The sequence below is a fragment of the Parasteatoda tepidariorum genome, chromosome 3 (assembly GCF_982258835.1).
Source record: "Parasteatoda tepidariorum strain Cologne lab strain chromosome 3, Ptep-v5.0, whole genome shotgun sequence".
NCBI lineage: Eukaryota > Metazoa > Arthropoda > Arachnida > Araneae > Theridiidae > Parasteatoda > Parasteatoda tepidariorum.
Window position 1 is genome coordinate 21,327,881 of NC_141757.1, and position 144,179 is coordinate 21,472,059.

General features: G+C 30.6%; 1 long non-coding RNA gene across 1 annotated transcript; it reads left to right on the top strand.

Moving 5' to 3' along the window:
- The first annotated feature begins 7,624 nt into the window (after positions 1–7,624).
- LOC139424941 (uncharacterized) lies at positions 7,625–54,195 on the top strand. Its single transcript, XR_011636083.2, has 4 exons — positions 7,625–13,099; positions 21,183–21,280; positions 23,146–23,234; positions 52,347–54,195. It is a non-coding gene; the product is annotated as an uncharacterized LOC139424941 (long non-coding RNA).
- Positions 54,196–144,179: the final 89,984 nt, after the last annotated feature.

Sequence of the window (144,179 nt, forward strand, 5' to 3'; positions counted from 1 at the left end):
TGTAATACAGTACGTATCTGATGCAATATTAATAAATTATTACATTTCATTTATTATAACATAATTAGGTATCACGTAATCATGTTTAAAACATACAATATTACGGTTCAACTAAGTACCTATTAGGGTTTCAACAAATTAAAATGGTATTATGGATCAGAGATGTTCTAAGATTGAAATATCAACAGATAATTACTACCATGAGAAAACTGAATTATTTAATCATTTAGACGTACTAATATATGATCTTTAGGGAATTGAAACGCATAGTCAAAATTTTAAAAAACTTTTTTTTAACGAAACAGTAAACATAATATTTTTGTAAATTTGCAAATCAAAAATATTAATATATTTACTTTAAAAACATCTAAAACTTTAAACTGTTCAAGCTGAAATTCATAAACAAACAGCTATTTTACTTGGAATAAACAATCTTTTATTTGTATAACGTAATTAAAACAACTGAAATTTAAAATAAATAGTTCGAATATGTACTTACCTCGTACTAACGAGGACATAGCTGCTACGGAAGAATACGAATTCCATCGGCCTGTTGCGCAAAAAATAAAAAAAAACTGAGTGATTTTTTCTAACTGTGTTTACTTTTCTAAATGCATTTAAATAACTTTCTTCACTAGAAGAAAAATATTTTATTTTCAAATGATAATATTATATATATATAATAACAAACAAGTTTTTTTTTGTTTCCTTTTCGCAATTTGTTAGAGTCTAATATTATTTCATCGCACATTTCATTTATTTAACGGAGGATAATCCTTAGAGATTGAGTTATTCAATAGATATTTTTTTATTACGGCTTGAATACAAATTGAATAAACTTCAATCGAAAACATCTCATGATATTTGTAATTTGCATTTGTTTTTTTGCATAAGCTATATAAAATTTTTAAAAATTAGATTAAATTTAATTAGAACTGATCACCTAAATTATATCGAATTAATTAAGATAAACTCGGATTCATATATATATATATATATATATATATATATATATATATATATGCTCTCAAATTTTTCAAACAGCTTAAATTTTAGACAAGTTAATATTTTTAGGGTTAAAATAAAAACTGCAAATGATTGGTGATAGGAATCCAGTAATTCAGTAAGTTTAATTTAATATGACTTGAATACAAATTGAAACAATTGAGAACATCTAACAATATTGATATTTGTTTTATTGCACCAAAAATAAGCAACCTTTGATTTGCCATGCTATATCTTTTTTTTAATAGTAGATCATAGTACACTTTGTCTCGCAAATTTCTTAAATAGCTTGATTCTTAAGTCAAATAAATGTTTATAAACGTAAAGTATTTTTGTTTTTTAAGTGCGAATTATAAGCGATAGAAATTCATTTATTCAACAAATATAATTTTAATCTGGCTTGAATACAAATTATATAAACTTCATATGAAAACATCTCCTATTTGCATTTGTTTTACTGCGTGAGCAAGCTTTTTTTACCAATTGCAATATGTTTCCCTTTTTTTTGAAACATAGAATTGTGTACTTTTAATCACAAATTTCTAAAATAGCTCTAATTTTTAATCAAATTAATGTTTTCACCCATAAAATCGAGAATTAGTTTTTGAAAACTGTTTGTTTTCTAGAGATGATTATAATTTTTGCATGAACGCATGTACACTTTATTACTTTCATATGAAAATTTTTCCTAAGAGATGTTTTTTAAAATGTGTTCTAACTATTTTATCCTCTTTGATCCAATTTTTAATTTTCATTTTCCTGATTTTTTTTTTCTTGACAAACTTTTGATGATAGAGTATAATTCGACAAGAGAAAACTAAAATAAATAAAGGTGGAAAATAATGGCACAGCTTTATTAGATTAGAAGAAATAAGGCTTGATAACTTTTAGAGCTCCCATTTTTTTCCTCAAAATATAAAGCAATAAAATTAGTTAAAAATGAAGCAAATAAATATTTAATTAGCAATAAAACAAAAAAGATTAAATTTTAAAAATTTACTTTTATTATCGCTAAAATGAATAAAACCGATTTGATTAATACTTAAAAATTATCTTAGCTTGAATTAAAGATTATATAATAACCTATATAATTTGGCAATATTTATTGGAATATAAAAGTTAAAATCTGTCTTGCGTAATTATAATAAGTTTTTGTAAATAGAGTATCCTATTATAGTGTGCCAGGAAAAGTTATGTGAAAAATGAATCATAACAATGGGCCATTCATTTTTAAATTATAGCAATCATTTAAATTATATACACTGTAAAAAAAAAAAAAAACTGGACCAGATTACTGTAAAAAGTACCGGCATAGAAGGTGCCGGTGAAAACTTAAAACGAACTTTAGAATATTTTTTCAATATTATCCCATTTTTCAAATTTTAAATTTATTTGAACTGTAACACACGTATAATCAGCTATCGCTTCCAAAACATCAGAGGAAAAAAAAAAGAGAGGGATTTTTTTCTTTTTGTGAAAATATTTGGAAGGTTCTTTTTGACGAATTCTCACTAGAAAAGAAGAAGAAGAAAAAATGATGCACTAAGTGCAATTTCAAGAAATAATACAAATCCAGAAAAAAGAAATTATAGCTGATGTTGTCAGCTTAATGCAGTTATGGTTATGATTAATGATTTCCTGAAGACAACTATGCTGTTGTCCCTGTTGGAGGGGGAAAATATCCGGCTAAATGTAGCTTAAAACTCTAAGATATTTCTTTTTTTTCTCCATCCATCCGTTTATTTATCGAGATTATTTATTATGATTTTCTCACCATCTCTCTTCTTAATGTGTAAATGTGATCGTCTGCGAAATATTAGAATTATCATTGTTGCCACTCAGCGTAAGAGAAATGCCGCAGACGAAAATTGTTATTTGCTTATAACTTGATGCTTCGACCATCGATCTCCGGAATGCATTTTTATGAACGTTTTTTATTTAAACGGGATTAAATTGAAGTAACTAAATTTAATATGAAAATAAATAATATTCCACAGCATAACTTCAATATTCATAACTGTAGCAGTTATTTATTTCAAGTTTTCCTATTTATAAAGAATAAACAAACCTGAGTTTGCTTTTTTAAAAATGGATTATATATAATATATAAAGTAAAACTTTGAGAAGACATTTTGGAAAATTATATAAGTCTAAGCTACATTGTTAAAACGATACTACATAAAAACGATAATTACACTGTTACATATGATAAGGGAACCTCAATATTATTAAAATATTTTGCAAATATTATAAAAATTCCAAGCTGAAACACATTATTATGCAAATAAAACAATCTTAATTTTAGTATAATAAATATTTATACTGTGTTATATCATTATAATTCATTTTGGAAAATTTTTATCCATAACAAAGCTCAAATTTTTATTATTTCTAAGTTAAATCATATTTTCGTTTTTCTTAAACTTGATTACACAATAGGGTTCAAATTGATCTGGAAAATTGTTTAATTTAGCTCCTTAATAAGATAGCAGCAAATTTGCACCTTAAAATGATTCGAGATATCGATATTATGGTTCAAGTTTAATCGATTTTTCTGAGAGTATACAGTTGGTTATGCAATGTTGAGTACTATTTCAGTTGAATGAATGTATTAAGAAACATCATCTTAGGTGCTATTGAAAATAAAATTGTACATTATAGACGCAAATCAAAGCATCATTTTAGGTAGTTACAAAAGGCGAAATTTAAACAAAAAGTCGTAGAAAGTTTAAATTTTCACTAAATACATGTAAATAAACACGAAAGTAAGAGCTTTAAAAACCTTTACCAGTTTGAATGAAAATAATACACCTTAGAAGTGACAAAATATTTGAATGGTACAAAGCGATGTGTAACATAACAATATGTATTTATTAAATTAAAAAATTTCCAACAAAAGCTTAAAATAAAACATAAATTTCAATCTCTATGCATCGTCAAATGTATCGCATCCACTATACCGATGGAAAAAAAAGGGCGCTGACAATTAAACAATCGATTAATCGTCTGCGAGTTGTCAAGGGAATCCATAATGTTGCCAAATCACGTTTATTAAAAAACACCCTGAGGTTGAAGATCTGTCTTAAAAAGAGTTTCGTCTAAAAATCTGTTTTCTTGTCACTACAAATGCGGCCTATGAGCTTGGCCTTTTTTTCCCCAAGTAACAAAAGTGGTTCAAGTCACGTGGGATTGGTATATACATGATAAGAATACTAATTGTTCGAATTTGTGTTATGTTTCTTGTATTCCAAGAGTAGGCCATTAAGTGGGCTTTCTTACATGTTGATTTAGTTTTCTTTTTCTTTCCTTTTTTTTTTATTTATTTAATTCAAAAACTGTCATGTGATTCATTAAATCTTTTTTTCAATGGCTAATAAGTGGAAGTTTTATTTTCTAAAGAGGTTATAGAGAGCGAAAACTGATTGTTGTTAACAGTTTACGTTTATTGTTCTAAGATATAATGTGTTGTAATTCGCCATACTATATTACTTGCAGATATTTTCAGTTTCTAAAAATTATGGTATGTTATTTTTAAAGTCATTCTTTATTTTTATTGTCAATGTTTGTTTTTATATTTTAAATTATGTTATGCAGTTGAAAAATGGTAAGTATTATTTTTTCTTCATAGTATGCCTTTTTGTTTTTTTAAAATTTTTCTCTTAATATTTTATTAAAAATCATAATTTCAAGAAGACGTAAAGTATGAAAAACTAGTTTATTTAAGTAACCAATAACTAAATTAAATTAGCGTTTAAAAACAAGCTACATAAATATTTAAAGAACTAATTAAAAATACTAAGATTTAAAAAAATATATTATTTATCTAAATGAAAAAGGAATGGATTAAATAAAATTGCAGCGAATGACCATGAATAAATTAAAATAAAATAAAATTAATAATAATAGAATTTTACTTATAATAAATGAACTATACCATCAAGGTATAAATAAAGTAAGTTATGGGATGTCTTAACAGGTTACTAAATGTCTAAAATTAGTTACTAAATGAACTATAAACAAGATAATTAGAAAAAAAAAACAGTTGAACATAAATTAAAAAATGCACGAACATACAGTCTTTGGACAAATTATTAGACGCACTATAAGATTCTATGTAAAATCTTAATTATCAGCTGATACTATACAGCTTTATTGTTTTTATGTGACTGAAACCGGTTTGCGCTTGTTTACGTTAGTGTATCAGTTGGTTAAATTAGACGATATATAATATAAATTTGACGATAGGATAAATTAGACGATGTATTATATAAATATAGAATATTTATTGTATCAGGCATTATATTAGTATATTATGAAAATTAGATCAAATTATTAGACACTTTGTAGTTTTTTAATAATTACATGATTTGAGCGAGTTAATATGAAATACTTTTATATTTAAACATACATGTAATAGGTTTTAAATCAGGAGATTTTTTATATACTTCCAATTCGTATTTATTTTTAACGTATTGAATTACAATGCTAACCAATTGATACAGGAGCGTAAGCAAGTGCAAACCGGTTTCGTCCGAGTGAAAACAATACAGCTGTATAGTATCACCTGATAATTAATTAATATTAATTAATAATATATTATAATTAATTAATATTTGCACATAGAATCTTATAGCGCGTCTAATAATAAGGGCCGGGAACTGTAAATATAAACAATGAATGATTACAAAAAACACTGCATGAACTGAACGAAAAATGAATAAACTAATATAATATCGATTTAAAAACTTAGGGAATGTATTACATTTAGGCAATCTAATCATGATCGAAATTTAAGAGTTAAAAATTACAAAAAACTAAAGTGTAAAATGAAAATTATTTAGTCAGCATAGTACTACAGTTTGCTTGTATTTAATAAAACTAAATCAAGAAAGGATGAATATTTTTTTCATGCATAAATGCATGCACCGAAAAACTAATAATAATAATATTAGCACCATTAATAAAAAGAAAGAAAAAAAAGCACAACAAATATAAACTACACCCAACTTGGTTTACGAAAAGAAAAATTTTCATTTCATTTTCATCTTTCCTAATAAATAGGGCACTTTACAAGATTACTATACACCCACTTAAAAAACTCGGAGAAAATTATTATTCGCCAAAATATTTTTTTTTACTTCATGTTGGAAGCACACATCTTGAAATAGCTTCCCTGCTATCGTAAATTAAAACTCTGTACTTTTTTTTAAAGAAAAAGAAGATGAAGAACTAGAACAAGTTTTCCTCGTCTAGTTGAAAACTGTAAATTAAAGAGTACAACGCGCGCAAGAAACACGCGCTTTCTTGCCAGGGAAAAAGAAAATGAATCAGAAGCAATCTTGTGGTTGAAGGAGCGTTCGAAAACTTCGCTCTTCGCCCCTCCCTCCATCCACCCCACCCCTGGTAAGAAGATCAGCCATCTTAAAAATATTCAATTCCATTTCTTAAACCTCGCATTCCGTTTTCAAGAGAGATCTCCAACTGTACCTGAATTCCAAAACATTATTATTTACATTACTCTGAACTTAGTCTTCTCTTCACTTTACTTCCTTTTTCCAATTCTCGTCTGCAAAATCCATTTTCCATCACAATCCAATAGGATCTCTTCGTATGTTCTTCTCATCTTCTCAGGTTTTCGGGCACCCCTCAATGAGATGCCGAGAATATTTATAGATTTCCGTGTATAATAATAATAATAAAGATAATAATAATAATAATGCGAAAAGATAGATTTACAAGGCGCTAATCTTTTCCGCGAGTGGAGATATGAATTTTCTTCGCCGAGAAGTTTCGGAGGGGGTAGATGAGTAGGAGAGAGAGAGAGAAAAGGGTTGGGGAGTAGTTGGAGAATCGAATATTATTCAGATTTTCGGTTGAGGATTTAGAAATCGCTTGGAAAATGAGAAATTTCTGGAAAATCGCTCGGCTCTGCTCTTATCACTTTTCTGTATTCGATAGGCTGGAGTTAGATGGAGTTTTAAATCCTCTTTCTGCGCATTTATTCGCTCCAAGGGAGATCGTCTGACAAGAAAATGAAGAAAAGCACTGACCCTTTTGTTGCTATACTTCTTTTCTCTTTAAAAAGTAGGTTTTAAAAATTGCAAGCGAACGTATATTTTGCCCATTTTACATTTATTACTATTTTTTTAAAAAAGTATTACGTTGTCATATATTATTATCTAAAAATAAAATAAAAAATTGTTTTTGTCTTATTTAATTTTATGGAACAACAGTAATGAATGATTGTGTCCTCACATTACTAATACTATGTTAGAGCCCTTTTATTAATTCCGGAACATAATTTGAGAAAAAACTGCTTAAATTAATATTCCTATATCAATATTTACTATTATACTTATGTAAAAATTGAAAGCAAAAAAAGGAAAAAATATGCGATAGGGTCAGAAAATTTTTTTTTTTTTCTAATAGGGTTTTTTCTTATCGCCAGGAAACTAAACCTCTTCATTTAATTTTGATTTATTATACATTTTATGTTTCAAAATGACACTATCTATTTAAGAGATAAAATTACTCTTAAAAGTTAAAATAATAGTTATGAAAAACTCAACTTAGTGAACCAAATTTCAATTTGACTGAAACTAAAATCCTTAATAAAATAACTAAATAATAAACTAAACAATAACTAAACTAAATCATAATTACTCAGAGTAAGAAGTTCAGAAAGTGTTACAGTACAGATACGGCTTTTCTGACTAAAAAAACAACAATATAATTCTGGTAAATAAAACTGAAACATATGATATATAAAACATTCATGCGATAGTTTGTCTGTTCATATAGTAATGGTTTACCGGAAATTCCTATTTTCATAATTATAGGCCTAAACACCACACATTTAGTAAAAAGTACAAAACTGGAAAGTAAATTTAACCTAAGAAATGGTTTTTTAAGCCATGCTCTAAGATCTTATAAAATCAAAAAAATTTATCACATTTACTAAGTTATATCACACATTATGAAACCATATTTAATTATTTATTTAACCAAAGCGGTTCCATAAAAATTGCCAATCTGTTTGGTGTTCCCATAGAGGACGATAAATTTTACCATGACACACGATAAATTTTACCATGTAGTTTTGACCATACATTTTTTCTCAAAATACTTAATTAAATACAGACAATTACTTACTAGACTGGATTAGCAGCTATACTAAAACCCTGAAGATATATTTCTAATAAATTTCGATAATTTAACCATTACAGTAGATAAATTATGATAGATAAGCAAGCTATCAAAGTTTTGAGCCTCAAAAATTTCTCGAATTGAATTTGGAAAATAATAAATCTAAGTTAAGCAAGAGACGAAGACGAAAAAGAATTATGTTTCAGAATTCGATCTGCGATACGCCATTTTATTTAATTAACTTCACGTTAATTAGCATTGCAAATTATGTGGTAAAACTTAGCTAAACTTTAACACGCTATTTTGCATATAAACGATCAGCTGACACCGACGTCATTGGTCACATGTGTGTGTATCCATGATTTTCTTCTTCGTGAAGTGCAAGTGTCAATTATGTGATGATATTATATCATGCTTACGACAAGTTTCTATCTACAAGCAAACATCAGCAAGTAGATTCTACAATGCCTTGAAATGAACTAATGAACCAATGAGTGAAATGAACAAATGAATGAACTGAAATGAGCAGAATTAACAGAACAATGAATCAAAAGAATTGTCTTCAAGAACTGAATTTACAAAGAACATCGAAAGTTTTCTGTAAAAAGGACTAATGGTGCCTCATGGACATAGTGAAGCAAGTAAGTTATTTCCTTGAAAATTTATATTTCTTGACTAAAATTGTGCATTTTATCTTTCGTTAAAAATGCTATTAAAAAATAAAGATATTAAAAATATTTCATATATTAGTAAGATTAAAAAAATTCATAAAATACTGATGTAACTTGGTTACATTTAAAATAAAAAGATATAATACACTTAAAGATATATACAATACATATCTTTGCATAGACTAGCAATAATATTAGATTTGACAATGATTTAAAATTTTAAAAAATTAAATTTTGTGCTATGATATCTGCATTTTCAAATTTTCTTTTATTTAATTAAAGAAAAAAAGTTAAAAATAATAAAATCACTTTACTATAAATTTTAATTTTTCCATGCATGCTTAATATTGCTTCATTTTTAATTTTCTTTAAATGGTTCATGTGAAAATTGAATTTCAGAATGTTGCACAAAACATGAATTAATTAACATTAAAAAAAATGAAAAACATGAATTAATGTCTCGATTTATTTCTTATTAATATATCATTTCAGTGTTCTTAAAAAAGTCTCTTAAAATATTTATAGAAAATTTGGAAATGACTTTTTAAAAATTTTACTCTCTTGTTACATATTAAGTCTCACGAAATTTGTTTATTTTGCTATAAATTAAATTATAATATAACATTAAATAGTTGTGATTCAAAATTTAAACAATATACAATATCATATTTTGCTTTATGATACATTAAATATGTGCTTACATGATTGCTTCACATTTTATCTTTCAGAATTAAAAATAATAATAATAAAAAAATATAAACTCAAGTAAACCATTTGAATCATGCAACAACAACAACATTCGATTTAGAAATTTTAAAGTATGCATTTAATTTCTCAGCCTAACTTTAAAATATAGAAATTAATTAAAAATATAATTTCAAATGTTTTCTGGATTTCTTAACCGTTTTTAAAAGATAAAATTTACTTGCAAATCAAATTTTTTATTTATATTTGATTTTCGATTACTATTAAAAATTATATAAATAAGTAAATTACTTTTGAAAATATAAAAGAGCTCAATTTCTTAATGCATATGTTACTACAGAGGATCATTATTATAATATTAAAAGCTTTTGGCTGTTAATTTTTTTTTTAATTTTATGGTTTAAAAATCAGTATGGATTATAAATTGTTATTAAATTTGCTTCTATTTCAAATTAATACGTTACAATAATACAATAATACTTCGAAATCACAAGTAATAAAATTTTCTAGTACTTAACATTTTGCGTTCATTGTAAACTATACATGCTTTTAATTTCAGGAATGTAAATAAATAAACAAATAAATACTAACCAAAAAATAAAACAAATTTTAAGTTGAAAAATCTGAGAGAAGAAAAATCGAGAATTGAAAAAGAAAAAAAAAATTTTTTTTTCAAATTAAAATGTTGCTAAAAAGCTGAATTATTCGCAAAAGTAAATTTTCAATAACCAAAATAAAAAGAGTTATTGTTATTTCTCATAACGTAATTCTTTTGCACAATAGATCGACTCGTTGTGCGCAATCGTGAATGACCTTTAGAATTTAAAAAAAAAAAAAAAAAGAAGAACCAACTAGATTTTGCAGACGATTTCAAACTACTGCTACTTGTTGCCACTTAAAAATAACAAATTAAGCAGTGTGATGACTCTAAACTGCAATCAAAACTGCTGACAATTCAATCTGAGCAAAAACAATCTGTGTGCTTCTCAGACAATTTAATTAGACATTTAAACGTTAAAATGGCAATACCAAAATAATTCTCCTAAGCCTAACTTAATTCACCGTAGTTCAAGGATGAAGAAATAAAGTGATAAAAACAAAAATAAAAAGAAATTATAGATAACGTAGATAAGAATTTGTTGAGGGGAGCTGAAATTTCCGTCATAAGTAAGATTTGTTAATTACAGATGTTTAGAAACAGATTGATTTAGGTATGGACCAATTTTAACTGTCAAATGGCGCATTTGTGCATCAAGTTGGCGACGGTGGAAAATTTTTCCTTGTTATTCTCGTCGAAATGTGGGTAAATATTCACCAAGCTTGTCAAAAACTCTTATTTTTCTGAGAAGTGTATTTTGGAAAGAGGAAAATTTTTTATCACCTGTCAGTAGATTTTTTTTTTTTTGAACCGTTATACGAAAAATATAAAACGTAAAAATAATGCGCTAAATAAAGTAGCAGTATAGAAATGTGGAAATGTCATAGGAAATTGTGAGCGTAAAATTATAAAATGTAATGATAAAGAAAGATGTTGTTGTTTTTTAAAAAAATTCGTTTCTACTGTTTTTATTTTTAGAAAACTGAAATAAAAACACTGCCTGGAAATGCTATTGAGATTAATTAATTAGTTCATTACCAGATTTTCTAATACAGTACGAATTTAATTTACCCTTTAGCTTAATCAAATTAGGAAAAAAATAATAGTTTTTGTAAGAAAAGCATCAAAATATATATTTTAATTTTATAAGAAATTTGAGCCTAATTCTGTGTCGTTATTAATTGATTGAGTTTTTCAGCAAAAAGCGTCACGCAATTCGGTTTCTTTTTTGTTCAAAAAATAAAAAAAAAAATTATGTTCCTTTCGTAATCTTATATTTTTAAACATGCAAAACTTAAAATAAAATTTAGAATTTGTTAGGCAATTTTTGTACTATTTGTTATTTTAACTAAGGTCTTTTATTAATATTTGGTCAAAAATTTGATAATGTTTTTAATTAAATTACAATTCGAAATTGTTTCGAAGTTCTAACTCTTTTTTTAACAAGTGAATTTTTTTTCAATGACGAAATTCGATGTCAATATTCTGTATTACAATTTGGCCCTATATTTCCCCTTAATATTGACCCATAAACTGGTTGATTCATTGTTAAAGTGATTGCAATATTTTTTAACAGTTAAAATTGAATTTCAATTCATTTGTAATAATTTTAGATAAATATTATATATAAAAATATATAGGACATAAAATAAAAGCCATGGTTAGTCTAATTAACACAAGCCAAAATTTAAATAGCAACCAGATAAATTTTACTTTAAGGGAAATAAAATTTTTTTCGCGAACCTAATACTAATTACAACCTCAAATGCAGGACTCTTTTATAGCAATATAAGAATATTGAAAATAATAGTAGGGGAGAGTGGGGTCAATTGTAACAGGGTACGATTGTAACAGAGCAAAAATTTCGAGTGTCGGGTTCTAGATTTGGTTCCTAGGTGGCGCACAAGGTGTATTTAATAAATCTACATGTACACCCCTGATGGCAATCATTTTTATGTACTTTTGAAAGAGTTAGATCACAAAAGATATTTTCACGCCACGCAAGTACTTTTTTTGATATTAGAATATTATATTGTAACAAAGTAATTTTGTTTAAACAAATAAAAATTAGTAACCGAATATGTAAGTGGACACCTTAATTAACATTTCAATAAGAAAAAGATTAGTTTTGCTAATTAACTAGCATTGTTTTTAACAAATGAAGCTGAAGTGGCGTCTTGGGGACAATTGTAACAATAAGTAAAGGGACGATTGTAACAGCTGAAAATAAATAATCTTATGTTTACAAACCATTACTTAAGCCTTTAAGAACCACCAATAGTTTCCTATATCATTTATATTACGTTGCATGTGCATTATTTTATTTGTCACCTTTCACAGCATAAATTAAAATTTTTAACCCCTTAAAGTTAAAAGCTTAACCCTTTAGGTCTCCGCTCATTATTATTTTTACTCCTAAAATATCACTACTATTTTGATCAATAAGGAAATATATCACAACTATGATACTATGTATAATTAACTATGTTTTAGTTGAATTTATGAACTGTTACAATTGACCCCGTAAGTGGGGACAATTGTAACAAGTGCTCGACTGTCAAAAATTGCTAATAACTAATATAATAACATTTAAAATTAGGTATTTATTTTTTTTTCTAGTAGAGGATAGTCTACTTTACTCGTCTGTCAATTAATACTAATAATATATTGGATTTTTTGTTAGTTAAAAATAGTTAAGTAAAAAATGTTACAATTGACCCCACTCTCCCCTAATATTTAATTTACTCTTTATTAGGATTATCTGAAGATTCCTGGTTAGAAAAGATTTTTTTTTTTTAAATTTGAATTTTATTATAAAATCATCATTATTTAATGGGCATTTTAAAAGCTTCTTTACAGAATAGATCTAGACTGGAAAATGTCACAGTGGAGGATATCCTGTTTCTTAGAACAGTTTGGAAAATTAAGAATAGAAGACTCTTGTTGGAATGCACAGGATCAAGCAACCTATCTGGTAAGGTTTTGCATGATCAGAGTGTACTGTAATTTTTGCTTTCGAAATCTGACGAACGTTTATGGAGGAAGGCAGAATTAAAAATTTCAGAACTTATTTGATTGAGATGCGCCTGAAAAAGATGAGTTTAAAGGTTATTAGATTTCATCCAGCAATTAAACATGTTTTGATGTTTTTCATCCTGTCTTCTTAAATAGTAATTCGTCAGATTTTGATTACTTTTTTCTGTCTTAAATATTAATTTGTGATTCCTAATCTGTATTTTTTTGACAGGAATTCTGAAAACATTACGTATTTTTTTATTAAAATATATTTAAAAAAATTGCTGTCAAGAATTATTTTCCAACAAAAGACAAAAAATAATCTTAATAAAGAATATGTATATATATATATATATTAGCCAAATTTATCTTAAGTATTCATTCATAAAATAAATGCATAATATATGCATATAAGTGTAATAAACTTAAATTTGCATTAAAAAATATAAATGTTTTATCTTTTTATGAATATGAATTAATTATTTAATAACAAGACGGTGTTAATTAAATTCTTAAATAATATGAAAACTTTTAATTGCTTAAAAAATACAGCAATTAATTTTCTTTCAATAGGAGAAAAAAAATGGTTTTATTCAAATAAAAAAGAGAAATACTTGATTTCTTTTCGCTCAACTATGAAGACTGTTTTCTTCATTATCATTTATTTAATTTTTTTCCCAACTTTAAAGCGGTACATCTGAAAACTTGTTAAACATTACATCATGACGTTTTAAATGTATTTCAATTATTTCAATTCAACTTAACTTCAAACATTTATTGAACACTTATAAATTTTATTTTATACAGTTTTTAAGAGTGATCAATGCACTGTAAGAAATTCCGGATCAAATTACGTCGAAAAGTACTGGCACTCAGGGTCCCAATACTTTATACCGTAAAACCCATTTTTACAGTACAATTTTATGGGACGATAAAATCACAGAAACACTGCATGTAAATAAATATCATAATAAAAATTACTGTATAAAATTTTTCAGCGAAAAGGGATTTTACTATATAATAGATTTCACTGCACATAGTTTGCCTGTTCTTTTGTACTTTGCCTGTACTGTATATGATCCGGAATTTTTTACAGTCTAGGTAATTTCAAATTTAAAAATTTCATCTACTTGAAAGCGAAATTTTATATCAAGCAATGAAGTAAAATCAAAATGTGAATGTTCTCCTTCAAAGCAAACCAAAACATTTTACTATCGAAGAATTATATTTTCAATCTAATCAAAAATGTACTGAAAATTTCTTTTAAAAAATTTAAAAATTTTAAACAATTTTAAATATTTCGAAGAAGATTTATGAAGAAATTTATTTCCATACTAAAGATTACACTGTAGAAAATTTTACTGCATCTCTTCGCCAAAATGATGGCAACACTAAAATGAACACCTTACGCAACTACTCTTGGTACTTGTTTCCCCACACAAAGAACAAGGGATATTTTCTGGTGCAGGGAAACGTTGCACCACTTGGTGTTACACAGCTCCCATTACGTTTGGTATTGTTTAGTAACGCTAACATTTATAGTTAAAATAAGATATGTTACTCAAGAGTCAGTAATTTTTTACTATACGCTATGAAATGAGAAAGATTAATTTTGGATGTATATTTACACTGTAAAAGCTATGAGAGTAATAACTTAAAAAAAATTGTGAATGATTACTTTATTTCTAGTTAATACCGAATCGAACGTTCTTACATATTTCAAAGAGCGTATTTAAATCTTATCACCAATAATTAAAAGCTTACGTGGATCTACAGCTCGTATGGAAAGACTGTTCTGTTATTTGGAGCTCCATAAATTTGGTGAATTATCAGTGTATATTTATACCATTCAACCAAATTCTGACTTGAAGTGATAGTAGAGCATGTTTTAAGAGTATAGCAAATGCTTTTGGATCATTATTCAAAGATTAAAGCGATTAATTGTGCAATTTCCTGATAGTGAGTAATATGTCCTCCAAAATAGCGGTTTGTTAAAATGAAATGTGCTGATGAAATAAAACTTCTTCGAGTTCAATTTAATTGAAAAACTGGTTATAGTCTATTTAATACCTAGTAAAGTTACAATCCTCTTTACTGATTGATAAAAAATATTGTCAGTGATTGATTATGTACCAAATAATTTCAATCTTCCTGTCGGACGATAAACAACTCATAACAACTGTTATCGAATTCATGTATGTTTTTAGTTCTGTAATTAAGATATTTATATTCTTATAAGAAATTCATAAATCTGCCATTTTTATGAAATCATTTTATAATATTTAACTTATTCACATTTTTATTTGTTTTGTGTGAAGTAGTTGGCATCATTTTTGGCCTTCAGGGACACGCAAATTTTTTACAGTGCATGCACGATTTCGTAAAATAACATTTTGTTAATCAAACATACAAACAGCAAAGAAAGAATATTACGATGAATTTGAGCTAGACTTAGCAAAGCCAAAACTAAAATAAATTAAAATTATTTAATAGAATTGACAAATTTGTGTAATCGTCTGAAGAGGACATAGTTGTTTTTATCATACAACTAAAAATATACTTGTCTCTTATAACAGTTGTAAGGTCAACAACATTCAAAGGCGAAAGCAAACTTTCATATTCTCGTCCTCGAAAGTAATGAATCTAAATTAGTATACACACACACACACACATATATATATATATATATATATATATATATATATATATATATATATATATATATATATATATATATATATATATATATATGTATATATATATATATATATATATATATATATATATATATATATATATTTAACTAAAACTAAACTAAACTCAATGGCGTGACAGCCCATAGAGGGCCAAGGCCTACTGTGCCCGTCTAAGTTTTCTTGACCATGGGCTCTGGGGTGCAGGAGCAATTGTTCCGGTCAGGTGGTCAGCCGAACGTAGAACCCCCAGTGTTAAGTTCCCAAGCAAGGTTGGTACTCATTTATCGAACCACTGAAGGGATGAAAGGCTGAGTCAACCTTGAACGGCCCGAGGATCGAACCCAGGACCTGTGGCACGGGATATATCTATAACGGCTTACTCAATTTCGGGTTTACGACTACTAATGTTCAACTCCGTAGCATATTAATTTTGAACCCAATCAGGAAGACAAGGGAACTCCTGGAGCAAATACTGGGAGAGATTTGCCTACGTGGAGGATTTTATGATGGAACTAACCCGAATTTGCGTTGCATGGAATGGAAAAATACGAACACCTCCCACGATTAGCCTAACGGCAAGGGGACTCTAATCCATGATCCGTCTGTCACTGAGGATATTTTACGTCAGCACTGTGGGTGGTGCAAGGTGGATGCGGAATTCGTATCGACCAATAATCACTGGGATTCGAACCTGGTTCACCTTATTGAAAGGCGAACACTCTATCCCCCGAGAAACAGCGGCTCGAAAGATTTATGCTTTAAAAAAAAAAAAAAAAAGAAAGAAAAAAAAACCATTTAGGAACTTTTAAACGAGTCAGGAACCGAGTTAAAGAAACCGAGTTAAAAAACCGAGCCAGGAACATTTTAAAGAAAGCTTCCCTGCTTTCCTGACTCGTTTGTGTGCTCGTTTGTTTGCGTGCGTAACAATAAGCACTAACAATGCTTTCCTAACGTCATGAACTCATAGTGTATTCGTTAATGTTAATGCTTCTTAGAAATAATAAAGTAAGCTTAGCTTCGAAATAATAGATGGCACTGTACTAGAATGCGTAATTTTTAATAAATTTTTATTTAATAATTAATGATAGTTTCGAATTTTTTTAATAAACCTATCATAATAAATCAACTAAAATATTGAGTATTTTGTTAGTTAGCAAATATTTGTTTCGTTTATTTTTTAATTCATGATATTTTCATTTAATTTATTTTTCTGAATAGGTTTTTATCTGTTGAAATCATAATGAAATTAAATTGTTCAGGATCCATTGTTCAAAAGCTATTTAACTACACTATGTAGATTTGTTAATTTTTAGTTGATTTTTAATCATAGTTAGTTTGTAGTTAAAAATTCTATACTGAAACATGTCGTAATAAATTTGAAAGCAAATATTAAATATTGTCCGAATATGATTTTGTCTGCTAAAATGATAACAAAATTATATTTACAAAACCTAAAAATAGACAGATATATGATGTAAAATTACTGAGCCAAAATTATTAATCGCGTAACCTTATTGCTTTAACTTGAGGAAATATAGCTCGCTTTTTAAAAGCTTTTTTCCAATCTTTAAAATCGACTCAATAATTTCTCATGTTTTTAAAAGATTCTGAAACATCTTTCAAAGTGAAAAGTTAATTAAAATGAAGAAGGGCAATGATAAACAGAACAATTATTAATAGAGCCTAACAAGACTAACCTAAAATCTAAAATGGCGCTGGGAGAAAATTCTTAATCCTAATTATATATTAAAAGCAATATAATAGAAAGAATATAATTTATTATTTCTGAATATAAATGCTTATTATGTAATGCATTTAGAAATAATGACGAATTATAAAATTTTTTGTTTTATCTCTTTATCCTTTTTTTTTTTAAATTTTTCAACTTGTAAAGATGATTAGTGTCATTTAAACAAACAAACACTCGCGTTAAGCCAGAACCGAACGACCGACTAACAATTCTGCGGTTTTTATGACCTTGCCATTGAGTTAAGATGATATCAACTTGTGCGGTAAAAGAAAAATACATTTGAGTTGATTGAAAACTCCTTATTTGTTTCTTATTTGCAAAATAATTAATTCGATAAACCATATCTCATGCATTACGCAATCCAGAAAAATATTATCCTTGAAAATAAACAGGAAAGAAGGTCAAATTTTCAAATTATCTTTGACCTTATTCAATTTTTTTCTCTCTCTTAACTTTAAAAACCAGTCCGCTACAAGCCAATGTTTTAAAGTTAATCCTCGCGTTCGTTAACAACCACCACGTATTCGGTGGCTAAGCCCGAAAATATTCTCTAAAACAACAAAAAGTAGGATTTGTCAAGGTAAAACATTTAATATGTTTTTGAAGCTTGCTTGTGTTTTAATTTCGGTTTTTATTAATATTAAGTGGAAAAATAAATTCATGGTGTTAGATTTCAAATTGCTGAAGAAAAATAGGTCATTATACTGACCGAGTATTTATTGTAAAAAAAGTTTTTCTCAAGTTTTTTTGCAAATGAAAATAATAAAAAAAAAGTCACAGTTTAAATATTTTAGGTTAGAAGCAAAGCAATATTTTTAAACTAAAGTGCATCAAATTAGAGTTTTACATTTTTAAATTGAAATAAAAAGCAAAACGATATCTTAATAAGATATTAAGGATCTTAAGAAGATATTTTAGAACTTTCAGGTAAGCAGAGCGCAAGTAAATTTTCGTGATTATTTTTAATTATTTATTTTACTTTTTTAGCCTGGCTGGTTAGGCGTTGGGCCTATGCCTAATATGTTGGGAGTTCGCTCCCCACCTACCGAAGACTCACTTACCGTATATGAAATAGAGACGGGCGCACTCTAAATCTGTTTGGGTCACAAAGTCCCATAACAAAACAGAACCTCTGGGGGTACTGGAGCGGAGATTGATAGCCCTCTGGTTCAGGTCAAAATTACGATCTGCGGATGGATGTTGTATGAATGTGTCTTTCCAGTAGAGCGTACTGTTACATATGTATGTGGTAGAAGTTGAATTTTTGGCCATAGATAGCGCCACTGGAAAACAAGACGAAGCACACCTCTCTGCCTTAAAATAGGTATTGACCAGTGGCATAAGACAATAACAACAGAGCGTTTGTTTTCCAATAAGGTGAACCAGGTTTAAATCCCAGCGATGACTGATTGATACGAATTCCACGGCCGGCTCTTAGCAGCGACAGTGCTGACGTAAAATATCTTCTGTGGTAAACGAATCATGGGTTAGAGTGACCTTGCCGTCATGCTGACCATGGGAGGATTTCGTGGTTTTCTTTTCCATGTAACGCAAATGCGGGTTAGTTCCGTCAAGAAGTTCTCCACGAAGGCAAATTTCTCCCAATACTTCATTCAGGAGTTCCCTAGTCTTCTGGATTGGGTTCAAAATTATTAGACTACAGAGTTGAACATTAGTAGTCGTAAACCTAAAATTGAATCGGCTCTTCAGCCTCGGTTATAAAATATCAACAATAAACAATAAAAATTGAATTCGGATGTGCTTGGCTATCCGAAAATTACTAATATTTTTATTTCAGATGGCGGCGTATGGCATTTATTTAAAAATGACTTCGTGCAGAGGGCAGCTTCTGGATTTTTTAAAAAATTTAATTTTTTACCTTCAGTTTTTGACCACTTTTCCACAAAAATCTGCATTTGTTTTGCCAATTACTCGGACTATTTAGGTTTTAAGGTCATTGAGATGTTTGTGGGTTATTGGAATAAATCATTAATTGAATATAACCCTAGAGCAGCGTTTCGCAAAATCTGTTCCGTGGAGCTCCGAGTTTCCTATGAAGGGTAATAAAGGTTTCAGGAATTTTTTAGGCCACTAATGATTTTTAAACCTGTAATGATATTCATATCCAATAAAATTAACTAAGGAACAAATATTGTGGTTGCATTAATGCAAATATTTAATCTTGCCTAATTCTGATATGGGGATTTCAAATCAGAAATTATTTTTGCTCCTAAAGCTAAATAAATGACACTCGAAATGACATTTTTAGTCCATTTATTGTCGAAATGTACAAGTTTAAAAATGTTAAATGTAACAGGACGTCGCATAAATGTTGCAGTAATCTTCTAGGGAAGTTAGCACACATCATCAAGACGAAAACTGTACAAGAACCCCTGCCCGGAAGTATCGTCGTAAGTGGCGCATCCCTACTATGACCTTTCCAGATGAACACAAGGAAACAATTCATAACAGAGAAGCTCCCAAAGCTGCGTGTGATAACATTTGGGGGGGGGGGATCCTTTGCAATTTTAATCCTGATGATGTGTCCTTAATTTGTCACAACATTTATGCAATGTTCTCAATAAAAAGGTCACAAGATGTATAGTTTGCAGCATCCGATTGTTGAGCCAGACTAGAGACATGGACTAGAGAACATGCAATGAGAGCAACGTCACAGTAGATATATGGGATATTTTCTGACGAGTCCAGGCCTAGCTTCCTACCTGATTCACATCAGACTTTCATGTGGTGAATACCAGTTACCAAAACAAGCATCGAAGACATCATTCAACGATACCGTTACTGTTGCCCGTCTGGAGTGAAATTATTCTTGGCTCCAGAACAGATCATGTTCAAATCAGAACCATTGCAAGCCGAATTTATCGGGATGTCATTCTGAAACGATATGTGCTTTTATTTAGGGGTGCCATAGGAGCTAAATTTTTGTTCATGGATGACAACGCCCGTCATCACCGAGAAAATATCGTAAACTAATGCCTTTAATCTGAGGATATCATCCGTATGGAATGGCCAGCAATCTCATCTGACTTGAATCTGATAGAGCATGTGTGAAACTTGCTTGATCGACGAGTTGCAGGGGCCTTTAATCACCTTCGACATGTGTACCGGAATTTCGGACAGCTTTGCTTGCTGATTGGAGTAATCATCTCCTAAGATCAGCTCGATAATTTGATTCTCGGCATGCCTCGGCATTGTATGAACTGTATTTCATCGCATGGGTGATGAATGGTTTTTATGAATGATATCATACATTCACCATATTTTTCTTTTGTTTTCCATCTTTTGGTTAATAAATTATCTTTACGAATATTATTTACACGTCTGTTTTATTTCTGAATCTTTATATGCCAGAGATGGCATTATCCTTAATTTATGAACATGAGTGTATTTATAAATTGAATTTATTTTCCACAATGTAAGACATAATACATAACATAATATTATAGATAATATATAATATGAATTTAATCTGTACCTAAGTTGCATTTTTATCATTTTCGTACTGATAATACATAAATACTCTTAAAATTAGAAAAATGTATTTATGTCATAATTTCACTTTTTCTTTTTTCAAGCTTCAAATTAAGATAGACTTTTTTCTCTTGATCATTTCAAAGAACAATTGCTGTTTTCATCATTTGAAGATACAGAAGAATATCCACAACTGATTTAGGTAAGTAATTATTTTAATTAATTATATTATACAACTAAAATACTTTTATAAGAAACTTAATACTAAAAAATGCACCAGTCTTATGCTTTTGTTTATGATCAATCTCTTGATAGTCATTTAATTTTTTTTTATTTAATTATGTTATTATGTAAATTTCAGCTTTAGATTTTCTAAAAAAATATTTCTGGAATATTTTATGCTTATTTTTTTTATTGGAGGGTACAGTACATACATATACCTTTTTTCTACGATGGTTTCGTTTTTTTCTTTTTTTTTTTCGAGAATAAACTTTTCTAAGTAAGATTTATTTCATTTAAATATGCTGTATGAATTAATAATAACATAATTTTATACTTTTCAGTCTTAGTATGTAAATGTTGTTTAAAATCTAGAAAATATTCTTGATAACTTTATTAAATATTAAAAGTTTTATCTCAGGTATAAATGGAAATTTAGACAAAATCTTAGAAGTGAATTATTTAATGCAAGATTAAGTTGTACAATGATTGTAAGGTACACTGTCGAATTTCTCAAGGCGAATGGTGTAATTTTAAATTTAATGTTTTAAAAAATTTATAGAGTGATTAAAAAATTTATTTTCTATCTTTTATTAAATTTATTAATTATTATTTGTGAGTCGTGATGGATCAAGAGATAGAGGGTGCGCCTTCTAATGATTCGAACCGGATTCGAATTCCAGCAATGACTGGTCGATACGGCTTGCACTGACCACTATGCTGTTGTTAAATATCCTCAGTGGTTGACGAATAGTGTGTTAAAGTCTTCTAGCAGCCAGGCTTACCGTGGGATTTCTTCGTTGTTGAATACCTGATCGACCAACAGAGCAATATACAAGCCACCAAAATACTTGAAAATTGGATAAAATGTGTCACTACATCCACTTTAATAGCCAGGACTAGCCCCTTCAAATTTTTTTTAAACTGCTTGAGTTGCCTGAGATAAAATGTTCTCAAAACAGCCAGTTGTAAGCCATGAGGGTCATGATCATTACATTTCTAAAATTTTGAGACTAATTGCTTACTGTTGAAAATGGGATCAGGTTACTCATTTTTCACAAACTAATTTGTAACATCCATTTGAAACAGAGAGAACTTCAAGCCACCATGGCGGAAAGAACCCTGGTCTTACACAATAGCAGTTTCATACCTTATCCACTTCGATATAGCGGTTTCTACCTTTTTGTTATTCCTAAAGCCTCAGATGATTGAAAATCAGCAATTTATTCAGTTTCTCATAGATAGAGATAGTTCTTTCTCTAAATGAAAAAAAATGCAGTTTGCGGGAACATGGAATGTTTAATAGATTTTAAAAATGGACAATAAATTTTTAACCGAATAGTGTTCTTCGTGCTAATAAAGCAACACAGAAAAACACAGCTGAAATTTATTCCTTGAGGGTAAACTCAAAACATCTATATGGAATATTTATATAAGTTCTCGTTAGTATCATTTTTTTTATATGAGCTAAACTGAATTTTAAAAAAAGTTTCGCTAATTTAATTATTTTTTTTCTTCTTCCTTTTCTTTATTTATTTTTTATTTTTCCTTTATTTGAGGATTTACTCTTTGCAGTAGAATATTTGTGCTTTCAACGCAAATTTAAGGAAAATTGGTAAATTTGACGTAATTGTATGTAGTTAATAAAACCCTGGATATTTTTAGAACTGGTTTGTAAAAAGTGTGAGACAGAAAATTTTTTTTTTAAAAAAAAGATAATAGTAATAAAAATAATTCTAAAAATTTTAGTGACTTTTTTTATCTCCTTATTTAAAGATTTTATGATACATTATTTTTAATATAAAGCAATTAATTTTCATTCGTATTAATTATTATATTTGTTTATAGGTTGATAAAATGGAACTATATTAAAGAAGACAATAAATTATCTTAGAATTCTCAATAGCAGTCGATAAACTGAACTTTCTCTGAATTAGGTATGTAAATTATTTAAAATAAACCCTTTTGATAAATTTAATACATGTATAAAAATTCTGTATTTAATATAAATGTATCAAGCGTATTACTATTATAAGCTTGTACTATCAAGCGTTTTACAAGCTTCATAAATTTCTATGATCCCCCTGATCGCAAACCGTTCCGCTAAACGAAAACAACGAGTTCAAAATAAACATAAAATTAAAAAACATTCAATAAAAGGAACCCAACATTTTTATTGTATAAATACATCATTGGTCCCAACAAAAATATAATCATTTTCCTCGGTTACCTTAGCAATTTCACTTGTATTTAATATTTGATTACCATAAAATCTTGTTAAATATTTTCTCACCGAAGATATTTGGAAAAAAACAGTCTATAAACAGATAAATGTATAATACATAGCTTCTTCTTCTGCTGCTGCTGCTGTAGCTATACAGCCTGTTGCAGGCTAAGGCTGCGACAGGCCTAAAAGCCTACAGGCTTAAAAGCCAGGTCTAAAAGCCTGTAACAGGCTGCCATCCTTCGATTCTCTCAAATACTAATTGAAGAATTGTATTGGTATAATTTCGATAACGAATTTATTTATTTTTTCTAATTAATTATTACATTCTTCGAAACTGAAGGAGCCGGAAGTGTTGCTCATTTGACATTATCTGATGGGCACCTGTAAGCTTGAGTTACGGAGGTGATGCCCAAAACCATACTGCCACAGATACCCGCTAAAAGGGTGATTGCATATACCCATCACAGGACAGAAAAAAAGAGATCCATGTTCCGAGCGAGATTCGAACCCGCACCCATTGGTTTCGCAATAAGGCAAGCTGGCCATTTGGCTATAGGACCGATACAGATGTTAGAGAAAATTCATTGAAATTCAAAAATAAAGCCCGCTACATATCCCTCATTCTAATTAGGTTCAACTTTGCATTGTACAAAACAATTAACAAGCCACCCAGAATAACTTTTGATCTAACGACTGGATTTTCACATTCTAGCACTCAATCTTAATTGTTTGAGTTAATTAATTAGTGCTGACGATGCTTTAATTTACGAAATCAGACGCAATAACGTACTATCTCTGAATAAACATATCTTTCTTTCGACGGAATTAGATTTCTGACCCCCAAAATATAGGGGGAAACCTCCATCTGGGAAATATGGTCACAATAGCTCGGTCAAAAGTTCGGTTCAAAGTTCGGGCCCCTTATTGCCTTATTACCAGGCCAGGTCAAATTCTCTTCAACCTACATTAGTAATTTAAATTTTAAACTATAGAAACAAGTAAGTTCAAATAAACCATAAATTTTTTTTAAAATTATTAAACAAATTATGGCAGGATTACGCAATACGTTAATTCTGTCATTAACGCTTTATCCTCTGAAACACCACAGCTCAACAACAAAGATTAAACGAAATTAGTCATGAAAAGTTTTCCACGCTGTATAGCGATACATTTTCAGGTTTCGTCTGCTTTTTATCGTCGCCACTGCATGATATCGAAAGTATACAACTCATTCTAAAAATTCTAGAGCAATTTTTTGTTTTATAGATTGGCTACTAAAATGTACTAAACATGGCTTTACATCAATCACTGTGATATTTCATAGGATGTAAAAGCGTCAACACGCACCAAAAACAATGAACGCACTTAAACAACCTATATTAAAACACAAAAGATTGATTTCACACTGTTTAATTCGCTAACACGCACCAATTTGCCCAGATGGAGAACTATTAAGACAGAGACAATGGAGGGGGAATCCGATTCAATCCGCCTTTCTAAAGCCTAGTTTTTCAAACAATTACGCAAAATAAATAAATAAACAAACAAAGAAAAGCAGCAGAAAGAAAAAGGAGAGAAGCGAAAAAACGATTTCCGCAAACAACTGGTCTGCGCACAAACAGACATCAAGAACAATTTAGAGGTCACAAAATAACCACCTATTACGCTCGCTATTTCCGATCGTTTACAACACCCCCGCTAAGGTAATCTTTACCGACGGTAAAAAAAAGAACAAAAAAAAAAGAGATCAAAACAAGGGTTTTCCTCCCCCAACACAGTAATAGGGGAGAATACACGGTTGGCCGGCCCCGGCGCGGGTGACATTGGGACAGGAAACTATTAGGGGCCGTATAGCCGGACGTCCTGTCCGTCCGATCGTCCTGACCGTACCTCGTTTTCCATCTGCAGAAGTATCCAGGAGACACGGTCTGTAGCTATCACCTGCTTCGATATAAGTTAGGAATATCTCGTTGTTTTTTGGGGACCCTTTAATTTCAGCTTTTCAATTGCAACCTGTTCTTATATGCCTGTTGTAGTTGCAGAAAAATTGTGGGTTTGTCAAAAGGGGCCCACGTAACGGGGATTCTGTTGCAAGTGGAAATAAATTGCTTTTTTGTCTTTTTAATCTCGATTTTTGTGTTTGCTTGTCTATCAGTCTATAGCGAATTACTGTGAGAAAGTACTATTTGGTGGATGCATTAATATATGCTCTTATTACATGCTGGAAGTACGATATAATAAAAAAAGCTGTGTAATCTTGCGTTTATTCGATTTTCTGTGCGCGAAATATTAGAATGGCATACTTTTCGAGATTTATTTCGATTTTTTTTAAACTAAGAAAAAATAGTTTTGCTGCGGTTTAAACCATATAGGTATATAGATTCGGTAGGAATATAGGTAAGTATATAGGAGGGAATATAGGTTCGAATCCAACTCTGTTTTTAGAGTACTATTAGTTGAAAACGTTTACATTTTACATTACAATTCAACTTGTTAGTTCACGCAATTGCAATTCTCTGGATAACATAATATTTCTAATGATAACGGTAACAGAGGTCAATAGTTCTCAAAAAAGCTGAACACAACAAATCACAACCATACCACAGAAATCAATAGATTACGCAAAAGCGAAATGCAATACGCAGAACATAACATTGAACTCAATAGTTTATACGCAATACAATAGTTCATACGATTATATTGAACCGAAACCATTCTCAGAATAATTGGCAAAGTAAATAAATCAGCCGCGATGGCTCAGGGGATAGAGCGTTTGCTTTCCAATGAGGTGAACCGGGTTCGAATCCCAACGATAGATGGTTGATACGCCAATTCCGCACTCAGCTTGCACTGACTACAGTGCTGACTTAAAATATCCTCAGCGGTAGGCGGATTATAGGTTAGAGTACCCTTGCCGTCAGGCTGACCGTTGAAGGTACTCGTGGTTTTCCTCTCCATGTAACACAAATGTGGATTAGTTCCTTCAAAAAAGTCCTCCACGAGTGCACAGTTACACCCAATACTTGATTCAGGAGTTCCCTTGTCTTCTGGATTGGGTTCAAAATTACAAGGCTACGGAGTCGAACATTAGTTGTCGTAAATTCAAAAAATTGGATCTACTGTTTAACAACGGTTGTAAAAAAATTAACTAAAATTAAAATAAATAAATGAAATAAAAATGATTGTCCTATTTTTCGCATCATCCTTAGTCTTAAAAATCAGAAAACACTTACCTGACAATCAGATGAACACTTACCGGATAATCAAGATAACACTTACCGGATAATCAAGAGAACTCTTATCGGATAATCAAGAGGAAATTTTCAATGTAAATAGTTTATACTCCTTGATTAACGAGAAAGTTATGCTTTGCATTATTATACTTATTACATTAAACTTTGGCCTAGTGGTTAAATTAGGCATTCAGGTTTTACATAAGAAAGTGAATAAATATTGTTTATTGTTATCTTCACAAGCAAACTAGATCAGTATTTAATTACTGATAGGGAAACGTTTAAACCTTCGTTTCTAGCTCTTTGTCTTGACCATCAGACATTTCCAACAGTATTTCATTTTAGATCATCTTAGACGAAATAATGTGAAATCCGGTACAAGTCATGAAAAAAAAAAAAAAAATAAGAAACAATAACTGAAATTAGTACAGAAAACAACAACAACATAAGTTACACCCAAAATCAAGCAAAACTCATTTCCACCTTGAGTTTATTCACCCTAATGAAAAAAAATAAAATCTTAATTTTACTTATCTTTTAAACGAACCAACTGTTTTCATGGGAAAAAGTGCAAAAAGAAAGAGAGACAGAAACAATACAACTTTTTCGAGATCTCAAATCAGAGATAAGTAATGTGCATTGATAAATGTGGCCTTTTATAACCTCTTTTGGCTAAATCACCCGGCACTTAGCACCTCTCCATCTGTGTATCGCCGATGCAAGGATCGGAGATAAATCTGCATCTTCAATTCGGAGTTTAGATGATCCCGATGACCTCTCGCGAGGCGTCAAACTAGGGAGGAGTCTTATCCATAAATCCTTTAACTTCAACCGTGATGCCATATGCTCCTTTTGAGATATTTGTTATTAATATTGACTTCTGACGCTTTTTTTTCCGCTTCCTTTTTTTTTGAGATATTCTTCCGTTTAGGTTTTTATTATTATTTATTTTTCTACGAATGTAATTTTTCTCTAGTTTCAAATTTTTTTCTTCTCAATTTTGTTTGAGTATCTGACGCTTGTAGTGTTCATTTATGCTTAGAAGTTATTAAGAAAGATTTTTTTTAAATTATATGAAAGAATTTGACGAAAGAATTGAGGAAAAAGGGAGGTATTTTATAGAGAAATAATTTTGAATGTGCCGGTCAAATATTTACGTTATCGCCTAAAAGTGGGAGAAAGTTTGTCATTTGCTTATTTTTACATGCAAAAGGTTGGAAGGGAATGTGTAATGTTTTCGTGAGATTCTCAAATCCACTTTCTTTTAATTTTTATTTATTTAATTATTTATTTTTTATTTTTGAAACTCAAAAAAATTGTAACAAATTTTTTTTTGCAAAAGTAAGGTTGGAAATAAATTTAAATTTGGGTAAAGGAAAAATAGAAAAATTTTTTCTCGAAGGCTTTCAAAATTTTATGAAATTAATTAAAACGCAAGTTTTGCTTTCTACAAATTTGAATTTTTTTTATTTGAATTTAATCTTTAAACTCTTAAAATTAGATTGCGAAAGTGAAAAAATTATTTCGATTGCTTCTTAAATTATGTATTTTTAATTTTGCAGTTTTAAGTTCAAAACTATGGTTAAAAAGATTTTTTAAAAATTTTGAGTCGAGATTAAAGTTATTATTTTGAAACTTACTTCTACCTTCAGTTTTGTTTGCTTTTTTTATTATTATTGTCAGAATTTTCAGAATAATTTTTTTTTCTCATTTTTTTTATGCTAAAATTCTGGTTTTCAAAATTACAGATCATTATAGAAATTATAGAAATTTTAAATGTGTGATAATAATATTACACATTTAGTGAAAAATACGAAACGAAAAAGTGAATGCCCTGCTCTAAGGTATCAAAATAAAATTTACAAATTTTACCACATTTATCAAATTTATCACACATATTCAAAATTATAGTTCTTATTACAACACATTTAGTAAAAAAATGCAAGAAGGAAAAACAAATGCCATGCTTAAAATTTCCAAACTGTTCGACCTTTATCAAGTTTTATCACACATTATAATACCATATTTGCCAACCGGCCTGTGTATGGGTTAGGAAACTGACCTTGCATCAGAAAGGTTCTGAGTTCGAATCCCGGGCAAGGAATGGATGTTCTTTCCTTCTCTGTACTATCTGTCATAACTGTGGGAGCAACGCTGGCCCACCTAATATGGTGCCTTGAATGTTAACACAGGTGGGCATTGGGAAAAAAATAATAATACTATATTTTAACGGTAATTTCCAAAAGTTACTACCAAAGCGCATCGGTAAAAATTACCTACCTTTTTTTTTTTTTTTTTTTTTTTTGCTATTTACATTAGAACCAGAAATACTGTAAATTGTACCATGTTCTGTTAGTTTTGAACATATATTTTTTCTCAGTGTGGGATTTTTTTGCTCTTCTAGATTTTGCGTACGACACAGTAGTTAAATGTTAGATTAGATATGGTTTTTGGAAGTAAGGTTCAGTAAATAGATTCACTGACAATTCAAAAAATTTCTCACTTTAAGGTTCAGATGGTAATAAGGTTCAGTAAATTAAGTTGCATGTATTCATTAACAATTTAATAAATTTCCCACTTTAAGGTTCAGATTGTAGTAAGGTCGAGTAAATTAAGTTTCATAAATTCGCTGACAATTTAATAAATGTCACTCTTTAAAAAAAAGAAATGTTCAGTTTTATCTATTTTTAAAACTTACAGAGTCAAAAAATAAACTCAAACAGATCTTCGAGCTTTCCAAAAGTCCGATCGTAATATTTTTTAAACCAACCCTAATACTTTCTTGTCGTAATCAAAAAAGTTTGTAAAACGCAGCACGTTATAACTAAATAATGCCATTTCAATAAATTTCCTGTATTGAATAGTAAAAATTTTACGTTTTGCCAATTTTTGTCACTTTCTCTGTCACGAATTCCCCCACGAAAGCAATCCACAAAAATTCGGAAAAATTAAATTGTCATATGTACCGTTACCCCTTTGGCTGTGATCTCAAAATTTAAATTTAGTAACGGTTACCCAGGTTATTTAGTAGACAAATATCTAATGAATTACAGAAAACTTTTAACATTTAAAACTCATTTTTATTGCACCTCTAAATCTTCAAAAACATAATTTCACACATTTCCAAATGCCAACATGGGAATAAACATTTATACATTAATTAAAACAAAAATGCAACCTTAAAACACTCAAGCATAACCCTCAAATTCTACAGTTCAAAAAAAGACATTTATAAAATAAAAACTTCATTTAACATTTCTAAAAACCCAGACTTGGTTTACGATATCTATAAATTACACTTAAATGCTGATTGTTCTCCTACAAAAAAAAAAAACACAACATAACAGTTCAGAATTTTCGGTAAATGATTCCTCTAAAATGTTAACGAAATAAAATTTAAAGTTTTATAAGTACCCTACGGAATTTACTGCTTTCACTCTGGAACCGCCCACCGGAAAGGTAGATGAACTCATGGACAAACTCCTCGGCTAGGATCTCGAAATTTCTCCAGCTATTCTAATTTCAAGCGACTTAGGCATGTAGAAGGGGGACACCGGACGTCCAGCATAGATTCCTTCGGACTTGGCCCATCGTCTCAAAGATATCGGCTTTTGGCTAATCCCGGTAGTCCTTCCCGCTAGAGACTTCAGCTTAGCTTTCCCTAAGGTTACGATCCACCATCTCCGAGATACTACCAGGATACTGCTCTGATTAACTGCTTACTACTGGTACTGCAACTGCTCCTAGCCACATTCATCGCTTCTCTTTTATCCTCCCGTCAACAAGGCGAAAGAATCTAGACTGACCTGTTTACCACGTCCAGAGTCATCCCGCATCCGGCGGACGTCAGAACCAAAAAAAAAGATCCCTGAGAAAAACCGTCATGAATCCCTATACAAGTTATAATACCATCTTCAATAAATATTAATAAATTTAGTTACATAGATTTTACCCAAAAAAATCCCTTTTTAAAAGACTAATTCAAAATTTCTAAAGAAAATATCATTATGATTGAATTTAAACTTTACCGTAGTGGTGCCATCTACAGACAAATAATCTATCTTTAAAAGTATTACAAAAAAAAAACTTATAATAAATTTCAATTTATTACAATACCATCGCCTCACCGAAAAAAATTAAAATACTTTTAATTTTTTGAAACACTATAGCACTATGTTAAAATGACCTGGAACACTATCAAGAAATCAAGAAAACTAAATTATTGGTTTCACATAAAAAATTCCGTTTTTTCCTTTTCTCTAAGCTGTTCATAAATAATTCCTACTTAAAGTTCAAAATCTCTAAAAGCACCACGCGGCTTTAAACCTACTTTTAGATCTTTATCACTAAAATCAAATCTGACCCTAACAATGTGCACCTTGCAAGGAAACAGAAAAGAGGAATCAAATATGCGCCAAAGTAGTTTAAACTACACTTAACTTTAAAAAACATTATAACTCAGATTTACACTTAGCAATACCTTTTCCAGCGGCCCATAGGGGGTCAGGAAAAGATTGTACAGCAACGTTATCAATCTTCAGCTTTCAAATTTTAAACATCGAAACATTCATAATCTGCATTTTCAAAATAACATTAAAAAAACAAAAATGGGACAAACCCAGTTTTGACTGATTACATACATCATTAAAATTGCCGGTGGAGACCTACACTTCACACTTATGTACATAAAAGGACCGTGGTCCACCTGAAAACAAAAAACAGTCTCCACCGACCTACTACATTCCGGCTTATGTAACCAAAATATGCACCGCCAGATATAAACTCCTCCTCCATATTTGGAGAACATTTGACATTCCACCCCAAAACATTTATAACCCAATTTAAAACAAGAAAAATTTAGTTGCACCCCCCTCTTACAAATTCTAATTTCTTATGACCCGTCCATTTACTCGTTGTCTTAAGTTATAACGAGGTTGCGGAAAAGGCACGAATTTACCTGTCTCATACAGTAGATTTTCTGGAGCAGGTGTTTCTACTCTTTCCCTATCTATACTGCCACTGATTTGGTCACCGAACCCACTATCTCTGGATCGCAAAATTTCCAATCTTTGCTCCGCCTTTGCCACATTCTCCACATGAACAACCCTAGTATAGCCAAAATTTTTTGTATGTTGGATTTTCAAAGTGACCGGAGATAAGACTTCAACCACCCTGAAAGGGCCCTCATTAAATTTAGCAAATTTCTTGCACTGGTTTTTCTTTAACACAGGATTGAACCAGTATACTTCATCCCCTGTTTGGAAATTATATTGTTTGACGTTTTTGTCTCTACGAGCTTTTCTATTTTCTGCAGAATATTCTAGATTTTCCCTCGCTGATGCATAAGTACCATGCAATTTACCAAGTAAATCTTTGGCAAAGTCCTCAGCACCCGCATAAGAGAAAGGTTTATGATTCCTGAGAAATTCCAGAGGTAAAGTTAATTCCCTACCATATGTTAACAGTGCCGGAGTACTTGCAACGCCAAAAGAAAAAAATGGCCAGGTATAAACACACCCGTTTGACCATCCTGTGGCGAAGGCTTATCTTTAAGACACATATTCGATTATAACTCAAATATCACAAATACACTATTAATTGAATATACCCGAACTTGTTTACGTCTATTTCAAAAACTGGGAATATATAAATACACTCAAATATGATACAACTTTAAAACACATAAAAAGTCAAATGTTAGCATCTGGAAATGCAAAAGATTGCAGCACCAATTTAGGCCCTCTCTATTAAATTTGCCAATCCTGGTCACGGCACCAATTTGTACCGTTACCCCTTTGGCTGTGATCTCAAAATTTAAATTTAGTAACGGTTACCCAGGTTATTTAGTAGACAAATATCTAATGAATTACAGAAAACTTTTAACATTTAAAACTCATTTTTATTGCACCTCTAAATCTTCAAAAACATAATTTCACACATTTCCAAATGCCAACATGGGAATAAACATTTATACATTAATTAAAACAAAAATGCAACCTTAAAACACTCAAGCATAACCCTCAAATTCTACAGTTCAAAAAAAGACATTTATAAAATAAAAACTTCATTTAACATTTCTAAAAACCCAGACTTGGTTTACGATATCTATAAATTACACTTAAATGCTGATTGTTCTCCTACAAAAAAAAAAAACACAACATAACAGTTCAGAATTTTCGGTAAATGATTCCTCTAAAATGTTAACGAAATAAAATTTAAAGTTTTATAAGTACCCTACGGAATTTACTGCTTTCACTCTGGAACCGCCCACCGGAAAGGTAGATGAACTCATGGACAAACTCCTCGGCTAGGATCTCGAAATTTCTCCAGCTATTCTAATTTCAAGCGACTTAGGCATGTAGAAGGGGGACACCGGACGTCCAGCATAGATTCCTTCGGACTTGGCCCATCGTCTCAAAGATATCGGCTTTTGGCTAATCCCGGTAGTCCTTCCCGCTAGAGACTTCAGCTTAGCTTTCCCTAAGGTTACGATCCACCATCTCCGAGATACTACCAGGATACTGCTCTGATTAACTGCTTACTACTGGTACTGCAACTGCTCCTAGCCACATTCATCGCTTCTCTTTTATCCTCCCGTCAACAAGGCGAAAGAATCTAGACTGACCTGTTTACCACGTCCAGAGTCATCCCGCATCCGGCGGACGTCAGAACCAAAAAAAAAGATCCCTGAGAAAAACCGTCATGAATCCCTATACAAGTTATAATACCATCTTCAATAAATATTAATAAATTTAGTTACATAGATTTTACCCAAAAAAATCCCTTTTTAAAAGACTAATTCAAAATTTCTAAAGAAAATATCATTATGATTGAATTTAAACTTTACCGTAGTGGTGCCATCTACAGACAAATAATCTATCTTTAAAAGTATTACAAAAAAAAAACTTATAATAAATTTCAATTTATTACACATATATCTGTAACGCAAATATATTTAATCAAAATAAATTATAAAATACAGTTCGAAGACTATTAATGACAGTTATAAATATTTCATATATTGAGAAGGGAAATGTTAAGCTTTGCCAGTTCTTACGATTTTCTATGTAATAAAATTCAATAGCAAAATAATCTGCAGGAATTCAAAAAAAAATTCAATTTTTTATACTTTTTAGGAGAATTATTCCTTAATCAAAACAATCTGTTAAGTATAACTCAGTAAATTAACGATGCCTATATTGTTTATCCAAAGCGTCTCATACGTCAGGAAATGAAATGTTAAGTTTTTCCAATTTTTATGATTTTCAATGACATAAAACTGAACTGCAAAATAATCTGCTAAAATAAAAAAAATTAGAAATTCAATTTGCCCCACTCTTTAGTTGAATTATACCTTAATCAAAACAATCTGTTAGGTATAATTCAGTAAATTAACTATGCCAATATAGTTCCATACATTGGGAAATGAAATGTTAAATTATTCGTATTTTTATGACTTTCTATGCCATAAAATTCAACTGCAAAATAATCTACTGGAATTTAGAAAAAATAAATAAATAAATAAAATAAAATAGAATAAAAAATCAGTTTGTTCCACTCCTTAGTGGAATTATACCTTAATCAAAGCAATCTGTTAGATATAATTCAGTAAATTAACTACGCCAATATTGTCAATTCAATGAGACTCATACATTAAGAAATGTTAAGTTCTGCCTGGTTTTTTTTAAGCTTTCAATAATCACAGAATCAGCAGCAAAAACAATTCGCCGTTTCACAATCATAACAAAAATTCCCTGTTGTCAAAGTTCCAAACTTCTCTGATAACCCATCTTTGACGGATGATAAAAATCGAGCAGCTGCTATACGCCAACAAGTTGGGAAAACGTGTTCAATTTCCTCAAAAATCTTAACAAATGGCTACATTCTGTTGTTTCAGCTGAACTGTTTTTCGTGCACCAGGGGGGAAGGAAACTGCGCATTGCATATCTTCTCCCACTTGACGCAACCATTACCGAGATCATTGTTGTCCACCATGTATTTTTCCGCCTTGTATTTTTTATCGAATTCAAAAATTTTTCTTCAACAAACAACAGGTGATGGGGCTATATTGTGAGTGGATATTGAGCTCGTTATATGATTGAAAAGAATTATTTTATGTTTTCCTTATTGGCTTTTCGGTAGCAAGAGTGCGTCATAAGTTTTTCAGCCATTGTTGGCGAGTGTTTGCAGAAGAACAGTTGATTACATTTGTCTTAAATCATTCTATTGCGATGATAGCTTTACTGCTCAAAAAAACATGTTCAAAGCAGTAAAGCTTGTTTATTAATGTGGCTTAATTTGCAACCACTGTGCAAACATGCATCGTTCTATGGGATAAATAATTATCCTCCTTTTCGAATGTAATTACATTTTCTGTAAAAATGCTATTCAATCTACGTCAATTATGCCTTTATATTGAGCTTATAGAGCACTTAGTTTATGAAAGAGATTTGAAAAAAAAATAGGAAAATTCACTGTTCAAAAAAATACTATGTGATTAGATTGTGCTGGATTTCCTTAGCTATGGCACTTACTCACAAGCTGCGATTTTATGTACAATTTGCGGCTGAAAACGTTTCGAAGTCAACATTTTTTAAAGCAAAAAATAAACAAAAAATTAGGTTCGTTTTTTTTTTCTTCGTTAATTCTGAATTTCGTTCAAAACATGATTTAAAATTGTTCCAAAAATATTTTTTAGAAATATGACAATTTTTTTAGTTTTAGGAGTGATTTGTTTTAGAATACAGCTTGAATTTAATATCATTGTTAGTAAATGTCTTATTTTTATATACAATTAACTGAATTCTCATTCATAAGTCTTTTTTTACGTGTTTATCACTTATACATTTTTTCGTTAATAAGTTTACCATTTATACGTTTTTTTCGTCTATGCGTCTCTCATTCATACGTCTTTTTTTCTTTAAAAGCCATTTTATCGCAATCCCAGTTCATTCTTAATCGATGCTATGATAAAATAGTCCTTTTACTTAACGGAAAAATTATCGGTTATCAGTCGTTAAATTATCGTCTTCTTTTTTTCTTCCTCTTTTTCAAAAATATTCTGTCTGAATTCCAGCAATTTCAAGTGAGCAGCTCTAAAACAGAATTTTTCTTTTCTCTCAATTCCAGATGAGTAAAAAATCTCAAGAAAAGGATAGAGAGTTAAGATTAGAGGGTGGTCTTTTCAGGATCAGCATACCGATTACTGAAAATGACTTATACGTCCATTTACATTGGTCCCCTGAAAGACGTATAATCCGTGCTTTTATTCAAAATGTGAGTTTTAGAAAATGGCCGCAGATTAAAATGTACATTTGAAAAAATATTACTGCGCAAAAGGTGAGTTTAAAAATGAACAATAGCGTTTAAAAAAATAGACATTGCTTGAAATGTGTGTTTGAAAATGGACTTACGAAACACATAATTAAGGTAATGAACATAGTTCGAAATGAGCTTTCGTGAAACAGTAAATTCTCATATTCCCATTTTAAGCAACGTTAATTTTTTCTGAATCTCTAAACTTGCTATTTTAGTTGTATTTACTTTTTTCATAATCTCATTTATTCTGGATCCCTGTCATTAAAAATGTAAGTTGCGTCTTTTTCAAAAATTATAAGTTCACCAATGATTAATTAGAAAAAAAAATTAAAATAAAGCTCTCTCTATAAAATAATTTTAGATGTGTAATTTCACTTTTTTTTTCAAACTCGCATTTATCATATGTCTATTTCCTTAAATGCACAATTAGTGATTTGTCCAAAAATTATAAGTTCACCAATAATTATTCAAAAAAAAAATTAAACACTTTCTTCACAAAATTAAATATATTTGTCAAAATAATTTATCGTGTATATTATATATATCAATTGAATATTATTGTACCGTTATAGGAACCACTTATATTAAAACTTTTATTTCTGTTTTCGATAAAAAAAAAACAATCGAAAAACAATGTCTCCCACTGAAATCCAAGAAGTTAAAAGCATTCGTTAAGTAAAATATGCATTTTAAATCCTTTTTTATTGCCAGCATATATCCGCCCATCATTTAAAAATATTCTGCTCAAAATGTTTCCGTTTAAGAAAGGGCTTTAAAAAACAAAAACTCTTAAAAAAACGTTGCAACTTTTCAAGGATAGTATTTTAATGAGTTCTCATTTAAAAACCAAAACTGAAGCTACAAGATTAAAACACGCAAATAACCGAAGAAAATCATTTTGCAGAAAAGTATTTATTTTCGCTATATTAGCAGCAATAATAACTCCCCTAAGATTTTTTTTTTTAAAGAAAAAGAGGAAAATATAATAAATCTAGAGTTCATTAGTTTCAAGCTTAATTGTGCGTTTTTTCTATCATTATTTCTTAACTGTGACTGAACCGTATTTTTATTTTCTACAATATGCGAAACAAATGATCAAAACGTAACCGCGTTCCAATCTTTCCGTTTTCTTAACTCCAAAAAAATTTTTTTTAAAAGAAAATAATAAAAAAAAAATATTGTTCCGTTTTGCCAAATCACTTTCTTTTTCAAGTACACAATAAAGAAAAGACATAGATGTTAAGATTTTTAAATCTTTGTTAACATTTTTCGTTCATTTATTACTTATTCATATTATTCTTCCATCGTTGTTTTAGGCGAATTTTTTAAAGACAACTTTGATTATAATCGTGCTTTGCACTGAATTACTTTAAATAAATTGTTTGAAAAAAAGAACAACGTTATTTATATTCCGTAGAATAAGGCCTATTAAACATGATGTGCTTTTTAACATCGTAGAGATAATAATTATATTTTTGTATATATTCACTATTATTAGAGCAGATTAAACCACATTCTCATAAATAAAATTCTCATTTTCGGCATTTTAGCAATCCTTCAATTATGGTTGGCTATTTTTGACAATTGGGAACTTTGAACTCGCAGTAATGAATGAAGTGATTATGCATAACCATGTGATTTAAATCAGTTTTAATTTGATATTTATATGCGACGTCACGCCTGTGTGTCGAATCTGATTGATTTCTTCATCGACAAATGCTACGATTTACGTGCGATGACGTCACTTGCAGGTATTCAATTATTCCGTCAACAGATCACGTTTTTTCTTTTTCTTTTTTTTCCATTTATTTATTTATTTATTTTTTAAAAAAAATGCAACTTTTTTAAAATTTGATTTCTTGGAACTATTGAACCAATTTCGTTCAAGAAGTTCGTTCTTTGAAATAATGTAAGAAATTATACCTTACTATTCTATTTTTTTTCCAACTATTATTAAGTAAAATAATAAAAAAATTATTAAAAAAAGTAATAAATATTTACTAAAAGTTATATTTCGTATAGAATTATCTTTGGATAAACGAATTTTACAATTGTGTGCAACGATTTCTTAATTTGCTTAAAAAGTTCTTGCGATATGGCGATATACGCAAAAGTAAAATTAACATTAAGTAATCCAAACTTTGGACTGCTTTCCGAACCAAACTATTGGGGCCATATTTCACTGATTACGACTATCCCCTATATTTTGGAGGCTCAGAAATCCAAATCCATCTAAAAAAAAGACATGTTAATTCAGAATTAAACCCTTACCCTTATTAAATCAAATGCGAGATAAAGAAATTTTACTTTTGTTTCGCTGTAGAAGAAAATCGTCTGCATGAAACAATATTTATTATTCTTTCCCAGAGATGGCTGATCGATATGAATTCCGCACCCGGTTCGCACCGACCTCAGTGCTGAAGTAAAACATCCTCAGTAGAAGACGGATCATGGGTTAGAGTCCCCCTGCCGTCTGGCTAACCGTGGGAGGTTCTCGTGGTCTTCCTCTTCATGTGACGCAAATAAGGGCTAGTTCCATCAAACAGATCTCCACGAAGGCAAATTGATCCAAATTCTTGATCCAGGAGTTCCCTTGTCTTCTGGATTGGGTCCAAAATTACAAGGCTAAGGAGTTGAACATTAGTTGCCGTAAACCCAAAATTGGGTCGGCTGATAAACGATGGTTTTAAAATATAAGACAAAAACTAAACTATATCTACATTACACGGTTTTATTACATAACTCACGCAATATTTTTAAGGTTTTATTGGAAAAAACGCTGGAAGGAATTGTTTGTTTAATTTTGCTACATTAAATGAATTGCTTGTTAATTTTGCTACGTTTTCGACGTTAACTTTGTTACGATAATCAGGTTTTTTAATATCCATTAAAAAATAAGGCGTATTTCTCTCCCCCCCCCCTCCTCTAAAAAATTATCATTTATCAAGTAGACAGCTAGACTCTTTATTTATCAAATAAAACATATTAACAGTACCAGTACGACTTCAAAAACTAACATAACACTCTAACTAGATTTAAGTAGTGTGGTAGATAAAATAATAAAATATCCTCTTAATTTAAATATATATTTACATAAAAATTTTTCATTGCTGTGAAATGCGAAGTTATAAATGGGGGTGAATAAAATATGTTGCATGAAGCTTCTGCAACTTAGTAACAAAAATAATCTCAAATAGACACTTATTTAACAATTAACTACTATTTTCTTGTCTTTTACAAGTAATCTTAATCCCACAAATAATAGACGAATTTAGATTTCAATGAAAAAAAGTACCCCGCATTACGAAATTCCTTTCTTTTTTTTTTCTTTTTTGTTTTTTCTTTTCTCAAAATATCACTTCATTCCTCATCCATCTTAACGAGGTAATTTACGAAGTTTTATTTTGACTGAAAATAATTTTTTTTTATCACTCAAAAAACAATTCCTTTTCAGTAATTAAGTGTAAATTATCCTCTACTTCATAGCGGGTGAGAATTCGGGAGGTGAAAAAGGCTAAAGAGTCGAGTTGAGAAGTTATTCTCCTGCTGAGAAGGAATTTAATGCAAATGATATAATTTTTTTCTTTTTCCGCACCCGTTTCTCATTTTTGTGTCATTTCTTCAACTCCCATTAAAAAGATTTTCTCGTGAAAATAATTTCTTTTTTTCCCCCTTATGATTTGTGGAATTCCTTGCATTTTTCTTAGCTCGTTCTTAGTGTCATTTTAGGCAATCATATGTTTAAGTCCAAAAACGCTACTATTTAAGCTATAATTTGAATGGTTTAATAAATACACGAAGAGCACTGTAGATTTATGATTATTTCATTATTTTAATATTTATTAGTACAATGAGAATGTTCAAAACTACCAGAAAATGGCAAAATCTACAGTGTTTCCGGCTCTATAGGAGCTCGGTAATTTTCACCGAAACGGTAAAGTGGTAATTTTTTTATTTTTTTAAAAAATTAACAAGAAAATATGGTTGCATAATTTGCGATTAAATTTGGTAAATGTGGTTACGTTTGATAATTTTATCGGGACATCTCAGAACATGGAATAAAAACCATTTATTCGAAAAATTTACTTTTCAGTTTCGCATTTTTTTACCAAATAAGTGGTTCGATAATTTTATTCTAGTAATACAGTTCTATAATAAGTTAGTTCTATAATTTTGAAAATCAGAATTTCCGGTAAACCGTTATCAAAAATTACCAAATTAATGGTTTAAATATTATATATTGTTTTTATTAACCGGAATTATGACTTTTTTTTTTTAAACCAGAAACGTCATTACTGTACAGTACGGTAATTTTACAGAAATTTTTTTCCATTGACAGGTTACACATACACTGTGCTGCATAAATAAAAAATGGTTTGATTAAAAATAATTGAAAAAAAAAAACGTTGTAGAGAAAAAATGCTTGACCCCCTTACAGAGTCCTATAGAAAAAAGCCTCCTTAATCCGAATATGAAATTTGCCTCCGCCACGAACCTTAGCCCCCGTTATTATCACTTTTCCAAAATTTCATGATCATTTATTTATAAGGAGGAAGATATAGGAATTTTCAACCTATTTTTTGAACAGGTGATAACATTTTACATTGATAAGCTTCTTGAGAAAGACGTCTCGCAACTAAAATTCCTTACAAATGTTGTGTGCTTGTTGCATATTTCTGTCGCAACCTATCACTGAATATTATTTCATAATATTTTTCAATGACCTGACCAAAAATATTTTTAATGACCTTACTCTTTTCGTAATCGTTTAAATGATTTTTTTTCCCCATCAGCATATGTGGTTTGTTGAATTGTTGACAGATCACAAAACCATGGTAAATATTGCCCCTATGCAAATAATAGCATTTAATCTATCTCATAGAATCATGGATAGTTCTTTCAAAATCTAAAATGCTATGAGGCAACGGATAAACTTTGTGTCGGGAAAAATAAATATTTCAAAGCAAGTGCCAAAATGGAATAATTCCAAAAAACTATTTTTTTTTTAAGAATATTACACGATAATTATATTAAGATTATTTTATAACTGTCGTCGAACAGCGACCCAATTTTGGGTTTGCGACTACTATTGTTCAACTTCGTTGCCTAGCAATTTTGAGCCCAATCCAGAAGACAAGGAAACTCCCGGATCAGTACCCCCAGAGGTATGGATTGTTATGGGAACATGGAGGACCTTACGACCCGACAGATTTAACGTGCATCAGACCCAATTTACTACATGGGGAGTCCTCGGTCTGTGGGGATCGGACCCACGACCTCTTAGACCCAGTGCCCTACAAACCAGGCTATCCCGGTCAACACGAATATATTTGCTATATCATCATATTAGCCGCGATGGCTCAGGGAATAGAGCTTTCGCCTTCCAATGCCGCGAACCGGGTTCGAATCCCAGTCGATACGATACGAGTCCCCTTGCCGTTAGGCTAACCTTAGGAGGTTCTCATGGTCTTCCTCTCTATCTAACGCAAATGCGGGTTAGATCCATCAAAAAGTCCTCCACGAAGGCAAATTTCTCAAAATACTCTATCCAGGAGTTCCCTTGTCTTCTGGATTGGGTTCAAAATTACAAGGCTATGGAGTTGAACATTAGAAGTCGTAAACCCATAAAATTGGGTCGATTGTTCAACGACAGTTGTAAAATATAAAATAAATATCACCATATCAAGTTATTGCATTAATATTATCAGAGTAATATTTTTCAAGTTAATAATTATCAGAAAAGAATTTAAAAGGCGCTTTATACTATTTCATAATCTATGCCAATAAACGCTTGATTCTATTTTTCGGTTGATTGATTCTTCGGAAAGGACAGGATAGTTTTTTATCAAAATTAAGATTCGAAAAAATATAAATAAAACAAAGGCATTCCGTTGTTCAAATTAAAAAGGAAGGGGAATTGAACCAGGCTGCAGAATTTTTTTGATGATGATGGAGCAGATGATTTCTTTAAGCAGCTGGTTGTTTCTAAACCGTTTGCTGTAATTTTGTATAGGCCACCATGAAAGAAGGAACAGATTTTCTAATAACTGAAAAATTTTTTTATAGTTATAATAACCAGAACTTATTAGATAAGTAATCAGAATTGCTGCTCAGATGACATCCTTCGTTAAGAAATAATTTTTAACAACTTACCTCACTTTAAATAGTTCCTTATTAAATTGGGAGGAAACATAAGGTCTATACTTTTTACCTTAGGAAATTTTTGACAGTCAGCTTACGTTAGATTGTAATTTCTTTGTTAAAGATATACTAATTAATAACTGAGGGAAAGATAATTATTCCTAATTAAATTAAAGGAAAACTAAAGATCTATACTTTTCCATCTTTTGTACTTTCCAATAGTCAACCTACATGAGATAATAATTTCGTGGTTGAAGATATACTAATTAATAATTGAGGGAAAGATAATTATTCCTAATTAAATTAAAGGAAAACTAAAGATCTATACTTTTCCATATTTTGTACTTTCCAATAGTCAACCTACATGAGATAATAATTTCGCGGTTGAAGATATACTAATTAATAAGTGAGGGAAGGATAATTATTCCTAATTAAATTAAACGAAAACTAAAGATCTATACTTTTCCATCTTTTGTACTTTCCAATTGTCAACCTACATGAGATAATAATTTCGTGGTTGAAGATATACTAACTAATAATTGAGGGAAAATTAAATGGTTCTAATTAAAATGAGGGGTAACTGAAGATCTGTACTTTTCCATCTCTGGAAATTTTCATCAGTCAGCTTTAGCAAGATAATAATTCCGTTGGCGAAAATACACTAATAATTGAGGGAAAATCTATTGTTTCAAATTAAATTAAGGAGAAATTCAAGATCAGTACTTTTCCATCTTCGGAAACTTTTAGCTTTTAGAACAGTCAGCTTACGTAGGACAGAAATCTCTTTGTTGAAGATGTACTAATTAATAATGGAGTGAAATTTAATTGTTCCTAATTAAGTTAAGGGTAAAACAGAGATCTATACTTATCCAATTTTGGAAATTTTCAATAGTCAGCTTACATAAGCTAGTAATTTCATTGCTGAAGATGTTAGTCGAAAAAAAATTTCAATTTGAATATAGGGAAATCGAGAAAATCAGCAAACTGAATAGAAAACATCTTTTTCCGCTTGGAAACTAGCTTATTTAAAAATTTTGGAGGAATGAATTATTTAATTCCTTCATACAACCACAAATATTTTTTTTTAGTGTTTTCTAAACGTAAACTTAACATGTACATCCAAATTTTTTCAAAATGTTACTGAACATGTTGATTTAAATATTTTTCAGAGCGTGGTCATTTCAGTAATTTCCAGTTTCATGTTATTTTAAAAGCTGGATACTCTAAAAGTATGTACTTATACATCAAGTTTAATTTTTAAGGAAATTTCAATTCAATTTATATCAATTTGTAACTATTACATCACATATAAATGTAGCAGAAACTTAAATAGTTGAATATTTTTTAAAACTAAATTTCAATCTCAAAAGCGCATATAAAAGTTCTTGTTCAATATATATATATATATATATATATATATATATATATATATATATATATATATATATATATATATATATATATATATATATATATATATATATATATATATATATATATATATATATATATATATATATATATATATATATATAGCTGAAAGATCTTTGTCTATTAAAAATTGCTCAATTTATAAACTTGGGGAAAAAAAATTTCTTTAACTTATATAGCCGGAGTTCCTTAATACAAAATTGTGAGCATTCTTTTACTAATCTTTATAATATTCTAATTCAAATGGAAATGAACTTTTTATATCAAATCTGGTTCGAGATTTATTTCCTCACAAACTTTGGGTGAACCCTGGAAGTTTCACGCAATTCTCTGGAGCGAAGGAAAGACTGGCACCCCCTTTTCATTAAATTTTCTGTTCAATTAATTGCGCACCCATAACCACCCCTTCACAATTATCCCATATTCAAATGAGAAGTCCTCTAGCACGATCCCTTCGACCAAAACCTTCTAGAACACATTTGCATCATACAAAGGGATTATATTGCCTCTTCTGTGCGCCGCCGAACAAGATTGGTTGTGCGTCTGCAGTGTCTCCGGAAACCTAGCAAAATTCATCTCTGGGGACCATTCCTTTCCAATCGAATGAAAATGGTGCCTCCACCATATTGGGCACCTTCTCTGGTCTCTCCTGAGCCTTTGACACCTACTCACAAATCAGCTTTAGATTGTGTATAGAGGGGTTACGCAGATGTTCGAATGATTTATGGTAGACTGACCCAAGATTCGAGTCTGTTTTCGAATATGACGAATGAAGTTCGTTGCTGAATTGCGCCATTTGGTGGGTACTGAAGCTATTCGAACAATATGATAATTTGCGTTTAATAGGGACGATGCTTCAATTTCGAATGACGTAGCAGTGTGCGGATGTTTAGTTAACTCAATTTGGAAGTCTTAGTGCAAAAATAAATAAAGCTAGCCTTCAAATGTAAGTCTCTGGTCTTTTGAGAAATGCCAATAGGTCTGCAGCATCTGTTTTAAATCTGCATTCGAATTAATTCATCTTGTATGTATTTTCTCATGGTGTTTAGAATGAACTCGAATGTTTAATGTAAATGCAAGTGTTTTATATTAAGCAACACCAATGCGCTGAAACTATAATATACAATATGAACTGAACTTAGACATCTTTATAATGTGATATAATAATGCTACATGATTACTAATTGCGTTATTGTACTTCTTAAAAATTGCTACTAAACATTTTACGATTATATTATAATGTACTGTGGATTAATACTTCCATACATGCTATTACAATATTTATAGTGGCATATGCCACTACAGGAATATGAATAGTATATAGGTGGCATATACCAGTATATATACTATTCATATTCTATGCCATGCACGAATTGCATAACTTATGTCTGATAAACTAAGCCCAAGTCAAAATCTTTGATGGTCTCATCAAAACATTTTCATGGTTAATGTTGGTTTCAGTGTAATACATGATGATCCAACATCATTTGATGGTCTAACATTTTCCATTATGCGTTCATGGTTTTTGATATGCCAACAAATTTCCATCACTCCATGATGGAAAATGCTACTTTCATACTACGATGGTTAACCATCAAGATCACTTTGGTTCTCATGGTGATCCATGATGGTTCCAACTATACATTTCTATGATGGTTTAATAATAATTATTGTTGGTTCAGCAGGAATATGCATTCAAAACAATTTCTTTATGTTATCCCATCATGAATTAGTCCGAATTCCTATATTGGAATGATGGTTGTTCATGATGGTTCCAACGTTTGATTTCAAGAAACTATAAAGGAAATTTCTGATGGTTGAATATGAACAAACCACCAAAATAAGTTTCTTTTCCTATGTCGGACCATCATAAATTAGTACGAATTCCGATATTTGGGGTGATGGTTACTTATGTTGGTTACCATCAGAAATATAATGGTTCATGATGGAATTGTTGATGGTTGCCATCAAGGTTATGTTGGTCTATCAATGGAAAACCATCAAAAATTTTGACTTTGCGAACTATAATTTAAAAATTAAAATTAAATTCAAATTCTTCTTTGTGACACAATATCCATATTATTTTACTGCAATGCTCAAGTTGTAAACTGAACGCGTGAATAAAATAATACGGGCACTCCCTGAGTTCAGTTTATTTTATCCACCCATTTCGCAGGAAATTTTTTAAATTCCCATACTCTCAGTGCACTTGAATGATTAACAATATTGAAATAATAATGCTTGCTTCCATGTGAGCCATTTTTTCTAACTATATAAAGAAATTAAAGCTTTATTTTTAATTTCAAAAGCGTTAGCTAAATTTACAATTTAATCGCTCTTATTACGATAGGTGTTTCTTCACGGAGTTAATTCAGCAAATTTTTTCCACGCGATAGAAAATACATTCTGAGTGATTTGCGACAATTAAGTTATAGAATACTATTGAATATTCTATATAAATGCAAATATAGAATATTAAAGACGATTGATGAGTAGGAAAATACATAAGTAGTAGATACACAACCATATCATAAATCAACCATAAATCAGAAAAATACATGGGTAGTAATTATCGACGATTAAGTTATTGCCTCAAATTTTCCAAATATTCTTTGCCGCTTATGGCATACACTGTTAGAAATTTCTCAATAAATACGGTTAAATAGCAATTTATTTACTTGTTATTTCACCATATTCAACCAAAACAGTCAAATAACCGTAAAAAGATTATATTCAGACGTTAATTGTGAGGAAAAAGGTTTATTGATTGTTTGTAGACCTTATGAAGCCATTTTGTCCTACCAGTTGAGTATATACTGTAGCTGAGAGCGCTAATCGGTCAGTCTTATGATCGGTTAAACAGGAGTTCGAATCCCAGCTTTAACACCACAATATATCTTCCATTCCATCAGTTCACGAAGAGTTTTTATTGTCCTGCACTCTTTAATCAGTGACTCTAAACTATTACGAAACACGAAACTATCTAGACTCTATCCAGAAAGTAAAATACGAAACTATCATTCGTGCATCAATGGAGCAATACCCACATAGCTCCAATGGCCGTTGAAATTTTATTTTTATGGTTTAGAAGCTAAGCTTGTCGAAAATGGTTACTAAACAGTTCAGCTTTGTATTCACGGTTTTTTTTAACCGCACCAGTTGTAAAGTGTTATAAAACCGTAAAGGTAATGTTCCAAACCATAAACTTTACGATTAATCAGAAGGACAGACTCTGGCAAGTTATATTACCATAATTTTAAAAATTCTGACAGTGCAGTTATGAATTTACTACCAAAGTTTAGGTATAGAATAATAAATCCTTTTTGGAAAGAATTTTCATTTACACTTCAATATTAATCTGAAGGAAAAATCATTTTATTCGGTTGTTCATCATTTTTAATCTTTCATGCTTCAATTTTTTTTTTAAAATCATTCGAATCGAATATAATTCATTAATCAAACAACGTTTGATTTTCAGGAAGAAAAACAAGTACTAAATTTCTAATTCCTCAAAAAAAAAAAAAAAGCAAACTAACATTTATGATGTTCGAAATCCGAAAAGAAAAACCTCAACTGATTGACGAACTGTCTCTCGAGTTATTAACTTCCAAACATAACCTCCGTTTTCGCACACCCCCGCACGTTTCAGACGATTGAACTCGCCGACAGACCAAAAAACGTTCTCAAAAAGGTGAGAAGTAAAACAGAAATAGAAAAAAAAAAGCGAAACTTGCGAGTTAAGGTTGATGCAGTGGTTTGTAGCAATCGCGGTGTGGGGCCCCTGCGGACACCTGGTCGATCGGCGGGGGGCTGATTGCGGCAGTGCTTGCCGCGAAAGGTAAAGCCTGTCTTCGCGCCTCCTCAGCACATTTCTATCGGCGGTTAACAGTGATTCGCGTCAATTTATTGTCGAGTTGCATACCTGGGTACCAAGAAAACAAGCCCAATGACAGAATTGTCACATTTTTGCACGTGTGATGTGAACTACGGCATGTTGTTGGTATTAAATGCGAATCTTTTTGTTTTTGCTTTTATTCTGCGTTGATAAGTCTGGTATACTTTCCTTTCCCATTGGCTTATAGGTAATGTATTTTTTTGAGTCATTAGATCCAGCTATGAAGTTTTTTTATTTTTACTGCGTTTGCGCACATTCTTATCTGTTTATTTATTTCTTAATTCAGAAATCTTAAGAGGCCATTCGGTTGACCGGAAAAAAAAAAAACACTGGTAAAAAGCATTGAAGGAAATCGCTAGAAAAAAAGCCCCTCGTTATTAATTATATCAATTTAAAACCGATTCAATTCGAGCCGTTGAGTCAAAATTTAATTTAATTAAGTATTTACCCGAATGAAATTAGATATTTTTAAAAAATTTATATTAATTAGGGATGAAAGAATTTTTCCTACTTTATACTATTTATCAGAATGATTAGTACTATTTGGTAGTTTTTAAACTCCGTTTTAAATTTCAATAATTGCACTAATTGTAATAGGATGTAATAATGACGTACAAACAATGTTTTTCTAAACTAGTTATTTTTTTAGAAATACACAAAATGTTTGTTAATATTTTTAACTTATCTGAGAGATTATTATTTGATTTAATTGATACATTATTTATTGTAATACTATTATACAGAATATAATTGAATTAAAAACATATAAAGTATCAAAACGTCTTTTAATTCAACTTCAAATAAACTTGATCTAAGTCATTAAATCCATCTAATTAGGTACGAAAAATTATTAAATGTCAGTTTAGGTTTAAAGGTCCGAATGAGATGGAACGTTTAATTTAAATAATAGTACTGGGGGAGGGATTCTTTTTTCTGTTGTATAAGACTGTGAAGCTAATTTCAAATTCCCTCACCAAGCTACAGTTTTTTTCTTCTTTTTTTTTAAGGGACATTTTAGATCTATTATAACAGCGATATATATGACAGGAGGCCACGTAAATGCTGCCTTAAGCCTTTTAAGGAAATTAAAGCACATCATCAGGATTAAAACAGCTTAGAAACCCATATCCGAAAATGTCGTTATGTACCACAAAGAGTGATTCTCCATTATTCTTCTGGTGGTTTTGAACAGGCCATAACATGGATGCACTCCTAGTGGCGTATGACGACTTTTCCCGGCATGGGTTCCTATGCAATATTAATTCTGATGACGTGCTTCGATTCCACTAGAAATTGCTCGCAACATTTAAACGACCCTCTAGTATATTTAGTGATTTTAAATGTGAACATTTTGGCCAAAAAAAACAGGTTAAAAGTGTTATTTTTATAGAAAAAAAATTTGCAGCTTTAGGTGCAAAACTAGCTTCAGATTTTAAATCTTCATACCTTAACTAGGCAAGATCAAATATTAGTATAAATGCAGCAAAAATTTGTTCCCAAAAGTAATTTGTCTGGAACTTTTTTTTCCTGTGCTCTTTTTCTCGGTGCTTTTTGCCGTGCTTTTTCATCCGGTGTTTATTTTTACCGGTGCTTTTAACCATGATTATTTCAATTTTTAACCAAACTCAACTGTCGAAAGGGTGGAGATGCGGAGGGAAGAATCCTAAACATGATTTTATTCCTATTTTTTCCACAAATAAACTGATGGAGGATATGTGCTCTAATTTGCAGGAACTTGTAAAATACTAAGTTATCATCCAATCAAAATTTGCGATATAAGGTGTGCAGTTGTTTCAGATTATTTATTCAGCTTTTTCTGATAAAATCTTATCAATACAATTCAGAAATCAGCATTTTTTGAAAGGTAATTTAGTACTCTACATTTGTCTGTTTTTAGATTTTTGATGAAAACCTACGTAATTGCGCTATCTAAATTGTTTTTCATAAATTTAAACTTAATTCGAAATTAAATTTTAAAAATTCCAAAAAGCCTCAAAAGGAGTCAAATCTCAAATGATTTACTCCGAGCCTCGATGGTTCAAAGGATAGAGCGTTCGCCTTCCAATGAGGTGAACAGGGTTCGAATCCCACCGATGGCTGGTCGATACGAAATCGACCGCATCCGGCTTTCACCGACCACAGTGATGACGCAAAATATCCTCAGTGGTATACGAATCACGAGTTCGAGTCCCTTGCCGTGAGACTAAACTTGGAAGATTTTTATGGTTTTCCTCTCCATGTGACACAAATGCAGGTTAGTTCCATCTAAAAAGTATTCCACGAAGGCAAATTTCTCCCAATATTTGATTCAGGAGTTCTCTTGTCTTCTGGATTGGGTTCAAAATTGCAAGGCTGGGAGGTGGGACATTAGTAACCCTAAATTGGGTTGGCTTTTCAACGACGGTTATCAAAGTAAAATGACTTACTTAAATTCTTAAATCGCATGATTTGAGAAAGTATCTATACAAGTCCTAAAAATTATCTAGCATCATTTCTCTTCGTCTAATAAAGCAACCCTTTAATCGTCTTTGAACGATATTGTGCTGTCAAATAATGCTAGATTAGATTATCAAAAGTTTGTTAAACACACGCACACGCGAAAAAAAAAGACGCAAATTAAAAATTTAACCAAAAATTCAAGATAGCATGGCTAGAGGCGTCATAAAACTTTTAACGGGACTAGGCATAAAAGAATATTGGTTTCGTTCTCTAATTTGTTTTGTTACTTATTTTCCTATTAGAACTTAATAATAATTTCCCTACATTCGGTTGAAAAGTTCGTTTAATACATTCATTAAAGAAGATTACTAAAAAAAAAAAATCAACAGAAACTAATAACACAAATGGGATGAGGGTTTTCCTTTATAAAATGATGTTCCCAGAGAATTTTCTTTTGTCGTTTATATGTAAATCTGGCCCTGACCAGAACTATCAATTAGACACTTTGCAGGAAACCATGAATTGCTTTCTTTTTTATAGGGTTATATAAGGAATAGGTGCAAACTACGGAGCGTAAGAAATAAATAACCTGCTACGATCTTTCACTCAACTTCTTTTTGTACTACTTAAGAATATATTTAAGACAATAGTATCTGAAATTAGTTTATGTAAAAGTCTAGAGCTGTTGGTACAACATGGTTGCTTACCTAATAAAGTGCATTTTACTTGGCCCTAATGTACAGCTGGTATATAGTTTGCCCCCAAAAAGAACTCCCCTAGTCAAGATGTTTAAGATCGTCTGCTGCTGTGGAAACAAGAAATAGTGTATTTTAAAGAGAAGAGCTTCTTTCTTTTCTTCCTCGATTCCCTTTCTTTCGCTGACCAGAGTCAAAACCTGTCTTAATGACTCAATACCCCTACTTGAAATAGTTGATCCTCGTAACCATAGTCACCGCCACCACTCCAGACGTATCACTATTGTTAAATGTACGAGGAGATTGCGAAATACAGGTAATTAATAAATTGGCACGTTTCGAGGTGTTTTTGGTCAGTGAATGCTATACATATAGATAAGTTAAGAAATTATGAAACAAATATAACTCAGGTAGTCGGTTTCATGAGAAAAAGTTGTAAAGAAACCGATGCAAAATCGAAAGAACGTGGTCGAAAATCGACAGGTATGAGCGATTCGAGATTCATGAGTTGTTATCGTTCCGGATTAAAAATATCAGAATTTAAAAAATTATGTAGGAATTCTATGTTATAACCACCGAATAAATTGATCGAAAAACTTCGCGAATTCACGACGAAATCGTACCAATCGAAAGCATTCGTCGAAAAGTTATCATTCTTGTGTGAGGCTCGTAATTTCGAAATTTTTCTTTCGCGGATTTCCGAATTTTTACCAAAGTCGCAACTCAATTTATAAAAAAGTTAAAAAAAATATGATATAGTAAATCTTATCATCTGTTAGAGCAAATTCTTATATAATATACATATGTAATTGTAAAAACATAATAGTATTTTATATATATATTTAAATTGTGTAACAGATGAACTTTGTCGGGCACCAGTTTTCTAATAAATAATTGAGGAAAGCGGAGTAATTTTGCTGTTTAATTAGATCACGAATTACACTATTGTTAAAAATTTACATTTAACACAAAGCATTAACCATTAAGAAAAGTTTAGAGCAGTGTATCACGGTATGTTTATACTGTCTTACAACTCTTTTCGAACTATCTTTTTCGGCTCACCAGGGGGAGTTCTAGGTGTGATCCAAGGTTACAATTGTATTCATCTGTTACAATTGTAAGAAAATCAAGAGGAAACTGATCAGAGAAACAAGTTAAACCAAAATGATTGTTCTAGTTGTATACACAAAATGTTGTTTGTTTATTTAATTAAAAAAATATATGAAGAAATTGGGACCAGTTGTTTTTAAACAGAAAGTAAGCTATAGAAAAATATTTTGAAACAAGCGTTTCATTTATTGAATCTGCTTCGTCATACTAAATTTATGACTTCAACTTTCGAAATTCAAACTCTAACTCAAAGATTTTCCTCTAAAGTTTATCATCATCTAACGTAAAATCTGCATACTTAAAAAAACTTTATGATGTGAAATGTCATTTAAAATATTAAGTGTATTTTTTCTCTTTTTTTCAGAAAAAATATATCTACATTTAATACAACTTAGTTTTCTACACCATGATCCACTATAACCTTTATACTCCTTATATTTTATACTGATCTTTATACTGATCATACTATATATCTTACTATAATCTTTATCATAAAATAAGATAGTATTTTAGTAAAATTTTATCATATATGCAGTAATTACAGTAATTTATATTTTCAGAATCCTTGCCAAAAATGATGCAAAAAAGTGTACACATTTGAAGATTTGAATTGGCTTTTACGCGAAGAAATAAAAATGCTATCAAAATTGTTACTGAGAAAGGTGATTTATAAAAACCAGTTTGATTGCCAGATGAAACGTGGAGGCGTTTCCAATCATTGCAGTTCAGCTGACTTTTGTTTCCATAATGTTTTCAGACCTGCCTTCCTCAGTAGTCATTCAATAGATTTGATTTCCTTGTTAAAAGATTAATTTATGACCATTCATGTGATTTTTTTTACTTCATTCTTTAAAAAAAGGTTTTGAAACTATATGTTAAGGGTGGCTATTACCAAATACCTTGTTTTTCCTGTTTTACAACGAAATTATCTGTAAATATTTATATCGAATAATGAAAAAAGGCAAAAATGGGGTGAACAACAAGGAATACAGTTACTCATTAAAAAAAGAAGTATTATTTATTTTTTGATTTTTATTTTAAATAGCACATATTTTATGACAATAGCATATATTAAATGACATTATTTTTTATGACAATAGCATATATTTAATGATATTATATTATGACAATAGCATATATTTTATGAGTTAGTTAAAGACATTGTACATTTAAACAATTAACATAATTTTCACAATTATTCTTCGTATCAACGCCCATTTTTCGAAATTTATCTTCTCATTATCTTCGAAAAAGCTTGGACATAACGAAGCAATGAATAAATTTAACAACAATTATAAAATTTTTGATTTCATCATAAACTTTAAAAAATCCGGAAATATTACAAAATGACTTAACAGTGTTGTCTTTTGAGTGGTTCATCTATTTTAAAAATTATTTTCATCACTATTTTAATTATAAGTTGATAATATATTTTTCTCTTATTTATTATCTTTTCACAATAAATGGAAGCTTTTTTTTTTCAAAATAGATTGAAAAAGATTTTTTTTAAATTGATATTAAAATGCTTTTCTCTATTTTTTTTAAATGACATAAGTAGGACATTTTTAAAAAATACAGTTTCTGCTGTTTTAATACTTTTGGATTTTTCAATCCTGTTTTTATTTGCTTATTTTTTCCCCTCAAAGTTTTTGCTTATATGGAGCTTATAAAATTAATAATTAAAAATTAATTCCTTCGACTTCACTTTTCTAATTTTTTTATATTCTTCAAAAATTGTTGGGGCTTAATTTCGATTCAAGTAAATCTGAGATATGAGAATGAAATCTTGATTTTCAAAATTTTTTCCAAGCATTAAATTCATTTTTAAAAATTAATACAAAATGTACTTTCATTTCTACTTCCTAAATTTAATAACGAATGTATCAAGTTTCGATGTCATATATTGTCTTTCAAATGAGTTAAAGCAATAAAACTATTACAATGCACGTGAATTCAGTTAAAAATACATTTTTTATTCCTTTTCCAAGATATTTAAACTTCTTATTTATTTCTTTTACGTAGAGATCAATTCAAATATATATATATGATTATGATTATCTTTTACATTTTCAAATTATAAAATTACTATTACAAATTTCCAATATGTCTATGTACTCTGAGAAAACCATAATTTCCGTTAAACCTTTACCATATAAACGGAAAAATTACCAAATGAATGGTTCAAATAACATATGTACACTGCTCAAAAAAATTAGGGGAGCCATGTGCTCCCCTAATTTTTTTCAGCAGTGTATATTGGTTTTATTAACCAGAATTAAGGGTTTTTTTTTTTTTTTACCAGAAATGCCATTACCATACAGTACCAGAATTTATTTCTCCATGTAAGTACTTTATTTAATAACTGTGTCTTTCTTTGTTAACATAATATGGAATAAAAATTTTGCTTATGTAGTCTGTTTGCTTTATTCTTCTTTAAGGGAAATTTTTAACTCGTAAAAATAACGGCATAACAATTCATTGTAGGTCATAGATCTTTTTAAATTCAGAAGGAAAAAAATAAGCAAGTAAAACCTTTTTGTTTTATTTTGGAAAATTTTCTTACTTAGAAGTAAAACTGCCGTAGAGGTACTTCAAACTGAAATATAATTCAAACTGTCAGTAAAATTTAGCTAAAAATATATTAAAATGAAACAACCCAGTTTAAAATATTTATATCTTTCTGTTTCAAGTATTTGCAAAGGTAACTTTTGTAATTGTAGTAATGTAGTTAATGAAATTTTTAAGATTTAACGAAACTATATCTCAACAAAGTTAACGGAGCAAATGTTAATGAAAGAAAGTGATCAACTTCTCGCTGGAATTCAATATTTGCTCTTTGAGCGGTGATTATTTTTCCTGTACAAAATTTATTATTAATAAATTGCATTGAGAGTGCCTTAAACACAAAGTAAAACTGTGAAATCTCATGTTCAACTCTTTTATCAAAAAATCAGCTAGATTTTAGGGTGGTTAAATACTTTAAAAATACGAAAAATTATTATACAATATTTGTTTTCAAAATCAGTTCCTCTTTATTTTTATAAACACAGATGAAAGAGTATTTAAAATTTTGTACTTTTCATTCATACTTTAAAATAAAAAAATAATTTTAATTTGTGTATAATATTTTCTTTTCAATTTAAAAGTATGGAAAACTGAATTTCAATTATGAAAATTATAGAAATTTAAAAAGTATGTAAAAGGTTCAACATAGAAATGAGACCAACATTCGAGCATTAATAATCAGAAGCTACTATGCAATAATATCATACCCATAGGATGCTAAAGAATAATTTAAAAAATAGATGAGGAAAATGACAGAAACTTCTTCGAATACTATTTTTATACTATGCTTTAATCATTGTTGATCATTTCAATAATTTAGGCAGAAAACTTCAGTAATTTGGATTATTGTTTGTTTTATATTATTGTTTTATATTATTGTTTGTTTTAGATTATTGGTTGCTTTCATAATTTGGTTGAATAAAATGTAAAAAGAAAGAAAGAAAAATTAAGACCTAAAAAGACAAGACTACAAACATGTGAAATACGCGCGAAGTTACCTACCTGAATATTAAAGTGGGGCAATTTTTTTTTATTCATAGCATTTAATATCCAATGGAGAGCTAATAAAAATTTTAGTACAGTGTACCGAAAAAAAAAACTAAATAACTTTTGATCTAATTATCGTATCTTCACACTCTGGGACTATTTCAATAGTTCGAGGGGGGGGACTTTAAATATGCTAATTAATAAGTGCAGACGATATTTTAAGTTACGAAATTCAGTCGGAGAGAGAGGCAACACTTTTAATTTAACTTCTGAAATGTGATGTCATTGATAACATCTCAAAGAATTATTACATTTAAAAGCATTTTTCGTAAAATTCATTGCAAAAAATTATATCAGGTTATTGGGTATTTTTTGGAATATCCCTGAAACGGGGCAGGATTCACATATGAATTTTAAAAAATAAACATTATTAATTGAAGATTTGATGCATGCTAGTGTTGATAATGTTTGAAGGAAAAGTTTACTTAAAATATTTTACGCAGAATTTACATTGAAAAAAATAACTTATTATGAGATTATGAAACATTCTTAGAGCTTTCCTTAAAAAAGAACTCGAGGGTGCAGTATTTTAAGAAACATGAATTCAACACTTGGTAAGTGCTGTCATGAAAAATATAAAAGAAATGAATATTTCAAAACATTCTGTCTCAAATTCAAGTCGAAAAAATAAATGGACTCTATCAACTACTTTTAAAAACTGTTCGTAAAACAGAAAAGAATAAAACAAAATGACCAAATTTATAAGAAGTGTAAACTTAAAAACAATTTATGTCAAAAATTTAGTATGATAAATAATATTTGGTTATAAGAGACATTAGAACCGTCCCTAAAAGAGGACTGCGGATACAAATGGATTTAAAAAAAAATACTAGTATCTGAACACTTGATACGTGTTGTCATTGATAAAGTATAAAGGAAATTGGCACTTGCTGAAAAAAATAATCATTTTGGTGAAGTTATGATGTAGTTTTAAGAGTCGCCCCTAAAAAGGGACAGTAATAACAGATTGTTAAAATAAAAAACATTATTATTAACTGGACACTTGACAGCTGCTGACATTGATAAAGCTTAAAAGAAATGAACTTTTAATTACGTTGAAAAATTAATTTATATTAAGCTAAGATAAAACTTGATACAATTTTTTTTTTAAATGAACAGTATCAACTGACCACATGATACGTGCTAGTATTTTAAAAAAAAACAAACTCTAAAAGCAATGAATACTTAGAAACAGTTTCAGTCAAATGTATGTTAAAAAAATAATGTGAGGTTATCAAGCACTTTTTCAATCTCTAACAAAAAGGCACTAATTATTAAAAAGTATTGAAAAATTTAAAAGAAATGAACACTTAGAAAAATTATGTATCAAATATATTTCGAAAAAAAATTATATGATATTATAGGACACTTTTAGAAACAAATATAAAGAGGGACCATGCTTACAAATATGCACAAAAAAATCTAATTATAATATTAAATGTTATGCAATATATTAAAAGCTGTGAACATTTTATCAACTTTTTGCCTGAAACTTTTTTTTTCTATTTCTCATGGAAAAGAAGAAAAAAATTCGGTGATGTGTAAAATGTGGTTTAAAACAATGGAAGATAAAAAGTAACAAATAACATCTGTAAAGCCTTTAACATTAAAAAGAGTACAAACATATAATATACAAGTTAATGAGATAGGGGGGGGGGATAACAATAAAAAAAAATTTTTTTTTAACGCTTTTGTAGTAATTATCCGCGGAAGCTTCGCCGATAAGGAGCTGTATCAACGGCGAAATCTTGTCTAATCTACAACTTGTCAAAAAAAAGGAAGAAAAAAAAGTTGGCGGTTTTTTTTCAAATTACAGGTTCCTCTACATATCAAGAGCTGCTGTTGGACTAGATCACTATCAATTTGAAAACTTCTAATATATATTACAGATTGGCTGTTGGGAAAAAAATCTTTAAAAAAAAAAAGTATTTCAACGTTTGGTGTTAAAACCATTGGCACACATTAGCTTGTATTTTTTAACCCTTATTATTTTTTTTCTCTCAATACTATTAGGCTTAGCAGCATGGTATTTGACAAGTGGTAGACATTAAAGAAAATATTAATGTCTGAGCATCGAATTTTATTGACAGGTTTGGCGAGGAATACAGTAGCCAAATTGATAACTGTGCAGGTAAAAATTTCGGCAGTGATTATTATGCCGGTGTCTTTTTATTTTTCTTCGGTATGTTAACTTAGCAGCTTTAGAGACAATGTTCTAGGTTAATATACCCCATTGGCGTGATATTATTACACGGATAATGGTAATTTAGTTTCGTATTTTATTTTATTTATTTTTTTAAAGCTTGATCAATTTTTTTTCTTCCCTTCGTTGAAGTCCTGTCTATTTGAAAAAAGTAATTATTGTACTGAAAGGTTCGTTAATAGCTTCAAAGTTTTTTATTGCTTTGAAAAAGAGTAAAAAATTCTAACTCACGGTATTAAGTTCATAATTATTAATTTTTTTTGTTTTGTTCCGAATGTGGATAAAGCCTAGAAACATATGTTTTTCAAATAAATAATTATAATATTATCGATACCTAAACAAGATTGAACAACTGTTATTATATAACACTCCTTGTTATAACATCGCAAATTAAAGAGCGCAGAATATTTTACTACATCATTTTTCAGCATTCCATTTATTTTTATGTAGTTTTTTATTATTATTTGCACTTGCAATACATCGCTTCAAACTATACAACATGTAGGTTGAGGATTTTTGTTTCTTCTCAATTCAAAACTCATTTATAAAAAATAAAAAAATTTGACATTTTTTTTTTAAAAAAAAAGAAGAAAAAAGCACTCGCGCAACGAACTGGTTTTTGTACAACTTTGAAGGAAGTAATATTATACTTTTGAGAGAAAGTGCTGAAATAATTCTGGGTAATTTGAATATTTTCAACAAAACAAACAACAACATGCATTTAAAATAAAAATTATTAATCACTGCAGTTTTTGAAAAATCCGAAAGTAAATGCTAAATATTTTTTAACCCTTTGACGTAGAATTTTTATTAAATAAATTTTTCATGCTTTCTTCATTATTTTGTATTAATCTATGTCAAAATAAGTGAAAAATATTATATTTGAATAATTTATGGTTATGAAATACAACATGAAACACATGTGTCTTTTTCTGCCTAAAAGTTAAATTATTCCAAACACGGCTAACTTCCAAACCATATTTTTTCAAATTTTTACTTATTTACGGTTATTTGGATCTGAGAGAAACGATTATTAATCATTGAAACTTCCTTAATTCACAAAATTAATCATTGATAAATATTTGAATATGAATGTGAAACAAAAAATTCGAACTACTTTTTTTGGATTTTATATTTTACTACAAATATAATTTAGATAATCTAATAGAATTTTTTAGTAACTATAAGACTGTTTTTATAATTAAAAAATACCCAAATTTACTTTTCCTTGTAACTATAACGTCAGAAAAAAAATATATAAAGGAAACCCCGTTGTACCATAGTCCCATTTGCGACAAAGGGTTAAATGTAGAATTTAACTTACATTCATCAGCACATTATACGTGCCTTCATTTAAATAACAATTTTTTTTTCTGTAAATCAAATTAAAAGATATGAATGATACAAAACATATAAATAAATAATTAAACTCAAATGAATAAATTAAATCTGGATGAATAAATTTTTTTATATTTCTTACTTTCAATGCATATCGTTTACCTTTCACCACTTCCTTTTTATCTGAAAATTAATAATTAAAAATACAATAATGACTCAATGTAAAAATTATGTTAAATTTTATTATATTCTCATTACAAAAATAGCCTAATTTGAAAAGAAAAAAAAAGTTCTATTCTAAAGAGAACGAAGAAAAATTTTAAGATTGTCTCTGGGCATTTTTTATGAGTTCCACTTTTTAAAAATTCCCGGTTGTTTTCTGTAGTTTAAGTAATCTACACTGTGTGTAATTATATTTTACTCACGTTTTCCGAGTTGTCCTACTTTTCTACCTTGTTTCAAAGTGTTAACCAACTTACCTTGCTTTGAAATTAGCACTTCTTTATCAGTCCCATCACATTAATGCTACATCTTTCTCTCTCATGCGTATTTTTTCTTCTTCTTTTTATCACCATTTAACACTGTTATACATTAACACGTATCTTATCTCACTTTTTGAAAGAGTAATAAATACCTGTTATCACATAGCTGTTACAAAATAACTGCTAGAAAACGATTGTCGTACGTATATTAAATTTTGTTTCTCCGTTTTTTTTCTTCTTTATGCCAAAATTATTCTTTACCCTTTTTATACTAAATTATGACAATATAAAAAGATTTTAATATCAAATTATGAGTTGATACTTGATAGATTTTGATATTAAATAATTTTAATTTTAAATGATTTTAATATTAAATGATTTTAATATTAACTTTTTTTAATATTAAATGATTTCAATATTAAATGATTTAATATTGAATGATTTTAATATTGAATGATTTTAATATTGAATGATTTTAATATTAAATGATTTTAGTATTGAAAGATTTTAATATTAAATGATTAAATAGTAAATGATTTTAATATTAAATTATTTTAATGTTAAATGATTAAATAGTAAATGATTTTAATATTAAAGGATTTTAATATTAAATGATTTTAATATTAAATGATTTCAATGTTAAATGATTTTAATATTAAAGGATTTCAATATTAAGTGATTTTAATATTAAATGATTTTAACATTATATGATTTTAATATTAAATGATTTTAATATTAAATTATGAAAAAAAATCATCATTAATGTATTTCTTAAAAATTTAATTGCGAAGTTCAAATAAAGTTATTATTCGTACGACTAACAAACAATTTCTGCAAAATAAATTTTTTTTATAAAGATTGTAGTGTTTTCAAAAATAGTCTTAAAATTTCTTTTTTTAAGCTGAATTATTTAGCTTAAAAGAAAAAAGAAGAATGTACTTTTCTGAAGCTTTTATTATTATTAAATTAGCAGGACCCGCTCTAAGCATTTGTCACCTTGATAAATGCGATAAAATCATAAATATGGTGATTACAATAGTGTTTTGAGGAATGAAATTAAATTTGCGTCAAAATGAATTTTTCTAAACAAATCAGTATTTTTTATTCGCTTACAGTAATTTACGGTAGATGCGCCGTATAACCAATTAGAATTGCGCCCAAATAATATAAGCCTGAAACAAGCTGCCATAAAATAGTTTTCTATGGAAAAAAATTATTCATAAGAAATTGTTAAGATTTGCATTTGGCGAAGACTTTCGAACGAATGCTAATACATTTGATATTTGGCTAATTTATTGGCTAATAATTTGAAATTCTTAATGCGAGCCCTGAATAAGAATATACATTTTTATAACCATTTTTTTATGAGTAGAAGTTTTTTTTTCCATAACCCATAATCATTTTCTAATAAAGAAAAAAATTTTTTTTAGAAACTTCAGTTCCTTTTTAAACTTTTTTAACATTATTTGTCTGAGGAAATAATAATGGAATAAAATTTTTCAGAATCGATTTTTAGTACTTTTATTTTATACTTTTAATTTAAGCTATATGTGACATAAAAATACAATTTATTATTTTTTTAAATTAAACTTTAGAAATTAAAAGAAAAATTGCAGAAATGCGCACTTGGAGAATTAAAGCATTTTTTGGAGTACGGTACATTTCCAGTCATATGCATATTTAATAAACTTTTTTGGCAATTTTTTTTTTCATTTTTTGATAAAATTTTGCTGTAATACTTTTTTTTTATTTTAATTTTTTTGGTTCTTTTAGTATATTTTAAAAGATTAAAAACAATTTTGACAACAAAAAGAGCTTAAAATCAAATGCAATTTTTTTTCCTTTTTCGATAAAATTTGCCATAATGGTTTTTTTATTTTCATTTTTTTTGGTTCTTTTCAGCATATTTTAAAAGATTAAGAACAATTTTGACAACAAAAAGAGCTTAAAATAGTTAGATATTGCTATTACTAAAGGTCACTTTTTTGACGAAAAATCAATAAAAATTCCCTTTGTATATAAAACATATTTTTTTCTGGCAGTTCTTGATTTCTAAGTCTCCTGATAATAAGGCAAACATTTTCTCGAAAACTTTGTTTCTTTCCCATATTTACAAATGAAACATAATTGTGTTAAAATGCGCATATTAAGGGAATCTCTGAGAAGCTACTTTCTTTAAAATTTGTTCTAAATAATAGATGTTAAATTTGTATTGAAACCCTCACTGATATAAATAAATAGAGTAAAACAAAAATATTTAAAATTCATTAAAAGAAAAATGACCCTGAGGTGAAAAATTTCTGAAATGTAGAATTAAAATTAAAAAAATTCTCGAAAGAAAATAATGCCTTTAAAATTTCAAAAAGAGTTCTAAACAGAAAAAAAAATTTAAAAGTACGAAAAAGATTAAACAAAATCCAGGCGCAAATACAAAAATGTAAAAACATTTGGATTAGGTACTTTTTCTGTATTAAAAATTCCAGAACTTATTTGATTTCTGGAGCACTTGGATTAAGAACCTTCCTTAAGAAGGTACAAAAAAAAGTTAACTCTTGAGAATTGTGAAAGACATTAAATTTTTCGATTGCAAGAAAAAAAAAGTTACTTTGTCAGATAATAAAAAATAAAAAAATACTCAGTATTTACATTTAAAAGGAAAAATAACAATAATAATATAACAAAATTCTAAATGAATAAATATATTTACAAAAAAATAACAATAATAAAATAATGACATAAAAATATTAGTTGAAAAGAGTATTCTTTTTTTCAATTTACATTTATAAATTTTTTTTAAACAATAAACGTCTAGTAAATGCATTTGAATCTAACGTCTTAGTTTAAATGCCAGAAAGATAATCTTTATAATGTTGGAATCTCAATTATCAAATGTAAACAAATTTTAAGTTTTTTTTTTTCCAATCAATTAAGTCATTTTTATCGAAGAAAATATTCAGAATAAAGATACTGTTCTTTCGAATTATTCAAAAAAATATGTCTCCAAACGAATACATTTTTCTTTTCCCAAAATTATGAAAATGATTTTTGTTTTTATTACGCATTTAAAATTAAAACGCAACGCATTGGGAACGCACGCAAATATAGAAACTCATTACTGCACTAATTCCAGCTTAACAATTAGAATTTTTTTATATTTATTTTAATACGTTTTGATATTTGAGAAGGCTTGAAAGTAACGAAATTTTTACGAAAATACTTTAATGAGTACTAAAAAAAACTTCTTACATTACTTTGATCATAAAAATTACAGACACAGCTCGTAATTTAAAAGATTAACAACAAAATAAATGACTTTAGCATTTTGATAAGGTCAGGAAAAAAAAAAGTCTCTTCTATTAATTTAAAGTAAAAAAGAAATGAAACAAATTAAAAAAGATTGTATTTTCGTTTTAATTAAAAGTCGCTAAAAACGCGCTTCAGCCCAAAAAAAAAATGTTTTTCAGTAATTAAAAACGATCAGGACTCTAGATCTGTAACATCATTTCCATTTAAAAACAAAAATATAATTTAGAAATACTTTATACTTTTCCATCGTAGTATTCCAGTTTTAAATGAAATCTTTTTCCCTTTTAGAATTTTTTTTTCCCTGTTGAACCGGGAATAAAAATTAATAACGATGATAATAAAGTTCAGAAGAGGATGAAAAAAAAAGGGAAAAAATTTACTCTGTAGAAATGTGTTTCAATGCTGTTTGACCCTACCCACTTTTAAATATCATTGTACGAGATTCTTTTTCAAAAATGTTTCTGATTAAAACTTTAAACCTCGAGGTTAAAAAATGTTACGGTTTACAAACACACGGTAAAAAAAATTTGTTTCTCTTTTAGCACATTTTTCATTTCTACTTCCGCAAATTTTGTTTTTATCTCTCGCTTTCGAAACAAAACAAAAAAGAATACGAAATGAAGTCGTCTGCGTAAAAAAAATCGTTTGCTTTTTTTTTTTAAACCTCCGGTATCGAGAGTAATGCGTGCAAATATTCCAGCAGACGACAAAATGTAGAAATTTCTCTTTACGTTAAGCATTTTACGCTAAAGGTATTCGGATAAATTATCAAATAAGCATATTTCCCACATTCTGCTGATACAGGTGAACGAGGGGGCACCAGGGTAGACTAGCATTTCCCACCCCATCATATCCCCCCCTCCATCTTTCCAAATCTTTTGCGGAAACCAGCAAAGCATCCACAGTATTTCCGTAAGATAAATACTAAAATCATTATAACAGCACGCAAAAGTGCACGTAACTGTAACGAATAGGGAGTTTAAAATTTATTATGACTTCAGCCAAGCATACTGAGTGATAAGGGGTGCAAGGGGGTGTTTGAAGGGGTGCTTTGTGAAGAGTTGATTTCATTACGGTGATATGGAAAGAGAAAAGGGTTTAAATTTATCATAAGCATTCATTAGGATCAATTATTATAAAGAGTATAAGGACGACAAATAATAAAGAATCTTGGAGTTGAATGCACAATGTTCTGAAATATGTACAACAAAATAAACACTGAAGGTTTGTACAATAAAGGTACAAACCTTTAAAAGTTTGTATAGCTTTAAAGGTTTGTACAATATGTACTTACATACAGAAAAATACGATTTTCGCTATTAAGTTGATGCGAAAGTAATTTCGTTTTTTCACAGAAAACTTCACACTTTAGCCTCTTAATCATTATATATTTTGACAGCTGATTTAGCAAGGTTTGCTTGAAGAAAAGTTCGATTGATTCTATGCAGTATTTTTTGATTGGGGCCATTTCAAATATGGGAAATAAAAAAGAATTTTCGACTTATTTTACTTCTTTCCTATCGGAAGGGTAAAAATGCTGATCTAGCAGAAAAAAATAATATCTGATGTGCATGGAGAAAATATATTCCCAGTACGTCAGTGCCAAAACTGATTCGCCAAATTTCGAGCCGACAATCTTGATGTTGAAGATGCGCCATCTGAAAGGCCAGTTGAAGCTGATGAAGACACACTAGTGACAATAATTGATGCAAACTCGTGAGATCGTTAAAAGAATAAGTTAATCGAATTCGACAACTCATAATCGTTTGAAATGCCTATGTTTAATCTCAAGGCATACGGGATCCTCATGTTCTTACGGAACGAAATTTATGCCCTCTAGTTGACGTCTATAATTTGTTTCTCAAACGTTAAGAAAATGATCCATTTTTAAAGAGCATAACCTGACACAGGGGATAGAGAGTTCTCCTTAAAATGAGGTGAACTGGGTTCGAATCCCAGCGATGGCTGGTTGAAACGAATTCCACACCCGAGACACACTAGCCATAGCTCAGACGTAAAATATCCCCAATGATAGACGGATCATGGGTTAGAGTCCCCTTTCCGCCTGGCTAACCGTGGGAGGTTTTCGTGATTTTACTGCCCAAGTAAAGCAAATGTGGGTTAATTCCATCAAAAAGTCCTCCTCGAAGGCAAATTTCTCCCAATACTTGATCCAGGAGTTCACTTGTCTTCAGAATTGGGTTGAGAATTACAAGGCTACCGAGTTGACATTAGTAGCCGTAAGCCAAAAATTGAGTATGCTGTTCAACGTCGGTTATAAAATAAAACAAAATGCGGAAAAAATAGGACAAACGCAATGAGATCATAGAGTAAAGAAGGGCAAAAAATCACGTGGATTAGATTTTTGTCTGCAAAGAACGAAACTTTGTTGAGCGTGGAATCATGTGCAAGAAAGATGGCAAAAGGTTTTAGACAAGAATGGACAGTATATAATTCAATTAAATATTTATCCCACTGTAAAATTTTCTCATTTTCATTTTTAAAAAAACGAAGTTATTTTTCAAGCAACTCATTATAAGGCTTATTTTGGGTTAAAACTTTTTGATTCTGCACAATGGCCTTCGTTTAGAATTAAAAAATGTGAAAATGTGTTCAAAATTCTTACAAAAATAATTTAAATTACTTGAAACATCTGCGTCTGCAAACACAAAAGAGTGGTCTAAAAGTTGTTTTTGAAGTTATACTTCTTATACGACTTCCAACAAGGTTGCGTTAAACGTTTAACGCTACATTTTTTGGCCGGGAAATCACGTGGTAGGATCCAGTTTTCCCTCATTCATTTCAATATTGTTTTGGTTCTCACCAGCATAAAAATAATAAAAGTATTGTTGTTCTATAAATATTATTTTAGTTTGATTTGACACACATATAATTTAATAGGATAGTATTTTTTATTTTCAAATTTAGTGGATAACAATTGTAAAAAATGAGTGAAAACAATCCGACGGACAATGCGACGGATTTAAGGTTATGTCAAGGTACGTCTCTTGTGAATATCAATTGATTTTTAGGTTTTTTCTTTTGAAATTACGTTATGACGCATTCACATACATTATTAATACAAATACATTTTCCAGGGCAAGACGATGAGGCAACCACAAGCACTTCCACTGGTTCAAGAGGTCTACGAGGGAAAAATGCACAATATTAGCGTTATTACGGAGCATGGAAGCGAGCAGAGCAGGAAAAAGAGTCGTTGAATAGAACTAGTGATCCTTCGGCGACTGCTGATTCTTCTACAATTAACGTCGCAGGTTACGACGTTTAACTTCTTCCGAGCGGAGGGACTTCACGCACTATTTTTTTTCAAAGGGGCTTCATATGAAATAGATCTTGGGATTCTGAAAAATGTTGCAACAAATTTTAAGGGGAAGTAGGGTACAACGCAACAAGGGCATGACCACAATCACTGGTCAAAGGTGTAAGTAAGCAGAGATTTTAAAAAAAAATCTGAAAAGACACAAGATAGGAATAAATTAAAAACAATAATTGAACATCATGCGTACAAATGGCGTACTCCATGAATACTGTGTATAGTATTGCATGAGATGTTAGGTGTTTTTATCCTCAGACACTATTCACGATCAACACAGATGGAGCATTGATAGCCAGACAAGGCCTCACTGCGGAAATTGCAGAGAGATCCATTCTAGACTCGACAGGCTTCTGGTTTATGATAGCTTTGAGAGCTTTTCACAGAAAGATATCAAGGCTCAATAAATCAGGTGGATGTGAGGGCACCTAGAAGCACCCACGCACAGCTGATTGATGCAGTGTAGTTTCCACTAAGGAATCAAAGCACCACCTAGCGGCGTCCATTGATAATTCCGGTTGAGAGGTGACGCAAATGATGTGTTCTATCTCCTCTAAACGATTTTTGCAACAGTGTTTAATAAAATCTCTGAGCCGCGATGGTTCAGAGTATACAGCGTTCGCCTTCCAATGAGGTGAACCAAGTTCGAATCCCAGAGATGGCTGGTGGATACGAATTCCGCATCCGGCTTGCTCCGACCACAGTGCTGACGTGAAATATCCTCAGTGGTAGACGGATTATGGGTTAGAGTCCCTTTGCAGTCGGGCTAACCGTGGAATGTTCTCGTCGTCTTCCTCTCCATGTAACGGAAAGGCCGGTCAGTTTCATCAAAACGTCCTCCACGAAGGCAAATTTCTTCCAATACTTGATCCAGGAGTTCACTTGTCTTCTGGATTGGGTTCAGAATGACAAAGCTACGTAGTTGAACAATAGTAGTCGTAAAACCAAATTTGGGTCGGCTGTTCAACGACTGTTATAAAATAAACAAAATCTCTGTATATAGAGACGGCGATGACATATTCTTAAAACTGCCGATCATCACTGCAGTGAGTCGTGTTTCTCAGCTAAAGGTGATCACCCGACCTCGATAGTCAGCTTGTTTGAAGAAGTGTTGGATCACTACTCTCACCCTCTGGACTGAAAGAAGAGCTTCAGTTAGAGGTCGTCATCGTTATACGCTGCTATCTGTGATGTCGTCTATATACAGATATGGAGACTTAGATGTATAATACAGATATACTGGTCCAAACGAAATATAAAGAAAAGCATTAATCAAAAGGGAAAAAATGGAGAGGATGAAAAGGAAGAAAACAGGCCTTGCACAAGATACCAAGACAATATAGAAAAAATTCTAAACGAGGTTGAGGTAATTTGTTCAGAGACCATTTTGATTGATATATTCTGATAGATGAAACCAAGTGAGACAGACTAGTCCGTAACGCATTTTACTGCTAAGAGTTAGGCTTTTTTTGAACTCCTCAGACATGTTTTTTTGACTAATCATTTTAATTATCCAAAAGATATGCTGGAAGAAGATGTTTTTAGAGTCAAGGCACTCTCATTGTCCAGTGAATCGGCAATCTCATTGGCTATGATTCCACTACATCCCGGGACCCATTGTAAATCGATGTCTTTTTCAAACACAGATAAGCTTTGTAGCAGTCTCCGACATTAAAGGACAAAGGTCTGGAGGTTGACATTAGAGATTGCAATGCAGTCCTGGAGTAACTAAGTATGAGAGCTCGGGATAATTTACTTAAGTGACAGGTCTGCTGAGAAAGAGCCCTTTTTTCAAAGGTAAACCATGTGTTTTAATGTCCATGTGTTAAGACCATGTGTACCATAATAATCATTACGTATGTTTTTATTTTGATAAAAGAAATCTATTAAGTATTAAAAAATAATTACAAAAGTATTTAATTTACTGGCTTGAAATGCATTTATTTTAAACAAAATGTATAATGTCACACTTCCACCATTCCCTCCCCTTAGTCAGAAACTGTCACACTTTCAAGGCTACCCTCCCTCTGCCATAAGCGTGATATCAGTTATGGATGGCCCTGAAACAATTTTATCTTATTTTGAAAACGACGTTGATCACCCCAATCAACTCTGGGCTTATGACTATCAATGTTCAACTCCATTGCTTTGTAAATTTGAACCCAATCCAGCAATTTCAGGAGCAAGCACTAGGACAAGTTAGCTTTCGAGGATGACTTTCTGAGTGGATGACTTTCCGGATGACTAAATCGAATTTGCGTTACATGAAGAAGAAAACCTCCCATGGTTATCCTGACGGCAAGGGGACTGTAACTCATGATCCACCTACTACTGAGGATAGTTTAAGATACTGTGATCGTTGCTAGTCGGATGTGGAATTTGCATGAATTATCCACCACTGGGATTCGGACCCGGTTTACCTCATTTATGTGGCGAGAGCTCTACTACCTAAGATACCACTGCTCTACCAATACAATTATAAATTTTAGATTAAACGCTAAGGTTTACCCCTATAAGGAAAACATTAAAAATTTGAAATATTTCATTTCAATGAAATATCGCCGTCGTATATTTAATTTTCCACGGAATTTAAATTAGAAATTTTGCATATCTAGTAAACAATTCCAAGGCTTACCCCAAGAATTGCAAACGGACATAAGTGTCTGTGAAAACTTAATTCATTGAAGCGCATTTTATGCAGTGGATATTTGATATCAAATAATAACTATCACTCTCTATCGTGATTTATATTTAATCAGAATTTTGAAACAAGTGTGATCTCTAATAGAAATAATTTAACTATAATTTTACACCAGCTGAAAGTTTCACTCGAAAATATTTCATTCTATGCAGACGGCATTTCAATTTATAACTCGAATATCGCTCAGAAGATTTTTTTTCCATTTGATACATTTACATTGAGACTCCATTTTTTTCGTCTTCTCCCGAATAAAATGACACGTTCCAAATGGGAATAAGACCGTTCAGAGAATAGCCCCTCCCAGATCTCATTTCCAGAAGATGGTTTTCATGGGAATCAAATCTTCCAAGTGGAGAAAATGGAGCGGTCATCCCTCTGGAGCAGATATTCCATCTCTGAAGCCCGGGGTGAGCTGAGGCGTTAACGGCCCATAGGCGGACTTCCTTTCCGTGGAAGGCGCTTCCGCGGGATGACCCCGGTCTCTCTCTCGCACGGATGCGTCACCCCATTGTCCTCACGACAGACCGACCCCCTACACTCACGCACGCTGACCATCCATTCCCCCACCACCACCCACTCTGTCGTTGCACATTTAGAACCTTGTTGTCGTAATGATGAAGTAATAATGCTACTTCTGCGACTTGTTGACAGTGGAGTGTGAACTGGTTAAGCAAATTTCGAAGAGAATTTGCAGAGGACAATGAGTTTCATAGATAAAAGTTGGATTGAAATTTTGAAACAACCCTGGGGACAAAAATACTTGAACCCTTATTGGATCAATATTCACGAATCTTGGCTCAGTAAGGGTTCAAAAGACCGTTACTTTCTGATATTGGCCCCTATATAGAATTAGCCGATTCCCTAGATATTTTACAGCCACTTAACAACCAATATTGGCCCTATATAGAATTCTCAGATTCACTCGATATTTTATATTCATTATTCTGCCAATATGGACCCTATAGTGGTCTCATAAAGGCCGATATCGGCTCAATATAGGATCAATATTAAAAAATCCAGACATCCCGGTATTGGTCACTCAGTGTAAGTTCATATAAGACCTATATTGAGCCAATTTTGAGCCCAACTGGAGAAAAAGGTAAAATTATTGCTAGGGATTTTGAAAAGTGGATAAGTTTTGTTAAATACAGTGTCGACAAAGACAACACTCATGTTAATCACAATTTGATAATCATAGTTTCTGTTTCAGAAATATCTAGAAGCGTAATGAAGATTTTTTAAAATATCCGAATCTCAATTATCTTCATAATTATCTTAAATATGGTACTATCTTTATAAACCTTCTATTAATCAATGTCACTTTCACCGAGATGTGTGTTTTTTTTCTCCAATTATTCTTAATGTTGTATATCGCACCAACTGATTGCTGTAATAAATTACGAAGATATTGATCTCCGGTTGCAACGTATGAACTAAAATGGATTTTTATCTAATTATCTATAAATTTGATTTGAATCCATTGAATCTAATTTGGAAGATATCGAATTTTAGATTGCCACGAAGGAACCAACAGCATTTTCTCACAGATCAACTGCATACTGCAACAAATTTCACAGGAATCGGACAACATTGCTAAGCAGAAACATTCGCTTCGTTCCTATTCATCTGAGAAACTCAGAGACGCCAACTTGTTCCGGACAGCAAATATATATTTTAAAGTGGTAGTTTATCAATTGTGATTCTTTAATAAATTTAATCTAGTAGATTTTCATCCACCACTATTTCTAAATAATTCGTAGGCTTATATAATTCACCACTTTATAGTAGTTATCGCGTGCTATACCTTTTATAAAGCAAACAAAAATAGTCAAATATTTGTAAAATTTAGTTTGCAGTTAATTACCGTTTTTTTAAAATTATTTTGGCGTGTCCGGAGCAGTTGGCATCTCTGGAAAATATAACGCATGGAATAAAATCGATTTTTATCTTATTATCCATAATTTTGATTTGTATCCATTGAATCTAATTTATAATATATCGAATTTCAGATTGCTACAAAGGAACCAATAGCATTACCTCACATAAAAGCTGGATATTGTAAGAAATTTCACAAGAATCGGACAACATTGCGGCGGAGAAACAAGATTCGTTTCGTTCCTTTTTCTCTGATACTGAATTTAAAGGATATTGGACTTTTGATGCAATACAATATATTCTATGCCCGCTGAATATTGCAACAAACTTCTATAATAATACTGAAAAAAAAATATGCTTTCTTCTTAATGAATTCAACCCAGTTTAAAAGATAAAACTAAAGTGAGAGAAAAAAAATTGTGATCCTATTTCCACTGAATATTGCAATGAATTTAAAAAATATTTAGCTCCTGTCCCAAGATTGACTTTTTTTTTTAGTTAGAAAAAAAGTCAACAATTTTTAGAAGAGGAATTTTAGAAAAATGCAATAAATCTATAAAACATCAATTGCGTTAAACTAATCGATACAGCAGTTTCCTTAAACGGAAGTCAATTTCTTTATATAATATACGTTCATCACCACTCTTTTTTTTTCTCAATTCTCTGGATATAACGACCAATTAAAAAAAAATATTGCACATCAATTTGCAATAAGGGAACAGAATAATTTTATGAAAGGTAAAAAAATACTACTATTATCTACGAAGAAAGTTGAAAATTTTTAGAAATACAGTGAAACTTCTCCTAAAGGCCACCTCTACTTAAGGGCCACCTCTATTAAGGGCCAATATTTTGAGGAACGAAAATTTTCCCCATAGACATAATGTTAATTTTCCTCCCATTAGAGGGCCACATTTTCCTGACTACCTCCAATAAAGGCCATTTTTCCCCCGTCCCATGAGTCCCCCGTGCCATATTTATCAAACCAAGAAACGCTAATAGAAGTAAATAAACTGATATCCCAATCCAAGGCATTAATAAATGATGCGAATTTGACTAATTTGTTTTATAGAGTTAAGGAATCATTAGAAACTAAAATTGTTTGCGAAAAAATTGTAAAAAGTGAACAAACTTCAATTAAATTTTTTTTTAAACAGGTATAAAAACTTAAAATGTTAATAAACAGTTTTTTTCTACATAAATTTTGATTTCCTCATTTTATTTTTTGGTCACCCCATTTAAGGGCCACCCCCATAAGGGCCAATTTTCAATGGAACGACAGGTGGCCCTTACCGAGAGGTTTCACTGTATCTTGATTTTCTAAATGATTGTTTATTCAAAAGTTTCTGTTAATCAAAGTCTGTTTGACCATATCTGAAAATAAATGCGATCTAACTAACATATATATTATAGAAATACCTAATGCCCATGTATGCCTAATGCCCATGTATGCCACGTACTGTGAATGATCGAAATTGGTGGTTGTTGACAATCACATAGTCGCTTTGGTTAAATGCCCGAAATATATACTAGGTCTAGTTAAGTGCCACTGCCACAGTATGCATTTGCCTGGTATGCCCTACATCAAAGTTTTTTAAGATCAAGTGCCACTGCCCAGTATGCATTTGATCGGCACTCCGAACACTAATGTTTCTCCTATTCCATCCTCAATAGACGTTAAAATATATGGAATAAATATAATAATATCAACGAATAAATTAATATCATATCGAATGAAACAAATATATAAGACATTCACCAATTACAAGCGATTATGTGATTGCTGACATTCACCGGTGAAAGTCGACATTCCTCGATTTCTGTAATTCACGGTAACATGTAAGTTAGGGAATATTTATATATTTTTTTGTACTTTTATCATTCATACAACATTTATTTGCTTATTAAAAATAAAGAAAAAAAATTTTGATTCTGTACTAAAAATGATAAAGTCGTCCAACATTAAATGCAGGTTGTTTGTTTCAACCATTAAAGATTCTTTCCCCGCCGATCAAACCGATGGTATCGTCAATAGCTTCAGACTCTGGATCGAATTTTCCGAAGCATTTACCGAAAATTGAGAAAAGCATTTTCGGAAGACGGAAATAAAAATGGAAGAAAAGGAAATAAAGTGCCAACCTCCTCTCGCACTCTTTGGGTTGATATTTGAGAAAAAGCAGCAACACCAGACGAAGAGAGATGGTGTTGGTTTAATTCAGAAGAATCTTCCAAAAGTGTTGGAGGGAGGAAAAAAAAAGTAAATTTTCTACGGTTACAGACAGCCAGGAAGAAAAGAAAGGATACAAAGCTTTTTTTTCTTCCATACTTCTTTTTGGGCATATATAAATGACAGCTATGGATGGTTTGAGAGAAATGAATGGTACAGCCTCCAGGCCACCGACAATGGAAGATGATCCATCTACAGTTACAGTTTGCGAAATCTCAGGGACAGATGACTGTAAGGTGACCGAACCATCTTTCTTGGTCCTAGAAGATCTTCTCTTTGGGTGAAGTAGCAGTGGGTGAAGAAGAAAGAGTATAGATCACTCAATTGGGGAAATATATATACCCTAGAACATCGAAGATATACGAATCTCGACGAGCTGAAGGCCCGAAGCACACGATGGAACATTTGTCTTCTATTGACGATTCCAGAGTTTCGGTTAGATGAGACACAAAAGAAACTGAAATATTACTCATCGTCATCGTTTATATACATCCGTTAAAAATGCTTCGATTATGGATGTGCCTCTTAGTTTCTCCTTCCAGCGAAAGAAATAGATTTTTTTCCTCCAATTTTAGAGCAATAAATACACCTTTTGAGTTGAATACGATACTCTTTTTAAAGAAAAAGTAACCGGAATACAAAGATTAAGATAGCTACCAAGGTAGCAAGTTTAAGTGTCTGTTATGGACACTTACAGAAAGTCTGGTCCTGATTATATATATAGTTCGTGGTCAGAGTATTTATTTGTAGTCTCCAACTCCAGCATTCATTTTAAAATTTTAACTTCAAGAATTTTCGCAAATTAAGCAAACGAATAAATTTTTGCCATAAGCCATTTTTTCAATGAACAGCTAAGTGGATGAAGGTTCTCTGCGACATTTTAGTAAAATTAAGTGTGTTTTTTTTATGTAGCATGAGAATTTATAATAGTCGGTTCGAGTTTTTATCAAAAGGTTGCAGGTTCAAGTATTGTGTCCCTTGCTGCTTGATTGTTCGAATTACGAAATACTTTGACCAATTGTCGTTGAGTGAACGTTAAGTTTTTGTTTAAAACTAGACATTTCGGTTGCTGTTAAACTCTTTAGTCAGGGTTCTCGCAAGTCCATTTCTGCGAGCTGCTTCCCGTTTCTAGCTTTCTGTCCTGCGTTCAGAGAGCTTCCAGAGTTTACTTGTCCAACTGTGGACTGGACTGATCGTAAAAACTAACTTCGGTTTTCAATCAAAAACAGAAGTCAAGCATAACTGACTGTGGTCAGTAAATGGGTGGATGATCACTTTGATAAGCCAGTGTAGAGAACGAGGGTGCACGTTATCAGCTTTGTTTAAACTGTTCTATTCGATTAAGTGTTCGATTTCGAGAGCAGGTCGTCAGATTACCAAAGCAGAGGAGCCCCCCCCCCCTCTGGAGAGGATCAAAATTGTGATGGCATGTCTTCAGATCATCCTCAGGGATGTGTTCCAGATCGTCGCCGATAGCCCATTGCGCAACTCTAGTGCGATCTAAATAAAATACCTCGGAGCTTACTTACACTTGGATTGAAAGTCATAAGTAGTGCCCATGGTCAGAACTTTTTTTCTGTTTATATTTCTTGATCATTCGCTCAAGACCTTTTGATGAGTGGAACAGCATTTTCAGCTGATATCTAAGGGTAAATGCTTTTAATTTTATGTACATACTTCGGTTTTGTTTTAATTTAGTTCCCCGGAGAATTCAAACTGAAGTAATTTTAATGCATATTTATAATAATGCACAGTTATAATAATACATATTTAGAATAATGCATCTTATAATATTTCAAAATAGTCTAAATTGGGATTGCGAAAGAGAAAAGTATCCGAGCAACACTTTCTAGAAGTAGGAAGGCCTTAGCCACGGATCAATTTAGTAGTCCGATGTGACGAAGTTAACTGCGCAGTTGATGAAAAATAAGAAAGATGTCATTACGTTCGGGGTACTAAGCTGCGCAGTGGTTGAAAATACGAAATATGTCATTACGTTTGGACTACTAAAGGATATTTATGGTAACCCGTGCTGAGGCCTGCTCTTTTCTAGGAGGCGTTGATCTGAGTCTGTCACCACACTCGTTACATAGTTTCTTTCCAATTTCGCTTTCTTACTTTGAGTCAAAATCACGCTAACTGTATAGAGCTTCATTTCGTTTCCTTACCAGCCAAAAGACATGCCAAAGTGCATTAAAATTGCGGCGTATTGAAGATGAACTGAACTGAATGTGATTCATAAATTAGTGTATCTTTGTTTTCAGATTATTTTCAAAATGTCCTGCTATAATTTTTTTTAAAATTAAAAGCGGACCTCCCTGAATTACTTTTGATCTAATGGTCGGATCGTCACGTTCTAGGACACACTCTTAGTGTAAACATGACTTAATTCGAACAATTAACTTAAAATATTTTAATAGGGGGAGAAAGTGGGGTAAAACCGGGTAGTTGAGATTCGAAGACTTGTTGGGGCTAAACTGACAGACCTAGAAACTTCCAGATTTAATCAAGCTATTCATTGTTTAGTTGCGTACCATTGCTGAAAAATCGTAAACGTGATACTCTTTTTTATAAATGCTTTTTTAATTATTTTTTTTGGGAAAAAAGTCAAAATACCCAGTCTTACCCCACTTGTGGGGTAAGGCTGTGTATTTTGACTACTTGTGATAATTACTCCAGTAGTGAAATATCCACTGCAGGTTACCCCATTACCCCGAAAGTGGGATGGACCACACTGATCCACTAATAGGGTAAAACTGAACGGAAATATTAACACTATAGAAAATTTAGAAATACCAGATTTTCAGTAAAAAAGAAACAAATAGTTTTAATTTTTTATAACACAACTCCAATAATATAAATCCAACAATAATCAAACAATTTAAAAATATTATACACGCAATATCCACTTCTTCCTCTACTGCACTGCAGCTTTCATAAGTCCAGAATCAAGAAATTATACAAAAAAGACTACTATTGGACTATTTGTCTGTTAGAGAATGAACCTTCAGTAAAATTCGAATGAGTTGGAATAAAAATAATTTTTATAATTTGTAACGATCAACAACAAATTAAAAATCAATATGGAAGCCTCTCTTCTTTACTAGTGGAGTATAATTCATAGTCTATTTGCTGGAAAACAAAACTGATTTTGTCACGATCTAGGTACCCGATCCAACCGCACTACCCGATTTTACTCCACTATCCTTATATAATACCCATAAAATTAATAAATAAACCTGTTTTCACGTTACTCACCATCTCTTATTCCCTCTGAAATTCCGGAAAATGGTTAGAATGTCCGAAAATAAATCACAAGTTGGCGACCAATCTGACATCAGTTGTCAATATAACTGCTATCGATATGACAACTGATCTGTTTGTAGGAGGGGCGGAGGAGACGGGGGAGGGATGAAAAAGATAGCTTCTTATCTACACCACTGCCAACACCACCCCAATATCTTATCAACCGTTTGTGGGAGGATGCAGTTTTTATTTTTTCACCCTTCAAGTTTATATTTTTTTTTATACCTGTTATCTATCATCAGTAAAACAAGTTGCTACTGATTCCGTCGCCAAAAGCAGACGATATCTAAAAAGCAGTTTTCAGTTAAATATTCAGTATTTTTTATTCTAAAGTGGAACATATAGTAGAATTTTTTAAGTGCCAAACATAATAAATAGAACAGGTGAAAAATCTGGATATTTTTTTACATTGTTTTGAACGAATAAAAATGTGATGATCAAAGTTCAATAGCCCATTTGTCTCCCTTGGCGTCGATTAGGTTATCATATCGATGAAGAATATCGAAGCCTGAGGTTAGAATCGATAAAATAACTGCAATATTTTTTTGTCAATGCTTTAAGATCGCAGACTGAAAACCGTATTATATATATATTTACCCTTGATATTTAAAGTTTATGTCAAAAGATTTTGTCCCATGTATTGTCCCACTGAATTCGTATTTCAATGAAACTTTTTCAAAGAATTCAAACATATAGTTCCAAAACTTTTTACAATTAAATAAACGAAAAAATTAAAATTTTTAAAAAGTCTGTACACACTTTATAACTTTTAAAGCACATACTATAATAACTTTTAAACTTTAAATTTTTTATATTATAACAAATAAAAAAATGTAATCTTAAAAACTTAGGCAGAAGAGCTAATTATAATGAAATGGGAAACGGATAAAATAGGAATATTTACTTTACATTATATTTGGTGAATAAAAATTCGATGATTATAAAAATTAAAAGACAATTTGTCTTTTTTCTGGCTTCAATTAGGTTGCTACATCGAAAAAGAACATCGAGGCAATATATTGAAATGGAATAAAACAGCTTTTATGTTAATTTCCTTATAAAATGCCATCTGGTTCCAGACTTTATACAATCATTCAATTCATGTTAATTAAGAGCTTTACAACTGTATAATTTATGTTAGATTATGTAATTTATTTATGTTATGTTTATAATTGTACCATACCAATTGCGCTTTTCTTTCAATATCTTCATAGCTATTATATTTATAAAGAAAATTATTCAATTACTTGCCGCCTGCAGCGAACATCTGGTCTTTAAATTGAGGTAACAGATTTTGCATTATGTAAAAACGAATTAGAAAGACGATTAAAAACGAATCAGACCATATAAATATACTTAGCTATAAGTTCTGTAAAATAATTACACCATACTTATAGGTTTACAAAAACAATTTCTTCTACAGGAAACAATTTGCAAATTCTTATTTATTCAAAAAGAGAATAAATAAATAAAAGTTTGATTTCAAATCATGTGTGATAACTAATTTCTATTACAAAGTAGATTCTATTACAAAGTAGTCGATTGTTGATGACAGCAATCGACTACAATCACTATTCCACCAATTAACAGCACAACTTTCCTCTGAAAGTAAAATTTGGCACTATTTTGAATCACTGGCTAATGAAAAGTGAAAAATTATTGACGTAAATCTTTGTACATGCAGATTTTATGCCATTAAAATATCATTTAATATAATTTATTTTCTTCCAAAAACGTAGATTTTTTTCTTCTCTTTTGCTTTATTTAGATCCGAAGTCAAAATTAGCTCGAAAAATTCCCGTTAGTGTTAATGACTTCATGTACATTAAACTGTTTTTTATCTCTTAAATATTAGTCAAATTCTTATTTATGATTACTCATTTATGATTATTGAATTATGATTAATGAATTATGATCAAACCGTTCTTCGGGCAATGTGGAAAAAAAATCCATACGCATTATAGAATACCACAACAAAATCATGCACGGAACTGAAAGACAAATGCCTACACAAACAATAAAGCTAAAATAGTTCCAATGTTGTTTTATTTATTATTACTTTTTGCCTTTCCCGGTGGCTTTACGTTATTAGATTAAGGTATTTATCTAATAATTATTAAGATATTATTGACTACACTTATTTAATAGTTCATCCAGTCAATATAAAGATTAACTGTACTCAGTATCATTTGACATAACATTGTTGCTCGAGGTAGCTCATGATATTTAAACTTTACCTCAATCAAGAAATTTTATATATTCAAGGGGCAGTAAAAAACAATTTATACAGTATCTATCATAAAAATGAACAGTATTAGTTCAGTTGAATAGGCACCAAATTTACTCATAAAATACTTACCTATATAAAATATTTACCTATATAGGAGTATATTTGATACTAATTAAAATTGCACCAATCATAATGTATCCTCACCATTATTTTAAGCAAAAATTAGCATCATTGGTGTAAAAAATAGTATGTTAACTTTTCACGGTTTGCCATAACGAATAAGTACATTATTTTCATAACTTTCTTTTTTTTAGTACTTAGTTATTTGCTTTATTTCAATTTGTACCTATTACCAAAATTTATTAAGCATCATTGACGACAATAATAGTTAGCCAATTTTTTATTCTATCTTAAACGAATTAGTACCATTTTTCTATTAATTTTACTTCTTAGTACATAGCTTTTTTATTTTAAATTAATAACTACAGTCAAAATTAATTGGCGACAATAATAATATTGGCGGTTTTTTATGTTCCCCCTCAGGAATTATCACTATTTCTCCATCAATATTACTTTTAAGCACAAAACTTTTTTCTTTATTTTGTAATTTTAATTACCGTTGATTTTGAATTATTTAGTTTTATAGTAACGAGTTTTAAAAACATAATAATAAACAAGTGGTTTCAGAAAACTTTAAAAATTTAGTAAAAACTGGTTTTCCTTTTTCATATTTATAGTAAACGTGCCACCATTACAGAAATCATGAAAAAATAATCATGAAGGTACTTTAAATTAATATTGAGTAAAAGCAATAAAAATGCAAGCTGATGAAAAGAAAAATTCATTCTGTAAAACAATCATCTCCCAGAAAATCCTATATTATCATCTGTTTTTGAGTTTGAGTATTGAATATAGTAAAGTGCGGCGTGCTCTCTGCTTTCGCTTATAGCACTGCGTTTCGGCTTAATTTAGCCTAATAAGATTTATTTGAGCTCTGAGGCTCTTCTTCAAATTCAACATCAAACTTTGATCGTTTGCTTACATTTTCTCATCTGTTTTTTTTTTTTGTCTTGTTATTTTTTTAAAATTTGATCTTGTACTGCTTATTTAATAATGCTTATGTTAGCCTGGTATTTTTTGACACTTACAATGCTTTATTAGTGATTATGGTGTTAAAGTTAATACGGTCGATGAAGTTGATTTAGTCGAAAATGTCTGTATATGAAAAAAAAAAAAAAAAGAAAACCTTCAATAATCATTTTTACAATAGCTAACAAAAGTGTAAAGGAGTAAAGGAATCTGATTAAAAATTGTTATGCATCAAATTATATATATATATATATATATATATATATATATATATATATATATATATACACTGAAGAGCAAAAAAAAACTGGTATACCTGCCTAATATCTTGTAGGGTACCCGCGAGTACGCAGAAGCACCGCACGACGTGGCATGGATTCGATCAATGTGTGAAGTACTGCTGGAGATAATTGACACCATGAATCCTGCAGGGCTGTCCATAAACCAGTGGGAGTAAGAGAGGGTGGGGATATCTCCTGAACATCACGTTGCAAGGCATCCTAAATATGTTCAATAAAGTTCATGTCTGGGGATTTTGGTGGCCAGCGGAAGTGTCTAAATTCAGAAGAGTGCCGCTGGCTACCAAATTCCCCAGACATGAACATTATTGAATATATTTGGGATGCCTTGCAACGTGATGTTCAGAAGATATCACCGCCCCCTCTTACTCCCACTTATGGACTGCCCTGCAGGATTCATGGTGTCAATTATCTCCAGTACTACTTCACACATTGATCGAATCCATGCCACGTCGTGTTGCGGTGCTTCTGCGTGCTCGCGGGTACCCTACACGATATTAGGCAGGTATACCAGATTTTTTTTGGCTCTTCAGTGTATATATATATCACAATAATTAAATACAAAAAGGACAGAAAGAAAAAGGAGAATTAAGAAAAATCAATAAATCAATTAGTTTTATTTACTGAGCATAAGCTGCAAGCATATAGAACTCATAAAATAAGTTCAAAATATGGAGAAAACATGGAAGAAATTACAGAATAATGAAAAAATAAAACTATTTAAAAATAATAATAAAAATCCGGGGGAATAATAATAATCCGTGCGGTCAGTTAATACAATTATATCCGAAAAAAAGGAGTGCTTTCTAATATTATATCAATACAGTCAAAGCAAAACAAATCATTACAATCAATTATCAATTAATTATCAAATCAATTAGATATCACGTAAAAAACAGAAAATAAAATGCAATGAAAAATCAAAACAAATCATAAAACGAAATATATTAATGTTTTAAGGACGATTAATATTTAAAGCTAGTAGCGAATTCAAATGATCTTATATGAATTGAACTTAAATTTTTAAGAATGATTTAAAATATTTTCGTAATAAGATTGCCAGATTACAAAACAGATATTCCAGTTTATCTGGCAGTTTTATAAAATCAAATGTTCTTAGAACGAACCTGACCATAATTTGTGACGGACACTGAATTCAATTTCTATACTCCTAGATTTAATTTAAATAATGAAAAAAAAATCATCAATGCCTCACTCTTTTTTCTTTACTTATATAATTACCATTTAGAATTTCTAACCTTTATATGTCGTTATTTCAAGACAAAAATAAATAAGCGAAAAATGATAAATAACAGACAGCAAAAATTCCTGCTTAAATAACCAATTAGAAATGTAATCAATTTTCAAAAGAATTCATTTTAATTCCCATTTTATTACATGCATTCATTTAGTTTTCTTTTTGAAAATGAGTCAGAAAATCTTATAAAAGAGAAAACTAACACTATATATAATGAGTTAAGACAAATAAATATTCAAGATTTAAAGAGTCTAGACGAACTAGACGGAATATAACTTTAAGAACGAGAATTAAACTATCACAATCAACTTTTTTTACCGACTGGTTTATTAAACTATTTCAGTTCAACTTTTTGAGTGCATCTCAGGGAGAGGAGGTGGACTTCACGAACTTGCACCGGCTGATGATACTAAACCGAGGATTTAGTGGGAGGGTAAAATATCAGGCCGGTACGTATACTGAACAAAAAGCATGGTCGATTAAATATGTGGTTGTAAGGCATTTTTTTTTAATGTATGTAATTTTTGTTTATGATCTTTTTTTATTTTGTCGGCTGAAGTGTTTTTTTATTTTTCTGAAATAGCAAGGACCGCAAAATCGTGAGTTAATGCCGTGTGTTGATATTAATATTTTTAAGGATTTTGAACCTTTGCCGAAAGAATAACTTAAATTATTTAAAAAAAATAATTATTTGAAGTTTCAAAAAGCAATATTTAAAGTTTAAGAGAGTTTTTTTTTTCTCAATATAATAGTATTCTAGAATTCGTTAATAGATGCTAGTTTAAAAGCTTTAAATAAACAGATATGATATTGAAATGTTTTGCCAAAATGCATTCAACTTTTTACGCTAATTTTAATTGATTAAAATGTATGCACTAAAACAAAATAAAATGCTTAGAAAAAATACTTAAATTCATTGAATTAAGTAAACAAACACTTATTTCAAAAACAGTATACTCTCGATATCTCGAACTTCTATTTATCGAATATCCTGTTACGTCAAAAATATTTTTTACCCTTGGCATTACATATCCACAAAATGTTAATTTGATTTCCTTTGTCAAAGAGTTCCTTCTCAAAACCTTGTTATGTCAAACTTTTTTTTAAAATAGAAAATGAATTTTTTCGGAAAAATCACAATGTAAGTTTATTTTAAACCAATTATTTTCTATTTAATGCATGATTATTTTTAACCTGCATTTTAAATCAAAATTATCATTACTGCAATGGAGACTTGTAGTCAATTATCATTACATACGTATTTATTGGTAGTTATTTTTATGTTTCGTGACTCCAACTTATTAGAATACTATCTTAGAATATTTTTTCTACTTTTCAGAATATATTTAGTTCTGAACTTGCGATTTCGAAAACTTGCTATCTCGATTTTTTTTTCTCAGTTCCCTTCAACTTTGAGATATTGAGAGCATACTGTATACAGCCCTTGCCCAAATTATTGGGCGCACTATAAGATTCTATGTAAAATCTTAATTATCAGGTAATACTATACAGCTTTATTGTTTTTACGTGACTGAAACCGGCTTGCACTTGCTTACGTTCGTGTATTAATTTGTCAAATTAGACGATATATAATATAAATTCGATGATTGGATGAATTGCACGATATATCACATAAATATAGGGTATTTATTATATCAGGTATTATATTAGTATATCATAATAATTAGACCAAATTATTAGACGTACTGTAGTGTATTAATAATTACATGTTTCACACGAGTATATATGCAATACTTTTATGTATGTTTTAAACATACATGTAATGGGTTTTTATTCGAGAGATTCTTATATACTTATTGTTTGTATTCATTTTTAACGTATTGCATTACAATGTTAACCAGTTGATACACGAAAGTAAGAAAGTGCAAACCGGTTTCAGCGACGCAAAAACAATAAAGCTGTATAGTATCACCTGATAATTAAGATTTGACATAAAATCTCATAGTGCGTCTAATAATTTAGCCAGGGTGTTAAACAGTGTTTAACATTGCAATGTTAAACACTGTTTAACACAGGGTTTGTATCTTATTTAGAAATTCGTTGTCACATATCTAAGGGCAAGCCTGTTGTGTACCTTAATTAAGAGAAGGAAAAAAAAAACTCAGAGTGCGCAATCCGAATTATATTGCAATCAATTAAATAGTTATTTTCATAAAAGTGTAAGAGAATGTTTTTTTATTTGGTGAATTTCGTACTCAATCATTTATTCCAAATCTATATATAAGATAAAGAATACACCGTAGCGTACCTAGCCAGGTGCGATCATGAGGCTTAATCCAAGATTATAGCTTAGGATATAAAAAAAAATGTAGCGCGATCTCTGTATCACATTACGATGGCATATGAGCCTGTAATCAATTCCCGAATAATCCTCAATCCTTAGACCCCATCAAGTTCCCCACCTATATCTGGAGCTGTGAATGGAGATATTTCGCTATAGATCGCTATCCTAATATGGATCTATTGCAAATCCCTACAGGATTATATGGGGATAGTGGAGCTCACATAGAATCAAAGCTAAAGCTCCCTTACTGTGCCTCAAGTTATTGTATGAAAGTTGTTTGATTTGTAATCGAGAAGTAAATATACAAAACTAACACGAAAAGGATATATTAGCAATAATACATAGTTTGTACTAATCATGCAATAATATTTAGTTTGTAGTTATCATAATATAACACATAGTTTGTGCTAATACTAATCATGCATTGCATATAGTTTGTACTATCCATGTCAAAATATATAGTTCGTATTAACCATACAATTACATCTAGTCTGTACAGAGTGCTCCACAATGGTCACCGTTAGTTTTATAATTTGAGAATTTATGTCTAAAATGAAATTTTTAAAAAACATGCATATTGGGGGTTTCAAATTAATGATTAAAGAAAAGAAAAAGTTGCTGTTTTTCCCTTCTTAAATATTAGTTTGTAATACCCTTTTATTTGTATAAAGAATATACTTTGACATATAAAGTATAGACTTTTAAAGTATAGATATGGATTCAAAAGATATATAAGGATCATTATGATAATATTGAGAAATAATAATCAGTTAAGGGCTATTATTTCTGAATATTACCAGTATTCTCAATATGTATCAATATTATCAGTTAAGGGTAATTATTTCTCAATATTACCAGTCAATATTATCAATATATATCAATATTATCGGTTAAGGGTTATTATTTCTCAATATTATCAATATATATCAATATTATCAGTTAAGGGTTATTATTTCTCAATATTACCAGTCAATATTATCAATATTATCGGTTAAGGGTTATTATTTCTCAATATTACCAGTCAATATTATCAATATATATCAATACTAACAGTTAAGGGTTTTTATATCTCAATATTACCAGTCAATATTATCAATATATATCAATATTATCGGTAAAGGGTTATTATTTCTCAATAAGTTATTACTTACATATATATAGTTGCCCAAATTAAAAAATGAACCAGTGAGCTAACATTAGGAAAGTCGACGTCCATGCCATTATATAGGTTCACTGAGTGTAACTAATTAACCAATTTAAATGAGAGCATTAAGAGTGAATACAAAGTCGAAATCAGAAGGATGCGTCCAGAATAGATCATAATGTCGTACCAGTCTTGCAGAGCGAGTTTTCCTCCTTATTAAATTTAGACAAAGACGTTAACAAATGCCACGAGTCAAAATTCTTCGATTACTGTAAATCATTCCACCAATTAACATAACTGAGCCGTGATGGCTCAAGGGATAGAACATTCGCCTTTGAATGAGGTGAACCGGGTTCGTCTTCCAGCGATGACTGGTCGATACGAATTCCGCATCCGGCTTGCAACGACTACAGTGCTGACTTAAACTCATGTTTCGTCCACCACTGAGGATGCTTTTGAGTCACCTAGCCGTCAGGCTAACCGTGGGAGGCTTTCGTGTGTTTTTCACCATGTAATGCAAATGCTGGTTAGTTCCATCAAAAAGTCCTCCACGAAGGCAAATTTCTCCCAATACTTGATCCAGGAGCTCCCTTGCTTTCTGGATTGAGTTCAAAATTACAAGGTTAAGAAGTTGAATATTAGGAATCGTGAATTAAAAAAATAGGGTTGGCTGTTCAAACACTGCTATAAAATAAAATTATCATAACTAAATAAATAAAATTGAATTCAATTTTCAGAACTGTTGTCCACACTTTTCCGAGAAATAAGAAAATACAAAAAACAATATTTTTAATCTCGGTGCGAAAAGTTTCGAGAAGTTGCAACATTATGAGGTTCAAATAATTATTATTAAGTAGTAAATTATATTATCACACTTTTCCTGAATAAACCACGTCCACGATATAAACTTGTCCAGTATCCAAGATAACATCATTTCTGACAACAAAAATCAACCGAACGTAACAAAATAAAACTGTGTGCTCAACTACAACAAAAAAGCCATTATGGAAATAGAACTGGGGCAACCCCACGAGGATTGGGGGGCGCGTAAAAACAGAGTCATTTTGCGTGACCCTTGAACAGATGTCAGGGCTAAAGAGTGGGGCTGAAAACGGTAAATTGACTCCCGATATGTAGTAGGGCGGCCCTTCGATGATCTGTAACCCCCCTTTCCAACTCAACCGCTGTCAACCTATTTGGCAAACGGCCTAACCTTTGCGGCAAAGCCTAACGTAAACGATGTTTAAGCTTTCAACATCAACGCCCCTGGTAGAAGGTTCGCTTCTATTTATTTGATCAATTTTTATAAATCGGAGGAAAAGTTTTTATTTCGTTTTAGAAGTTGGAGAGGGCAAGAGCTTTACCGCGATATCAAAAAATTCGCGATATTGAGATTTAAAGTAAAAGGATTTCGTTAAAAGGCTGCCAACTTTCTACGCTTTTGGGGAAAATTTCTTCTAGTGGTAGCTATGTTTGTGTTTTGATGTATTTATTCATTGTTTTGAAAATTCGATTTAAAGTTATTTTCTTAAATGATTCAAAAGTTCCACTTTTCAAAGATCACTTTGTTCCAGCTCTTTTGTGGTGAGGCTTTTAAAATGTTGACAAAATTACCAGAAATTCTGAGAAGCCTTAAGTTTTAAAATGCCTACCATTCCATAAAATATTTTGCGAAAAGAGTCGTAGTTGGCAGTTCTGCCGTTTTAGTGAACTGTCTGCAGACCCATCAATAAATTCACTATAAACGGTGGTTCGTAAAATCCAAACTCTTTGAAAAACTATTTTTTAGCGTATGAAAATCATAATATTACCATTATCATCAAATAGTGACTACGATAACACATATTTTTCGTTATAAATTTATTAACCGAATAAAAATACGCTACATTAAATATTAAAAAGCGTATGGAAGAAAATAGTGCAAAATTTATGGAAAAAAATAATTGTTATTGTCTTTCGCCACTTGTCAATACTGACAAGCCTATTTTAAGGCAAGTGGGGAGCGCTTCTTGTTTTTCCAGTGACACAATCTGTGACTGAGAATTCGACTTCTGCCCCACACATAAGTCACAGCCCGTTTTAAAGGGGGACATATCTATCACTCACCATCTATCCATCCGCGGATCGTAATTTTGACCTGAACCAAAGCACAATCAATGTCCAAGCCAGTACCCCCCAGATATTGATTTGTCATGGGAACTTGGAATGCTTTGTGATCCCGATCAATTTAGCGAGAGCCAGTCACTATTTTGTCTTCGGCAGACAGGAATCGAACTCAGGACCTCTGAACATGAGGTTCAATGCCCTACTAACCAGGCCATCTAGTTGCATCTGTCAATCAAATTTCATAGCCGGTGTTGAACGGCCGACTCCATTCTGAGTTTAAGACTATCTACGTACAATTACGTAGACTTGCAATTTTGAAATTTACCCAGAAGACAAGAGAACTCCTGAATCGATCATTGGGACAAACTGACCTTCGCGTGGAGGACTTTTTTATTAAATTAACCCCATTTCCATAACATAGAGCGGAATACCACAAAAACCTCTTATGGTTAGCCTGACGGTAAGGGGTCTCTAAAATATGATCCGTCTACCACTGAGGATATTTTACGTCAGCACTGCTGTTGGTGGAGCAGAAATCGTTTCAACCTCGGAAGCAGAATACGCATCAACCAGCAACCGCGCTGGGATTCGACCCTGGGCCTCCTGATTGGGAGGCGAACGCTCCATTCCTTGAGCTCTGGTCATCAAAATGTTTTTTTTTTTTTTTTTTTTTTTTTTTTTTTTTTTGTGAGTCAATTCCTCATTTTCTAATTTTTCTTGTTAGTGATTTCTTCTATTTATAATAGCGTTTTTCTTTTTTCTCATCTAAGAAACTGAATTGTGACCCCCAATGCAGTTACTTTATTTGCTTCTTTTTTGACAAGGATTTTAAATGTACATAATAAGGGTGGTCATTAAACCATGCCACTCTAAATTTTCTTATCAAAGTACATAACCTTGAAAGATTAAAATGATTGAATGAAAAAGACGACTGTAAAAGACGTGGAAGAAAGCATTCATATAATTGGAAAAACTAATTTATATCATGCACTTATTCGGTTCGAAATCATCTCATAACAACTATAACTGAGTAAAATATTACAATTAAATACACTAGATAAATTGCCCGTCTGTTTGAAAAGTAGAACTGAAGAAACTGGAGGGGGCGAGAGAGGCGAAACAAAACAGAGAAAAGGCATTTCCACGAGCTATGGAGAGCTCGAAACATCTCTATTTTTATTATCGTTTTCGTATCTTCGCAATCGAAGTTCTTGAATCATCAAATGTATTTTCCGACTTCAGTTTTTGCGGATTTTTATTTAAATTCAGAAAAAAAATTATGTAATTATCTAAAGATGAATACCTTCCTCACATGTGTGTAAAAAAATATCGTGCCATTTTCTGTACTGACCTCTTCAATTTGTTCCACACACTGTTTCCACTAATGTAAAAACATCCATTTTGCTTCGTATTCATTTAAGTGTTACCCATTTACAACTTAAAATTAAATAATTCGAATGCTTTGCTAAATATTTCAATTGTAACTTTAACAAAGTATCACACATTTTCAAAAATTTAGAAAGAATGAAAAGAATTGAGGAAGTTCAAGGTGCGCTAAAAAATTCCTTTCCATACCCTGCCAATCTGTGCCTGCCTTAAGAGTCGGCATATGCAAAATATGCGCAAGCCTAATACCTTGAATTATGATGATTTCTTCCTTCAATGACATTTAAGCTGTCTTATGAACAGAAGTAACGATTCTAGTTTATTACGTATTCCAGACCACATTCTCCGTCAAGCAGGGAGTAAATTTTGCATAGTAAAAAACACACTTTTCGAACGGGAGCAACATGACAGACTGTTATAAATCGACAATATTTCCACTCACCAGTCTTTCTTACTTTATCATGGGAGTCGTGGCGACGCCCTATTCGGTCAAATCCTCGGACACGAATTCAACGAGACACGAAATTCACCGTGCAGTAAACATGTGTTTTTTTGCGAGAAAAACCTGGAAGTGATTTAAAAAGAAGAAAAGGGTTACAAGAGAAGGTTAAGAAACTCAGACAGATTTATTCCAGCTTTTAAATTTACAAGCACTGTCTTCCAGGAAAAGTACCGCCTACAGCTATTTGTTGGCTGACTTCGGCAATTCGAAAAAGCTAACGATTCTTTTTTAACTGAAATTGAAAGTTAAAGTAATGGGAAAAAAGCAGACGACTTTTGGTAATGGAAAGTATTCATTAGCGTGACCTTCGACATCTGGTGATTCAGAAGCGAAACAGTGAGAGATACAAAGTAAACTTATTTTCCTTATTTTGTAAGGTACCCTAGAAGTATGAAACATTTTTTTTAAAATTCCAATTTGCATAAGCTGCTGTTTTTCTGAAATACTTTCTTCTGGGTTAAATTTATCAGGTAAATATTCAAATAAGTTAAAGTTGTTTCATGGTGTCTTTTATTTCAAGGAATGTTTTTGTACATTTCATAATTTTTATTGTTGAGTAATGTGTAGAAAAAAGAAAAAAGAAGAAGAAAAATATTATTAGTAATTGTTGACCTAATGATCGAATTTTCACGCACTAGAACTCTATCTTAGTGATTCTAGGGGCTACCCCCCCCCCAAATATGCTAATTAGTTAGAGCAGACGATATTTCTAGTTACAAAATCGGACGCAAAAACGTACTTTCTCTGAATAAACACAACTTTTCTTTTCTATGAATGCGGCTTAATGAAACACCCAAAATATAGGAGGTAGCCGCAATCTGAGAAATATAATGCAATAGTTTAATAAGGAAAGCTGTCCAAAATTTGAACCCTTTAATTTTACTTTAATGCATTTCGCCCATTAAAGTACGCAATAAAGTAAAATTACTGCGCATTTCGCTATATCTCGAGAATTTTTTGGGCACATCGAAAAAGTTTTGCACACGATTATAAAGTTTGTTTATTCAAAGATAATTCCATGCAAAAAATTTATTTTAATAATTATTTATTATTTTAATTAATAGCAGTCTCAAAATTTTTGAATTTTTACGTTTTTGAAAAAAAAAAAAAAAAAAAAAATAAAGAATATTATTTTAAATGAAAAAATCCAAAATTTGAACGAAATTTGTTGAATAGTTAATGAGAAATAGAATTTTTTAAAAGTCGTACATTAAAAATTCTATTTAAAATTTAACTGATTTTGTCATCCCCTTGAATCATAAAGATTGAATTCTACTACGTTAAAATCGAATCAAAAGTTATTGATAATTCATTTCCCCCCTATTTTTACTTATTTTTTTTTTATTTATTTATTACTACGCACTGTGTATGTTATATCGTTTTACGTCTCTGTTTCACAGTTTTTTTCTGGTTGAATGAATTATAACTGTGTTTAATATTTTCATATTTGTAAATTATTTAAACACTATTGAAATTATAATTATTTTAATTTTTTTCATGCCTGGAATCGCTGTAATGTCTTTAAAGATGTTACATAATTATACCAGATTAGGCGATCTGTATAGAAAACGATTCTTCTGTTTCTGAAAATGAAAATTTGAGTCATAATAAAAGCAGACGATTGATAAAAACAGACGACTTTTAGCAATGAAATGAATTAATTAGCTTGACCTTCGACATCAAGTGCTTCAGAAATGGAAAGGTAATCGATGTAATGTAAATTTATTTATTTATTTTATTAGGTACACTTGGAGCATTAAACACTTCTTTTTCGTTATCATTTTTGTCGAGGGGAATTTTGATTATTATTATTCAGAAATGCTGCTCACTGGGTTATATTTAACAGGCAAATATTTACATGAATAAAACTAAAATTGTTCCATATCGTCTATTATTTAAAATAATACTAAGAATATATGAATTCTTTACTGTTAAATGAACATGAATCTTTTTATGACTCAGTTTAAGCATTTGTTACATCTTAAGTAAATTATATCAGATTACTATTCAATATTTGACTACTTTCGAAATGCTTAATTGTTGTAACATTTTTTTATTTTAAATTGCTCTAATAGATATCACAAATTATTTATTTTTAGTAAGAGATTCTATTCGATTCCATTAGTTTGCAATTTTAAAAAAAAAGAAACTTCTTATCAGAAATAAATAATTTGTGATAAGAAAACAATCTTTTTTTTTAAGAAAAGAAACGAAACACTGAAATTGTATGTTTACAGCTTGGTTTACAGAAACATGAAACAGTGATCATTTAAATAGTTATAACCAGAAGTGAAAATTTTTTCAAATGCTAATAAATTTTCGATAAATAATGTGAAACTGATAAATTTACGCTGTGCAATCAGTATGGTAGGGAAGACCATTCTGATTGAACTCCCAACAAGTGGACTTTTCATTAAAAAAAACTAACTTAGCTCTGACTTTTAGTCAAAAGCCAGAGCCAAGTTAGTTTCAATCAGTTAACTTGTTAGTTTTAACTTTTTTATTTGTTTATTTTGGTAGTTCTATGACTCGGACCTTTAATCAAAAGTCAGGCTTGGAATCCGTTTCTCTTGATTCATACTTACTGGCAACATTTTTTAACAAGGGAAAATAAATTTACGGGCACTTTTGTTATAATTACGGGCAATATTTTTACTGTAAAACATAATTTAACAGGCAGATTCACTTTATTTGCTTGTCTCAGTTGAAGTTAAATTAATAGAAGGATAATGTTGCCTGGCTTTGCTGGTTATTAATTTCTTACAGTGTTGTTACAGCATTTACAAACTTACGCTATAGCCAAATTGGATTTACTTGATAGAAAGGGTATTATTTCAGTTGCTCAATATATTTTCTTTGAATGGAATAATTTTTTTTAATGAAACGAGGTAAGTTTAGCAAAAAATGAATGAAAAAAAATAAAGGTGCAATATTTTTGCTAAGTGCGTTTATCTGAATAATGAATGCGCTAAAAAACCTCTTGAATGCAAAGATAAACGACTATTATATTTCACGCCTTTTACTTGTTATTTAGATATTGTTTTACACATCAGTCTTAGGTTTTCCTAAATTGTGACCAGGGCTACTTTTTCGACACCAATTAGTTCCAGCAAGGTTCCGGGGCGGCCCGCCTTATGAAGTGGTTGAGGGCGCCCCGTCGTGCCCAAATGGGCCCTTCCCCGCATTTATTTGTTCTTGCTCTTCTCCTATCAGCTGTATTCCACGAATCGAACCCGGATCTCGTAAAGTTTCTTCCAGTTCCGTTCCGCCTTTTGAATTTTTCTTCTTAAATGCCTTAATTTTTACCAGCAGAACTTGTTGGCGACGGATTTTAGACTATTATTGGTTTCGACGCAACGTTTAATAAAAAATTTAAATGCGCCAAGCTTGATTGATAGCAAACTGATGTCCGCTAAACTGGCACGAAAATTATGTTTAATGAATTTATAAATTAGAACTGATTTGGAGGATTACATTACTTAAAAAATTAAGTGATGGAGTTCCATTACCTTAAACGTTAGTTTCAATAAATTTCAATATTTCTTACATATTTAAACACATATGATCTAACTCAATTGTAATATTAAACTAGAAATATTAAAATTTGCTATTTAAAAGTGGAAAAAAAATTTACACACATATTTTCTTGTATTAAAATATTTTATCCATTATCAAAGTTAATTTATACTTGTCTTCGTTGAAAGTAATTTCTTCGAAGTTTATGAAAGATTGTATTTTACTGCGTATTTTACTTATTGTATCTTGCCTTGTATAAGTTTCAAAATTTTCTGCAAATATGATTTTCTGAAGAACTACAATTTTTTAATATTTGTTTATTAAGAGAACTTGTATTTATTTTGAGGACATAGAAATTATAAATGATTTAATATTAAGTAAAAATGAAAATAATTTTATTGATTGAAAATAAAATAAAAATTTTATTTTGTTTGATCAAAATAGGCAATAACGCTTAGGAAATGAATTTTATATACAGTTATTATACAATGCTATATGTATTACACTATATTTTAAAACATAAACTGATAACAACTGATGACAAAACTGATTTTAAACTAGCATGAACTACTTCTAACGTGGATAAACTTTATGTGCCCCTTTGAGTTGATTTGAACGGGATTTGACCGTATTTTTCCTATTTCTCAATTTAGAGAGCAGAGCAAATTAACGAACATATTTTTTTTATTTAAAATAATTTTATTGTTCAAATTAAAGCACATTATTTTTAATAACATCAAAAATTCCGAACATTAATTTTTTTTTCGTTTTTATGTTGATTAATAAGAAAATTTTTGATCAATAAATTATAAAATATAGATAAAAGAATATTATTATATTTGTTAAAGAAAATATAAAAAGGAGGAATACATTGAAAAAATAAACTGTTTATTACTTAACTCGAACCCCTTGTGCCTCAATCTTCTATTTTTTTTTAAAAAAATTTTACTTCTAATTATAATTATAATGTATTACCAATAAAATTTGTATTTTCAATGGAATGATTTTCTAAGATCAAAGCTGAACTTTATTTTTTACTATTTTCAATTAAATAAATATTTGTTAAAATGACTTTTTATGAAGATATATCTGCATTAATTTTATTTATGCGTTTACTTTTTAATTCAATTTCCTTTGAAAGTAATCAATAATAAAAACTAATCCTAGTTTAGTACAGAGGCTAAACTTTTTTTTTTTTTTCTCCTCCAAAGAAATCGTGATGTTTGCAAAATGCCTGCCTATGAAATCTTCTCGTTCACTGAACTCGACATAAATAAGTACTATTTTTCTCGCATTTCTTCGGCTTTTCGAAAACGATTCACCCTTCTTTTTCTCTAAAACCACCGACCAACAACTCAACTTTCCTCGATTATATTTCATGAAATGGAAAAAAGCCTGGTGGAAGCCGAGGATTCGAGCCTTCGCAGCGTGAAAGGCGTTGCCATCCAGGGCTTGGTAAAAACATTAAAGGCTAGAAAACCGCATTTTTTGAAAAGCGCATAAACAGTAATCACGCAGCAGTTATCAAAGGTGTTATGATGGTCTTTTAATTTGGAGTCATTTAAGAAAAGCTCGCCAGAATTCAAGAGCAAAAATATAAAACTGTGCTTTTTCTGGTACGAGCAGTGTTAGAAATAGCAGTAAACATAGCAATTATATCTAAGTCTCATTTTACGAGGACGCGGTCATTTCAGCCACTTTTACTGTTTTTGCCAGTGAAAGTAGAATCTTAGGTTAAAGCGTAGGCGGAAAACTTTTTTTAATAGAAACCAGCTGTCCATACTATTTACGAGATGATTTAAATTATCAGTTTAGAAATGGGGTGGTTCAGTTAAAATTTTTTGGAGAAATACTTAAGTTCTACGTTTTAGAAGATGATAATCACGAAAGAAACTCTCTATCCCTCTTTTTCTTTCTTCTCATATTTGGAAAATATTTTCTACTTATTTATTTTTTTCCGTCGTTGGTAATTATGCCTTTTAACCTTGCAAGTACGAAAAGAAAAGTGAGATGTTATCAATGAAAGAGAGGCTCTTGATTTCTAGCTAGAGAATGTTATCTTTCGTCAGTAGAAATATTTATAAAATTAAATATTTATATTCGATTTTATTTCTATAAGATAAAATAATCTTTTTCTTACTTTCAAGTGATTAGAATAACTATCATTCAAAACTATCCATTTTACTGTCTTTTTTTTCTGTATTAGATGTAGTACAACCCAATGTTACAAAAACATCATAAATGTAACACTTTTTGTTCAACTCAGCTGAACTTTATAGTAACAGTTAGTATACAGGTATGTCCATTACCTAAACTTCTCAACTCGAGTTTTTCAGGGGTTGTCAGTCACCTAACAAAAAGAAACCGATCGTTTACTTTCGATAACATCGACATTAAGAAAGTATGATCTAGTTTCCATAGAAACAAAAGAATAAGAAAAAACATTTTTTTTACTGAATTTAAGTTGAGTAAAATTTTGATGCCGTGAAGAGTAGTGCTTTTGCTGCATGTTTGAAATGTCTTTTTATTGAAAGCAAAGATATATAATTTGTTTTGTAATGAGCGATTACCAACGATTTTTTTAAAAAATTATCAAAATACAAAAAAGAAAAAATGTCAGGATAGAGCATTAGATAAGCAATTGTGCCATAGTATGTATGCAATGAGATATTTTGAAAATTTTTCCATCGTTGAAAAATTTATCGTTTAACTCAGTTTTAACTGAACTCACATTTTTCTATTTAAATTTCAAATTATTATTGCAGTTCAAACAGAATTTGGCAGGAAGAGTTTCTAACATGGTAATAGCGTCCCTTCAAATACATGATGTCATTTAATCAGGGGAAGCAAAATTGCTTTTGCGACTAACCATTCTAGGATATCAGAATAGTTTGATACATAACAGTTAAGTATCTGATTTAGTTCAGAAATAACTAAACCCAATGAGCAGTTTCTGACGTACACATAAGAAATTAAGCTTCAGTTAAAAGAATTCTAGCAATACTCTTGTTGCAGAAACGTGTCTCAAAGTAAACAATTGCTCTGTTACTGAACACATGATAAACCAAGCTTGTTATCAGTACCAAAAAGTATTTATGATACTGCCTTTTTATCTTTCATATACGATTGAAGTTTCCATTGTAGCATACGTTATAGACTTACAAACTGAGAGGTTGAGCAGCTCCGAAGAAAAAAGGAACATCGATCTGAGGTCTGTTGTACCCAAATCCTAAATCAAGATTAACGAAAAAGTTTTTATATCTGAAACAGAGTTCAGCAAATACCTGGCAGGAATATCCTGTAATTCCCAGGCCTTAATGCAATGTTGCCATTGAATCTTTCGCTCATTGTACAGTGCGCTGAAAGAAACTGAACACCCTGAACAACTTTTTTATCTTGAAATAATAGTACCTGATTGATTCGAAGTTCGATTTCTCAAGTACTATTCAACCGATTTTGCACAAATTTTGTATTTTGCCATGCAAAAGACACTTTAAAATGATGTGAAAAATATAATCATTTCGTATGTAGCCAAATGAGATGCAATAGATCATAATCATATTCGTATGAAATATTCGTTTTCAATCATATATTTTCTTCTTTGAACTCGTGTTTTCTTTTTTTAATTAGTTTAAAAATTTTACAGACTTATCATAAAACCTACAGGTTGTTGAAATATTATGAAAAGTTCGACAATAGATCGATTATTGTTAAAAGAATAGTAAAAATCCAACTTTTCTTATAACAACTTTTCTATATTTATTTTCTTCTGCTTATACAGTTAAATAAAGTGTTTCGATTAGACGTGTTACTCAGCAATTGAACGAGCAGCATAATCACTGAATAAAAGCTATGGATTTAAAATAGTTGTTTAAAGTTATTTTATTCATCGCATTTTATCTTTCTAATTTGCCTCTTTTTCTCATCACATCTAAATACAGAACGAGGTTGGTGGAATGAAAAAAAATTCCAACCTGGTGGATGATCCAGGGCAAGGTGAAGAAATCGTGATCGAGAAGGATAAGATGCCATGACCTCTGATTCACCGCATCTGTGACATGGAGCTAGAAAGCTGGACAGGATATGGACAGATCGCCAAGGTACGAGTTGATATGCCTGTCAATCAATTTAAAGGACTCTCGGAAAAAACATGCCAAATATACTGTTTCTTTGAGAAAACATTCTGCAACGTTATGCCAGGTTACGAAATATTTTGAGGTTAAATATTTTTTTTTACTTCTTATTTATTTTTTTTTTTATCATTTCATTTTGAATATTTTGCTTGTTTAATGAACTTTATCTCGCAGAACGTGAAAAATATTTTTTTGTGATGACATTTGAAAATTAGAAGTCAATGAATAATCCCTCTTCCCTTCAATTCTGATGTAAAAATATTGTCCTGATTTGAAAAATGATTATGAAACCATCTGATTTGTTTATTTAAACAGAGAGAAAAGATATTTTTTATAAAATATAGTTCAAAAATATAGTTCGCAAACAGACAATGAAAACAAGACTCGTCCAGTATCATGTCAATGAATCATCAAAAGGACACAATTGAGCATTATCGAATTCAAGGATATCTTTATACGTACATAAGAAGAGAGTGGAATGATAACACATAGCCAATCACAGGAGACTTCTGGTTAGTAACGCACAAAACAGCCAATCCAAATTGAGAACGCATGTGTGTGTAAAGGTAATAATTTTTAATAATGCTGTTTGCAGAAATGTTACAACTAAGCTTACCAGCTAAATCTTGTTGCGATTTTTATTTTGTATTGAATGTGTGAAATTTATTGAACAGAGTTTACTTTAAAATACCTATCTTTTATTAAAAAAATGGATCGACGTGAATATCTTAGGAGATATCAACAGCCGACATAGGGCTGAACATAATTTAGCTGCGCAAAATTACCTGGAAAATAATCGCAGTAGTATCAATACGCGACAGCGAAATGTGCGGCGAAGAAACGTTGAAGAGTCAAGACGTTTAAATGAAAACGAATAATATGGAAAAGAAATTGATAAAAAATGTTGTATATAAGGAGTTGTTGTAAATAATTTTTAATTTTATCATTGTTTTTTCTTACTTTTAATTGTTTTTTACTTGCTTTCAAAAAATCGTTCAGCCAGAAATTTTAATTAACAGTTAATATTTGTTTGAGATATTTCTTAAATGATGCATAAAAGTGCAAATCATTGGTACACAAAATGATGTGAAGAGAAAAATCTATGAAAAATATACGTAGCTAGGTTTTGTGAATATTCCGAGATCTATTGTAAATAATTTTTAGTTTTATTGTTTTCACCTTATTTTTTTATAACAATTCAGACAAAATTGTTTATTGTTCATTGATAATATAATTATTTCATTTTACATTCGTTTTTTTATTAGTATTCAATATGACAAAAAAATTAAATAGCTTAATTTAATTTGTCGAATTTCAGTTACATATGTTTTTATTATATAATTTGCTTTTTGTCTGATTGAAACTAAAATATTGTGTCAGTTGACAGTATTGCAGTTAGTTGGGCAATTACTTGCTATGGTTTTTGCTTTTGAAATATTACTCAGCATCAACTTATTAATATTACATGTTTTAAATTGTTTGCCATATTTTAAAGTTTTTTTTTCAATAGGTTTTAATTGTTTTCAGTTTAAAATTGAAATTACTGGGGGGAGGGGAGATGAAGCACCATATAGGGAGCGTCCGGCATCCTATAAGATCAACAATGATTTGAGTTAGTAGGGGTAAAAATATACCTGAGGTTGTCCCTTGGCGAAACTGGCGACTTATGTTCGGCGCCATTCCTGATTGCGCGGAACAGCGTGGCAACAGGAATGGCTGCCAAAATATAATGATATTTCAATAAAACATTGGAAAATTTCAACAAAACATCGGCCAAAACTTTCTAAAATTGCAAAGAACCCAATTATAGCAAAATTAATAAACCCAAGAAAATGCATTTTGAATCGAAACAAAAATGAATGGAGTAAGCACAGAAAGAAAAGGAAAAAAAACAACTCACTTTTTCTTTAAGCTTGAATATCCTCAGATTTGGGTGCACCGAATTCTCTAATAGCAGTTAGATACTGTCTAAATTTATCATGAATAGAATCTGTGTACCTCCATCTCCACATAAATTCGGCGAAATATGAATCGAAAATGGCGTCTTTGGTACCGGACTGGCGATGTCATTTTTTTCTAAAGTCCCTTTTTATGACTCCCGCATACCTTCGACCTTATTGACCAGAAGAAAAAGTAGCCTTACCAGCCGGTATCCAACTCAGAACAAACGGACCTCTGAAATCACATATACCGTTGAACATTTAAAAATAACGCTAAAATCTAAACCAATCAGAATCACGATTGGGTTTCAACATCGCCCAGCTTGCTGATCAACCGCGATCACAACTTGGTGAGAATCAAGGGGCACCCTCAAATATAGTCAACCGGAGTAAGGATCTGCCACGCGTGTTTCGAATACGGAGATTAATCTCCGGCAAATATGTAATCTCTGGCCCTATAGTAATGTGTTAAATAATATTGCTTCCTCGCTTTATATAAGTTTATGTTATTGTTTGCATTAAAATTGCTTTATATAAGTTTATAATGGTGATAACACGGACCTCTGACATATTACAATCCTTTCATATTCTCTCTATGTGATGTTGGTGCAAAAAAATTGCTCTCCAGGAAAACGACTTTAAATACAGACGCGTAGCAGTTATCGGGGGTTGGCGAGCGGTAGCGGGTGGGGGGTGGAGCCCTCTAGTATATATATATATATATATATATATATATATATATATATATATATATATATATATATATATATATATATATATATATATATATATATATATATAAATACAAGAAAACATGAAGAAAGTTAAGAAAAACAATAAATACAAAACAAATGAAATAAAATAAAAATAAAAATATGACCACCGAAGCCGACGTCTTCAGGGGGTACCGGCCCCGGTAGCCATTAAAAACAAAACCATTTCTATTTGAGGGAGAAGCAAAAGCTTAAAATATCTCCCTCAGTACCCCGATGGTTTTGTATAGAGGTCCAGGAAAAACAAGATACATTCAAAAGAAAAAACAAATTACGAAAAGAAAATCAATAAAAATCATCAGAAAATTAAAAACTCACAGTCACAGGTCAAGAATAAACTTCAAAAGCAAGTGGAGGAAAAGAAAACACTAAAAACTGAAAAACAACGCCCCCTATAATAATGCGCAATAGAAGTTTAAAAATGAAATGAAAAAGGTCAGGAGAAGGAGATACGTAGATAAATTAATAGAATGCTTAACTGGGGCTGCTCAGTTAAGACTAGAATTGCGCCCTGTTAAAAGAAAAAATATAAAAACTTAAAAACCATCAATCATTTTTTTAATTAAAAAATTAACATTACAAAAATTAAAAGGAAAATCATTTTTACTCAAATTATTTAAAAAATTATCCACAGCTTCCCGAAAACTTTCAACATTATTACAAATTTTATTGATCCTAACTAATTGCGAAAAAACAAGATTTTTGAATATTTTACTACACAAATTAGTTTTAAAGTTGCAGAAAAAAATAACATTAAAATTAAAGGCTTTTCTTTTATCAAACACACCAATTTTAATAAAATTGTTAACAATATCAATTTTAAAATCTAAATATTCAATATTAAAGCAATTTTCATTAGTTTTTTTCAGGACCAAATCACCAGGATAAATAGTATAAATAAAATTATAATCGTCACAATTAAACAAAATCAAATCATCAATGTATCGGAAAGCATTAAGTACTTTATGTTCAAAAAATTTAGCCTCGAAAAAGTGCAAAAAAATGTTGGCAAAAGCCCCAGAAAAGGAATTACCTTGTGGAATTCCAATAATTTGTTTATAAAAATCTAAACCATTAAAAAGAACATTCTCAAAAAGATTAAACTTGCATAAATCTAACCAGTTAAACCTATCAATTTTTTCATCAAATAAATACTTGTCATAAATACCTTCACAAATCTCAATAATTTTTTCATGTGGTATGCTGGTATACAAATTTTCAAAATCAAAAGTTTTAATGCTGGAAATATCATTACTTTTAATAAAATCCAGAACTTCAACATTACTTTCAATAATAATATTTTTTTCTTTTTTAATTTTAAGCAAAATAATTTTTAAAAAACAAAAAAACCTTTTACTAATATCAGAATTATAACTATTAGTACCACATGCTATAAACCTAAATTTAATCGGATTTTTATGAAATTTAACTATTGGAAATAAATATGGAAATGTAATCCTATTTAATTTAAATTTTAATTTTTTACTAAATGCAATAATTCTTTTTTCAATAACTTTTTTATCTTCTTTTAACTTTAAATAGGTATTATTTGCATTATATTCCCCAATAATCAATTTTTTAAAAAAATATTTACACATAATACAGAAATTATTTGAAGCTTTATCTACAACAGTAACAATGAATTTATCCTTAAGATTTTTAATTTTTCTAGATAAATCATAATCAATAAAAGTACCTTTAGGAAATGAACTAAAACTGGTATTAAATAAATTAAATTTAACCCTTTCAATAATTTTAGCTTTCCACTCAGAAAAACCTTCAACAGGCCAATGATATTTTCTGGAAATTTTTGCAATAAAAAAATCTAGATCTTTTTTAATGGATAAAATAAAATCTTCTTTTTTCATCTTAACTCTGGTTCTAAATTTTGAACCCTTACTTAAAATGCTAATTAGATCCTGATCACCCACAATTTCCAAATTTCCGGTAATAACATGTCCATAATCATTATCAATAAATTTTGAAAAACCCTCCTCATTACAATAACAATCAGATTTAGAAATACAATTAAGATTTCGACTTAAAAAATTATAATTACACACCTTTTTCCTAAGTGTAGAAGAATATTTAAAAGCAGCAGTAACCCTAATTTGTTCTAAAGGAAAGAAATCAGAAAGACCATGAATAATCTGTGGTAACTTAGCATTTTCAAAATTCTTATCATGAAAATTAATCGTACAAAAAACCCTTTCGACTTTAGAAACATTATTAAAAAGCAAATCAGTTTTATTGACACCAATTTTTGATTTAATTAAATCCAAAACTATAAATTTAACAAGTTCAGTATCAAATTTAATTTTAGAACCAAATTTAATACGGAAATTTTTTTAAAACTTTATTTTTAAAACCAAAAATATATTTCCTAATAGTGAAAATATTATTCAAATTAACAGGTAAGTTACAAAAATTCGAAAACTCATCAAACTCAATAAATTTAACCTTACCTTTTCCACCTCCCCTTTTACTTCTAAATTTTGAATCACAAACACCAGGAAAATCAAAAACTTTTAATTTATTATAAATACAAAAATCTTCAGTATTAACAGTACCTTCCCCATTAAATTTACTATTTAATCCATAAGGAAAAAGAGTTTTAAGACTACCAATGTAAATATTTTCTAAATCAAGCTTCATTTATTTCGCTTAAGCTGCAAGTAAACAGAACTCATTAGATAAGTTCAAAATGAAGATAAAACAAAGAAAAATTAAAGACATATTTAAAAAAAAGGGGGGGGGGAATAATAAGTAAGAAAATAACAAACACCAGTTTAAAAAAATAAAAAATAAAGAAATTTTATTTAAAAAAAACCGGGAAAAAAAAGATATAATTTTTTCATCAGCCCACAATATTGCAATATCCTTTGTTCGAACTGGGTGTGATTCGATCGAACATCGTGAAATAATACGAGTAAAAATTATTAGGCTGCCACTAACGTGACTTATTACGAGTTCAGCTAATAACTTCATAGGCTAATCTCGTAAACCTCATAGGTTAAGGATTCACGATATGTAAACAGGGTGTGAAAGTAAATCTATCGAATACCTTTGTGACTAGAAAATAACCTGAGACTTGTATGCTACAATACCACACAAATCGTAATACGGGTACATCAATAACTCTAAGATAATTAATTAAGAAATTACGTGATGTAATTAACCATTTACACTGCAAAGACATGCCACACACTACAAGATGTTTTTGTCGAAAATTGGGGAACTCAATTATAAATGTCGGAAAGCAATTATCACAGAAATAAAATAAGACGCTCCTGGTCCATTTCAATAAAATAGGAAAGATTGTCCCGATTTCTGTATGACATCGAACCATTAACAATGATTAATATTCTGTGCTCGTGCGCCGAAGAAGATTACAAGAAGTACAGTTTAAGTGTCTTACACTTGAGACAAAGCTATTCTTTTGAATTATATACTATAACACCTTACTTCAAGAATTATCTGGACATTACTACGGACAAATGACTTAAATATTTTAAAAATCGACAATTTCGTGAAATTTTTCCATCTAGATGTTAATTGTCGAAATCAAGGAATAATTCTCAATTTTTGCAAATTTTCATGAACCTAGATTATTTAGAATTGGTGTAACATTTAAAATATTAAAATTTAGATTGCAAACACTTTTCATTTTTTACAAAATTGTGTGGCTTTTTTGACGCATCGACGTTTTACGCCATTTTCAGTATTAGCATAAAGGGCGCCGACTAAAAATGAACTTAACCTAAATTAAACTTAACCTGAATTAAACTTAACCTGAATTAAACTTAACCTGAGTTAAACTTAACCTGAATTAAACTTAACCTGAATTAAACTTAACCGGAATTAAACTTAACCTGAATTAAACTTAACCTAACAATTTTGAATAATTGTTGCGAAATTGACAACAATTGCAAGAATCGCATGTCGTTCTGAAAAAAAAAAGCTTTGTTCCATGCATGCTGACAGCCCTTATATAGCAAGACGGAAAATAGCAAAAACTGGTGCGAAAAACATTTCATTCTAGCATTTTTTTTCAAAAAAAAAAAAATAATATCTGTAACTATCAAGATTTCTTTTATAATTTAAGCATATAGATAAAACTGCTCCTTTTCCAAGATAGAGCACGTGTTGTTGAGTAGTTTAAAAAAAAATAAGTAAACTCCAAAAAACTAGCTATAACTGAAATGGTTTTACTTCCAGGCTTTCTTCTTTTCTGTCTCGCTTTCACCCCTGGTTCCATATGGTGACAGAGTCAACAGAGGCTAAGTTGCTTATATGAACTTGCTGCGTGTGATGTCTGTGCTCCATATCATATACGTATCATGGCATAATACTAGTAACTATGAGGTTCTTTGCTAAGGAATCACGATAACTAATTAAATTGCACAACTAAACTGGAGGCTTACAACGAGTCATGAGAAGATGACTGCATTTGTCCGAAAATATAAAACATCGTGGAACAATACCGGTACATAATTACTTTGAAGTTATTAACTATTAGAGTTGTATTTACATTGATGAATTTGTAGCATTACGGCGGAGAACCACAAAATAACGTGAGTTACTTAGAAAATGATTGTTTCAAAACTAACGGAGAATCTCCAGCGCATTCTAGAACACTTTTATAATATACAAAAATGAATTGCTGACGTTAAAAAGAAATAAAATAAAATAAAAGAATTTTAAAAAAAACTTTTTTTTGTCACAAATTAGTTGCTACATTTAAGTCGAAAATTTCGTCCTAAATTAGCTGATACATTCTAAGTAGGTGGAGACATAAATAACTTCCCATTCAGTTTAGTAGATCAATAACAGCAACATTATACTAATGAATTCACGACTCATTAGCTGGAAGATAGTTTTAAACCATTACTGGTGGAAGAGTCCTTACAAAATGGAGAGTTGTTTAGGAGCATCAGAACACTGGATTTTTTAAATTATTTTTAGTACTGAATTCAGGAGGGAATGCTTGCTGTGATAGCATAACACTCTGACATCTCTGAAAAATGTTCGATCAAAATCATAAAATCATCAGTATCAATAATCAGTACAAAAATGTTCAAATGTTGCAACCAATTTGGTACATCAATGGAGATAAAAATTTGACGGTTGTTTGAAATACTACAACGCTTGTTTAAATTAAATCATTTTAACCCATTCATGAAATCAGGATATGAACTTTTAATATATTTTGAAAACATTGCAATGATAATGACCTTTCAATGATATGTTCACCAATTATTTGTAGTATCAGAATAGTTCAGACACAAAATAGTGGCAGAGTTTGGGCTCACCACTGGCCATAATTGGGTACTTGCAATTCAAGAAGATCAAGTATACCCACACATGTGACATATAACGTCAGAGTCAGCTGATATAAATCTTTAAAAGTAAAACGGCGTGTTAAAGTAGAACTAGAGTAAATTTCTCCAACGTAAGTTAGAATGTTGATTAACGTGAAGTTAATTAAAAACAGCACCGATTGCACATCGACGCTGAAATATAATTCTTTGTCGCCTACGTCATTTACTTAACTTAGACTTACTATTTGTTTATGAATTTCATCGTAACCGTGATATATTTTTGTTTTTTGTACTCGATAATTTCGATGCAAAAATAGTTTGTTTAGGTTCTACATGGTTACGCACCTGATTTGTGTTAAGCATGAAATATATAGTGAAAGAATTGAAATCTTTGTGATAGAATATAGAAAGTGTAACTTAAGAAAATCGATACTTGACGGGTTTGGCTTACTCGAAATAGAATGGAAGGCACAGTTGCTAACGCAAACAAAGGCCACGTTTCAACAACCACTCAGGATCGAGATATCCACATTATGTCACTTACAGGTATCCGATTAGCTTCCGACACACTTACACTGTTTAAGCATTGAGCAAAATATCTATCTGCAGTCTCTGACATCTGGGATGGTTCACGGCTGATGACTAGTGTCATTTGCGTCGTATTCGTGGATGGTGGCCAGAATCTGGAAGGTCAAGGGTCTTTTGGAATCATGGCTCATTTGGCTCATGTTCTTTATGTTTCTTTTCCTCCATGTTTCTTATTTATATGGTTCTTTGTATTTACTATTGTATTTAGAAATTTAATTGCACCATTAAAATTTTTTAAAAAAATTACAAATTTAATTTACATTTTAACCATATTTATGAAAGTATAATTCAATTAAAAGTCAAAATTTCTAAGAATTAAGACCGATTTCTATGGGATAAAGTGGCATGCCATGGGATAAAAAGTAACGTAAGAACTTTTTGACCTAATATAAGAATAATGTATTCTTTCCAAGATGCAATTTTTTCAGGCACAAGGTATTTATAGACACATATACACTGTAAAAAATTTTCAGTCTATCTCATCTCCAAGAGTGGCTGCAACTACTTTGCACCAAAACGATGTAGTGAAACGCCATACTCTTCGATCTAGGTGGTTCACTGCACCAAGAACCAAGAATTGTTCCTGGTGAAGTGAAACACCGAGAATGTTCTTTTACATTACTTGAGGTAAAGATGTTGCCACCATTTTTATTATTCAGTAGCATTGACATTTTTAGCTACAGTAAGATATGATATACATATGAGTCAATGAAGTCATTTTCACGATTCAATATAATGTAAGAATCACTAATACTAGAAACTTATATATATATTTCTAAAAATTAATTATAGAAATTAATTATTTTAAATCAGAATAGAATAAATTATTTTAAAATTATTTAACACAATAGACAGATTTATGTAAATATTCTAGTGAGAATGTAATTATCTTTGTTACGCAACTAAAAATATGCATGAATATCATATATGAATATACATGATATATCAGTCTACTTCTGCTTTTATGGAATGTTCCGCATCGTGCGAGAGAAGAATATATATATATATATATATATATATATATATATATATATATATATATATATATATATATATATATATATATATATATATATATATATATATATATATATATATATATATATATATATATATATATATATATATATATATATATATATATATATATATATATACCGGATTTGAAAGAATAGTCCCACTGTAGCTGGGCAATTCCATGAAAAAGAGGAAAAGCATTGGAAAATTCAAATAAGAATAATGTTATTATTTTGGATGTTTTCTGAATTAGAAAGGTTTGAAATCTGATAATTTATAATAAATTTTTTTTTTGAGAATTTAGTTTTTAGTGTTGGTAACCCATTGAACATTGGCATTTACTTGTTCTGATTTGGGTGAAGAACATGGTCAGTTTTTGAAAATCAGTAAGTTAACATTATTTTAATTTCAAAATGTTCCAAAGAATAAATATTGTTTATTTAACTTAATAGAAATATTGAGCAGTGTTAAAATAAGTTTTTGTTGTTAAATTCACTTAATTATATAAATTTCAACTAAACATTAATGCATGTAACATAAGTTACCAAAAACTAGAAAAAGTTTTTACGTGTAAAAAAGAACAAGTGATACAAAAGTAAGAATAATATTTTTTCTTCCTTAGAGGCTAACACTAAATAAGCAGCAATAGTTTTCTTTTCAAATATTACTTATTTATTGTTTTGTGCCCCCTGCAATATGTGTAACGTAAGTTACTGACATGCATGCAATGTAAGGTACTTATGTGAAATGAGTTTATTCCTCTTGAAAATTGGCATACAAACTAAATAAGATCTATCCAGTTACAATACCAAAGTTTAAATAAATTATCACTGCCTAAAGATATTAATTTTAATGAAACTCTTTGCATTAAGTTATTAATTTGAGTGTTGGCATTCATATGTTTTCAAAGTTGAACGAAATCTTTCGACAGGCACCGGGAGTTAAGGATGTAGTTATAATTAGAGATGCTAATGGTAGCAAAAAGAAAGTACAAGCACGGCTTCTTCAACATTCAGTTCGAGAAATTCACCAAATGTTTATGGAAGAAAATCCAGAATGCAAAATTGGAAAAACTAAATTCTTTAAGCTCCGTCCAAAGCATGACTTGCTTAGTAGCAAGCTTCCAGGCAATGTTTGTGTTTGTAAGCATCATGAAAAGTTCGGATTGACTTCATGAAAAGTTCGGATTCGGAAGTCTTCAGCAAAATTTATAATGCTCCATCTTACGAAATTCTTTAGAAATTTATTTTCTGTTTAGAAAAAACAGCTGAGTGCGAGTCTCTAGAACAGATGAGTGGAGTGTCTAGTCTATTCTCAAAATCTCCACAGATTAAAACCATGAAGCAGATCCACCATTTAAGAGTACAAGAAGGCATACCAGAAGAGTTTTTTTTAGTGAAAGATGTTGAAAAAGAAAGTGATAAATCCAAGATAAATACTGGAGGTTGATATATGGTTAGATAGGAAGACATGTTATACCCTGGTGTGGTAATGTCTGTTGCAGAGCAAGAATTTAAAGTCAATGTAATGGCTGCTGTGGGAATCTATTGCAAATGGCCAGAAGAAAGAGATGAAATATTCTACCAGAAGGAAAGCATGAAGAATTGAGCCCCCTGTACTAGTTAATAACAGAGGACTTAATAAGTTTGCAGTTATGTGTGAATCAAACGTATCTGAATTTACTTCATGTACACTTTTTCTCCCTTGCACTATACTGTTTAAATAGCTTAATTTGCATTTGTACATTATTTGATAAAAGTTTGATACAAAGGAAATTTCGTAACGTAAGTTACCCACTTAAAAAATTATATTTAATTTAACTTTTGAAATAAAATCTTAAATCTAGGCATAAGAAATATTTAATCATGACAGAAAAATGATACATATAATCTTAATCATGAAACTTTTGTATAAGAACAGAATTTTGCCTTCAAGTATATTGCAAATTTATGCCATTCCTTTTTCGGTAACGTAAGTTACCACACTAATTTTAGGCTTTTACACTGTTTAAATTGAAAAATAATAATTATTTTAATTAGATTCCTTTTGGTTTTGATAGTAATTTTAAGAAATCACTTAATTTTAATATGTGTATTCATATTATTTGTTTGCTTCTAAGTTCACAATGCAATAAAGTTTATGCGAATGTAACGTAAGTAACCGTGGAATAGCCCAGCTCATGCATGTCGTAAGAGGCAACTAAAATGGGTACCCAGTGACTGGGGGTATAGCTGGGCACCTTGCTTCTGGGGATTATATTAGGAGACTGGCCCTTCAGGTTGGGGGTTGGGCATAGGGCTAACGACCCTACACTGTAAAAAACCCATTGTTTCGAAATCTCAGGAAGAAATAAACCACAGACTGACTACATGGACACGATTTGGTAAAGGCTTTAAGGATGCGAAAATTAGATCATGGAATATTCGTTCTTTAACTTTATTAAACGACAAGGAATAAAATGGGTAGGCCACGTTATCAGAATGAACGAAGACCGTACCACAAAAAGAGTTCTCAATGGCAGACCAGTTGGCAAATGAAAAAGAGGCAGACCGAATTTGAGATGGATAGATGGCCTAGAAAAAGACCTTTTGGTCTTAAAAACAAAAAACTGGAAAACACTAGCAGGAAAAACGTTATTCGTTAAACGTTAAGAAAAACGTTATTATATATATATATATATATATATATATATATATATATATATATATATATATCATAATCACTAATAAAGTATTGTAAGTGTTAAAAAAAACCTTATAACAAAAGCATTATTAAAAAAGCAGTACAAGATCAAATGAAAAAAAAAAACAGACGATAATATAGTAACTTCTTGGAGATGAGTGTTTTACAGAATGAGTTTTTCTTTTAACCAGCATGCATTTTATTGCTTTTACACAATATTAATTTAAAGTATTTGTATGATCCTTTTATGATTAATTTATTCACGATTACTGTAAAGGCGGCACTTTTAATATAAATATGAATAAGGAAAACCGGTTTTGACCAATTTTTTAAAGTTATCTGAAACCAATGTTTATTTCGTTTATTATTATGCTTTTAAAACTCGCTACTATAAAAACTAAATAATTCATAATCAACCGTGATTGAAACAAAAAAACATTTTCTGCTTAAAAGTAAAATTAACGGAGAAATAGTACTAATTCGTGAGGGGGAACATATAAGGCCGCCAATATTATAATTGTAGTCAATAATAATTAATTTTGGCAGTAGTTACTAATTAAATTTAAAAAAATTAGCTATACACTAAAAAGTAAAATTAATGGAGAAATGGTACTAATTTGGTACTAGTTGTCAATTTACTGTCTGATGAAATAAAACTACAGAATTGAAATTTGTCGTGCTGAAAAGGCCAATTTAGATTATACACTTGAAAGGAGTCTTTTTTTTAAAATTACTATTTGTTAGAAAGTTTTCGCATTTTTAACTATTTATTAGCTATTTTATTATTTAATTATTATTTATCCATTGTTGTAGAAACATTTTTCGCACGCAGTTTCATTTTCATTTAAATCAAAATTTTTAAAAACATAAAAACTGAAGAGATATACAAACTGTTTTAATTCGAACTATTATATGACATAAGGCTATCGTAATATAGTGTTTACGAGTAAAATTACTACTTCTTATTCTATCTCAAATTCTTTATTCGTAAGTTAATATTTTTTCGTTCAAATATAATTGAATATTTTTCAAATTTAGCTATCCCTTCATTTTGTTACGATTAACGTATTTATAGACTGCGTTTGCATATAATTATAATAATTATTTATTTCATAAACGTAATTCCTTTTTTATCGGATTTTAAGAAAATAAACTTTCATACGAAAATAAAGAGAGAAGAACGGTTTCTGCTCATAAAAGCCGATACGAAGAATAAGGGAATTGGCACACGGTTGCTGTTTTTCACAGAAAGATTCATCTTCACTGTGTAATAATTCTCGGGGGTAACCCATTTCCCATGTTATTTATTTGCCAAAACATAGTAATACTCAAAATGTTAGAGATGGCAATCCGACCGTAATATTTTTTAAAAAATGTACATAAACCCTTGAAATCTGGGACATAAACCTTATTTCCCTATGATCTTGAATGATCAATGAGAAGCAATCACGGGGGATGGTGAACGAGGCGGACAGGGGTGCGGAGCCTACAAATTATTTAAAAAATAAAGTAATGAAATAACAAAATAATGAAATAACAAACTAATGAAATAACAAAATAATGAAATAACAAAATAATAAAATAATGAAATAATAAAATAAAAAATAATGAAATAATAATAATTTGTCTGTCATTGTAGCAGATAGCTTTTATCATACAAAGAAAAACTTTTTTTTAATAAAAAATCAAGTAATCAAATAATAGAAATATATCACAATTAATAGTCACTGTAATAGTTCTAATTAATTAAGAAAAACTTTCCATTTTTTCATAAAAATATTTAAATGGAGTAAATGTGAGGAAAGAGAGCGATTAGTTAAATAAAAATACCATGCATTTCAAAAGAAAAAACAATACAAAAACGAAAATAAAACAAGACTAAAAGAAGAAAAAAAGCCGCCAAATTGACTCGAAGACTTCTTTTTGATAGAAAAAAAAATATCGCCAACTTAACAATTTATACTTCAAAGAGCCGATAGGACGATATTGACATTTCTATTACCAGTTTTCTTAGACAATGTGTTCGTTTTTTTTTTTTATTTACTTATTTATTTTCAGTTTCTACCAGTTAAGATTTTGATAAAAGATGGAGTAAAAAAAGATTTTTTTATTTTTTTTAAAAAAAGGGAGGGAATAATTGAAGAAGAGTGGAGGAGTAGAGGAGGTTAGTTGAAAGTCATTTTTGTATTTTTTCCTTTTCATTTTATTTAGATGTTTAATGTTGTGTACTAACCCGGATCATAGAACTATTTAATGCACCGTTTAAAGAAAGGAGAAGTCGTTTTTCGGATGAAAATAAGTTTTGACCGTAAAATAGAACCCTACGCAATTTTTTGATGATGTTAAAAATATATTTCTGTACATTCTGAATGTTTTGGTTGATTTCATATCGGTTCTACTCTAAAAAGCACACTTATTTTAACATTTAGATCAGCATATCGTTTTATACTGTACACTTGTTACCTTTTGAAATATCATTTAATTTTGAATTATTAACGTAAAGCGTTGCGCAGTATTATAGTAACAGTTTAAAAATAATTATTTTCTTATAAGAAGCGAGTGGTTTCACAACTAAATATATTGTTTGCTTGTTTTTTTTTTTGTTTTGTTTTTTTACTTTTAAAGCTGGTAAAAAGTTTATATCCAAGCATGTTAATTTAGATAAATAGTTTAAAGAATGAGACAGAAACGGAATTGTCATGTTGAGAGAAAAACTAAGCTCATGCAGTTTTAAACTCTGGATTTGAAATTCGGTAAATGCGTATTTCAAAGAGGAAACAAAACCAAAAACTTTTTTCCATGATGAGTTAAAACCTTGATTTGAGTTTAAATATTTCAAAGGCAAAACAAGATGAAAAGCTAGAAAAAAAGCAGAAATCCTAGATTGCTTTAATTCTTAATTTGAAATCCAATGAATATTTCATGTTGAGAGAAAAACTAAGCTCATGCAGTTTTAAACTCTGGATTTGAAATTCGGTAAATGCGTATTTCAAAGAGGAAACAAAACCAAAAACTTTTTTCCATGATGAGTTAAAACCTTGATTTGAGTTTAAATATTTCAAAGGCAAAACAAGATGAAAAGCTAGAAAAAAAGCAGAAATCCTAGATTGCTTTAATTCTTAATTTGAAATCCAATGAATATTTCATGTTGAGAGAAAAACTAAGCTCATGCAGTTTTAAACTCTGGATTTGAAATTCGGTAAATGCGTATTTCAAAGAGGAAACAAAACCAAAAACTTTTTTCCATGATTAGTTAAAACCTTGATTTGAGTTTAAATATTTCAAAGGCAAAACAAGATGAAAAGCTAGAAAAAAAGCAGAAATCCTAGATTGCTTTAATTCTTAATTTGAAATCCAATGAATATTTCAAAGACTGTAAGATTGTTTCAGCTAACTTTGGTTAGTTAGAACCGATTGTTTTAGCTAACTTTGGTTAGTGAGAGCCGATTGTTTTAGCTAACTTTGGGTAGTGAGAGCCGATTGTTTCAGCTAACTTTGGTTAGCAAGAACCGATTGTTTTAGCTGACTTTGGTTAGTTAGAACAGAAGGCGCGTTGTAGTCTCCAATCCTGGAGTTGAATTTTGTTAAATATTTCCGATACCAAACATGATTAGTTTAACTCTAAATTTGAATTTCAATAAGTATTTTTAAGGTGGCTTAGGACTGCAAAAAAGATTTTTTTTTTTTAATTTTGGATTTGAATTTTATTAAGTATTGTAATTTAAATAGTGTAATATTATCAGCAAATATTTTAAGATAAAAAGAGTCGATAGGCCAGAGAAAGTTTGAATTCTGTTTTTGAATTTCGACAAATATTTCTAAGACATTTACAAGAAAAAAAGAGAAGAAAAACGGAAACCATGAATCATATACTAACTTTCAAAAATTTATTATGCGATAGAAGTTTATAATGGATCACTTTGAAAGATTTCTTACGAGAAAAAAAAGTTTCATATACACGTATATTGGAATAAGATTTCAAAATTCAATTTCTACTCTGTCAAGTAAGTATTTAATTTACTATAGAAATTTAATGGTAAATTTACTGTAAAAGCTTTTAGGAAAATGTAAGTTACTATACAGATAAATTTGAATAAGTTTTCTAAATTTAATTAAACTGAAAAATAAGCAATTAATTTACAATAAAAGTTGTTGGACAATCACTGGTAAAACTCTTGTAATACCTAGTACCTTGGCGAACAAAGCCTAGCCAAGCTAGCTTTGCGAACAAAGCTTTGGCCAAGCCTAGTACTATATATACGTAGTGCTTGCTATTCGTAGAAATTAGTATAATGGTACAAGGATATATTTGTAGATAATGTAGTAGTACGTAGGATAGTAAGCAGTGCTAGTGTTTGCTACACGTAGCTCTTGCTATAAGCAGAAATTAGTATAATAGTACATAAGATATAGTAGTGGATTATATAGTAGTAGGTAGGATAGCATATAGTACTAGTGATTGCTACACTTAGCTCTTGTTGTACGTAGAAATTAGTATAGGTAGTTCCGTAAAATGCAATCCAAAATGTCAAACTTAACATATTTCAACTTCAGCAAACTTAACGTATTTTATATCATTTTAGAGATAACAATGTCTATTGTTATGTTTTGTTACCTGATTTTATTAGTATTTAATTAATACCTAAATTTACTACTCAGAACTTGTGTATCATTTTTTTTCCAGGAAATATTGGGAATAAAGTCCTTAATTAAACATTCCATTTTAATATTTAATAAAGTATTTTTTACATTTAACCTACGTTGATTACTTTTTGGTAAGATTATGCTACAATTATATACAGAAAAAGTAATCCGTTGAAAAAAGTAATTTTGGCAGTTTTAAATTTTAATTAGCAAGTTTTCTGTTACGTCTGTAATAAAAATTAGGCAGTATTTTTTAAATTTTTTTCTGGTTCTTTCATTATTGTTAATAACAAGTTAAATTCCATGAACAAATTTTTAAAAAGTGCTCCATGCAAACTTTTTAAAAATTAGTGTTACGGGCGTAACATAGCTATATTGTTACGTTCGTAAGAAACCAAGAAATCATCTTGTTAGATATAAACATATTTGAGAGAGACTAAACAATTGCATTTCTAAACTTTTGATCGTTTTATTTTTCCCAAAATTCAATTCTGTATTATTTAAAATGTATTACATTTATTAGGTAAATATTTTTAGATGAAGTGTTTTACTAAGATGTTAATAATATTTTGAAAAGTAAATTGCATTTAAGAAAGAAATTGGTATATATTACTTGTTGTCAGGGTTCGAAATTTACTGTCCTTTGTTGGTACAAAACCACTAAAATGTGTCTTAAGCATGTGTCTAACAATCAATATAGAGGGATGGAATGATGTTTTGGATTTTTGGTCAGTGTTTTTGTCTCTAAGCAGCATATTTCATCATATTTGTGTCATTACACAAATTCTATATTGTAATTTTTCATTTAAATTCACATTATTATCTTTCAAAAAAACTAGTAAAGACAGGTATATGGAGCAGCGAAAATGTGTACAGCCTAGTAGTATCTTTTAGTTACTGATCTTTCAGACCAGCTACTAAATTTTCTTAATTTCTATCCTTGTTGTAAATTAAATATTCAAATCTGGCAACAACTTCAATGCTTGCAACAAATGACAGAAAACATGCAATTTTAATTTCAGTAAAATTAAAGACTATAAAAGTTAATTCAGTTATTTGTTCTAAATGTTTAATACACTACCAAATTTTAACTTCAAACAAAGATAAGAAAAAAAATATTTTTTGTTATATTGTTTGTAAAAGTAGTGATATTTGATTTCTTAGAACTATTCTTAATTTAATACTTATTAAAACATTTAACACTCGCTTGAACATTGTTACGTAAAAACAGAGTAAGATTTTTGCTTTTGAGAATACTGAAAACAGATATTAGATAAAAAATTTAATTATCAGGTTGATTTTAGTGAAAACTTCACTATAATGCAATAACAAAATTAACTACAAAATGCACAATGGACAAATGTCTAAATTATTATTTACACAGCAGTTGTTTACGGATTATTACTGACAATTTATTTACAGATCTGAAAAAGAATCTTCCTGATCTTCAATATGTCAATATTTTTCAGTAGCTCAACGTTTTAAAAAAATGATAGAAAACTTGAATAAAAAGAAAAATTACTAGCTGAGCCTATAACAGATACAAAAGAAAACACTTTAACTTTTTTCATTTTTCCCTATGAAAGTTCATCACGGCACTGTAAATTTAAGTAACAATCAAAGTATGAGCATTATTTTTTTGTTATTTAATAGCAGCCATGATCAAAAAACGAACTTCCAATTTAATAAATCTTTATATAATCATTTCATTTATATATAAAAAAAAAGTGTTCAGAATTATTTGTTTTACTTTAAAAAAAATTTGGTAAAATTCTTCTTTGCTTATCAAATATATTCATGAAATAATTAAAACTATTTATTCTTAATTATCAGTCTTTTTCCTTTTGTAATATTTATATTATTTATGGTTTCCATTTTGTTAAAGCTAACCCATTATTTAAAATCAGAGACAGTTACGTCCGTAACAAATTAACTTGTGTATTTCGCAATTATTAAAAGTTACAATTCTTAAAACTTGAATGTTTTTGAAAATGTCAGATAATCTCCTAAACATATCTTGAAAAACGCTTTCTAAATGAATAAAAAAACAGGTATAATTCATAGAAACGTGTAAACGAATTTCCCACTGTGCGAATTTGACATTTGTGTGAGCTACGTCAATAGTTCTTATATTTTTTTTAAAAAAATTTGAAATTCATGGAAGTTACAAATCTTCAGAACAGGTGCAGAGGAACCCAAGAGTATCCCCTACAAGAAATATTAAAAGAATTTGAATGCGTATAACCTAATAATAAATTATCAAAGTCCACAAAAGTTACGTCCGTTAAAGTGGAATCGCCCAATGGTACATGGGATATAGTAGTAGATAATATAGATAGGATAGCACATAGGGCTACCCTATCTAAGGGATGATACAAGATAGTACCTGTATAAGATAGTTTACCTGTAGATAGGATAGCTCCTAGTGCTAGCTATATGTAGATATTAGTATAGCGTGCAATAACATTGTAAGAGTTTCCAAAATTTAAATTTTAAAACGTAATCTTGAAATTTAATTTCCAATTAAATTTTCGTGTGAAGAATAATTTGAATAAATTTTAATATTATGCAAAAAAAAATTCCCGTTTACTTCATAAATTTCTTTTTGTTATGACCCCATCATTAAACTATCTTTACTTTGTTACATCCAAGTATTGGTCATTTTTTTAATTTTATTTTTACATCCTGGGCAACTCTAATTTTACAGGAATGCTTTATTGGTCAGATTTGGCGGAAAACAAAGCCATAAAACATTCCAAAAAACTTTTTTCCACGCAGCTGGAAGAAAACCCCAAACCGTAACTTATAAGGGAAGGAAAAAGGAAGGGAGGAATGGGTTGTTCAGCGCATCTCCTGCCTGCACACCCAAGAAATTAAAAGAAAAAGAATATTTAATACCTACCTAGGTAGGCCTGGCCACGCGCAAGGCCACACGACCGCCACAAATCATTACTCGCATCGCCAAGAAAGCATGCCAAGAAGGAAGAATGAAGGATAAAGAAAAAAAAATTCCCTAATTTACTGTACCGTAAATCCTAAGCAAGAACGCAATTTTGAGACATTGTGTCTCTTTAATAGGGTTTTGATATTTTGGAAGCATGAAAAGACGTGAAGATTGTGAAGACGAAGGTATCAGTGAGAAAAAGTTAATGAGTGTGGGGAGGAGGATTTTATGAATTCTTGGTGAGGGGAGTAAAAGCGAGAAAATAATTTAAGCAAATACGTTAAGAAAAAAAAAATTTGAAATCAGGTAATGAGCAGATTTATATCTGATTCTGATACTAAGCATTTTATGGGTAGACAAAATTTATTTTTCAATTGTACATTTTAGCTAAGCTCAAGAACTAAAGTAGGTAAAAAAATTCCAGAACTATTTTTTTTATGATTGATTTTTAAATGAGTATTTCTTGTTGGTATTTGGTTTTTATAACTGCGTTTTTATTAACTCGATCGTATCTGTGAAGGGGAAATATTGCAAACGAAATTTCGATCATTTTTGGACTGAGTACTCAAATCTTCACTGGAACTCTGATTTCGATGACAAGTTTCTATCGTTTCCTGACCTCTACAAACAGAATTTAACAAGATATTATCATCGATCGAAATTTCGAACCTCAGTCATTGGCCATTCTTTGGAAATGATTATTCAAAAACATAGAAAAAATATTCTTTCCCTCTTAAATACAGTACCATAAATACAACTTTATATATATATATATATATATATATAATATATATATATATATATATTATATATATATATAGAGAGAGAGAGAGAGAGAGAGAGAGAGAGAGAGCTATTACCCATTGCACAGAACTAAACTTAAGGGTTGTAATATGTTCTTTCGGCTGTGTAATCTTAAATAGTGGAGCTTCTTCTGGTGGAACCCTGTCTTCATGAAAAAAAGTTCATACTAGCCAAAATTTAAAAAAAAAAAATATATATAAATAAATAAATAAATAAATTAGGAGTACTAATTATTTTTAAAGATTTAATGCGAATAATGAAACATTTAATCCTTTTGTGTTTGGTGTATGCATGTGCTAAAAATAAATAAAATATTAGGATTTTTTTTAAAAAAGAGAAGAAAAAAACTGTTATAAACGTTGAGATCAGTTATCAGAGAAACATAATTTTTTTTATTCTAGAATTTAGTTGTTTTATTTTGAAGTAAAAAACTCGATGGGAAATACTCATTGAATCTTTTATAAACGCATAGCAATTAATTTATGATATATTTAATATGTTGTTACTGAAAAAAAAATTTATCTTTTAATTTAAAAAGAAAAAGAAAACTTTATTCCATTGCCACTTCACATAAATAATTTTATATATCAGCCGAAATATTAAATAAATTATAGATTATAGATTAAATATAAATGTAATTATAATGGCTAAAAGAAATCCTAACTTCGAAACTCCTGTGATCCTTCAACGGAACCCTAGGGTTCCATGGATGGAACACTCATTGCACACATTGTGGGAGCACCCATTGCAAAGTGCTGACCTAGGTTTCTACGGAACAAATATCGGGAACGCTTATATAAACAACAAATGTAAAAATCAAATTTCAAATAACTAAACAGAGAAAAATAACAACAAAACTGATTTAGCTCCCGAGCGAAAAAAAAAATGCGACACCAGAAGACAAATACAATTATGAGTATCAACTGGTAGGTATTGTACCACACTAATAAGATAATCGTTTGGTGACTTGCTCCATATGTCTCTCTTCCTGCGTTTTGCAGAAGGAATCAGGAAAAGTTTGTTTCTTGAAGAACTCCCAACAACTTTATTACGTGATTGTAAATCCTGGACAATGCATGATGAGGGTAGGTCACGCGATCTGTGACGTCACTTTGCGTGATTAGAAGAGAGGGTGTGAGAGTAATTATTTCGAAGACAATTTTACGGGGGGATCATTCACAAATAATGAGGATTCGAATTCCTTTTTACGAATTTATTGGTTGCGTGTGTGCTTGTTGCAGAAGTTATGCCTATACAAATTTCCTTAGCTCCGGTTTTTAGTAATATTTTAGTTTCCCATAGTGCTCTTTGTTCGCAAATAAAGAAAATATTTAGCCTTCTTTTAGTAGGGCAGATATTTTCTTTGGAATTTAAAACTGAAATGAAAAAAAAATTGTTGAAGTTAATAAATTTTCTTGCTAAGTATTATAGATAACTTAAAGTTGAGAAATCAGCAGAATGGATTAGCGGTAAATGGATTAAAGATGGAATTCTCCCCATTATTTATTTATTCATTTTTTTTTCAACTTAAAGGGATTTTCTAAGTTTCGAATAAACATATTAAGAGCCGCGATGGCTCAGGGGATAGAGCGTTCGTCTTCCAATGAGGTAAACCGGGGTTCGATCCCGGCAATGGCTGGTCAATACGAATTCCTCATCCGGCTTGCACTGACTACAGTGCTGACTTGAAATATCCTCAGTGGTAGACGGATCATGGGTTAGAATCCCTTTGCCGTCAGGCTAACTGTGGAAGGTTGTCGTGATCTTCTCCATGTAACGCAAATGCGGGTTAGTTCCATCAGAAAATCCTCCGCGAAGGGATATTTCTCCCAATACTTGATCCAGGAGTTCCCCTGTCTTCTGGACTGGTTTCAAAATTACAAGCCAACAGAGTTGAACATTATTAGTCGTAAACCTGAAAATTGGGTCGACTGTTCAACGACGTTTATAAAAATAAAATAAACATATTAAATAAATTACTCAATGTAACATTTTGTTTTTGTTCTGTTGTATGATACTTTTTTAAACAGCTTTAGATACTCTTATATGGCTAATTTCTAAAGTGTAATCCGTTTTCCTCTCTAAGTTACAGTTATTTTTCTTTTTTAAATTTGAATTTATTCTATTTTTGTCGTAATGCACAGGTTTAAAAATGTTGTCTATAACAGAAGGCATCGTATAAATGTTGCGTCACACTTCTAGACCAGTTCATCAGGGTACATCATCGGGATTAAAATTGCATACGAAACGATGTCAAAAAGTATCTTCATTCGCAGCTAGGGGACGCTTTGCTATCTTAAACTGTTTCTTTGAACGTGTGCTTCTGAACAAGCCATAATTGGGAGACAACCACTAACTGCTTACAATGACATTTCCGAGCATGGTAATATGTAATTATAATATGTAATATGTAATTTTAACCATTATGGTGAGCTCTAACCCCTCTAGAAGTTTGCCGCAATACTTGTTTTTGCATATAACGTTTCTAAACTTGTAGATTTCGACCAAAAATAGACTAAAATTGTCATTTAAAAAAAATACTGTAGCTTAAGGAACAAAACTAATTTCAGATTTGAAATGCCCACACATGAATAAGGGTAGATCAATTATTCGTATAATTGTCACAAAATTGTTCCCCTATGTTAAAGACGGGAAATAAGTAGAATGGATTTGCGGTAAACGGATTGAAAAATTTAATTTTTCTTATATTTATTTATTTATTTTTACTAAGGGACTTTCCTAAGTTACAAACAAATATTTTTAGGAAATTATTATTTCTAGTAAGTATCTTCTGCATGTGATATATATTATCACATTCAGTTTTAAATAATAGTTTAAAAGTAAAATAAAAAAGAGCGACGAAAGAAAATTATTTCAGACTGTGACTTGAGTGATGGTGTGTTATTAATTCTGGTAGGCGTTCATAAAAGAGACTGATTAGTCTTTTTAGAATTTCATAAAAGGTCAAACGAAGTAATAATTGATTAAGTTTCCCTCTGGTCTACAAAGCTTTACTTCTAACCCTTTGCGGGAAATTTGAACCAAAATTATAGTGAAGAAAAGCAGAAGGAATTATGGTCACCATATGCAGTTCCTGAAATAAACGATCTGATTTAGGTTTATATTTTTCAAAATTCAAAGTGGCTAATTGGAAACAGGTAAGTTTAGGAGTTAAAAAGATCTTTCACTTATCATGATTACATAATTGTCATAAATAAGTAGTACTGATTTCATAATAATATTGGCGTAAAAAAAATCTTGTTGTAGCACCTTGAGCTATCCTTGGTCTGGGTGTAGTGAAACAATTAGTAAGACTTTGGTGCAAAGTGGTTGCTACCATTTTGGTTTAAAGATACATTGAATTTTTTGCAGTGTATAAGAAATACCAAGCAATAGCCAAGCACTTTTAAAAAAAAGAAAATAGTCTTTTGGAGGAGACATACCCATCTCAATTTTGTTCCAATCTGTAACCACTGTTTCGTACGCAGATTCACACACCTTTCTAGTTCGATGAGTGTTGCACTTATGTGTATTTTAACTGTTGAATGATTATTTTATTTGCACTTTATCAGCATATCTTCAAACCGAAACTCATAAAACTCAGTTCAAGGGTTCTGCATGTAATCTATGAAGTTCGAAATCTCATCAAAACTGATATCCATAATCTTTTAAGACATGTTTGCTGAAAACTAGATAAATGCAAGTTTGTTTTTTCCCCTTCTTTCATTTTGCACGTATTTGGAGAGTTTTAAACCATTATGATACCATTCAAATTTTCTTTAACCTTAATATGAAATTAAATTGAACCATATAATCACATGTCTATGGGAATTCCGAAATAGCTTGACCACTTCGATCTGATTACATGATTCAACTTCGATCCAAAAAGGATTCAATTTAAGAACTTGCAAACTTGCAGTGTATTTTGAATCAAAGGACAGTCATTATGGTTCAACGTTTAAAAAAAATTCTTAGTGGACATAATTGCATTTTTTAAAATTATTATTACTTATTTATTTATTAAAAAATGAAATAGATTGAAAAAATACAAACAAACAAAAAATAAATAACTAAATAAAAATTCTTAAAAAATTCCTTTTATTTTTGGCCCAAAGAAAACAGAAACTAATAAAAAAATTCCTTTTTTTCTATCTAAGATAATCAGATGTGTCTTTTAACTTATCTTAACAATCATAAGAAATAGCTCTTATAATTAAATACACATAAATTAAATGCAGTGATAAATGATTAGTTAAAACCAAAATTTAACTATCGTCACAGAAATATTTATCGCAGGAATTTTCCAGTAAGTAATTCTTTGAACTTTCTGTAGCAAATAATATTTTAAAAGCATTTTTAAATATCTCTGCCATAACAATTGATAGTAATAATAACCTAATTTCCTTCCAAAAACAACCCATCATTTTTTTCTTCTTGTTTGATTACTTGAATACAAACTTCTCTATTTTTCTTCTCGTTTTTTTACTTCAAGGTACATTGTATATGCAACATGTATGACACTAACACTTTTTTTCTAATTTAGACATCATATTGTGGGAGCATTTCGTTACATTATCCGGTTGTATTATTCCTTTGTTGCCTTCCATCCCAAGCTTTGGACCACCTTTGGTGCCATTTCCTTATGGTCACACACGAGAGGGCTTCTGCGGTACCAAAAAAATAAATAAAATAAAATAAAAACTACTCTAGTTGCCAAGAATTGCTCTGAACCGAATCGTACCCGCTGGTGGAAGTAAAGTCCGAGAGAAATCCGTCATGTTGGCCACCTTGAAATATGATATTTTTACGTGCAGGGCGGGTCCCCTTTTTCGGGGCCGAATTCTCATTTCCCGAGATGCCAAGAGAAGGTGTGTGAGGGTGGGCAAATAAGTAATCACGCTGTCACACGGAGTCCAGGTAGCAGGAATACCTGGCCGGACAAGTGTTAAACTCGGACCCACTCTCACGCTAGTCGACGAAGAGAGGGACAATCAATTATTTCTTAAGTCCCTGGGACTTATGGCCTGTCCAGGTGTCACAAACCCCACGCTGCTCTGACACCCCCTCTTCAGGTGTCGTGAGGAATTTTCTTTCTTTTTTTTTTTTTTTATCTGAAGAGAAATTTAGTTTCGTTACGCTAGGCTTTGCGTTTTTGGAAACGTTAATTGGATCTCCAGTTTGAGAAACTTGCGGTAGATTAAAAAAAAAAATACTAAAAAATACCAAAGGATGTTAATAAGTTATGGCCATGGAGACAGGAATGGCCTTTTTGGCTTTAATCCTTTTCCGGCTTATGAAAGATATTTTTGGTGTTCCAATATTCTATTTTATTTAGAAAATATTACACCGATAAACTGTCAAATTGATAGAAGTTACATCAGTGTCAAAGCATTTTAGAGAGGTTAAATTACGTCACAACAAATCGTTTACTGTGCAGTGTTTTCTAAATATTTTAGAAAGATTAAATTTACGTGCCATAACACTAAATCGTTAGGTGTACAATGTTTTCTAAACATTTTAGCAAGATTAAGTTCACACTGTTGTTTAAAGTAGTTTAGATCACTTTCGTGATCACAACTAGTAATTTAAGGTGCAATGTTTTTTAAATATTCAAGAAAGATTATAATTACTATTTCATAAAACTTAATCGTTTAAGGTGTAATGTTAAATATTTTAAAAATATTATAATTACTAAATCATAAACTTTAGCTTAAACGATAACATTAAACGTTTAACTTAAACGATTATAAAATTTAATCGCAAAGTACAATGTTTTCTAAATATTTTAGAAAGATAAGAATTAATGTCACAACACTAAATTGCTTAAGGTACAAGGTTTCTAAATATTTTAGAAGATTATAATTTGTATAATTTGTATGTATATCTTCACAACAAATACTATAAGGAACAACATTTTCCGGATAATTTAGAAAGATTAGCATTTCTATAACATCACACTAAATCGTTAAAGGTACTATATTTTCTAAATATTTTAGCAAGGTCAGATCTTGTATGCAATCACATTATGTTGTCTAAGATTGTTTATATTACGCACGTCCACGTAATCTCAACGAATCATTTAAAGTACAATTTTTTTAAAATTTTTTGAAAGGTAAGATTTTATATGTCATCACATTATATCTCTTAACATTGTTCTGCGAAGCTCATACGCCAAAGAAAGCCACAGCCTTACACTTGAAGCAAAGCGTTAAAGTATATGTTGATCATCATGCCGTGGAGAATTATGTGGGCTTTAAAACAGATAAATAACTTACATATTTTAAAAGTTATTAAATCTTTTCAAAAATGTCTATATTTTCTCACCTAGAAATATTATCAAAACAGCTGCCTTATTCTCATCATCATCATTAATGGCTCGACAGCCTTGGCCTTCTCAGGAAATTTTTTTCTTCAGGCAAACCTTTTTCCTGCTAGCGTTTTCCAGTTTTTAGACTATAAGATCAAAAGGTCTTTTTTCTAGGCCATCTATTCATCTCTAATTCAAAGTAAAGCGCATTGGAGTTAGTTTTTAAATCTTGAGAAATTAGACCACAAACGCATTTCATTTTCACAAAACTGTGGCTTTTCTCTATATTGAAGTTATGCGCCATTTTCAAAATAAGCATGGACAACACTGGTTGAAGATAGGCTAAGCGTGATCTAACTGTCATGAGTAAATGTTGCAAACTCATAGCAGTTATGAAAATAGCATATTATTCAGAAGGAAAAAAAAAACATCATTTCATATAACTGACGGAAACTTTGAAAAACAGCCTTAAGGTACAGTGTTTCATAAACATTTTAGAAAAGTTTTAATGACCTCACTCTAAATTATTTAAGGTAAATTAGATTATTCTAGGAGGCTTCGCCCCCTGCTCGCTGGCGCTCGCCAACCCTCGGAACTGCTTTTGCAGTTCATTTCGGATTGCTTCGCAATCCAATGCTCGCTTTGCTCGCTCATTGGATACATTCTTAACGTCTAGCTTTTGTATACTTTTTTGAACACTGATGTTCCGAAACTTTTCACTGTAGAAAATTCTAAACCTGTGCATTTTAATATTAATTTGAAATTGCAAACAGTTCACATATTTTTATTAATCACACTATTCTAAATTTCAGTTGTTGAGAAAAGTGACTGTTGTAAGTTTTGTTTTAAAGTCTTTCCCACCAGCGGGCTAAAACCATGTGTTGTAAAACAATAGGAAATAGTACTGAACACCGGATGTAAAGCATCGGCTTTGATGAAGATAATTTTGTGAGAATTTTTTTGATAATTCGGTGAGACTTCACCCGATTAGACATATGATTCTCACTACGTGCTCTTGCGCGCCGAAGCCTATCGATTAAAACGTATTAGCGTTTTATATAATGTAGATTAGCCATATGATGCTCACTACGTGCTCTTGCGCGCCGAAGCCCATCAATTAAAAATGAAAACTGTTGCCAACGCAAGAAAAGAAATATCATCGGTTTTATTGATTCATACGTATTAGCGTTTTATATAATATAGATATGTAATCACTGCAAATCTCTTATGCTACTATATTTTTTTTTTACATATTATAGAAAGGTTGCATTTTGAATTTTATAGCAAAATCCTCGTATGTCTAATTTTTCTTAACCATTGTGGGGAGAGTAGTTATCGACCATGTCAACCGTCATCTATGAAAAGGTACCCCGACATAGAGTCGAGTAAACATGTCTTATATACTAGTGAATTGTAATTTTGTAGTGGTAGATACGCTACAGCACTCCCCCACTAGAATTATATCTGTGATAGAATTGAACGAATACCACAAGTTGATTCATTGCTGTTTTGTGTGTTGATTCATTGCTGCTGTGTATTAGGATCACCGTATTTTTTGTGTGCTGAATGTGAGAGGTGTATTAACTTTACGGTCGTAGTCGCTCCTCTGTTGCCGTTAGCAGTCGAGTAATCACAAAGATGCAAGCCGACGTTGTTTGTGATCGAGATGAGGCTGAGTAGCTACAGTGCGAGGAGGTGGATAATGTCGCTGTCACAAGTAGCAAGTCAACTGTTCAATGTGGATCATCCATCGAAGTAGGCGTTACTGTCTAGGTAGGCGTGCTCACATCACGTTCGAAGGTCACCAATGTGGGGAGAGTAGTTATCGACCATGTCAACCGTCATCTATGATAAGGTACCCTGACATAATGTTGAGTTTCTTATTATATACTAGTGAATTGTAGTTGTAATTTTGTAGTGGTAGATACGCTACAACCATTTTGAAAGGTTAAATTTCTAATGACAAACCGCTTGAAAAAAATCTTTGAATTATTAAAAAGTTGATTTATTGTTGATTAAAGTTGTTAATTTTATTAAAAAAGATGATCACTCATTCCTTGTTATTAAACAATAAATCGTATTAAAACATTAATTATTTCATAATTATCTGTTAATTTGAAATATATAGTTCTTAACACTAAAACAAATGCATAATCAATATATACTCTGTGTATTAATATTTACACTGTGCGGTCCTAGAAATAAACGTATTTATTTATTATAAATCTTCCCCAGCATAACTACTTACTTAATATGTCTATTGTTTATTAAATAGTATGATTAAGCAAAACTAAAGCTATTACTCTAGTTAAAACTACCTCATATTTTAAAAATAATTTGCATTTTGAAACGTTATGTAATACTTGATTTGATAGCTTTTTTATTAAAATTCTTATTGATTGTCGGAACTAATGTATTTCTTAATTTCAAAGTTGGAATTATTTTCATGTTCTAAATGCTTTATCAGTGTTTAGTAAAGAACACAAATTTCAACTGCATCGCGTCTGATGACGCATCTGAGAAATTTCAATTGTCATTTGTCCCCTTCAAGCAGAATTTATGGTCATTTTATCGCTAAATAAAATGTATCGTAAATTAAAATTCTGACCTCCTTTTGAATGGCTAGAGATCTTAAACCTTAACTGCATCTCTGTGCCTCACGATGAAGCAGGGTTCATCCTCTTCTAATGGGAGCAAGTAGAATTTTTTGTCAATTTATATGCAAATGAAAGTCATCTAATTCCAATATTCCAAATAGCTATATTCAAATGCCTGATATCATTATCAATTGAAATTTGAGCTTTCTAAACTATTCGAAAAATCGTCAGAATCTCGACTGCTGATAAATTTAATTCATTTTCTGACCACAAAAAGCAAAATTTATGACCAAAAATTATTTATCTCTAGTCCAAATTTAATCCCTCTTTCGAGAGATAGCGCCAATTTCAGATTCCAGATGGGCTGTAATGGGCCTTGATAGCCTGGTTAGCAGACAGCTGGACTCCCGTTCGTGGGAACGTGTGGTGTAGTAAATGGTGACTGGTGCTCGGTAAATCTGTCAGGTCACTAATTCCTCCATATTCCCATAATAAATTATATCTCTGGGGATACTAAATTGGAGATTGATCGTTCTCTGATTCAGGTCGAAATTACGATTTGTGGATGAACGAACGGATGTATGAATGAGCCTGCCCTAAAAACGGGTGTGACGTGTGGGTGTGGAAGAAGTCGAATTCTTGACCCATTGATTGCGCCACTGGAAAACAAGAGCAACAGTACCCCTTGCTTTAAAACCTACTACAACAACAACGGATCAGCTGTAAGTACATTACCTCTAACTTAATTGTTCGGTCTTGTAGAGATGCTTTTTTGTTCATATTAATTTAAAGAGTTTGTGCGTATTTATCTTGGGTGTTGAGACAACACTTTCAATCAGTTTTTCCTAAATTAAATACCATACACAAAATTAAAATGAGTAAAGCAACAAGTGAAGAAAAAATTTAAAAACTACATTTTTCAAATGGACTAAAAAAATTAGTTTAATTTTTTATCAAACCTAAAGTGATAAACAACAGAACACGTCATTCTAAAATCCAGGGGGCAGGGAATTCATGGTAGTTATGAAGTTTATTGGAAAAACGGCATGCCCTACGTTATTCCTTTTTAGGTCTAATAAAACAAAACTATTTTGTAAAACTTAAAAATCTGTTTTTCAATTTTTTTATTTTATTTTATTATTTATGTATCTAGATACAATTAAATAATGACATAGAACATAAATTAAAGTATTTTAATTGAAAACTAACTTATACTGAAGCATTATATTTCATTTTGCAACTTTATTTAATAATTATAAAGATGATCATTGGTAATTGGTTTTATTGATTGTTGAAACTAATTTTCTTTTTAATTTTAAAGTTGGACTAATTATTCTCAGCTTCCAGGAAACACTTATATTGATGAAAATATAATAACATTCGAAAAAATAAAAAAATATATCATAGACATTCCAAAACTTGCGAAAACTCTCAAAAGTTTCTTTTTTATCGAATTTTTTGATATCGATTATGTTAACTTTCATAACAATAAAAACTTTATCTGGATTTTTTTCCCCCGACACTTATTCGTTTGGTAAACATATATTATTCGACGACATATTTTGGAAGTATAATAATTACAACCTTTTTTTCTATGAGACACACCGTGCCATTTAATTATCACCTTCAAAGAACTGCAAATCCACTGGTTGTCAAACAGGCGTGTTGAGACAAGTCTTTTCCGTCAGATATCCATCGCCAAAGTCATGATTTGCCCGTCTTATGGCGATAAAATCTAAAAAACAAAACTGAAGGACGAAGCCAATACGTCAATAATTCTATTAATAAGTACGAATGACAAGTTTCCCTAGTTTAGTATTGATGCTAATGACATGTTGTTACATGTTACATGGCACGATGATGTTCGAATTTCCATTCTGAGGGTTCATTCGGATGACAATATAATGAATTGTCGTTTGCGTTAAATCTTAAAAAACATGACCACAACTGCATACCTAGATTCACATTATGAATCATCATACGAAGCATCTTCTAAAATTGACGTACAGCGGTTAAATTATGATCATAAAAATTATTAATAAGTAATTTTTAATAAATTTTCAACAAATTGTTAAAAAATTTTTTTAAAAAAACTACAGGTTAATTCAAAAATAACAGAAAATATTTAATGCGTTTGTTTCTAGAAAACTATTGTGGGATCCAAAGATAACTGGGAACATTCGAGATTTTGTTACTAGAAAACTACACGGTGAACCAAAAGTAACAGGGAGTATTTTAAGTTTTTGTTTCTTAAAACCTAAAGACAGTATTTCCTAAACCAGTTTCATCCAAAAAATAACTAAAAATGTCTAATAGTTCATTTTTCATTCTTTTCCTAGAAACTATAGAGGGATCTCTAAGAAAAATTTTTTCTTAGAAAACTACTAAGTAATCCAGAAAAAAAATGCTTGGTGCCTTTTTTGCTAAAAATTCCAAGATGCTATCCAAAAACAACAGCAATTATTTGAACTGCAGTGTGATTGAAGAATATCAGGCAAGCATTTGGAGCATTCTGTTTGTTCCTCGCAAACTATAGTTGATCCGAATACAGGGCACATTTGAGCCTTTTTTATTTGTAAACTGCCGGGTGATCCAAAATATTGTGAAATATATGTAGCCTTTTTACCAAAAATTACAAAGTAATTTTAAAATAACGGGAGGTAAAGTAATTTTAAAACCTTCCTAATAAATAAAGAAAGTACAGGGCTATTCAGACGCGATTAAATATTACAAAATACCATAGAAACATTTGAAACTACATTGTATATTGTTGTTAATTAAAAAAAGTTATTAAATCACAGAGATATTTTTAAAATAAAATCTTCTAATAATCTAAATTCTAGTGTACACCAGCGGTTTATTCAGAAAAATTAGTCTAAAAAAATGTCTCTAATCCATCTAGCATATAACTATTTAATTCGCTAATTACGATAAGCATCACCGACAAAATTTATATAAAAAAAAGTCGTAATGACCTTAATAAAAATTGTCTTTTATTGCTTTCAAAATCTCTATTAAGTAATGATAGTAACGCCATTAACACCTCGTCGTTCAAATCCACCAACAATTTAGATTATTTATCATCATTTTCCTATCCACCTTCGTGCCCAATTTTTTTTTTTTTCTTTCTCAAACCTTTTTTCTGACTTTTTTTTTATTACTTTTTGCAGGTAAGAAACTTGGAAAGAACTGAAACAAAAAAAGTAAGTAAATAAAAATAAAGGAAGAAGACTTGTGGCAAATCCACCCTCACCCAAAGAGGTGGGAGGAGGCGTCGATCGCACGAGGTCACGATTTCGAATTGGGGCTCGGAGGGAGGCAATCTCTGGACTGGCAACCCCCTGCCGACATCCAAACAACCATGGATGCCCATTTAACCCAATATCTGCATTCCCTCCCCCCCCCCCCAGTTTCGGTTTCGTTTTTCTTTTCTTCTCAGTTTTCTTCCAATACATTTATTCACAAATTACAACTTTTATATACCAATTATTATATCGTTGCACTTTGTAAATACATTTACTCACAAATTAGAACTTTTATAGGCAAATTATCATACAATTGTAATTCATAAATACATTTATTCACAAATTACAACTTTTATATACAAATTATTATATAGTTGTAATTTGTAATTACATTTATTCACAAATTACAACTTTTATATGTAAATTATTATATAGTTGCACTTTGTAGAAACATTTATTCGCAAATTACAACTTTTACATGCAAATTATTATATAATTGTAATTTGTAATTACATTTATTAACAAATTAGAACTTTTATATACAAATTATTATATAATTGTAATTTGTAAATACATTTATTCATAAATTACAACTTTTATATGCAAATTGATATATAATTGTAATTTGTAAATACATTTATTTACGAATTACAACTTGTATGATACATCTTATTGATATTTTATTACGTCATTTACAGTAAATAGAAAAGGATTCTAATTACGCAAGTAAGAAAAGAAAAATAAATAATTCTTTATAGAACGATGGAATTTTTTTTAAATTTGCATTTATATTTCATTGGTTTTGCTTTAATTCATTTAAAATAAGCATAGAATTATTAAGGCACTTTAAATACGTGATTTAAACCGAAGGTCATTTTAGTAACTATTTTGCTGACCATAAAAAGATTAAGAAACTAATGAAAAGTAAAAGAAAGAAGGAATAACGCAGCCCGGTGTCTCAGTCGGTTACGATATTGCTCACATCGCTGGTAAAAGGCAGGCCGTTGTGAGTTTGTGAGTTCGATGCTGGCAACCGATTAAACAACCGGCATGTATACGTATCAAGGTGCACGCGATGTCTGCCGTATCTGAAATTCCTCTCGTTGGTTGTTTAGTGAAAAGTTTGGAAATAGAGGTACTGGCGCTGTCCTCGTCGTTTGACTGAAGTTAAAATTACGTAACAGTCCTTCTTTACCTGTTAAAAAATGGGATTTTAACACTTCATTGGGAGGTGCACACTATTACCTGAGCCATTACGCGTCAGACCTTATATTATGCTGGGACCACACCAACGAGAGAATATTTAGAAGCAACAGATTTAACGTGCTGCGTATACATGCCGGTTGCTTAATCGGCCACCAGGATCGAACTCAAAACTCTCTATCAGCGTTATAAAGTAACGCTCTATCCGATATAGACTTTAATCAATTTTATGATTGAACTCTTTGAACTTTGAACCTAATTGCCGACTCCAGATCAAAATGGAAATAAGTCTCATTTTAAATTCTTAGCTTTTCGAATATTAAATTTTAAAATTTTAACTCTTAAAATATTAAAAATTTCACGTAATAATATTTAATATACATCAGTTCATTTATCCATATATCTTAGATATTATATAAAAAAGTTAGACTATTACTTTCACAAGACACACATTTTAAACGTAAAAGGTCACAACTGCTTAACTACACTCTCAGAAATATCGGTTTATCATTGCACCGAAATATCGGTTCCTTTAACACATAATGCGATACAAATTTGCTGCATCCATCTTAAAAGATTCCTTTACCAATTTTTCTAAAGAAAAAAAATCAGCATATTTTTTAAAAAATTTATTTCGTTAATAAATACAATAAACTAAAACATAATACACAAGTTTTAAGTTGAAATTTTGATTTTTTTTTTTTAAATTTGTAAAGAACATTTAAGTTATCTCGGGCAAATGAAAAGAGTTAAAAAATAGTCTTTGCATGATAGTTTTTGAAACACGGGACAACACAAAGTGAAGTGATGCGCCATTTTTTTTTTTACTCTTTTTTTTCCATGTAAATTCAACAACCATTGTATATACAATCGCATAAAACACGTGTGCAGTCCCACAATCCAACAGCAACAGTCCCGAACAAAACTTGGCAAACTTCTAAACACATCAGATTATTTTCTTTTTTTTAGGTCGAGTAAAAACGTGATAAAACAAAACGTACTAACAAATTCTGCTATGCCCGAGTTTTCTCGGGAAAATAAATAATTGCTATACATACATAACCGAGTTAACTCGGGATGATCAGGGAAGCTGTTAATTAGATAGTAAAGTGAACCTTGCTATGGTTCAAGTTAAACTTTAGTATTGTATATTCAACTCTAAGAAGTATAATACTATGGTTCAACTTCGTATCATAGTAAGGTTCTGTACATTTGAACTACATATGTTATCCAGAAGCTTTTACAGTGTAGTCGTTGGAAATAGTTCGAACGCAATGAGTCAAAATGGGTTATTTTTTATATTTTTTTTAGAATAAAACATTAAATTTATAGCATTACAAAGGTGTTAGTTACTTTAAGTGTTAGATTTTTGTATCAACATAGTAAGGTTCTATAAATTTGAACTATGTTATCCAAAAAGTTTTGCAGTGTAGTCGTTGAAAATAGTTCGAACACAATGGGTTAAAATGGGTTATTTTTTATATATTTTTTAGAATAAAACATAAAAATTATAGCATTACAAGATAGGTGTTAGTTACTTTAAGTGTTAGATTTTTGTATCAACATAGTAAGGTTCTGTAAATTTGAACTATGTTATCCAAAAAGTTTTGCAGTGTAGTCGTTGAAAATAGTTCGAACGCAATGGGTTAAAATGGATTATTTTTTATATTTTTTTTAGAATAAAACATAAATTTATAGCATTACAAGATAGGTGTTAGTTACTTTAAGTGTTAGATTTTTGTATCAACATAGTAAGGTTCTGTAAATTTGAACTATGTTATCCAAAAAGTTTTGCAGTGTAGTCGTTGAAAATAGTTCGAACGCAATGGGTTAAAATGGATTATTTTTTATATTTTTTTTAGAATAAAACATAAATTTATAGCATTACAAGATAGGTGTTAGTTACTTTAAGTGTTAGATTTTTGTATCAACGTAGTAAGGTTCTGTAAATTTGAACTATGTTATCCAAAAAGTTTTGCAGTGTAGTCGTTGGAAATAGTTCGAACGCAATGGGTTAAAATGGGTTATTTTTTATATTTTTTTAGAATAAAACATAAAATTTATAGCATTACAAGATAGGTGTTAGTTACTTTAAGAGTAAAGATTTTTGTATCAGCTAATCCTTTCTTTTAAAGTCATGTATCTTTATTTTTATTTTATTTTCGCATCCCTTCAGCAATTTTTTACCAACTTTTATTTCCTCGCTGATAGCTATGTGGGAGGACAAATAAAATACACTCCCTTCTTCTTTTTTCACAGTTGTTGCGAAACGAAAAGAGTTGTGCTGCTACTTCTACTTCCGTCATACGGTTCTTAGAAATGTCGCAGGAATTTCGTTTGTACTTCTGTCGTTAATTTTTAAAACAGGCTTCTCATACTGAAAATACTCAGAATGATTATAAAATAACTTCACTGACCTGTGACCCCTTTAAAAGAACAAAAAAAAATTTTGTGTAAAAGTACTTTGCTTACATGATAATAGTTACAAGACAAAACTTCGAAGTTTTCGAATCAACTCAACTCGGAAATTCACATGTTTTTTCTTATCGAAACGCAAACAATTAAAAAGCTGAAAGGATATTTTTGACACTAATAATGGTAATGCTAAATACATAGGAAGAGAACAAGAAGAGATAGCAGTATACAAATCAGTTCTACAATATGGCAGGCTAATTTTTATTTTATTTTATAACCGTCGTTGAACAGCAGACCCAATTTAGGATGCAGGACTGCTAATGTTCAACTCCGTAGCCTTCTAATTTAGAACCCATCTAGAAGAACTCCTAGGGGAACACCTGGATCAAGTAATGGGAGAAATTTGCCTTCGTGGAGGAGTTTTCAAATGGAACTAACCCGCATTTGCGTTACATGGAGAAGAAAACTACGAAGACCTCTCACGGTTAGCTTGACAGCAAGAGGACTTTAACCCACGATCTGTCTACCACTGAGGATATATTTACGTCAGCACTTTGGCCTGGTAATTCAAGAGACGTTTCTTTCCTTCAAAACGATAATTGTAGCCATTATTAGTAATAAAGAGTTCCTTTCGAATGAATATAACTTAATATTTACATCTTTGTAAATCTTGCTTTTTTCGTTTTTTGCTACTTAATGACTATAAAAACTTAACTGTTGTGGCTCCTATCCTGCTTGGTCTAACTTTTTTATTTTATAACAGTCGTTGAAGTGCTGACCCAATTTTTGGGTTTACGAGTACTAATGTTCAACTCCGTAGCCTTGTAATTTTGAACCCAATCTAGAAGACAAAGGAACTTCTGGATCAAGTATTGGGAGAAATTTGCCTTCGTGGAGAGCTGTTTGATGTAATTAACCCTCATTTGTGTCACATGAAGAGGAAGACCACGAGAACCTCCCACGGTTAGCCTGACGACAAAGGAACTCTAACCCATGATCCATCTACCACTGAGGATATTTCACGTCAGCACTGTGGTCTGGTGCGAGCCTGGCGCGTAATTCGCTTTGACCAGCCATTGCTGGGATTCGAACCCGATTCACCTCATTGAAAGGCGAACGCTCTATCTCCTAAGCCACTACGGCTCATCCCAGGTTAATTGAAAAAGTCGGCCTTATTTCTAATTAGCATAGTATTTCAAGGCTAATATTAATAAGCCTTAATGCTAATAAAGATACGTGTGAAAAAATACTTTATTAGAATGAATTTGTTAGGATTATCGGAATAATAAAATACTATTTATATTATTTTACACGACTATTCACAATAAGCCTTTCTATTTGGGTCTTATTGCAAACTATCGAAAAAAGTAATAAAGCAGACAAATTGAAAATTGATTGAACTATTTTCTAGTCGGCCTATAGTTATGAGAGCTGTTAGCAATAAGACTAAAAGGTATCAAGTTGACGAAATAATTTTGGAGACTTTCCCATTTAGTCTTGTTCATTGCAAAATGATAGTAGTAGTTCGGAAAGAGCTGAATTCTTCAATTAGCTTGCGTTACATAGACATTAAAAAACTTTCAATGAAAACTTTTTTCCAAAAAAGTGTCCCAAAATTTTGGAACATTCTATATTTTTTGGTTTCATTAGCTCTTTTTTACAAATCGAATATTTTTTGAACAAAACTTTTTAACTCAAATTTGAATTTTATTTCATAAAAACAATGCTTAAATTTATATTATACGATAAATATTACCATGAAAATAATATAATTTAAAAGTATTATAAAGAATTATTTCCTTATCATATTTATTGTCTGATTTATGAATAATTTCTAATTGACTGGCTAATTGATTCGAGAATGGTATTCTTATTCTACTTATCAGCAGCAGCAAACTCAAGGAGAATCATCTCTCCTTTCAATGGTCAGAGTGCGGGTTCTTGAAATATGATAAATTTCGAAAAATCAAGACATTTAAAATCTGGCGACCAAAATAAATTCTTATTTGAATAGCCGTAACTACCAATTTCGTTTAGTGGCGCGTTCTGGAGCAATCAACTCTAAGCCAAACTGGCACTAGTAACCCTCCGCTTCCCCTATTTCTCTAATCAGGAGACAATAACGTTAATAGAAACGAATTTCCTGAACTATCCGCCGTTAATTTCACTGATTAGCCGAAACTCCCTTGGCTGCATACCTTCCACTACTCTCGCCAATCGGCTACTTCACTCTCACGCCGCCAATTTAATCAAATAAAGACACTCCCCCCCCACACACCAACTCTACCTGCACCACCCACCTACATTACAATAAAACTTCGGTAAACACAATTTATTCCAAAGCTTTTCCATCGCACCGCAATTTTTGCGAAAATACAAAAGAACTCTGCATCGTCTCTTAGTAACGTCAACCTCACTTTGACTGACAGCCAGAAATGGAAGAGAACATGAAAAAAAAAAGAACATCCAACAGTTGGTCCACCCTGGGCATGTATTGCAGCACACCCAATTTACACCAACGCCTCCACCCGGTCGATACTACCCCCCTTTTTGGGAAATACACACAGAATAAAAGACCAATTAATATGGCCACCATAGAAAGGTGTGTGTTTTGGGGTCCTGGATAGCTTTTCCGTGCCACCTTTTGTCACTACAAAACTGTTCTATTGCCAACTTTTCGATTATTCACTATCTAAGTTCTTCATCGATCCAGAATGTTCGCAAAGAAAAGGTGGTTTTCCTCGCATTGGAATACAATGCCATTGTGATGTGTGGCTTCTTTTATCAACTGATGACAGCCATCACATTTTAACACCTTATATACCCGGGCAGATTAATTTAGCCACTATCGATTTGTAAGTAGTTGGGTTATTTTTCCCGTTTTCATATTGGTTTGCCACAGCTATATCAAACGAGGTATGGATCCACAATTACTCCTCTCCGCAAACCTGGCAATTTGGGTTTATAATGATATGGGGGGGGGGAGATGTTGGTTTGTTATGGGATTTCATTGGCGTCTTGAACACTGAATTAAAGCAATATCAGTAAAATGATTGATCTAATTAGATTTAACTTTTATAAATAAAAAAAAGAGGAACTGTAAGTAAGTCACAATTCTTAGGGAAAAAAATTAATGACTGATTTGTTAATTGTTTTAAATGCAAATGAAAGAATATTTGAATTAATATTTCATTACTTTTCATATTTTGTACTTCAGTACTTATAGTAGTTATTGTAATAATTATAATTATAGTAGTTTCTTTAAGAACAACGTCTAATTACAAACGGTTAAGTTTTATTAAAAACCTCGACAGGTTTTGGGTGTCAAAATGGTACACCTTCAGCAATAGGATAAAAGACAGGAATGGTAAAAGCAAAGATGATATTAATCCGAAAAAGGCTGTGTCATAAGGAGGGAAGAACTAAAGGTTCGAAATTTGTTTTATAAAAGGGACCAAAACTTGACCAAACAAGTAAAAAAGAATACCTAGATACATTTTAAATTTTTATTTATTTATTTATATCAGTTTATCTACCGGCGCTTTTGATTTGAATACTAAGAAATTACTCGAAAAATTTCAATTTCTGTTTCATCTTAATGGAGTAACTTCACGTGACATCGCAGCCACGTGATAATTACACTTCTGCGGAAGATTTATCATAATTAAAGAATGATTATTTTCACTTTTCGACACTAATTTTGAATCTTTTTTTTTTTTTTAAATCTAGGAAATAGATTGCCGCATTCATCTGCCTGCGGTTGAAAAAAAAAATGACATTACACGACGAATAAAGGTTTTTATTAATTTATTTTGCTAAAAAGTTAGTTCATTGTTGTTTTCACAATTAACTGAGTGATGTAGAGTAAACGAAATGATTATAATACATTGATAGATGGATGAATTATTCTATAAATAATTTCTATTGGCTTTGTTTTTATTTCTTACTTTGTCTTTATTTCTTACAGCATCACAAACATTAATTATCAGCTACCTACTAGTTATCAAATTCGAAACATGGAATGGTTTTCTTCTATATTATTATTTATTTATTCTAATTTATTAATACTTCTTCAGCCGAAAAGCATACAGCTAAAACTTGAGGTGAAAAACGGTTGTATTCTAGGAAAGTATATAGTTCGGGCACGAAATTGTTGTACTGCAGAAAAGCATACCAATTGCAATCTGAAAGGAGAAAGTCTTATGACAGAAAAACATGCCAGTTGCAATCTGATGAGAAAAATAGTTTTAGGATTGAAAAATATACCAGTTGAAATCTGAAGACAGAAACAGACATATGAAAGAAAAGCATGCCAGTTGCATTAATAAGAGAGAAGCAGTCTCATGACAGAAAAACATGTCAGTTACAATCTGAAGAGAAATGACAGAAAAAGCGTATCATTTGCAATTTGAAGGGAGATACAGTCATGTGACAGTTGCAGTTGCAATCTGAAGAGAGAAACAGTTATGTGACAGTTGCAGTTGCAATCTGAAGAGAGAAACAGTCATGTATCAGAAAAAGCACACTAGTTGCTATCTGAAGGGAGAAACTGTCATGCAACAGAAAAAGCACACCAGTTGCAATCTGGAGGAGATTGACGTTACAGAAAACGCATACCAGTTGCAATTCGAAGGGAAAAACATCCATGTGACAGAAAAACATACCAGTTGCAATCTTAAGGCAGAAACAGTCATGTGACAGAAAAAGCATACCAGTTGCAAGCTGAAGGGAGAAGTAATCATGTGACAGAAAAAGTATACCAGTTAAAATCTGAAGGGAGAAACTGTGATGTTACAGAATAGCATAGCAGCCTCATTTGGAGAAGAGAAACGGTTGTATTGCGGAAAGGTTTATCGGTCGTGATAGCTGGAGAGAAACAGCTCAAAATGCATTCGTCGTAAGTATATTCATAATACAAAACGTGCATTTGTACGTTTTTATTGAAGACGAGCATTTCAAATCAAACAGCATCATAATATATTACGACTAAACTTTATCTAAAAATTAAAACTGCATCTTACGTTATAAAGTTAAAGAAAAAACTTTAATTTTCAACAATGAAATTTTTCCTTTTAAAATTCAAATGTAAATGCTGCAGAATACCATATTAAATTATTTTGTACTGAGTTGCAACATTTATTAATAATAATGCATTAATTATCAAGTAGAATTACTTGAACTATTATGTAAAGTTTAAATATAATTGAAAATAACTCGATAGGAGCAAATGTAGTATTTTATACCAATACTATTTTAAAATTAAAAAGAAAAAAAGTCCGATTTATTTTCCGAAAGCCACTCTAGCGTGAACTCCTCTTAAAAATGTCTGTCAATGTCATTAATTTATTCGATTTTACGATAGTTTATACCCAAGCCATTTACAATCATAAATATGTGAGCTCATATCGCAGTTGGAGCCATCTGAGCTATAACCCATTTAGAATATTTAAAGCAATGCTGTCGAAGGTAGGACTTAGGAAAAAAATTACCAATAATTCCCATCTTTAAGTGAAGCAGTTGGAGTCGTTTAAGAATTCCCCCTTTTTAGCTTAAAGCATAATCAATTCTTGCAACTGCTGCTGTTGTTGCTGTCTGACTATCAACTGATGGATGACTACCCCAGGTGACCGTAAACCCATGCGAACAAGATTTAACCTCAAGTTATGACGTTCAGGTAACAGCTCCTTGCTCAGCTTGTTATTTATTTCATCTTCTTACAGAGATAGAATACTTTCTTTTTTATTTCTTTGGGCCTCTTCCGAGAGCGTCTTCTTCTTGTGTTTGCCGCTGCTGCTACCTGGTGGTCTTTACTGGAGGTTGCCCATGATGCTTCCTTATTCCTGTTGCTTTTCCTTTCTGTATCTTCAGAAAAAGCGCAAGCAATTGTGGTTCAAGATATTTTAAGAATGATCTAGTTCCCCCTTCTCTTCGCGAGAATTAAAAGTTCCTGAACATTTTTTTTTTTAAATTTTATTTTATCAAAGTATATGAAGGTCGATTTATTAAATATAGAGAGAATAACTCTATGAGCTTGACATAGTTATTTTTAAAATTTACTCTTACGCTATTTTAAATTTTTTTTCACCTTTACCTATTCTATTAAGTAGATGAAAGACTATTGAATAAACTGAGAGTGTTGTTCTTAAATTTTGACACCATGTCTTTGCAATTTTTAATTCCAACGCAGCAGAAAAGAAAATTTTTGAGTTAAGTTACGGAACAAATTCATCTTCGGCTATTTTTTATTTTCTTATTTGTGGGCATTAGTCAGTCTGAGGCAGTTGTCTTGGCATGAGTCTGAATATAGGTTCACCTGGGCTAGTCATAGACCTTCATTACCTGAACTTGTCCCTAAGATTATTTTAATTATTTCAGCCGGTGAAAGAGACACAAATACGTGCAATTTATAGTGAAAGAAGTAAATTTGAGGCCTAATAAACATAAAACTATCAGAAAATGTTTACTAAAAAATTGCTTATTCGACAATAAATTTTTAAAATTTTCTACCTATAACATCTTGACCAGAATCAACATTATGGAGGAAATTTGTCGAATATACGATACTTTCCCGGAATGTGACGAAACTAGGGACGGTACTACAGACGATACTGGGGCTACTATGTGACGATTCTGTCTATGATAGCCGAAGGAAATGATGGATTCAACCAAACACAATATAAACACACGCGAAACTCATACGAAGATGGCAGTTAGATTAGCTAATCAGAGCGATTGTCGTTGATGTCCCCCTTTTAAGTATTTCAGTTCTCCATTGAAGTACAATATTATATTTAATCAAATGTGAGTGAACACTTAGTCATATTTTATATGTTGTCTTAAAATAGTATATAAAACAATTAGAAGTTTGTCTTAAAATAGTATATAAAAAGGATTAAAACAATTAGAGGTTACGTTTTTAATATGCATTGGTACTATCCCATACTGGGACAACTTTTCTAAATTTGGAAGATTAGTTAAATGGTGCCTCAGATTTGTTTTAATTAGATATATTTTTTATTGAAACATATGAAGTACGTAACATAGGGTTACGCAGAGAATAGCACATCATCAAAAAAAAAAAAAAAACCTCCACGGTTTTGCTGACACATGCGTATTCTTTAGTCGAAATTTTCCGTGACTATTTTTTATAAATGTGGATAAATTTTGTTGATGCAATGTTAAATTTCCTCCTTCAATGCACGGGTGGACGTGAGCTTGTTGATTTCAAATAACGCCGTGAAAATAGAACCAATAGTGCTAAATCACAAAAAACTGGAGGGCTGAAAAAGCGAGACGGAAAAGGGGAAAAGCTGGTAGTAAGCCCATTTCAGTTTTGACATGTTTTCGGGAGGAGTTGAACTATTCTCTGTTTTAATTAATCGGTTATATATACTTTTCTACAAAGAAAGAAGATGTTTCATATATATGCTAAAATTGTAAAAAAATTACGGTAGTTACAGAAATTTAATGTTTCTCGAAAAAAATGCTAGAACGAAATGCCTTTCGTACCAATTTTAGCTCTTTTCCGTCTTGCTATATATAGGCTTTCAGCCCTGGGGCCAATTCTGAACATCGAAATACGACAATATACGACCTCGTGCAATAATTGAATTGTTTCATACACTTTTAACGATGAAAACGCGATATCTTAATTGTAGTACTGCGTTTTTACTAACTAGTAGCTGCCATCCATCAAACTGTTTTCTCATTTTGGTTGCCAACACTGAATTAATTAATTTTCTACATAACTCGAATCTTGCGTAAATTTTGGGACTACTTTTGTTTTTATTTTTGCGAAAACGCAGATGTTTTGAGTTCTACAAATTTAGCTAATCAAATTTTAGACCAATATCTATACATTAGGTACTATATAATAATAATGAACATAATAATAATTGTAATGTCATAACTTTAATTTTTTTTTTTTTAATAGTACCTCACATTAGAAACCTTTCTCTTACATTTATTCTAGAAATTTTTCTATCAATTTCACGAGTTATTTTTTCCTTTAAGGCTAGGTGATCAATCATAAATTATTTAAGCATCTAACGGGGGCCTGGGTTTGTAATTTTCTTATTTTTTGTGACAAGTGGGGAGGAGGGATATGATGAATGCTTGCGTTAAACATTGAAATTCCTTCATTTTCAGTGAAACAAAAAAACAAAGTTACAAGGGGGAAAATTTCAAATTCAGAATTAAAACTGATGTAAGGAAAGAAACAATTCGATAAAAATTTCTTCGAAATGTAGGTTGAGAGTTTAGAGAAAACACACGGAAAACACAAAACGTTCCTATTCTACTCAAAATTTCATAAAATTAATTAAAATCTCAATTTTGTTTCAAGCAAAGTTACTTCAGAATTAAGTCATATAACTAAAATAAAAGTCAAAGTTCAAGCAGAAATCGTGAAGTGGGGATGTTTTGACTATCTTACGTATACAAGGAAGGGGTTTGTGATTTGCTTATTTTTGCTGACAAAGGAAAAGGGGGAGTCCAAAATATGCTTACGTAACATTTGAAAGACTCCTAACGTGCAGTGAGATCGGAGAAATTTAAAGATTTGGAAACATAAATTTATGTTACCTAGTTGAATAAAAATAAAATCAGATTTTTTTCCTCGAAATATTTAAAAAAAAAAAGTTTTTTTCTTTAAAAATAACAAACTCGGAACTTTTATCCACTAAGTCAGTGTTTCCCAAAGTGTGGTACGCGTACCCCCAAGGGCACAGGAACAGTTTAGCGGGGGTACACGTTCTTATGTGAAATATCTTGCAACAAACGAAAATTTCAAAAATTTCATTTATAAATAAAGCTAGCCATGAAAATTCACGATTACGTGTTTTTCTATTGGCTGTTTTTTGCAGAGTTAACAGTTAATAACTAGTGGTGTTAACAGCCAGTTGTGATTTTTAACTTTTGTGCAATTTTTTTGAAGTAAAAAATACGTTCATTTTTTTATTAGTAGTACACAGCGTTGCGAAAAATTTAGAAAGGGTACACAAACGTCATAAGTTTGGGAAACACCACACTAAGTTTTACAATCACAATATATTTTGTAACCGATATGAACAGTGAACAGCCTTCAATTATGTATCTGTATGTTTTAAAATATTTTTTTTTTAAATATTTGTATCCAATAAATTATCTGAGCACTTAACTTAAAATATTGTTGCACCCTAATTCTTATAAAAAGCATTTCCCTGAAATATTGTTAATGTTCAGGAGATATAATATATTACTGTAGGAAGTGGAGAAAAAAAAAAAAAACACTAAACAAATTCGTGACTTACAAACTAAAACATTAAAAGCAATTTATTTATTGCTTCAGCATGATTTTTATTTCTCTAATTTTTTTTTCTCCGCATTTCGTAACAATTTCCGCATTTTCGAATTTAAAGAAGAAAAACAAGTCGACCCCCCCCCCTCAACCTTTTCAAGAAAAACCAAAAAGAAAAACAAGGGCCGGTAGAGCGCATCCACCCTTCAAGCCCCAGGTGCAGCAAGAAAGCAGGGGTGGGGCGGCCACCGGGGTTAATTGCGGGGTCGGCAGGGGCGTCGGTTGTCCTAATGTGCATCACAGGAAGATGAGGTGAAGCGCGCGCGCGTGCTGTATCGGCTCATAACCCCGATAAGAACCCACGTCGCTTCGCGCTCAGTTGCATGCAAATATAAAAACTTTTCTTACATATTTTTTTTTACTTCTTGAAGAAAAAGTTGGATATTTTTGGTGTTTGGATGTATTATTTGGTGTTTTGGAAGAATAACGAGATGGTGTTTGGGACGTCATCCTGCGCTGAAGATCGAGAACAAGGTGTGGACGATGTTTTGTGGTGGGTGCAGTTGCGGTGATAGATTTTGAGGCTGATCTGTTTTGGCTTCTTGTTCTGAAGATGTCAATTCTAGCATCTCATTTAGACCTTTCTTTCTGCTGCGTTCCAGAAAGAGCTGGCTCATCCATTTTTACTTTTTTGAACTCTTTTTTTTTTCGATCAAAAAATCATTTTTCTTACAACCGTGAATTAATTTCATAAAATTTTTCAAGCAAAAAAGGGGTGTTCAAATATTATATAACGGTTCCGTGGGATTTGCGCATTTTTGCGAACAAGAATGGTTTTGCGAACAATACATTAAAATCTCTTTATTTACAAAATGTTCTTGAAGAGCAAAATGAAAAAAAAATCACAAAATGTTGCGAGGAAAAAGTTTAAAATCTGGAATAGAAAATGAATCTGGAGGAGAAAAATCTAAAAAAAAATTTTTTTTGTGGCGTTTTAAAAGTCAAAAGGTCAAAGGACGACAAGAAAGCACAAAAACTTCATACAGAACATGCGACTCAAAACTTTATAAAATGAATTAAATCGTAAATTTTGTTCTACCAAAGTGAAGTGCTTTTATTTCAATTCAATTCTCAGACATTACTTCTTAAAAGTCAAAATTAAAATTAAGATGATTTGCCACTTTTTCATGTGATTCACGCGACTTTTACACGGGATTTGTGGTTTGTTTATTTTTACTAACAAAGAGGGGTGTCCAAAATTGTCAAAAATATATGCTATGTAACATTTGAACAGCGACAAAGATTTAAATGTCTCAAATATTAGCATTACAGTAGTTTTTAACAGTTGAAGTTTTATTATGTATCATTTCTACGCTTTGCATTTATATTACAATCGAGAATTCAAGAAGAGACCAACCATTTTAACCGAGTACACGTAAAAAAAAGGTCCGTGAAAGAAAAAAAAAACATTAAAGTTCATACGAACGTATTAAATTACTTTTTATTTCTGTACGGTACAAAAGAAGTTAGTTGATCTTGCTCAGAGGTGTCTTTGAATCTGCTGAGTTATTGTTCTCCGAATAAATCTCATGGAACGAAGAACATCAGTTTGGGAAAAGTCATATCGACAATGTCAACCTTCATCTATGAAATGGTATCCCACCATAGAATCAAGTTAACATGTTTTATATACTAGTGAATTGGAATAATATTTTTGTAGTGGTAGAAACACTACAGTACTCCCCTGCCAGAATTATATCTGTGATAGAATTCGGTACATGGAAATACACTAAATGATTCAATGCTGTTTCGTGAGAAGCCGAGAGAGCTGTATTAAGATCACCGTACCTTTTTAGTGCTGTCCGTGAAAGCTATATTAAGTTCACTGTCGTGGTAGCTCCTGTGTTGCCTTTAACAGTCGAGTGTGTGATCGAGACTGAGAAGCAACAACGTGAGGAGGACAATGTCGCAGTCACAAGTAGCAAGTCAACTGTTCAATGCGGACCATCCATCGAGATAGGGCTGTTCAAATCGAAGTGGGCGTTACTGTTAAGATAGGCGTGTTCATCTCGAAGTGCGAGTTTCTGTCTAGGTTGGCATGTTCACATCACGTCCGGGTCACCAATGTGGGGAAAGTCATATCGACAATGTCAACATTTACCTATGAAAAGGTACCCCACCATAGAATCGAGTTAACATGTCTTAGATACTAGTGAATTGGAATTATATTTTTGTAGTGGTAGAAACACTGCAATCATTATTTGAAAATACGAACATCGTCATT